Genomic DNA, 144,179 nt, shown 5'->3' with positions numbered 1-144,179 from the left:
CATGCTTGCCATCTTAAATGTCTCAGGACGAATGGAATTTTCTACCTTGGGGAACACAAAGGCACATAGCCAAATTGATAAGAATGCCTCTACATATGTTTCATCTTTCTTGTCAGACCTCACCCTAAGCTTGGAGAATATAGTTTCTTGATCACTCGACCACCTCGTCGTCTCGGGAATAAATCCGTTAGGATTATGTGTTGACTTTAGGCGTGCGGATTTCTTTTCCTTTTGCAGCGGGGCAGGTCTATATATTAAAGTTTTTTTATACCAAAAACTTGTCCACTTGCTGAAGGAGACCTTTTGGGTAGCACTCATACCTTCCTTAAGATAATGAAATGCAGCAAATAAATACTCGCAAGATCGAGGAATAAATCTAATTTATTTTTCATCCAAATCGATGAGTTCTCTTGTCTCATGTACCACTTCTTCGTACGGAGAACCCGCAATGGGAAAACCCCCAAGGATATGTAAGTCCCAAAGAGATATAGATAGCTCTCCAGCTGATGTAAGAAGTGTGTTCGTCTTGGGGCACCAAGCCTCACAAAATGCTTGCAAAATGTTCGAGTTTCGATCATAAGTGAAAAGTGAGGCATAGGCAGCATCGTAAATCTTCGTTGTACTCAGAGTTTGTTGGCTTCCACCAAGTATGTCTTCAGCCCATTCCCAATATCATGGGATATGGTGATACTCGCCCTCGATTGTTGTTGTGTTTCCCCAATGTACTTTGCCTTGAATTATGCGACTCCCTAAGTTTGGAAGGGTGCTAGCAATATTTACATGGCGATGGATTGGCGCTTGGAGAGACCACATCTTGGATAATGGATTAGAAATCGATTTGTGCTCCAAGGTCCAGTTTTCTACATAAAGGGAGTTCCTTAGAGGAGGCCATGAGGCTGCATATCGGCCAGCTTGTGAGGTGTGAACCAAAAACTTGGTTTGTTCTATGCCATCTTCAGTCTCTATGATGAGATATCTAAGTTTGGAGGAAGGTGGGGTATAGTCCCTGAAATTTGCCATCTCTTCGTGCTAAAAAAAAGAAAGAAAAGAGGGGTCATCAAAGTCCAAGAATATTAGAATGGGTGCAAAGGTCTAAATGGATGAAATGCTCTCCGGTAGCCGGGCCACATTGAGAGTAATCTCTCCGGTAGTCAGGCTATTTTGAGAGTAATCTCTCCGGTAGTCGGGCCACATTGAGAGTAATCTCTCCGGTAGTCGGGCCATTTTGAGAGTAATCTCTCCGGTAGTCGGGCCACATTGAGAGTAATCTCTCCGGTAGTCGGGCCATTTTGAGAGTAATCTCTCCGGTAGTCGGGCCACATTGAGAGTAATCTCTCCGATAGTCGAGCCATTTTGAGAGTAACGTCTCCGGTAGTCGGGCCACATTGAGAGTAATCTCTCCAGTAGTCGAGCCATTTTGAGAGTAATCTCTCCGGTAGTCGGGCCACATTGAGAGTAATCTCTCCGGTAGTCAGGCCATTTTGAGAGTAATCTCTCCGGTAATCGGGCCACATTAAGAGTAATCTCTCTAGTAGTCGGGCCATTTTGAGAGTAATCTCTCCACTAGTCAGACCACATTGAGAGTAATCTCTCCGGTAGTCGGTCCATGAAAGTAATCCCTCCGATATTTCGGCAGGGATGAGTACCCATCCCCTCACACCCTAAGACTGCCTCCTTCATGTGTGGATCATCTTGTTAAACAAAAACACATACTTCTAGTTTGAACTACAAAAAAAAGACAACAAAACAAGAAAAACACAAGAAATTACCTTCACGTTAATGCTTCCAAGTCTACAAAACTAGACTCAAGTGACTTGCAAATACTGCGAATTGATGCTAAACAAATACGACGCTGGGGTTTATATAGATCTCAAAAGGAAGCTGCGAGAGGACAAATACCGATGCGGGATATTGCAATTATTTTTCATGTCGGATTCGGCTACTGCATTGTTACTTCGTAATAGGATTGGTCTTTGCAGGAATCCAAAAGCAATTGAAAATGCTATTTGGAATTGAGATCAATAGCGGCTAGGACTTGTATTCAAATCGTGGGATAACTGATATAATTTGTCTTCTAAAAAGACTCTGTTATTAGGGCGGTTAGCATTGTCCTACTCAAAGTTGAATTGAAGTTGGATAATATGGCAAGTCATTATTATGGAAAGAAAGAGTTGTTGTTTGTTTCCTTATTTGAAACAACAAAAAGTGCAGGTTCTCACAATATTGCTAAACCCACGTGCCACTAGCAAAGGTAAGTACTTTGACTTTGGAATCTATCTATCACCATTCTTCTTTGAAGTTTAACGTTAAAAGCTACAAGACAAACAACAACTTAGCAAAATACATAATCTTTCTGAAGGAAGTAAAAGATTATTGAATGAAAGTCTGCAAGCCTTATAATTGAGATGCGATCTGGAGCCAAGAGCTCAAGCTATTCCACGTGTTACTTCAAGTCTTGTCATTAAAACTCAACAAAGTTATGCTCTAACAAGCCTTGAAGTAGGGGGCATTTGTAGGCATATAAATTTTATTGAAATTAAATTCATAAAATAATTTGGACTATATTTTAAATTCAAGATATATTAGTCCAAATAAAAATATGGGCTATTATAATTGAATTAATTATATAAATCCAATATAAATGGATTAAATAAATAAGTCTTAATCCATTGGGCTAGCCCATTTAATTGGGTTAAAGTGATGAGTCCACTTCATTAAGCCCAAGATGTCATCTTCCTAGATGTCCAGTTTGGTACCACATGTCAAATGACGTGGTGCGCCAAGTCAAACGGAAGAGCCAATAGGATCATGCCACATGTCAAAATGACAAGGCACACTAAAAGGCCAATGAAATCATGCCACGTGTGCAAGTGACATGTTCTGGCCAATCAAATGCGGCCCTGTCACACTTCAATTTGATTGGTCAGAAAAGGTTTTGTTCTTATCATAACTCTTCTCTCCCACAACTATAAATAGGGGTCTTCATAACTCAGAAAAGACACCAGAAGTTATAACAAGAAGCAAGAAAGAGCTCGTGGATCAAACGCTGCAAATTCCTCCACAAGTTTCAAGCTTCAAGCTCCAAGTTCAAGAAATCAAGTGCAAGTTCAAGAACGAACAACAAATCAAGGTCAAGTTCAAGCAATCAAGCTCAAGCTCAAGAACAAGATCATCGTTCGAGGCAACAAATACATATTCAAGATCAAGCTCAGAGGCCCTTGAATTTATTTAGTATTGGAAAGAAGAATCAAAGGATTCATAGAGATTGTAACACTCAAATATTCGAAATAAATACTACAATTATTGCGATATTTTTCGGTCTTGATTTTATTTTCTCGACCCAATTTATTGTCTACAATAACATCTCAATTTAAATTGAGGTTGGCTGCATGAATTCTTAGCAATCATGTTGTTCCAAAATTTCAATTAAATTCATCTTAAAACCATATAAGCCCATATTAATTTATATTATTTATTTAATAATATGGACCAAACAATGTAACACTGGTGAAAATTATTTTGATCCTCCCCTATGCCTTAAAAATCAAACTCCTCCTCCAACATTAAACAATAGGCATTCTACTCCTCCCATCATATGCATTGTCTATTTTACCATTGATATTTTCTGTTTCTCCTCTATGCATATAACTTTTTTTTATTATATTATATAAGATATATTTTATATTTAGAAATCAAACTCCTCCTCCAACACTAAACAATAGACATTTCCCATCATATGCATTGTCTATTTTACCATTGATATTTTCTCTTTCTCCTCTATGCATGTCACGACCCGGATTTCCTACAGTCAGGATCGTGATGATGCCTACTCGTGAAAGTTAGGCAAGCCAACTGATACATTCTATCGCATTAATTATTAACCCAAACATTAATAAATTGTAAATAATGTTAAGTAGATATAAAATGCGGAAGTTCCATAACAACTTAAGTTCTAAAACAAGGCTACCCAGCGATTTGGTGTCATAATTTCACGAACATTTAGAAATTTCTACAAACATTAGTTTAAAAGAAATACAACTGTTGTCAAAATGAAAAGAGATAGTATATCTAAAATATAATAAGGAAGGGGACTCCGGAGTCTGCGAAAGCCGACAGATCTACCTCGGATCTCCTGTGGACTGAAGGCAGCAATCCAAGATCTACTCACGAGGTCCATCACCGAAATCTGCACAGAAAGTACAGAGTGCAGTATCAGTACAACCGACCCCATATACTAGTAAATGTCGAGCCTAACCTCGGCAAAGTAGTGACGAGGCTAGAACACGACAACCATATAAACTTGTCCAGTCAAATCATATACGAGAAACAATAATAACAGAATTGAACAGATAAAAACGAGAAAGGGAAGCATGCTGAGGGGAATATCAAATTGTGACAGTAATAAACTAGAGAAACAAGGTAAATATCAACTTTGAAACAACAAAAATGATAACACAGTAACAAGTCGGAAAATTACATAAGTTGTCACCCGACCTATGGCCCAAATTCTGCTTATACACTTTCTGTGGACCATAATAACCTTACACACACAACCTTTCTAAAGTGTGCCTAGTACACACCTCCTTTGACCAGGTCTAAGCGTGTGTAATACAAATTGGACCAAGCGCATGGACAATATTTCAAGATAATTTTTGTTTTTAATAAACGATCAAAAACACATTCCAACGACCCTTTTTAAAAGATTAAAAGGGCCTTAACCCATTTCTATCTATACTAGGACCTGATTTTCATCTTCTTCTTCCTCTTTGAAAGCTCTAAATTGAAGAAAATTTTATCTTCTTGAAGCCAACATTTATTCATCTTCTTGAAGCTCGAAGCCAATATTACAATCTTCTTCTATTTCTTCCTTCTCTTTTTTGACATAAGGGTTAAATTTCTAGGGCTCAATTTTAAGGTTTGGGAAAATGCATAATCTGAGAAAATTTTGCTATTGTGGTGAAGAAGCTGTGGTGATACAGTCATGGAGTGTTGATAATCCGGGTCGTCGATTTTACGGATGTCCATTTTATGAGGTAAATATCAATTGTACTTTTCTAATTGATTTTATATTCCGTATTTTTTCTCTTCAATTTTTCAGAGGGACAGTTGATCGGCATGTAATTTCTTTATGTGGTTTGACCCCCAACTCCAGAGCACTTGAAAATGGTGATTTTGGGGCTGCTGAAGAAGAAGAGGGCATTTGATGCATTGTTGAAGGAAAATAGAAACCAAAGAAATTGGAGGAGATTGTGTGTGCTGACTTTAATTGCAATTGTATTGAAGTTAATTGTGTTAGGTAGTTCCAAAGTTGTTATATAATGTAAGAAAATGAATGAGGTTTTTTGGTAGATTTTGTATCCCTTTGTTAGAAATGAATGAAATCTTTTGGCAATTGTTAATGTTGTTTTGTTTGAGTTTGTTGCTGTGTGAGTTGAATGATTTTTTTGGCAATTGTTAATGTTGTTTCGTTTGACTTTGTTGCTATGTGAACTGATAGTGTAGTTAAAACACACCTCAAATTGTGACTAATAAAACACTGAAACACAGTCAAATAGTGGCTGATATACAACTCAAATGCTGAAATTTTCCAGAAATAACAGCATACAAAAATGACAGCACAAATGTTTAACAACATACCAAAATAACAGCATTCATACAACACTAAAGACATATCTGCCCAGAAATTATCAAACAACACTAAAAATATATTTCATCATAGAGTAAAGGTGTTCATTACAGTCACCTAATAGCAGCAGCCTGCCTTAATAAAAATATACGCTGCCCAGTTTTACAACATACTAAAATAACAGCAGGCTGCCTTAACAAAATAACAACAATAATAGCAAACCTAAATAGCAGTTCCAAATTAACCTAACAACAGTTCCAAAATAAATTGCAGTTCCAAAGGGAATGTTGAATATGCCTTCAGAAAGGTGGATTTGTGGTACTAGTGAGATATGTAGTTAATTGAGTCAAGGTTCTTGAAATGCATAGCAGCAATGGCGTGAGCACAAGGGATACCCTTCAGCATTCATGACCTGCATGTACAAGTTTGATCTTGCATATTCACATAATGCTTCAGTACCACTCTTAATGATGTATCCTCAACCTCATAGCTATATTCACCATTCCACTTGATTGTACACCTCATAGATTGGGCCATGTTATCCTGATACACCTTCATAGCAATTGGGGATATATCACATATCCATGTATCTGCAAACTCCCTCAACTTTCCTATTCTCTCCATCATCTTCACTCTAATTTCCTCCAATATTGTGATAATTGTCTTGTGCCGAGCAGCAAGTATCCAAGCATTAAATGTCTTGCACATATTGTTATCAATTATATCATATTTCCTGTCACAGTTGAAGTATGCTCTGCACCAGGTTTCCTTGTTATACCTCAAGAGGCTCTCACATATCCCATTCCCAAACATATTCAAATTGTCCAGGTGAAAATTCAGTTCTGCCACACATGATGCTCTAGCACACCTCCAGAAGTTGTTTCTCCTCTCTAATCCTTTCCAATCTTTGGACCAGTTTGCTAATATATGTCTGGCACACCACCCATGTTCACTTTCAGGCAACACTTCTGATACAGCTTTAAGCAATCCCTTAAACATAAAAAGAATTGAATTAGTTGCCAACAGAAACAGAAATTAGAAAAAATAAATAATGACAGAAAATAGAAACATAAGAATATATTCACCTTTTGCATATCAGACATGATAGTAAGATCATTTCCATCTTGAAGCTCTAAGTCATGAGTCACACACTTCAGAAACCATGTCCAAGTGAAAATGTTCTCAACCTCTACAATGGCCCAAGCTATAGGAAACATCTGATTATTTTCATCCTTTGATACTGCTACAAGAAGTTGACCCTTACAAATGCCTTTCAGAAAACAACCATCAAGGCTAATTATCCTTCTACAACCTTCAGGCCATCCTTTTTTCATAGCATAGAATCAAACATATAATGAATTGAAGACAAGCTTGCATTCACCTTGATCTTCTACCTTCACAACATAAGTTGTACCTGGATTTGTCTGTAACAGAATATCTCTATAATCATAGAGTCTCTTGAACTCAGCATGCACATTGTAAGCACGTGATTTTTGACCTTCCCCGAGAATTTTCACATTTTTAGCGTGAATATGTGAAATTGGGTCTAGTATAGCTATTTTAACTATTTTTACTTTATTTCGTTGCAAAAAGAAAAATTTCAAAAATATATATATAAACTTTAGTTTATGTATCTCTCGTAAACTTGAAAAATACAAAAATTGCACTTTATTTTTGTACTTTATATAATTTCGAAAATTACAAAAAATATAATTCTATTAGGGTTTTGTAGTCATTTTAATTTGGAAAAAATGCAAAAAATATTACTTTATATTTTATCTTTATATAAAAACGAAAATTACAAAAAAAATAGTTTTATTAATATTTTGTAGCTATTTTAAATCTTGAAAAATATTTAAAAAAAGATATAGTTTTGTTTAAATACTAGTCTTATTTTTGGTAGTTATTTTGCTTACATAGGACTAGTTAAGCAACGTGTTCCTATTTCTCGGGTCCGGGCAAAAGAATAATATTCGGGTTCAAACTACCCGGTTTTAGGCCTAATTTCGGACCTAGCCCATAATAAACCGTGTCCAGGACACATGGGGAACCCCACCACGCGTGAGGGACACAAACCTTGAACCCCACCACGCGTGGGGCTCATTTTTTGGGCATTGTGTATCAAATACACGGACAAAGGGCCAAAGCAAGGAGGACTTTGGAATTTTTGGAGGATACTACTGTTCACTCATCTTCTTCCTAAAAAAGGAAGAAGAACTAAAACCCTAAAAAAGAAAAAAGAAAAAAAAAACAGAAAAACCTACGAAGCCCAGCCCCCGGACCACCCTCCTCCTCCCAAACACCACCCCGTCACAACCCAACACCACGACCAACAGCTTCCCCCCCCCCCTCGTCGTCAACCTCCAGCCCAGTCCGTCACCTTCCACCGCGACCACGACCAACGACAACAACCCATCCAGTCGAACCCCCTCCTCCTCACGTCCAAGCTCCAGCCATCGCCACCACCATTGTCGCCGCTACAAGCTCCCTCCACCTCGTCGACCACCTGCCCCGACGCCATAACCACCAACCTTCGACGAAAAACCAGTCGCACCCCGTCAACCAGTCGCACCCCGTCAACTACTAACTCCCTCCACCTCCGTCAACTGCTCAAACAACCATAACCACCAGCCCATTCATCGCCCCAGCTGCCGGAACCACCAACAAACAGCCCCCTCACGTAAAACCACCCCTCGCACCCCAGCAAAACCACCACCAAACGACTACCCCGTCTTCTCCTAGTTCCATCACTCCGTCGACCACTACCCAAAACCAACCAGTCCGACACCCCCCTCGACCTTACTGTCATTGTCACCACCCAAACACCATGTCCGAAAACCATCCTCAACCCTAACCCAAAACCACCGTGAAAACCACCACTACTGTCGCGTCTCCAGCCATGGACGACCACCCCTCCTCCTTCTAGCTCCAACAAACCAGTCCGTCAGCTTCACGCCAAGCAGCCCTGCGGTGTTGAAGTCGAGTTCCAGTCCAAGGCCCAAAAGTTGAGTCGAGGTCCGGTTCGTCAAGTTTGTTCCGAGGTTTCGTCGTTGTTCCTCGTTCAGTGAGGTCCGGCTTGAGTTCCGTCGAGGTTGTTGTCCGAGGTTTCGTCGCAGGTCCAACGCATCGGACGATAATATCAAGTAGGTCGTCTCTGTCTGTGTCCTTCATATTTGCTGTTAGTAACGTGTACATGCGTTTGTTGAAATACAATCCTAGTTCATGCGGATAGTACGCGAAATTACGCGAGACATATATACATGATGATTGCGAATTGATATATTTGATAATTAACTCCGTATGGTATTGAAATTTGGCCGTGAATGTCTTTTCCGTTGTTTCGTTATTTTAAGTAGCTATTTGACATTTTGTTTCTTCATGTTTAAATTGTTGTTATCCAAATATTCGTCATAATAGAGGTTTGCACATATTCTGAAAGACGTTAATTATTTAGTTTGTCTTAATAGTTGTTTATACATGTGGTAGTAATGTTGAAATTATAGTAGCAATTTTAATTCCGCGGAAAAATACTCGCTTCATCAAATAGGTTCAATCTATAACCTATGATCTCGCGAAGTAGCAAAAAACATAGTTATTTTAGCCTTGTCCTATTTCTAATAACAAAAAAAAAAAAAACTAAATAAATAAATAAAATGAGATGAGCCTCGCCAAAAAAATATATACAAGCTGCGGGGCCCTCTAAATGTATATATTAAATACTTAGATTCCGGGACGGGCCATTAGCAAATTTCACGGCCCTACCCAATATAATAATGTGCTAGTTGCTTTAGGCGCGCCTTTAATAATGTTATCTCCCTAAACTCGGGTGCACATTTATGTGACCCAAATCCAAATCTCAACGAAATCAAAATGTGTCTCTAATCACGGGTACATTGACTGTGACGTGGTATGAGATGCATTTCCATGACGTTGCAAATTCCTTTTCTTTAATAATGAATGAGACGAGCCTCGCCAAATAAAAATGCAAACTGCGGGGCCCTCAATAATTAGTCATAATAAATACTTAGAATTTGGGATGGACCATTTAGTGAATTTCACTGCCTTCCCTAAAGATAATAACACGTTAGTCTCTTTAGGCGCACGTTTAATAATCTACTTTCTTAAACTTGGGTGTGCATTTCATGCGACCCAAACCCAAATCCCAAAACATCAAATAAAATACTTTCTGGATTGTGGGTGCATTTCATGTGACATAGTCCAAAGACATGTTTTAAGCGATGTTCACATTCTTGTAAAATAATAATAATGATAAAAGCGGTTAAAAGATAAAATTTGCACATAAGTTCATATTGTATTTAAAATCAGATAAATAAGCCAAATATAACAGTTGAGCGACCGTGCTAGAACCACGGAACTCGGGAATGCCTAACACCTTCTCCCGGGTTAACAGAATTCCTTATCCGGATTTCTGGTACGCAGACTGTAATATGGAGTCATTCTTTTCCTCGATTCGGGATTAAAATTGGTGACTTGGGACACCCTAAATCTCCCAAGTGGCGACTCTGAAATAATTAAACCAATCCCGTTTCGAATGTCCTTTAATTGGAAAAAACTCCTTCGCGCCCTCGCGGGTGCGGAAAAAGGAGGTGTGACAGCTCTGGCGACTCCGCTGGGGATTTAGATAACCCAGAACCACTGGTTCAGGGTTAGAAATTCGAGCTTAGATAAATTGTTATATTTGGGTTTATCTGATTTTTTACATGTTTTGAGCCTAATGTGCTAAATGTTGCTTTTACCGCTTTGATATTATGTGAACTGTATATAAATTGTGTCGAAACCCATCTTCTCTCTGAGTCTTCTAAATCATGAAGAAGGGCGTACTTCGTATGACTTCTTTTCTGTATAGTGTCAAATCCCAATTTAGAACGAGGTTCGGATAAGTTGCTAAGCTGGTGAAGCTTCTGTATTCCCGGTACGCTGCCCCCCCTCGGCTCGAGCTGTCCGCTCGGGTAAGCCAGGTCTAGAACAAACACCCAGGTCTGAACCTAGTATAACAAAGCCACATGCCGGATCCCTAGTAGGAACGTTTATTTGCATCATGTGCATTTGACTTAGGGGACTCAACACAGGGGTTGGGTCCGTCTAGGACAAGCAACCTGAAAATAATAGACCAGCTTTTGGCATCCTATGTGCTACATGTTGTATTTAGTCAAGGGTGAATGGGTCATTTGGTCATTTCCAGCATGGTGTTATTTTAATCAAAGCATGGGAAACATTTGTGGAATCCAAGGAGCCTTGGAATTCCCTATGTCCCCCACGCTTCATTTTTGGGAAAAGCACCTAGGGAACATTTGTGGAATCCAAGAAGTCTTGGAATTCTCTATGTCCCCCACGCTTTATTTTTGGGAAAAGCACATGGGGAACATTTGCGGAATCCAAGAAGTCTTGAAATTCCCTATGTCCCCCATGCCACATTTTTGAAAATATAATAAATATAAAAAAATAAAATATATATGTATATATATAAAAAAAAATTGAAAATTCGAAAAAAAAGATTGTGTATGTTTTCATCATCATCCACAAATTAGAAAATAGTGGAAAATAGGAGAAAATAACAGTGTAGAGATATAACTACTTATTGTTAGAAAAAAAACAAATGTCCAAGTAGTGTCGAAACTCTGCCGAAATTTTGAGGATATAAAATAAAAAATATATGTCTTATTAGTTTGTTTTATTAAAGCAAAGGAAAAGTAGAAAAAATAATCATTGTTTTGTCTTCTTTTTTTCTTGCCATAAAAATGAAAAAAAGAGTATTGTTTTCAAAATATGTGTTATTTGTTTGTTTATGAGAATGACAAAATTAAAATAATCCAAAAATATTTTCTCCATTATTGACTTCTTTAGGAAGTCTTTCTAATTGCTTTCAAAGAATAATATAATATATATATAAAATAAAAAAAACAGATCCGAAAATATTTTGATTCTTTTTTCAAAAGAAAATTCAAAATTCAAAAAAAAAACATTTTGAGAAGCATTTCTTTTATTAAAAGCAAAATTCCGAAAAATATTTTCTTCTTCTTCTTTAGAATAAAGAAAAAAAGAGCAAATGAAAATTCAAAAATATATCTTAGAAGTGTTTCTTGTAAAAAGAAAATCAATCAAAAAATGCTTCATTTCTTCTTTTAAAGTAGTTCATTTGCCCGAACTACGCGGGTTTGATTCTCACCGGATGTGAGATACGTAGGCAACCCTCATCGGGTCCAACCCCCCTTTTGCTAAAAAGCCAAAAACAAATAATAATAAAAATAAAAACATGTCAAGATTTTTTTTTTCATAAATAAGTCGGGTGATGTCCAACTTCCCCTTTCACAAAAAAAAAATAACAAAAATATATATGTCAAATTTCATAAAGAAGTCGGGTGACGCTGTTTTATCAAGATATAGCCGAATGTTCCCGAAAGGGACGCCGGAAGGCTGACTTGGCATAAACAGCCACATTTGGGTCATTTTGAGATATGGACCCACACAGCCTTAAAAATCTTCGTCCCCGAGGCGCTGAAGGGCCGTGTTTGCAACACCAGGTCTTTATTATAATTTGAAAAAAAAAACAAAGAGTCGGCGGTCAGGTGAATACCGTTTGAATTTTGTCATAATAAGCCGAGCCAGCTTCGGCCGCGTCTTAAACCGTTCTTGCCGAAATAGCCTTAGAGTATCTTTCAGTTGTCGAAAGGTTATTTTCGTAAAAGAATGGACAAGTTTGTAAAGTGTCAAAATAATCCTCCCCGGCCTCAAAATTCATGTGAAATTTGGAAGGGGCCACATTTGCAAAAATAACCGTTTGGTTGCATTTGTCGAACAGAGAAAGGGAGCTGGAATTTTGTTTTTTTTGCCAATCTTTTGATTAGAACATGCAGTTTGTTTGATTTTCAAGTTTGCGGGTCATCTTTAAATCCTTGAAACCCAGTTTGTTCTAATATGAAAATTGAAAAATGTTTACTGTTGTTTATCTTTTATTGGTCCGAACTACGCAAGGTTTGATTCATGCGAGGTCATGATACGTAGGCAATCTCCATAAGATTCGACCACACACAAAAAAATGATGAAAAAGAAAAAAAAACAAAGGTAAAAAAAAAAAAAATATATATATATATATATATATATATATATATATATATATATATATATATATATATATATATATATATTGATAATAATAAGGACCGACTGAGTCCATTCTAACATATTTGGTTTTGAATTGTGAAGAAAGTTGAGGTGGTTGGTTTGTGCCTCAAAGAAAAATGACAACTAACGTCGAAGCTGTTACAAGTGCTCCAGAGACTCAGAGTGGGAAGGTTCCTCGTCATGAGTCACAATTTGCGACACAACAAGAGCAGTACCACTCTCCTGAGTATCACTCGTACTCGTTTGATCTTGCTGCAAAAACTGAGAAGCCTGCCCGAAAGATGGTACAGGAAGAGATGACCCAAAGATTGAAAAGCTTAGAACAATGGTTGGAAAACATACAAGGGCTAGCAGGCCAAAAGAGTGTTGCCTTCAAAGATCTATGTATGTTCCCCGATGTCCACTTGCCGCCTGGTTTCAAGACTCCAAAATTTGAAAAGTACGATGGACATGGAGATCCCATAGCCCACCTGAAAAGGTATTGCAATCAACTGAGAGGGGCAGGAAGAAATGAAAAATTGTTGATGGCTTATTTTGTGGAAAGCCTTACGGGAGTAGCCTCCGAATGGTTTATGGATCAAGACACGTCTCGCTGGTATGTCTGGGATGACATGGCACAGGCCTTTGTCAGACAGTTCCAATACAACATCGACATTCCCCCAGACCGCATGTCCCTTTCAAACCTGAAGAAGAAACCAAGTGAAAGTTTCAGGGAATATGCCATAAAATGGAGAGAGCAAGCAGCTCGAGTTAATCCACCCATGGATGACCACGAGCTAATTACTGTCTTCTTTCAAGCGCAAGAGCCAGATTACTTTCAAAACATGGTGTCCGCAGTTGGCAAAACCTTCTCGGAAGCAATCAAAATTGGAGAAATGGTAGAGAATGGTCTTAAGACAGGCAAAATTATAAGTCAAGCTGTTCTTAAGGCCGCAACTCAGGCTGTCCTGGTTGAGTCAGATAATCTTAGCGACACAAATGAGGAGATTGAAGAAATCATGATGACATCAGGGTCTAGAAGAGGTCCCATGAGAACATCTTGAAGGTATGAGCAGCCTCCTCAAATTTTCTATGGCTCCCCTGAGCAGTATTATCCACCTCAGGACGCTCAATACTCTGTCGCTCCACCTTAGTATGTTGTCCAGCCACCAAAACACCCCAGGAGGCGAGCACGAGCATCACAAAATCTCCAGAAGTCTCCACAAAATTTTCAGGCGCCCTATAACCCACATCCAAGCCAGTGGTATAAAGGGGAACAAATGTTGAAAGATAATTTTACACCAATAGGAGAGTCCTATGAAAGCTTATTTGAGAAATTAAAGAATCATGACATGATTGCACCTATTCCTCCAAATCGTGTGGACCCACGTGCAAGAAGCTTTGACCCTTCTAAAAGGTGTGAATACCATTCCAATGCCCAGGGGCACAATGTTGAAAGCTGTCGGGATTTGAAAAGAGAAATAGAAAGGATGATCCAAGAAGGGCGGATTGTGATCAATAACAGTGACATGGAGCACTCGAACCCTATCGAGAACTTGTTGACAGAGGGTGACGATGTTGAAGCTGGTAATATTGATGCAAAGCTCAGTGGCTAAAATGCCAATTTTGATAAAGTGGGAGGACGTTTTGTTCCTTGGTCAGCAAGAGAGAAGCTTGTGGTGGCTCATTTTGTTGTCATTTCTGTTGTTCGGATTATTAGGGTTATGAGTCGGATGTTGTCTTATCCAGTTTGTTTTTAGGATTTTGTTCGGGATTGTTTTGTTTGTTTTGTTATTCAAACCATTTCGCCGGTAGTCTAATATAAAGTCGGTCTTTTGTTAGTTCCAGTCGTCTTTTGTTTAGTCCTTTTATCATTTCGTTCAATGCCGATTCTAGGGACATGACATGCGCACACACTTTGGGCCTAGTCTTTAAAGTTAATCATAAAACCCTGGAAAGGCGATCAGACCATTTAAAGAAACTAAGGACGGTTTGAGATTATTCAGAGCTCGAGTCATGTGGAACTGGGGCAAGTTAAACACAAAGAAAATCGTTAAAGAAAGATTCGCCTAAATTGGCATAAGGGTCGTTCATAATAATGAGAATGAGAGTGTCGCCCAACGGTGCTTTAGAAGTGACAAATGAACAAACAGATGTTGAATATAATTGTCAAGTCCAGCACCATCAGAAGAGACTACAAATTTAAATTGTGTTGTTTGCACTAGGCATGTTTTGAAGACTGGAATGACGAAGGCATTTTGTTCTGCTACCCAAACACTTTATCCTTAGCTACCCCTTTTGAGCCTTATTTATTTTCTTTCATACCCCTCGTTCGGAATTAGCAGCAACGAATAAAATACGCAATCATGGCGGGTAAGAAAGAAAAGAAAACAACAAAATGGAAAAAGAAGAATAAAAGAAAAAGAGAGAAAGAAAAAACGACAAAAAGAAAGGAGAAATGAGAAAAGAAAAGAGAAAAGAAAAGAAAAGTGATAACAAAAAAGCAAAAAAAGAAAAAAAGAAAGTCAAATGGAGAAGAGGAATTGGGAACTACGTTTGACCTGATTCCTCAAAGAGGATACGTAGGCGCTTCACGGCTCGGTCATAGTTTTGAAAAATGAAAAAAAATTAATTAAAATATCCCCAAGCAAGAAACTGGGGCAAAAGTTGCGTTTGATGTAAATAAATCTAATTCTGAAGGTTGTAATTAATAACCCAAAATTAATGCATTTTTGAGCCTTTAATACCCTTTCTTTCTAGCCATATCCAAAACCCACATTACGGTCCAAAGAAAGACCTTCCGATCAGTCTTCAAAAGATGCCAAGTCAGACAAAGGAAGAGTCTTACTGGCAAACATAACATTTTGTTCCACAGCAGAAAGGACTCTAATCTCCAGCAGAAAGAGTCATACCGGCGACACTCCAAATCCCCAGCTGGAAAGTGATACAAATGAGAGAGTCTTATCGGTGAAAACCTTCACAGGCACCATAAGGCGATGAAAGCTGAGAGAAGAACCAAAAATGAGAGAGACTTGCTAGTGAAAACCCTGCGGGCACTACAAGTTGAATAAGATTGAGAATCAGATGGGGAATTGCCAATTGAAGATCTGGAAAGACGATTAACGGCGGAGGATAGGCCACATATGCATGTCATGACCATTAGAGTCGGTATCTGCATTTGATAGGTTTTTATTTATAGTTTCTTTTGTTAAAAAGTCATTTTTTTCCCTTTGTCTTTTATTCTGTTCCCTTTTATCTTTTTCCTTTCATAGAAAAATCCCCAATAGAGTCTGTCTGGTCAGAACAAGTGAATTGACTTCAAAATATGCCATCAGCTTTCCAATTATGCCAGATGAGATATGACTAGTACCTCCAAATGGTATAGTCAGCAAAGAACAAGCACGAGGCCAGTGTCAAAAAGATATCCCCAGCAAAGGAAATTGACAAAAGGATTGACAAGCGTCAAGAGGGATATCCTTGCCAAAACCAAGGTTATAAACCTCAAAGACAAGGCCCGTGAACAAAGCAAGGAGAGCAGTGAGCATGATTCGGCGAAATCCATACTAGACTAAAAGGTCGAGGAAATGCCAGTTTCCAAGCTATGCCACAAAAGAAGAGGGATATCCCCGGCAGGAAGGGATTATCCCCAGCACATAATATCATCCCCAACAAGTCGTGGAGCACAGCGCAATGAAAGAGAAAGGGAAAGTCATCCCAGTAGGAGTATCACAACCAACCACCATGTTTTAAACTAACAAAATTTTGTTTGATTTGAAACAGGTAAAGGAAATGGCATTGATGCAGAAACGCATGCCACAAGGGATATTATCAAACTGGGGCAGAAAATTTTCCTTCCATTTGGAAAATTTTCCGGAAGTCAGGTACCCCCAGCTGATAACATTTTACCCAACAGTGTTATCCCTACCAGGTAAGTAAATAATTCCCCAACAATGTTATCCCTAGAAGTTGCGAGGAGTCCAACACAAGGTTGGAAAGTCGGTATCCTCAGCGGTTCCTTTCGGGGAAGGGCAAAACGACTCTCAAGGGAGGTAGTCTTCGAAGGAAGAAGCTATGCAAAAAAAAAGAGAATAAAAGATAATAATGAAAAAAAAGAAAAAAGGATAAAAAGTCATCCCCATCTAAATAATCCCCAACAGTTTCGAGGGAAGACAACACAGGTAAGTAAATAATTCAAAAAAAAAGAAAAAAAAGAAAGTCAAGGTTTCATTAATAGGAGACGCACTTCCTAGTTTAAAATCATTAGAGTTCTACCATAGGAGATGCATTTCCTCCTAAGTTCGTTTTAGTTTCGCCCATAGGAGATGCATTTCCTCCTAAGTTTGAGTTTTACCCATAGGAGATGCATTTCCTCCTAAGATTGTTTTAGTTTCACCCCATAGGAGATGCATTTCCTCCTAGGTTTGTTTTAGTTTTACCCATAGGAGACGCATTTCCTCCTAAGTTTATGTTCTACCCATAGGAGACGCATTTCCTCCTAAGTTTAGTTTCACTCGTAGGAGATGCATTTCCTCCTAAGTGGTTGTTAAAGATAAAAACAGAAAAAAAACATAAAAAAATGACCTAGTCTGATGAACCCTCTCCTAGGATCAAAATCTTAGTCCGATGAATTTTTCTCTTAAGATAGAGACCTAGTCTGACGAACCTTCTCCTAGGATCAAAATCTTAGTCTGATGAATCTTTCTCCTAAGATACCAAAAAACAAGACCTAGTCTGATGAACCTTCTCCTAGGATCAAAATCTTAGTCTGACGAATTTTTCTCCTAAGATAGAGACCTAGTCTGACGAACCTTCTCCTAGGATCAAAATCTTAGTCTGGTGAATCTTTCTCCTAAGATACCAAAAACAAAAATGACCTAGTCTGATAAACCTTCTCCTAGGATCAAAATCTTAGTCTGATGAATTTTTCTCCTAAGATAGAGACCTAGTCTGACGAACCTTCTCCTAGGATCAAAATCTTAGTCTGATGAATCTTTCTCCTAAGATAACCAAAAACAAAAAATGACTTAGTCTGACGAATTTTTCTCCTAAGATAGAGACCTAGTCTGACGAACCTTCTCCTAGGATCAAAATCTTAGTCCGATTAATCTTTCTCCTAAGATGCTAAAAAAAACATTTTGAAAAAAGTCATTTTCCTAAAACCAGGCGCCCACTTGTATAACGAGAGGAATACATTTCAGTATTTGCATTCCTAAAGCCAGGCGCCCACCTGTATAACGAGAGGAATACATTTCAGTCCTTACATTTCAAGCATTGAAGTTAGGCGACCACCTGCATAACAAGGGAATACATCCTAATCTAGTGTTTAGTTCACTCTCAGCACTGCACCAGTAGTATCAGTGTGCTACGATTTTGCTAACGACTCACAAACCTCCCCAGTGCAAACTGGGTTAGGAAATTTTTGTTTGTTTTGTTTGTTTTGATTGTCAGGGACCCGGCTGTAGAACGGAGTTTGTGGTATGTCAAAGATCGAAGAAGTCAGGAGTCCGCCTGTCAAAGATCAAGCAGTGACCCACTGGAAAGCAGAAGGATTACAACAGAAATCCCCAACATTCAATGCAAGTTAGAAGCTCGCCTCAAGAACGCGAATCAATAGTCTGGGATGATCAACAGAAGCTGGTCACAAAAAAAAAACAAGAAAAAAGAAAAGAGAAAAACAAAAGAGGAGAAAAATACGGAAGTGGAGAACAGATGTGATCTGCTCAGGAACTAGCGCCTACAACTAGCAAGTATCAAGGTTCAAATCCAAAGTTTGTATGAAGCACCATTCAAGACTCAAGATCAAGTTTCAGAAGACTTAGAGATAGGAATCCTTGTAATAAGTAGCTGATAGGTTTAGTTAGTCTTTTTAGTTTTCATTTTTGTTGTAATGACAGGACCGCGGACCGGAACCTCAATGGAACGGCACCTCGATCGGCTCTTCACCTCGGTACACTTCACTATCTCTCTCATATCCGAACTACACGTGGCCTGATTCCTGTAAAACCAAGGATATGTAGGCAGCTCAGATACCAGGGCTCGGTCACATTCCCTCCCTTTCCTTAAGTGTAGTCCGTCCAAGTAATGGTCGGGTCAAAAACACATCTAGTCGTTCTTTGTCGGAAAACTATTCATGTTTCCAGTCAAAGAGGGGCAGCTGTAAGCACGTGATTTTTGACCCTCCCCGAGAATTTTCACATTTTTAGCGTGAATATGTGAAATTGGGTCTAGTATAGCTATTTTAACTATTTTTACTTTATTTCGTTGCAAAAAGAAAAATTTCAAAAAATATATATATAAACTTTAGTTTATGTATCTCTCGTAAACTTGAAAAATACAAAAATTGCACTTTATTTTTGTACTTTATATAATTTCGAAAATTACAAAAAATATAATTCTATTAGGGTTTTGTAGTCATTTTAATTTGGAAAAAATGCAAAAAATATTACTTTATATTTTATCTTTATATAAAAACGAAAATTACAAAAAAAATAGTTTTATTAATATTTTGTAGCTATTTTAAATCTTGAAAAATATTTAAAAAAAGATATAGTTTTGTTTAAATACTAGTCTTATTTTTGGTAGTTATTTTGCTTACATAAGACTAGTTAAGCAACGTGTTCCTATTTCTCGGGTCCGGACAAAAGAATAATATTCGGGTTCAAACTACTCGGTTTTAGGCCTAATTTCGGACCTAGCCCATAATAAACCGTGTCCAGGACACATGGGGAACCCCACCACGCGTGGGGGACACAAACCTTGAACCCCACCACGCGTGGGGCTCATTTTTTTGGGCATTGTGTATCAAATACACGGACAAAGGGCCAAAGCAAGGAGGACTTTGGAATTTTTGGAGGATACTACTGTTCACTCATCTTCTTCCTAAAAAAGGAAGAAGAACTAAAACCCTAAAAAAGAAAAAAGAAAAAAACAGAAAAACCTACGAAGCCCAGCCCCCGGACCACCCTCCTTCTCCCAAACACCACCCCGTCACAACCCAACACCACGACCAACAACTTCCCCCCCTCGTCGTCAACCTCCAGCCCAGTCCGTCACCTTCCACCGCGACCACGACCAACGACAACAACCCATCCAGTCGAACCCCCTCTTCCTCACGTCCAAGCTCCAGCCATCGCCACCACCATTGTCGCTGCTACCAGCTCCCTCCACCTCGTCGACCACGTGCCCCGACGCCATAACCACCAACCTTCGACGAAAAACCAGTCGCACCCCGTCAACCAGTCGCACCCCGTCAACTACTAACTCCCTCCACCTCCGTCAACTGCTCAAACAACCATAACCACCAGCCCATTCATCGCCCCAGCTGCCGGAACCACCAACAAACAGCCCCCTCACGTAAAACCACCCCTCGCACCCCAGCAAAACCACCACCAAACGACCACCCCGTCTTCTCCTAGTTCCATCACTCCGTCGACCACTACCCAAAACCAACCAGTCCGACACCCCCCTCGACCTTACTGTCATTGTCACCACCCAAACACCATGTCCGAAAACCATCCTCAACCCTAACCCAAAACCACCGTGAAAACCACCACTACTGTCGCGTCTCCAGCCATGGACGACCACCCCTCCTCCTTCTAGCTCCAACAAACCAGTCCGTCAGCTTCACGCCAAGCAGCCCTGCGGTGTTGAAGTCGAGTTCCAGTCCAAGGCCCAAAAGTTGAGTCGAGGTCCGGTTCGTCAAGTTTGTTCCGAGGTTTCGTCGTTGTTCCTCGTTCAGTGAGGTCCGGCTTGAGTTCCGTCGAGGTTATTGTCCGAGGTTTCGTCGCAGGTCCAACGCATCGGACGATAATATCAAGTAGGTCGTCTCTGTCCGTGTCCTTCATATTTGCTGTTAGTAACGTGTACATGCGTTTGTTGAAATACAATCCTAGTTCATGCGGATAGTACGCGAAATTACGCGAGACATATATACATGATGATTGCGAATTGCTATATTTGATAATTAACTCCGTATGGTATTGAAATTTGGCCGTGAATGTCTTTTCCGTTGTTTCGTTATTTTAAGTAGCTATTTGACATTTTGTTTCTTCATGTTTAAATTGTTGTTATCCAAATATTCGTCGTAATAGAGGTTTGCACATATTCTGAAAGGCGTTAATTATTTAGTTTGTCTTAATAGTTGTTTATACATGTGGTAGTAATGTTGAAATTATAGTAGCAATTTTAATTCCGCGGAAAAATACTCGCTTCATCAAATAGGTTCAATCTATAACCTATGATCTCGCGAAGTAGCAAAAAACATAGTTATTTTAGCCTTGTCCTATTTCTAATAACAAAAAAAAAACTAAATAAATAAATAAAATGAGATGAGCCTCGCCAAAAAAATATATACAAGCTGCGGGGCCCTCTAAATGTATATATTAAATACTTAGATTCCGGGACGGGCCGTTAGCAAATTTCACGGCCCTACCCAATATAATAATGCGCTAGTTGCCTTAGGCGCGCCTTTAATAATGTTATCTCCCTAAACTCGGGTGCACATTTATGTGACCCAAATCCAAATCTCAACGAAATCGAAATGTGTCTCTAATCACGGGTACATTGACTGTGACGTGGTATGAGATGCATTTCCATGACGTTGCAAATTCCTTTTTTTTAATAATGAATGAGACGAGCCTCGCCAAATAAAAATGCAAACTGCGGGGCCCTCAATTATTAGTCATAATAAATACTTAGAATTTGGGATGGACCGTTTAGTGAATTTCACTGCCTTCCCTAAAGATAATAACACGTTAGTCTCTTTAGGCGCGCGTTTAATAATCTACTTTCTTAAACTTGGGTGTGCATTTCATGCGACCCAAACCCAAATCCCAAAACATCAAATAAAATACGTTCTGGATTGTGGGTGCATTTCATGTGACATAGTCCAAATACATGTTTTAAGCGATGTTCACATTCTTGTAAAATAATAATAATGATAAAAGCGGTTAAAAGATAAAATTTGCACATAAGTTCATATTGTATTTAAAATCAGATAAATAAGCCAAATATAACAGTTGAGCGACCGTGCTAGAACCACGAAACTCGGGAATGCCTAACACCTTCTCCCGGGTTAACAGAATTCCTTATCCGGATTTCTGGTACGCAGACTGTAATATGGTGTCATTCTTTTCCTCGATTCGGGATTAAAATTGGTGACTTGGGACACCCTAAATCTCCCAAGTGGCGACTCTGAAATAATTAAACCAATCCCATTTCGAATGTCCTTTAATTGAAAAAAACTCCCTCGCGCCCTCGCGGGTGCGGAAAAAGGAGGTGTGACACACATCACCTATTATCTCCTTCAGAATTTTTGCTCTAGCTCTATGTATAGTAGACCTACCAACATACTTGTCTAGTTCATCCTTAATGAGTTTCTTTAGCTCCCAAACTTTCATATTTGATTGACACACAATCTTATCCTTGTAATGATTGGCTAGGTATCTGGAGTTGCAAAACTTGTTTTTATTTATTTTGTAACACTTGTGGACATGACAATACCTTTTTACCTTAAAATTATTGGATCTGCCATCTTTGCTTGCAGCCAAGATCCATGGACATTTTGGATGCATGCATCTTAGCCTCACCCTACTAGGTTCATTAATATACTTTTCAATTTGAACTCCTTTCTGAATTGCATACTTACTAACAGAAAACCTAAATTATTCAACACTCTAAAAAATCAGCCCCAACTCCAAGGTTATTTTCTTGACATCAAATATCAGGGTTTTCTTCCTCCTCTTGGCAGCCATTTTCTTCTTATGTTCTTCATCAAATTCATCTTCAGCATCTGAAGGAAAACTTTCAGCATCTGAAGACCCAAAGTAAGGCTCATCTGCCCCTACTAAGCCTGTGTACCTATCTTGCTTGCTACCAGTTCTTAATTCATCAAAACCAATATCAACTCCTGCATCACCTAAGCTAATATCACCTTTATCTTCTGGCCTTTCACTCCTTTTCCTCCTATACTTACTCAGTTCATCCCTACACTCTACAAATTCTTCATGAACATCAGATCCATAATCCTTATCATCAGGAACATGTAAATCTACTCCATCACTCTCATCACTATTACTATTGTCAAAGTCTGAATCATTCTCATTGTCATCCTCACCTTCACTATTATCAAAGTCTGATTCACTATCTACTCCACTCTCTTGTTCTTTTGAAGGTGCATGGGTTGGAGCAGGTTCAGAAAAAGGAGAAGAAGAAGGGGAAGGGGTAGGTTCATGAGTAGGGGTAGATTCAGATTCAGATTCATTATCTTACTCTTCTTCTAAGACAGTTGTGCTCTTAAAAGCTCCACTATTAGACCCACCAACCCCTTTACTAGCCTCATTTATGTCAACAACACATAAAGGGGCAGCATGAGTCATATAAATATCTAAGGTATCCCTATCTTCCAATTCATTACAAATGTCTAAAATATCCTTGTCTGTGAGAATATTTACCAATTTATCTGTCCTATCCATTGGACAAATATACAACTCAGACACATTTGAAAGTCATAGATCCTAGTGTAGTTCATCAGTTCAATAAGAGACAGTAAATCCACATCTACATCTAAAGTCAATGTTTGACTACCACCCACATAACGAGCAAAGTTACCAGGAATTAATACTCCATCATGGTACCACCTGAGGGTAATGATTTTAAAAGACATTATCTGCAAACAAATAAATGGACTTTCCACATGCAACAATTGAAAATAAAGAACTACAGATGAAATATAAAAGTGGAGACAAAGACAAGAGCATATCACATTGTTCAAAGCAATGTTATTACAATAATCAGTTAAACCCTAACTTTACACACGGTTTGCAAACACAAGACAAATCTTTTTTATAAAAAAAACTATCTGTAAAGGCAACAAGACGACAACTTCACAGTGATATCGACAATGACAAAAGATTCCCCTTTTAAGAAGTCCGATAACCCTAAGCAAAATAGAAGAAATTTAAAAAAAACCCTAGGTTCAACCCACCCACTACTAAAATAAACGGGTAATGCAAGGAGAAGAAAATTACTAACCTATTAACCCCATAAATCCACCGGAAATCCACGATGAAAGCGTAGCTTGAGATGGTCGTCAGGAATCGCCTTTACAGTAGCTCCTTGTAGATGTATCGAACTTTGAGTACTGACTTGGGTAAGTTTGGTTTTAACGCTTTTTATCTTGTGGGTCGGGTAGGGTCCGTTAAGGTCGGGTAGGGTCGGATTAGTTATTATAAGGTAATGGGTTAAAATTAATTAAAATCAAATGCATGACATATACGGATGTCTTGTTAACACGATTTGGTCAAAGAAAGTGGGTACTAGATATGTGGATTTGGGCCAAAGGTTGGGTGATAAAATATGTATTAAGCCTAACAAGTCCCTCCACCGTACAAATCAGCAGAAACGCCGCAGTAACTAGTGCATGCTTTTATTACTCATAGAGGAGGAAGGAATCGAATTCCAAAACCAGGAAGGAAGGAAAAAACAGCAGATAGAGCAAGTTCCAAGAATGGTGGCTCGAAAATTCGCCGTTAGTCACAACGACTCCACCTTCGACATCGACTACGACACTGACGATGGCTTCGAAGTCCTCTTCCTCCTCCTCTCATTCTCATTTCTTCAAATTCATCCTCCTTTTCATTTACAAACCTTTTTCTCTTCTCTCTTCCTTTTTCCAGGTCCTCAAATACCAGCTCTTCTCTCTCACTTCTGTTCCTCCCGATCAACAAAAGGTGACGACTTGTAATGTGCACATATTTTACATTTGCTTGTGAATTTTATCATTGATTTTATGTGAAATTGGAACTTCGAGAAGAAATTGGAAGGTTCCGGTGATCTGATTGTATTCTACGATCGTGATCTCGTGTTATGTGTTTGTTTGTGTTTTGGTGTATTATAGTGTTCGAGTTGCTAAAAACTGAAAATGATGAGAATATATTGGGAGGAGATACTGATCATATCTTTATTGGATAATTCTGATCTCGAATCAATTATGACCGTGATCTCTAAAATTTGAATCTTAAAGAGAAGCGTTTCAGCGAACTGTGTTAATGCAATGTGTGTGGTTGTGTACTTGCCTCTGAATTTTGAAGTTGATTTTACAATAAAAATGGAAATTTTGAAGATATTTAGAGGAGAGATGATAAGATTGTATCATATGACCCTGATCTCGAGTAAATCTCTTGATAAGCTTGATAAAAATTGAATTGAAGAGATGTTTTGTTATGCATATGTCCATATGATATGTAATTGCATGAACATGCTAGCGCGAATTTGAGTATTCGATTTGTTAAAATTGAAATGATTGTGAACTTGAGCATTTTATTTGTTAAAATTGAAATGATGAGAAGATATTGGGAAGAGATGATCAAATTGTATCCGACGAGTCAGATCTCGCTTCAATATCAGATAAGCTCCGGTTGGTATCACTTGATGGAGATGCAGATGAAATATCAGCTCAGGAGAAAGAAAAGTCAGAAATAGCGATGTCAGATGAAGAGTTGGCTCGGATTCTTCAGGTTCTGCATTGAATTTTTTGGTTTATGTTGTCACGCATTTGTGTTATTTGATGTCAGATGTTTTTTTTTTGAACTGCCAATGTGATTGCAGTATAAGTAGTTTTGAGCTATGTGCTTCACTTTGAATAAATATAACAAAAATGAATGTAATGATGGTAGTGGGATTCTAGAGGAAAGCAAGAGATGTAAAGGTGGAGCTATAATTAGCTAGAGCATTTTGAAGTCGGAAGTAATTCTAATTATCAATATATGTTCTGATCATATACCATAAAACACTATATATCATGTTATGATGTTAACACTCATTTATTATCATGTGATTGTGCATCTAGGCAGAAGAAGAAGCTCTTATGATGCAGCAGTTTGTTGCTAGTGAAAATAAGGAGCAAGTTGAACAGCGGATACGGCCATATGTTAATCAAGTTCTAATGGTATCTCTTGTTGGGTCTGGATTTCTTTTGATCCATCTTAACTTGTGTTGCATAGTTGTTTCTTTAGGTATTCTAATTTAGAAGCCTAAAAAATGTGATGCATTTCCATAAATAATATATTTTTTAAAAGAATTTGAATATATCATAAATACTAACTACTCCTATGCACTTTTTTGATGTTTCAAGAATTCAAATGTTCTGCGATTCAACTTTGGTATGCTTCTTGATGTCTTTTGCAATACCAACTTTGCGCACAAAATCCTATAATCAATTTGATATTATTTTTTTTCTCTGAATAGGAGTAAAGTATGTAAATTATGCCATATCCTTAATCTCACTTTTCTCTTAATTCTGTGGATGGAGTGGGATGGATAGAGTAATTCATCATTGACTTTTAGACTGGAAAAGTGGAATGCAGTAGAAGTTGTGGATTGGTTTTGTTTCCCTAGTCTTAGGATAACTTATGCTCAAATTATGATATAATTTAAAACCAGTTTCCCTTGATAGATAATAAAATGTCTCTCCTCATGTTGTAGTATGAAGATCTGCATCGGCAAGAAATGGCTCGAAAGACGGTTCCTGTGGACAAGCTTGAGGAGAAAGCATTGATTTCTTTGGGAAGGGTTAGAACTATCATCTTGCAATTTATTGTTGTGCAGTAATTGTGTATAATGAGTATAATATTTAACTTTGAAAAAATTAACTTATGAGGTGTGTTGTTTGGTTGGAAACAGATTGAGATGTTGACAATGTATTCATCATGTAATAAGATTTACTGCCCTTTCTTTCAGTTAAAGAAACCTTCTCAAGAGTGGCAAACATAGATGTACCTATCTCTTCTGGTGTTTAAGAGATAAATTTTGTAAGAAATCAATGTTGCTTGATCTGTTGTCTCTGACAACCATTGATGAACTGATTCATGTGCACCTTTTAGTAGGTTGCCTCAATTTCTTCTTTCCTTTTTCCTGAAAGAAAATTAAGTTAACGTTGGCTGTGAGTTTTTACTTGAAACTGAGTTTTGTTACTGACAAGAAGATGATTGTCACTTCAGTTTGAATATGTTATTATGGGCCTCAGACCAGATATAGCTTGTTCTCAAATAATTAGATTTATTTTTGAAATGAAATATAAATAAAAAAGATGTAGCAACAAGAAGAACATGTTTTATTCATACAAATTTTAAACCAATTCAGAATATACGATACTTCTTACTTGACATAGCTTGTCACATGGGTAATGAGTGTGAGCTTAGTTTCAGTCTAAGTATGAGATTTTGTAGGTTGACATCTGCCAGAATTTCTGACATCTGTACTATATCTGCTTAGGAGGGAAACTTGAGACCATCAAAAGTTGAACAAGATAATGCTTTCCTATTACAACTGCTATTCTGGTTTAAACAATCATTCAGGTAATTTCTTGACTTTGCCGTTAATTCAGATTTTCATCACTAAGGAATGAATCAATTTTCATTCATTCTACTTTTGTGCGATGGCGTTGTTAGTATCTATCTATATGCTGAAACTGCAGTACAAGAACTAATATGAGTTAGTACATCATGGGCTCTAAGTCATTTAAATCTTATGTTTTAATCAAAGTATTCTTCCAACACTTCTGATCTGGTTGTGGATTTTCTGCTGTTCTTTTAGTTTTCCCCGAAGACCAAGCCTACAATGAGCCTCTAACTGGGGCCTTGACTTCACTATTCAAAGTGAAACAAATGATTTCACCTCATCTGAAAAGCTTAGTTATTTAAGAGGAAAGACATTTGGATATTTCTTATAATATCTTCTCTCCGTTGCTTGAGCTTGAGTACTTAGCTGGCGGAGGACCAATACCCTATCTATGGTTGCAGTCAATGAAATCATGTCTCCTTGGTGGATGTGTTGTACCTACTTCACCCAATAACTAAATTATATTGTCCGTAAACACTTGACAGTAAATATTTTTCACCTGATGGCCTCATAGGTTTGGTCTAGTGGTAAGAGCGCAACCCTATTGCAGACAAAAGCCTAGTATTTAATTGGAAAAGGGTAGATGGAAAGGCCCATTATTCACTGAGTTTCGAAACGTGCGCCACTGGTCCTCGACGATTTCTCGGTTATCAAAAGAAAAAATATTGTCACTTGATTTAAGAGACTTTCTTTCCTTGCCAACATTGTCTTTTGAGAAATCATCTATTAAACCCGATTTTATTATTTTAAATTTAACTAATTTGATGAATTACTCCTAAAGGTTGACATTAAGCTAGTGCTGACTCACCTCAAACTAGTGCTAGTTGATGAGAGTTACTTCGGAAACAAAAAAGTATAGTCAAATTTCTCTGGGGTATTATCTTAATTTTAATAAAATGCAATAAGGTAAAGTATGGCTTGACGTTCATAACATATATTGATAGTTAGCAATCGTTGTTTCTGGATCACATAACTTCGCTTAAATTTCTATTTGTTGTCCTAAGTTGTGCGGACTCTTTGTTTTTGGTGCCGCACTCCCGAATTCGGTCAACTAACTTCAGATACTTTGACCCGAGTCCATCGACAAATTGGGGGGGGGGAATTGAGATTTTGATTTTTTAAAATTAAAAATAAAACAAATAAGACATGGAAAATGCGCATACCTTCAATATTGTAGTACTTTTGTCTCATATTTGCTGCTTTGTGTTTTAGAAACACCAAGAATTCAAGGGGTCGTGTTCTGAGTTCGGACTTCTGGTAGATAGTAGCAGCGATATAGATGTAGGGCTTTTCATAGAATATCTCTAAAAATTTATAATATTTTTATAGCTCTATTTTTTATAATTTTAAATCTTCTTAGCCGAATCCCCACACCCATATCCGTACCTGGATCCGCACCCCCGAATCTTAAAATTCAGATTTTGCCGAATCCGACACTCGGATCCGTGCCCGTATCGGATACCTTTACCCGAGGCCAACCAACTTAGACGTTGTCTACTCTCTCCCCGCCTAATCAATGAATTGCTTTTATAAAATGGCTTTGATACGGAGCAGCTGTATGTTGCGTTCTAAAAAATAAGAATCAGCCAATTAATTATGCATCAGTCCCAAACTAATTGTGGTCAATTATATGAATTCTTTTATCAATTTCGCTCTATTCAAGCCCATTTCGTTTCAATACTAAATACTATCTTTTAGGGTAGATTTGGGGTTCTTTTTTTTTTTTTTTTTTAAAGAATGGAATTTTGGTGTTATGTAAGACAAGAGGTTCTCTAAATCTCACTTTTGTCCTTACATGGACATAGAAGTCTCTAACCCTGACAAACAATGCACTAATGTAAGTGTAACAACAACTAAACTGAGCTTGCAACTCGTTGCTGTTGGCTTTATGTACCCTTTGCTATGTTGTGTCCTACTCTTAGCTAAGTTTATATTGATTGCAAGAGCTCATAAGCCTTTCCAGATTATTTCCTCCACATGATTTTGGGTTATCTTGTACCCTTTTATAACCTTAAATTGTCATAGTATTGCACCTACGTGTTAGTGCACATGGAGGTTTATGTAGGATCTGATCAGACCATCTCAGGCGAGCTTTCGTTTTATCCTCTACGTGTGTCGTGTACTACTTGCACCTTTTGCCGGAACGTGATCATTTTTTATTTTGTCCAAATGACTGCACATCGATTTAGCATCCACTTTTTAATGACTTCATCTTGAGGATATGTTGGGCCTTTAAGGCCCAATGTTTACCCCGCAAATGACACTATTCTCATTTTATTTTTCATTGTCATTGTAGGTGGGTAAATGCGCCTCCTTGTGATAGTTGTGGTAATGAAACCAGAAGTCAAGGCATGGGAGTTGCAAATTCTTCTGAAACACAATATGGTGCTTCACGAGTTGAACTTTATCGGTATGTCTGGAAAACATATTTCTTCCACATTCTATGTGGTGTTAGATAGGCTCTTAGGAAGATTATCCCTCATTTCTCTTGGTTTCTAGTAACTAGTTGGTAGTTCTAAACAGAAAAGTACGTTTTTGTAACAAGCTTCTTAATCAATATCAGTGAGTTTCTTCCAGGAATCCTTATCAACTTTTACTAAAATCGTGGTCTTTTGATAAGTTATTGCTCAAAATGTATTTCCCGTGATATAGTATAGTCTCTCAGAGTTCTATGCTGGTTTTCTCGGTTGAAATCTTTTGAGACCATTGCTAGCTCTATACGACTAAAGGGGTAAATGTAAGATTCCATTGCCTATTCCAGTAACATAGTAATGCTCTTCGCTTACAGTTGACAACCCAAATGATGCCTCGATTGAACGAAACTCACATGTGAGGATCTCTTGGAGCTCTGCTTTGCTATTCTGACACCTCTTTAAGCATTAGAATTTTCTCTCTGGAGGGATATAGGCTTCCCTCTTCTCTTTGAGTAACCGGAAAATAGCAAGGTTGTCTTATAACATTTATCTCTAATGTTCGCAGCTGCAATTCATGTTCAAATATCACCCGTTTCCCAAGATACAATGACCCATTGAAGGTACTAGATACATCTGCCACTGGAAGAATTCTTATCACAAATTCTGACTGACATTTATGCAGCTTCTTGAGACAAGAAAGGGGCGGTGCGGGGAATGGGCCAACTGCTTCACGCTCTATTGTAAGGCTTTTGGTTATGATTCTCGTTTGGTAAGTCTCTTCTCCAAGAAAGCATATTTGATGTCAAACATGTTTAGATGTTCGCCATTGTGCTCTACTTCACTGCATGTTGGATTCAATTTTCATCAATCCTATGTAATTGTTCAGTTCTTAGTTATGTCTTGGAAGCATTAGTGACTGGTGAATTACTTATTATACATACAACACTACTGCAACAACAACAACAACCAAGTGAGATCCCACAGGTGGGGTCTGGGGAGGGTAGTGTGTACGCAGACCTTACCCCTACTCCGGAGGAGTGGAGAGGCTGTTTCTGGTAGACGAATTACTCATTATACATAAGATTAAAATTAGGAAATTGACAAATATGCAAATAAAGACATTGAAGAACCTGCAGCAACAAAGTGTCATTTTAAAATGATGATAAGAAGACCAAACTTCTATAAATTGAAGAAATATTAACAAATAGCTGGATAAAAGGCGAATAAATCTGGAACATTTGTTATTTGTGTGAAGAACTTTAGAGAAGCCTAGAGCTCCTTCCACCTGGAATACTGATTTTCTAAAACAGAATTCACAAAAGGCTTGGATCATATCTTGTCACCAACTTCCTCAGAAACTGCCAGCACTTTGTGGTTTTTAATCTTTTTGTGTTGGTATAAGAAGCTTTACAAAATACAAAGAGATACTTAACTCGAGAACCAGATAGGAGTGCTATCTCTTCTTTATATCCGCCTGGGTGGATTTAATCTTTTTCCTTTTTCTGTTCAGAAATCCAAATTAGCAGTAGATAATTAAAAGATGTATTCAGTTTTACCAGAGGGAAAGAATAACAAATAAAATGGGTAAAAAATTCCTTAAAATGCTAGAAGAGGCGTGCAAGGAGTGACTACCCTGGACACTGGCCTAAAGCGGAAACGTTGAAGATATCTACTTGCCTGAAATACACTGCATTTTGCTTCAGATTCAATTGCACTCTTCATTGTCAACTGCCAAGTCTTGTTTCCTTTTCCAGTTTTTCTGCAAGCTCATGTCTATTAAGCATTACTGCGTCATGTTGCTTTTAGCAAGAAACCATCTTTCATGGCCACATGATTGCTGTCTTCCCTTATGGTGCTTTTCTTTATTGTTTTTACTTAGGTAAAAATTATGTGCTACAGTGCTAAAAGTTAATTTCTGATGGTTTCAAGGAACCTCTACCTTTGACAGCCATCCAATTTGTCAAGTTTATTGACTTAATCAGGGATATCTCTAGGAGCCCATATTACTGTAAAATTTGAGAGCCCCAAAAGAAGTCTTGTAAGGGAATCATCTGTTTTTACAGAATAACATTTGACTTAACTTCTCCTTCTATTGTTTCACTTTCCAGATTCTGGACTTCACTGATCATGTCTGGACAGAGTGCTTTTCACCATCTCTGGGAAGGTAATATCTTTTTCAATGGGCTAGCTCTATAAATTTGTTACAATGATCCAGAACATGAAGTGATGGGGCCAAATCATGCAGATGGATGCATCTTGATCCTTGTGAAGGAATATATGACAATCCTCTTTTATATGAGAAGGGGTATTTTCTCTTTGCCAATTTTACCTCTTGGTAGATGTGATTTCTTATTGTAACTAATGTAGCAATCACATAATTCATGACGTGATCTTGGTTGTATTAATATAAAATTTGCTCCAGAAGCTGACTGGTGGACTATTTTACCCTGTCATAGTATCATATATAGTGACATGCCTGCAAAATGTAGGAATTTGCATTCATGTAAAATCTGTTGCAACTGTAACGGTCAGGAAGTGGTGGAAGTTTTAAAAGAAGCGTGTTTTGAAATTGTGAAAGTGTGTCTAATTTATTGACAACAGAACCAAACCTCAATTTAGCAATGGTAATTTTCAGTATAACTTTGCATATATTTAAGTACTATCTTTTTATTGTGGCTAGCACTTCACATGTTCACGAAATATTTAGGAGAACAAATTCGCACTGGTACTATGATCCCATTCTATCTATTATTGCCATTATATGATACACTATTTTTTACCTGCCTTCTTAATTTTGGTGTTTCAACCTTTTCCTACCCGCCTTCTTATTTTTAGTGTTTCAACCTTTCTCTGAAGATGGAAAAAGAATTTGAACTATGTGATTGCTATTGCAAAAGATGGTGTGCATGACGTCACTAAGCGTTACACCAGGAAGTGGCCTGAGGTACTGTTAGTTGAGTGTCCCTTTATTGATCCTTCTATGAGCTCGTGAGTTTCTGCAAGTGAGATAAATGTTCTTTTATCATGAAGGTTCTTTCTCGGCGAAACATCACCTCAGAGCCTGCTCTCTCTGCTGTTCTTTCTGATATAACTAGGGAACTGCAGAAAAAATTATCTGCTGAAGTGATTTCAGCACTGGAAGATCGGGACAGAACCGAAATGGATGTCATTGAGCGAGAATTGTATTCTAAAGATGATGCTGTAGTCTCATTACCTGGAAGACTGAGTGGAGATAAGGAGTGGCGCATAGCAAGATCGGAATTTGTCTCTGATGAAAAGAACTCTCTAAGCTCTTCATTTTGTCCAGTTCGCAGATGCGTAGATGATCATGTTACAAAGATCTACAGTGCCTTTTCCCCTGTTCTTACAAAGTTAATAGAGTACTCGCCCTCTAAAACAACAGCTATTCAAGTTCTTGAGATTTTCAGAAAGATATTGGTTGATCTAAAGAGTTCCCCTTTCCGAACCAGGAGAACCTCTGTGAAATCAGTTTCAAGTAGTTCTGGTGAAATTTTCAGTAAGACGTTGGCATCTTTCGGCCAGTTACTTGATGCTCTTTCTTTGAAGAGTGAGTTAGGTTCAAATGGGAGTATTGATATAAGTTTAGCTTCTGATCCTGTTAAAACTTCTGTTGCTCTGCCTGTCGTGTTCCACGCAGTGGATGATGTGATTTACAATGTTGGACAATGTGCTAGACTAGATAGCAGGTCCCTCGCTTGGCCACTGCTTAAGTTGAACAGATTATGTTCTGGTCTAGTCCTTGCTAGCGGGGAGGAGCTTCCTTTTGGAATTGTGAGTAACATTGGTTTGTATAATAAAAACTGTTACTTTCAAGAAATTCTAGTCATGTGGAAGAGAAGTTCCCGATATAGTTATGTTGGCGAAGAATCTTAATTCTCTCGTTCTAAATACATCAGGCTACATGTGCATTTGATGGAACACGGATGTCAAAGTGGGAAGAACCAAATGGTGCAGCAGGTAAGCTTAAGCAAAAATGTAACTGTAGCATAACATCATTGTTTCTCATCTATGTCAACTGCATTAGGTTATATCTCCCGTTCTTTTCGATGTGTTACTTCTTTATGTTCATCAGTAAATAGGTCTGCTATGATGGTGAATTTCGCATAGTATAGTTTGTAACTTTGCTTTAATAGCTTGAATTTAGGACGTCCTTTCTCTAGTTTTTAAGTTTACATCTGTAAGGATCATGGTTTGTGATGTATGCGGTAAGCACACGTCATGGGTTTGAACCCTTCCTCATACAAAAAGCCTGGTATTTAAGTGTAGTACGGCAGAGGGACGTCCCACTTTCCACCAAGGTTTGAACTGTGCACCACTGATCCTCGGGGATTTCTTGGTTTATTGAAAAACAAAGGAAAGATCCAAGTCTTCATACCTTAGGAAGCCCTGAAAATCGAAGGACATCATTTTAACAACTTAGGGTGAGGAGGTCCCTAAACAAGAGGAAAGAAAATCAGAAAAGCATGTAACTCATGGATGGAGTTATTGTGAAGTTTAGAGCTAAAGAGTAAGGAGAAATTAATATAGTAACTTTGATGTATCGGTGCCTGCTGATATTGGTCACCTAAACCCCGGGGTTTGTGTTTTTGTTCTTCCCCAAATGTTTCGTAACATAACAAGCAGCTCGTATTGCAACACAATCTTTATGCATCTCCTTCTGGTTGGAGTAAGTCCTTATTTCCTTTACGAAGCCCAATATTTCCGATGGCCAAAGAGATCACTGTTATCTCAATGATGTTCATGTAGATAAATTAAAGTCATATTTAAGTCCATGGTGTGGGCCCAACGGCCAAAGAGATCACTGTTATCTAAATGGTGTAGATGTAGATAATTAAATGTCATATTGTTGACCACCAGACATTACTGTACTAAATTCTTTGATATCTTCTTGATTCTGATGGATGTTTTCCACTTGGTGGTGAAAACCGTTGTATGCGGTGAAATCAGAGGGGTCTATTTCTCGTCGCTAAGGTGCATTCGGGGAGTCATATCAACATCTCGAGGCTGCAGGATTACGATCGAGCTCCCTCCTTCGAGGTTCGTTCGCGATCCAGTAAAGATTCCGAGGACGGGGGATTCCCGAGGCGAGCAGCTAGAATCAGCAAACACTAGCACCATGCCTAGCCGTCCCATCCCTGTATCTTTACATTTAATGTACTCTGTACTATATTGTATTCCCTCTCCTATACAAGGAGAATCCATGCCACTTTGTAAAGGGCTGATGTTGCTCCAACCATTTTTCTCCACAAGATCAATAATATCTCTCTCCTTTTTCTCTCTAACTCGCTTGCTCTTATTGACTCGAGGCCACTTTGGCATTCAATTTTCTCCTACTTATTCTTCATTTATTACTTGGTATTAGCCATAAATAACCTTGTTTAATCGTATCTTAACTGTTATCCCATTCCCGACTACCCTCGATAGCTCGAGATCGAGCTCAGGTATCGACCTCGAGGTCCTCCGTTGACCAGTGCGAAGCCGGGTAGTAAGCCCCTCGGTTTGATTACTGCCTCGTTTTAGCTTGCATTTCATCGTTAAACTTCATATTCCTAGCATCATTTGCTCTAACAGCTAGCAAGAAAATAGATCACATATTTTTAGAATCCCATTTACAAATTTAATTGTTGTTACCATTTTCACGGTAAACAATTTGGCGCCCACCGTGGGGCTAAAAATAATAGTGATTATTTTCTTGTTGGTTCCATCACAAAAACGCAAGTTATCTTTCACACTTTTACTTATCCAAGATCTCTTGATTTCAGGTCAAAATGTCTGGCTCGATGAACAAAGTTGAGAACGACAACGTCGAAAACTACGGGAAAATGGCGTGGCTGCTCCAGCTGCCGGAGAGCAACCACAAAATCCTAATGACGTGCCCGGACCAGTTCCAGCGGACGCGGATTCACAGGACGCACAACAGGTCGATGAAACCTCACACACCGATGGGAGCGTACGGCATAACGACCAACAAGAAGCTCAAAGAACCCCAGCCCGGGAAGAACAGGAAGTTAGTCTTCATGTTATTTTTGAAATGTTGCAGGCACAACAGTTGGCCATTGATCAGTTACAAAGCCATCCAAAGACTCCCAGCACAACAACGCCGGAAACAGCTCCCCCCGTCGAACAAGCACCGGAGAGGTCAAGCAACGACGGATCGGTAGCCGATCCTGCCATCGTGAGAATGCTGGAAGATCTCACCAAAAGGATCGAGTCAGGCGAGAAAATGATAGCAGCCAATGATAAAAAGGTCGATACCTATAACTTCAGAGTTGACCAAATCCCGGGTGCATCCCAAGTCCTGAAAGGTGTAGATTAGAGAAAGTTCGTGCAACGGCCGTTCCCAAAGGAAGCGGCTCCGAAACCCATTCCGAAGAAGTTCAGAATGCCAGAACTCCCAAAATACAACGGGACCTCGGATCCGAACGAACACGTCACCGCCTACACGTGTGCGATGAAGGGCAACGACATAAATAACGATGAGACCGAGTCAGTCCTACTGAAGAAATTTGGAGAAACGCTCTCGAAGGGGGCCATGATGTGGTACCACAACCTAGCTCCCAACTCCAGAGATTCGTTCGCCATGCTGGCGGACTCTTTCGTAAGGGCGCACGCCGGTGCCATCAAGGTAGCAACAAGGCAGTCCGACGTGTTCAAGATTAAGCAAAGGGAGAACGAAATGCTGCGAGAATTCGTGTCTCGTTTCCGGACAGAACGAATGGAGCTAACCCCGGCCTCTGACGACTGGGCAGTGCAGGCCTTCACTCAAGGCCTGAATGAACGAAGCTCGGTGGCATCAAGGCAGCTGAAAGAGAATCTGATCGAGTATCCCGCTGTAAGCTGGTCGGACGTCCACAACGGATACCAGTCGAAGATCAGGGTCGAGGACGACCAACTGGGAGTCCCTTCGGGCACAGTATACCCGAGCAGGCTCTTGGTGAAGGAGTCAAGGTCGAATAAAAAGAGGTACCAGCCATAACCCGATGATAGGAGAAACGCTCCAAAGCGCAATCCGCCCCGTAACAACTGATTGGTAAACCAAGGACAGAACCCTCGGGGACCCCTCAACAGAGGTGGCTTCGACGGGTACGCAGGGCTAACAGGGGCGCCCCGCCTATCAGAGTATAGCTTCAACGTCGATGTGTCAGACATCGTGTTCGCCATTAGCAAAACCAGGGACGCCAGATGGCCCAGACTGGTACATTCGGATCCTTCCCACAAGAACTACAGTTTGATTTGCGAGTTTCACAACTCGCACGGGCACCGAGCCGAAGATTGCAGGCAGCTCTGAGAGGAAGTGGCCTGATTGCTCGATAACGGGCACCTTCGGGAATTTCTCAGCAACCGGGCTAAAAACCAATCTCCAGAAAGAGAAATAGCCGAAAGGAACAAAGCAGATGAGCCCCAACACGTCATCCACACGATTTTTGATGGTCAACCCAGACGCATTCAAATAAAGGACCACTTAGCTACCGCCGAATAAGCGCCAGAACTTGAGAGCGCCGTCACCACCAAGGTATAATCACCCATCCCTCTTTCCATCTTCTACTTCACGACAACTCTTACGCAGGCCAACAACCAAGGTAATCGGGACGCCACTCCGGCTCGAAGACCCTGAGGCTTCAAAGCGCCCGTTGCACTCTTTTCCTTTGATCTGTTTTTTATCCCGAAACGGGTTCTTATCGACAGGGGTTTTTAACGAGGTAACGCCCGCGCACTTCCCGAGAAGGAATTAGCGAGCCTGCGAGCTTTCTCTGCAACCAACCCCACTCCGGGAAATGACAAACAAAGCTCCAATAGGAAATGGTGCACCGGACCAAACGGTCCAAGGAGCCGCGCCCACGCGGGCCGAGCTTGCAACAACAAAACAGCATGTATTTACGCCAAGCAATAAAGAATATCTTTCAGTATCTCGTACTCCAGAAAAGGGGATTTCAACATGCTCACGACAAGGATCCCTCCACCAAATGCGTCCCGAAATACTCGGAGACTTAGCGTCAACAATTTGGCACCCGCACGACCCCAGGGTCGGAACTCCGGGCTCATAAGGCCCCAACGAGGCAGTTCCGAGCTCACGAATAACGGCCTTCGAGCCTAAGCAAACTTGATGAGTTGGAGACTGTCACCAGTCGCCATGCACTGGAAAACCCGAAACTGTAAGACCCCGAGCGGGCAAACTCGGCATAACCAGATCTATTCTACATAGCAACAAAAAACTGTAAGACCTCAACAGGCATGACAAACTGTAAGACCTCATCATGCATGACAAACTGTAAGACCTCAACTGGCATGACAAATTGTAAGACCTAAACAGGCTTGAAAATTTTGTAAGACCTTACTACAGGCGTAAAACTCAATCCCGAAGTTTAGGCTATACGTCGTATTTGTAAGAATCCTGAAAGGGCATACCCTCGGTGTAGACGCCTAAACTATCACTCGGGATAAAAAACGGCTCCGGCCGAACACATATGACTACGGTCAATACGGCTGCTCCAGCCAAATTAACGCGACTCGGGGATGCCCGACTGTTGCTAACAAAATCGCAGGCCATTACTTCGAATATACTTCGAAAAGAACCGGTTAAAACAGGCTTCCCTCAACAAGCAAAAACGAGCTCGACCATGTCAGCTCCAAATCACAAGGCTTCGAGCTACTCAGCCTATGAGCTAAGAACCTTCCGAGGTGCTCGAACATCGCCGCTAACGACTTGAAATCAAGGTTCTTCCAGAACCGACGACGGGTCAGGCAAAATCATTTCAAAACGACCTTAACGAGCGAAAAACAAAGCCTACAAAAAAGCCCACGGGCAAAAGCGTAAGAGCTATTGTCGCTAGCCAAACGAGCCTCCGGGCCGCACACCAAAAAGTCTCAACGACCAAACAACGTAAGAGCCATTGTCGCCAGCTTGAAAATTGAAAACTTGAGGATTAAAATGTGCTCGAGTCGTAACCTAATTCGGAGATCGGATCCAAAACAGTTAACTACATATGCCTAAGGGCCACATATATAAAAGGTCGCTCCGACCCAAGGCGTAAGAGCCACTATCGCCAGCCCATGCAAACGCAAAACTCGAGGGTAAATTGAGCTCGAGTCGGATCCCGACTCGGAGACTGGACCCGAAGACGGTTAAAGCACGCAAGCCTAAGGGCAAAAAATGAAAACCGCTATTGCCGGCCTAATAAATATCGGGGCCACATTACGGGTTCGGAGGTTTTTGCCAATCCAAGGTCGAATCGACTCAATTGAAACTCCGACGGGCAGAAATGTAGAAGATACAAATTGCGGGGTTCCCCCTCTTATTCTTACATATTGGCGGTAGAGCACTATCTCAACCTACGACATATAATGAAAGCTATATACACAACGAAGAAGGCAGGGAATAGGCGTTCCTCCTTTTTTCGGCAACTACGGTTCGGTGGTCTCCTCATTGTCCTCAGCATCGGACAGAAGGAACTTGGCATCATACTCCTCTCCTTTGGCTTGCTCGATCTCCCCCGAGAGATCGAAGCCCCTGACACGAATCTCCTCGAGGATTTCTCTCCAGGATCTGCACCTCACATACTCCTCGCTATTGTTTGCACGATCGAGGGTCTTCTTCAGCTCAGCTTTAGCAATGGCAGCGCTTCTTGAATAAGCTGCTATTTTCTGTCCCGCCCGGGTATTGTCCATCACAACCTTGGCCCGGACATTCACCGCCTCGGCTTTCGCCCTCGAAAGCTCGGATGACAGCCTTGCGACCATCTTCGCCCGAGCAGAATCATTCGCACGGGCGGTCTGAATTTGCGCCTCAAGAGCGGAAGCCCCGGCCTGAGCCCTCTCTTTGGCCACAAAATGGGCATTCACATGCACCTGCAGCTCGGTGAATTCGCTTTTGGCTTTGCCAACCTCACCCCAGAGTTGTTCCAGCTCATCCGCCTTATCCTTCAACTGAAATAGCAAAACATCAAGGCGACAAAACAAAAAGGGAATGCAGGCCAGCGTGAAATGTAGGGTACCTGTTTCTCCAAGAAGGCCTCTCGGGCCCGGCTTCAGTCCACCTCATGTCGTAAAGAGACGAGCTCGCTTTCCTTTGCCACACAAAGAAGCTTGAGGGATTTCTCCCTATCTCAAGCCTCCCGCAACGGGGCCTCGCAACGAAGTAGTTCGACTTTAAGCCAGTCGAAGGCCTTTGAAAAAAAGCCAGATAAATAAAAGAAAAAAGGGGAGCGCAGGGCCAGAACATTCTTACAGCAGTCGAGACTCACCATAAGGCCAAAGCGTTGAGCCTTGCCGAAGGCCGAAGCACTGTCCGATGGTGTACCACTCCCGGAAGGTTGCCGATCGACCGAATCGCTTCCCCTTAACCGCTGCGAAAAAGTCGCCTCGCTACGAGCCTTCTCGCACCCCGGAACATCTTTCCTTTTACCGGTGCTCCTTGGCCCCGGGGCCAGCCACCTCTCCTCCTCCTCCGAAGGACTTGGCATCGCCTCGAAAGGACTCCCGGCACCTGCAGCAGATAAATCAGATAAGCCGGCAAGAAGGAAGCTATCTCTTAGGAGACAGAACGCCGGGCTCCTACCATGATGCTTCGCCTCCCATCTCCCTTTTGACAGATCTTGCCACCGGCGCCTATCATAAATCGAGCAAGGTGCTAGCTTACGAGACCACTCGGCTAATTCAGGGACCTCGCCGGGCAACCAATGAGTTGCTATAAACAAAGAACAGAAAGATATCATTACGGGGCCAACCTCAGGTTGAGATAAAGGCGGTTCAAACGAAGCACTTACGTGTGAAGTTCCATTTCTTAGGAAACGACAAAAATTCTCCAGGGATAACATCTGTCGTTCGGATTCGAACGAACCGATTCATCCATCCACGGTCCTCATCCTTCTCGCTGCCGATTACAGGAGCTCGGGTGGATCGACGCTGAAGAGCAATCAGGCCTCGATAGCACAATGGCCGGTACAACCTCACGAGGTGGTTGAGGGTAAATTTTATCTCGGCCTTGTCAGCAAAATATCTCATCGACTGCACTATTCTCCAACGAAAGGGATGAACCTGCGCCAATGTTACTTGATATCTTCTACAGAAATCAAGCACGACCCGGTCCGGAGAACCCGGTGCAAGAACATGAATATATAAGCTCAAGAATCCCTCAACATCATAAACATCGGTTCGAGAGAAGCTGTCGATTCAACCTCGGGACACGGCCAGTTTCAGGGCCCCGGTTTGTCTAAAGAGCAGGCCCCGAAGGGCCGACGCCGGAATGCAAAAGCAAAAAGGCAAGGAGAAGGTCTGACAGAATGAAAGCTCCTTTTATACATTGACAAAAAGAAAAAACGTCTTTACACTATCCATTTCCTGGGGGCAGTATACAAAGCAAAAGGGATGGCATACAAAAAAGATTCGGAGACTACTCCTCGTCACTATTGTCTTCCCCTTTATCAAGGGCAATCAAAAGCGCCAATCTTTCCTCCACTGCACGGGCCTTCTTAAGATCAGCTGACAGGTCGATGCCTCTGGCCCCGAGTTCCTCCAAGGTCCCCTCTCCTCGCCTCCGCCTTAGCATGCTCGATAGCTCGGGATAGTTTCTGCTCAGCAGCCATGGATATGTCACGAGCCATTATATGCGCTGTGGCCGTATCCTCCCGATAAGTAGCAGCATCTCGTTCGGCCTCGGACTTAGCCGCGGCCAAAGCAGCAATCTCCATGCGAGTATCCGTGAGAAGATCCCGGGATGCCACCAACTCCCCGACCATTGTTTCATTTCGCTCTCTCAGCCCAGAGATCTACGCATTCAACTGATTAATCCGCGAGCCACTCTGCGTGACCTATGGAAGAAGGGTAAGCCAATGAATATACGAATATGGAACGTATGTGAACACGAGGTAAAAGGTCGGATATGAGCAAGGCAAAATACCTGAGCAGCAAGATTGGCCTTCTCCCGGAGCGTCGTCTCCAAAGCGGCCCGAAGTTCTCCCAGCTTCTTATCTCCCCGGGCAGAGCGAGCCTCCGAATCCTGCAGCTTCGAAGTAACTTTCTTACGCTCCTTTTCGTGATAAGAAAGCTCCCCGCGGAGCCGGAGGATGGCATGGTTGTACATCTCCTTACACTGCGGCACAACGGAAAAGTTAGAAAGACGACGAATGACGCCTGGGGACGAAAGAAATGCACGAGGAATGACTATCACCTGCTGCAAGGACTTCTCCGGCGCTTTAACGGCGCCAGGAATATCGAGATCATCTCTGTTGATAACGCCATCGAAAATGTTGGCAATAAAGTCCCCCCACCCCTTGAGAAGAGTCCCAGCTGTGGCGCTAATCATCCCGTGGGCATCTCGCAGTCCCCTGATGAAACCGGAAAGTTCGAAATAAAGTCATTTAGTTCGCTGATTTCTCCAAGTGGCAACCTACGTTCCTGGAAGGCCCCGAGCTCCGATCCCTCGGGGTCAACACCAACGATCCCCCTGGCAGAAGCTGCATCAAATCCGGCTGCGCGATTCGAAGCTACATCAACGTCCTCTTCAAGGACCCCCGACCCACGAGCCCGATCAGAGCCAGCCATTCCGGACTCAGCAACCTCCGACCAGGACGCCTGCAAGTCTCGCACTCGATCTCGTTCTCCTCCTTAACGGGCTTCCATAATCGTCCTCTCCTTCGGTATCAAGATTCGACCCTGAGGTTAGAGCAGCAATCCCGATAGTGGCTCGACGCTCGAGTGGCCTGGTTTTCTTTGCCGCAGGACGGACAATGGCTGCCCTGCTTTTCCTTTTCTTGCTCGTGCCGGGCTCTTAGGCCCCTGCTTCACCATCAGGGGGTGGCCTCATCTGCATATTCTCGCCAAGACCTGCACCTGCACAATAACCGCAATACGCTTTCGCTAAGGGCTTAGAAGGAAACACAAAATACGAAGCATAGGCGGTAAAGAAACCTCACCATGATTCTTGGCCACCCAAAGCTTCTTAGCCAGGCTGGTCCAAGATCGAACGCGGTATGGGAATTTCTCGCTCAACCGCCCGATCCATCCCGACAAATCTGGGACCACCTCCGGGTGCCAAGCAGCGGCTGCAGAAAACACGAGATTATTATGTCAAACGGGAGAATAGTCGAAAAACGGCTAAAGGGAAAATCGCTTATGTCGGGCGTTCCACCTCTCCGGAAAGGGCATCCTCTGGGCCGGGATGATATCCCAGGTCCTCACTCGGATAAACCTGCTCATCCATCCTCGATCCTTTCCCTCATCGACGCTCGCGAAAAAAGATTTTTTGGACTGATGGCGGAGCCTGATTAAGCCTCAATACAGTCGAGGGTTGTACATTCCGATCATATGATTAAGGGTAAGAACCTCACCTTCAACCCCGTCGGTGAAATGTCTAAGCATCAACACTATCCTCCAAAAATAAGGGTAGATCTGACCAAGTGTCACTTGGAATCGGTCGCAGAAGTCAAGAATAACCGGGTAGATCTCCAGGGGAGGAGACTCAACGGATTTATCAGGGCCCATGGTGAATGGGTAAGTGTATACATAAAGGAAGCCAACCTTGAAGTCAGTAATATTATCGTTGGGACTGGGAATCTCTATCTCCACTGCCTTGCTCCATAGGCAGTCCTCCCTCACCTTGCTAATATCGGTCACAACGCTAACGTATCGGGACACGTGCTCAGACCGGCCCGACGTAGATGAAGTAGTATCGTTATCAAAATCCTCTGACGTGTCGAGATCAGGTAGGGTACATTGTTCCAAAGTGGGAATCGATCTGGTTTCTTCCCTAGGTGATCGGGGTGACGATGCAATGTCGTTCCGTCGGGGACCCGTCCTAGAAGTCCTAGCCATGTCAATGGTAAAAATCCTTCTATAAAAAGATGAAAGAGTGGCAAATACAAAATTCTGACTCGCGGGCTTGTAAGTGGGGTGAAAATGGGAAGTATCTAGCAATCAGTGCATTTATAGGAATCGCTGGGGAAGCGGAAAGGACGAGCCGACGGCAGTTCGTGGGTTCCTCGATTACCGCATCTGAAGGCGGCCTTGCACGGTTCTCTGGGGCATGGCATTTAATGCTCTTAAACGGTTGACGTCACAGCATAATGACCTCGAGACGACAGTTCAATATCGTTTCCTATTACTTCACTCTTGGAAACGCGGAGACTATCTATATGCGGTAAAATCAGAGGGGTCTATTTCTCGTCGCTAAGGTGCATTCGGGGAGTCATATCAACATCTTGAGGCTGCAGGATTACGATCGAGCTCCCTCCTTCGAGGTTCGTCCGCGACCCAGTAAAGATTCCAAGGACGGGGGATTCCCGAGGCGAGCAGCTAGAATCAGCAAACACTAGCACCGTGCCTAGCTGTCCCATCCCCATATCTTTACATTTAATGCACTTTGTACTATATTGTATTCCCTCTCCTATATAAGGGGAATCCATGCCACTTTGTAAAGGGCTAATGTTGCTCCAACCATTTTTCTCCACAAGATCAAAAATATCTCTCTCCCCCTTTTCTCTCTAACTCGCTCGCTCTTATTGGCTCGAGGCCACTTTGGCATTCAATTTTCTCCTACTTCTTTATTTATTACTTGGTATTGGCCATAAAGAGCCTTGTTTAATCGTATCTTAACTGTTATCCCCTTCCCGACTACCCCCGATAGCTCGAGATCAAGCTCAAGTATCGACCCCGAGGTCCTCCGTCGACCAGTCCGAAGCTAGGGTAGTAAGCCCCTCGGTTTGATTACTGCCTCGTTTTAGCTTGCATTTCATCGTTAAACTTCATATTCCTAGTATCATTTGCTCTAACAGCTAACAAGAAAATAGATCACATATTTTTAGAATCTCATTTATAAATTTAATTGTTGTTACCATTTTCACGGTAAACAACCGTATCCACATCTCGATACACTAACCATAGGGCATTTATGACTGAAAGAGATGAAATGGATCAGCTTTTAGTATATTCAACACAAATAATTTAAAGGGTGAACGTGTTACTAGCTTCTCATTACAGGTTAATGCAAAATTTATTATTAAGCAATTGTTGCAAGTTGAGAATATGAAAGAGGAAAAAGATGGAAAACATATCTAATTACGGAATTGCTTTGTGGTATCTCTTGTTTCTTAATGTTCATCAACCAGTGAAGGCACCAAAAAGATAAGATTTCCCTCTCTGGAGAATATTGCACTTAGGGCGTCATCAAGATTGTTAAGTAGTTAGTCATGTTTAGTGTCCCACATCGGGAAGTAAATATCTATTATTATGTAATTACTGTATATAAATAGGGTTGTACAATACTTTAATCAATATAATATATTTTTCTCCCGTGCATTCTCACATGGTATCAGAGCGGCAGTGAGAAAACATCAGGGGGAAAAAAAAACCCAGTCGTCGCCGTGCTTCAATTCCGGTGACCTTTTAGGGCTATTTTTTTCGTCAAAACCAATTCCATCGGTGTTGTGCAAAAAAACCAACACCACCACAAGGTCCCCCAACCTCCGGCGACCAAACCTCAGCAAATACCTCTGTCATACGTCGCCTCACGCGACGCCATGCGCCGATCGAAGACAGTCTTCTCTGGCGAGGTCTACTCCACGCGCCGGCGCGTGGAACTTGTTCCGTCAATTTTTTCAGAAAACTCCTTTAGAACAGTCTGATCGCCCTACCATTCCGAGCCTGCCCATATTTTTATTTTTTGATTCCGAGCACTTTGAAAATTTTCCAGCAACTACAGTAGTTTTCCGGCAGTTTTTCGGCAACCACAGTTGATTCTTTGTTTTATTTGGTGCTAATTTGCTAGATCTCTTTTCAATCCAATAATGTCTTTGGGAGTGGATGTATTTGGGTCTAAAAACACGGGTTCTGGAAGTTCTGGTATTATGATTACCTCAGAACCTTTAATGGGAAGTTCAAACTACTTAGCTTGGGCTTCATCTGTCGAGTTGTGGTGTAAAGGTCAAGGAGTTCAAGATCATTTCACAAAAAAGGCTAGCGAAGGTGATGAAAAGGCCAAAACACTTTGGGAGAAGGTCGATGCTCAGTTTTGTAGTATCATGTGGCGATCTATTGATTCCAAGTTGATGCCCTTGTTCCGTCCATTCCAGACATGTTATTTAGTTTGGGAAAAGGCTCGTACTTTATACACTAATGACATATCTCGTTTCTATGATGTAATATCGCGAATGACAAGCTTGAATAAAAAGGAATTGGATATGTCTACTTACTTGGGACAAGTACAGGCAGTCATGGAAGAATTTGAGACGTTGATGCCAGTTTCTGCTAGTATTGAAAAGCAACAAGAGCAACGACAGAAGATGTTTCTAGTTCTTACACTCGCTGGACTCCCTAATGACCTTGATTCAGTATGTGACCAGATTTTGGCTAGTCCGACTGTCCCCACAGTTGATGAATTATTCTCTCGATTACTTCGCCTTGCTGCAGCACCAAGTCACCCAGTGAGCTCATCACAGACACTTGACTCATCTGTTCTCGTATCCCAGTCAGTGGACAATCGGGCATCTCAAACTATGGAGAATAGACGAGGAGGAGGTCGTTTTGGAAGATCTAGACCCAAGTGCTCTTATTGTCATAAACTTGGACACACTCGTGATGTGTGCTATTCTTTACATGATCGTCCACCCGAAAATGCTTATGCTGCTCAGACCAAGACAATAGGCAACCAGGGATTTTCTTTATCTGAAGAGGAGTATAATGAGTTCCTTCAGTATCGAACAAGTAAGCAGACATCTCCACATGTAGCCTCTGTTGCTCAGACCGATACTTCTGTTGCTGGTAATTCCTTTACTTGTGTTTCCCAGTCTAGTACTCTTGGACAATGGGTTGTGGACTCAGCCGCTTCTGATCATATCTCTGGTAATAAATCACTTTTGTCAAATATTGCGTATTCACAGTCTCTTCCCACTGTTACTTTAGCCAATGGGTCTCGAACTAAAGCAAAAAGAGTTGGACAAGCGAATCCCCTACCCTCTGTCACTCTAGATTCCGTTCTTTATGTCCCTGGCTATCCTTTTAATCTTGCATCTGTTAGTCGTTTGACTCGTGCTCTCCATTGTGGTATATATTTTATTGATGATTCTTTTATTATGCAGGACCGCAATACAGGGCAGACGATTGGAACAAGACTTGAATCAGCCGGCCTTTACTACCTTAACTCACTCAATTCCTCCAAGGCATGTCTAGTTACAGATCCTCCGGACCTAATTCACAGACGTTTAGGACATCCAAGCTTATCCAAGCTTCAGAAGATGGTGTCTAGTTTGTCTAGTTTATCTACATTAGAGTGTGAGTCATGTCAGCTCGGGAAACATACTCAAGCCTCCTCTCCTCGTAGTATTGAGAGTCATGCATAGTCTGTTTTTTCTTTAGTTCATTTTGATATATGGGGTCCTAGTAGAGTCAGTTCAACCTTGGGATTTCGCTATTTTGTTAGTTTCATTGATGACCATTCAAGATGTACTTGGATTTTCTTAATAAATATCGTTCTGAGTTGTTTTCTATATTCCAAAATTTTTGTGCTGAAATTAAAAATCAATTTGGTGTTTCTATTCGCACTTTTCGCAGTGATAATGCCTTAGAATATTTATCCTCTCAATTTCAGCAGTTTATGACTTCTCAAAGAATTATTCATCAGACCTCTTGTCCTTACACCCCTCAGCAAAATGGGGTTGCAGAGAGAAAGAATAGGCACATCATTAAGACTACCCGCACACTTCTCATTGAATCTCATGTTCCGTTGCGTTTTGGGGTGATGCAGTTCTCACAATTTGTTATTTGGTTAATCGGATGCCTTCATCTCCCATCCAGAATCAGATTCCGTATGCAGTATTGTTTCTGTGGTCACCCTTATACTCTGTTCCTCCTCGTGTTTTTGGGAGCACTTGTTTCGTTCATAACTTAGCTCCTCGTGCTCTCAAGTGTGTCTTCCTTGGTTATTCTCGTGTTCAAAAGGGATATCGTTGTTACTCACCTGATCTTCGTAAGTACTTTATGTCATCTGACGTCACATTTATTGAGTCTAAACTTTTCTTTACCTCTTCTGACCACCTTGATATATCTGAGGTCTTACATATACCGACCTTTAAGGAGCTTACTATAGCTCCTCCTTTATCTTTCCGCCACAGAAGTCTTACCCATTCCAACCGTTGGGGAGTCTAGTGTGGCTCCTCCTAAATTCCCCGCCCGGGAACACCACTCTAGAGTCTAAACCTTTCTTCACCTCCTGGTTTTGTTGCTCAGGGGGAGTCTAGTGGTCTTGTATGCCGATTGCGCAGGTCACTATATGGTTTGAAACAGTCCCCTCGAGCTTGGTTTGTTAAGTTCAGCACAGTTATTCAGGAGTTCGGCATGACTCGTAGTGAAGCTGATCAATCTGTGCTTTATCGGCATTCTACTCCTAATATGTATATTTATCTGGTGGTTTATGTTGATGATATTGTTATTATTGGCAATGATCAGGATGATATTACTAATCTGAAGCAGCATCTCTTTCAGCACTTCCAGACTAAGTATTTGGGCAGATTGAAGTATTTTCTAGGTATTGAGGTCGCTCAGTCTAGCTCAAGTATTGTTATTTCACAGCGGAAGTATGCCTTAGACATTCTTGAGGAGACTGGAATGATGGGCTGTATACCGATTGACACTCCTATGGATCCGAATGCTAAGCTTCTGTCTGGACAGGGGGAGAAGCCTCTTAGAGATCCTACGAGATATAGGAGGTTGGTTGGCAAATTGAATTACTTCACAGTGACTAGACCTGATATTTCTTTTCCGGTGAGTGTTGTAAGTCAGTTTATGGATTCTCCCTGTGATAGTCACTGGTGGATGTTGTTGTTCGCATTCTTCAGTATATAAAGTCAGCTCCAGGCAAAAGGTTACTATTCGAGGATCGAGGCCACGAGCAGATTGTTGGGTACACAGATGCTGGTTGGCCAGGATTACCTTCTGATAGACGTTATATGTCTGGATATTGTGTTCTAGTAGGAGGTAATTTGGTCTCTTGGAAGAGCAAGAAACAGAATGTAGTTGCTAGATCTAGCGCTGAAGCCGAATATCGGGCCTTGGTTGTGGCAACGTGTGAGCTAGTTTGGATCAAGCAGTTGCTCAAGGAGTTGAAGTTCGGAGATATCAACAAGATGGAACTGGTGTGTGATAATCAAGTTGCTCTTCATATTGCGTCAAATCCGATGTTCCATGAGAGGACTAAACACATTGAGATCGACTGTCACTTTGTCAGAGAAAAGATACTCTCAGGAGATATTGTTACAAAGTTTGTAAAGTCGAATGATCAGCTAGCAGATATTTTTACTAAGTCTCTTACTAGTTCTCGTATTAGTTACATCTGTAACAAGCTCGGTACATATGATTTATATGCACCGGCTTGAGGGGGAGTGTTAAGTAGTTAGTCATGTTTAGTGTCCCACATCGGGAAGTAGATACCTATTATTATGTAATTACTGCATATAAATAGGGTTGTACAACGCTTTAATCAATATAATATATTTTTCTCCAGTGCATTCTCACAAAGATAAAAATGACTCGTACAATCATTGCAATAGTCACTCCTGAGATGAAAAGATGATTTATCTACAGTAATGGAGAGGAAATCAGGCTGTTTAAGCAATTTAATCTGCACTATATCTCAACTTTCAATTCATGGAGTGAGGGCAGCAAGGTTTTAGGTACAACAAAATGAGAAAAACACAGCGACACTTGGAATTTCGTGATACAACTATAGTCACCAAACTGTCCTCGCCTTCAGTTTGAAAATCAGGTATCGCGATAGAATCACTACACTATCATCGCCAATTTTATACCAAATTCTTAATTTAAGACCCTTTGCACACGGTACTACTTCCCTATTGGTCACCTAAGAGTATTTAGCCTTGCAAAGTGGTCCTTGCTGATTCACACAGAATTCCATGTGCCCCATGCTACTCGGGTTAGAGCACAAGGTGGTGATGCTTTTGGCTACTGGATTTTCGCCATCTAGGGTGCAGCATTTGGGCTGCTTCGCCTAGCAGCGGCGCTTCAAGTCAAGGAATTAAAAGAGAGGAATTTATTTTGGAGGGAAAAGAAAAACAAATACACATTGATTTTTAACGGATAAACACATGCTTTTGCATATACATTTTCATTTATCCTTCTTCTTTATAGTTGTTTTTCTATCTGATATTTACTTGTATTCTGCCTTATAGGTTGTTGGATCATATATCAAGTAGCTGGTAACCGGATGTTTGAGCTTGTGGCATATGAGTTAATGTCTGCTAATGATGCTCCAGAGAGAGATCCAAAAGACTGGTATGGTATATTGGCTTCAAAGTGTAGTTCTGAATATATCTTTTCTATCCAGCCAGCAACTTCACATGTATCACTGTGTATGATAACATAGTAATGTAGAAGTGTGATAAGCAGACCTAAATCAAGTATATATTTGACACGGGCTCTCTATAGTGCTAAAATAATAGGAAATGCATTTATGCATAGGTTGAAGTCAGTGAAAGCATGACTAATTAGCACGATGAATTTGAAGTTGCTTAAACAGTATATTGCAACTGCTGCTTGCTGAAAGCAGATGGTTTGACTTGAATGGCTGGTTTACTTCTGTATATGATTATGTGGTTTGTTATCCGAACGAATTTGACAAGTCTGGTATTTCTCCTCTTTAATTCACTATTCTCATATATAATTTCAACTAATAGAACTGGTTTCTGAATAGTTACGAATTTGTTATAGCTTTGGTGACATTTAAGTGCTCATTAGAAAGTTGGCCATTTTAGAGAATCAACTAAAGTTTGATCAACTTTTGGAAGTAATGCAATAGAAAACGTTACTATCATTATGTATAGACTGATGGACTCATTTAATACATTAGGGTGCTAGAAGGAAGTGAAAACGGAGGTTCCAGCTGGCATCTCTTGGATAAACAAACTTCCCAGATGTTCGACAAACGTTTCCAAAGAAAAACATTTACAGTTAGTTCACCAGGCTATTTGGCAAATGCATTCAGGTAAAAGCTCTATCAAAGTCTCTCAACAGATCACTTCTTCGTGATAGGGCAGTTTCTGATCACTGTTAGTAATGGCAGGCTAAGGTTTCTAGCAGTTCGAGATGCGAATGCAAATTCAAGGTTTCAGATTGGCAGCATTGACCTCTATGCAAGCAGCAGTTGATGTTCCTAAACCATAACACACCTGCCCCTTTCTCTGGCTTAGGCTTAAATTCGAAGCTGCTGTTGAAGCTTCACAGTAGACACATTTCTATGTTGTATTTGTGCCCCATTTAATTATATTTCCATCCAGAGCATAGTAATGATAAGGAGCGTCGTTCTTAAAAGTGGGGAAATAAGATTTAATTTTTAATAATTTATTACCTATAACATGTGTACAAACATTCTTTGGGGCAATGCTAAATTGTCAATCTTTACCATAATCATTTCCTTTTCCCTTTATCTATTACTCTTTTTTCGCTGGCCTATTGACTGATTCAGGACCTGTATTGTTTGGGGATGATTAGGATCGATTTGTAAACTTTTAAAATTATTTTCTCGCGATGCAGGATGCTAACGTAAAAGCAACGTTTGATGAGTAGGTGACAAAAATCATTATATACGTATTTGCATGACTAAGATCATTAAATACATAGACTGACAAAGAACATAACCACCACCATTAGCGATGATATAAATACCTAGGAAAAAAATTTAATCAGCGCCAAATCATTAATCTAGACATTTTAGAAATGAGAGTTTGAATCAGGTATTGCAACAGGGATTGACAGGAGTCAGGAGGATTAAGAAGATCGTATGTTCATATAATATGTCATTAACATAGAGAATGAGGAAATCATTATATATATGACGAATATATTAGACATAGAGAATTAGAAAACCATTAGTTGTATTCAAAGTGAAAAGAGATTTAGAAAGCTCAATATCCTGAGTATTGCTTGATTGACTTACCTATTTCTACATAAATAGTTGCAATGTGGTTTGATGTCCTCCACTAAGATCACTTATGCAATAAAACACAAATTATGAGCTACCAAAAAAATTTGTGTACTGAAATGCCTTTTTTCACTACAACAACGACAAACTCAGTGTAATCCCATAAATGAGGTCTGGAGAATAGTATGTACGCAGAGAAATTGTTTCCGATAAACCCTAAACTCAGGGAACAATGGAGATAAGATAAAGCAGCCAAGTAGCAAACAATAGTAACAACAATGTAATATGATAGCCAGGGCGTACGCAAAAATTTTTGTAAGCGGTGTCGAAATTTATAAAAGAATTAAAAAATATAACTTTGATTATCATAGAAATAGCCTTAGTCTATTGATTTTGTTGAGTCTTAAGTTACAAAAGGTCTTCGAGTATTTGCAAAAGAAAAATGTGCTAGTTGAGGTTTGAATCTTTGACCTCTTAGAAAAAAATCAAACACATTACCAACACACCAAGACAAAAATTATGTCAAGTGGTGTCATTTTTTCCTAGTTATCTGTTTCCGTACAGTATTAATACATATATTTAGTAAAAAAATTCGAAGAAGCGGTGTCGCGTGACACTGCTTCGGTAAGCATAAATCCACCCCTGATGATAGCGACCACGAATGACACAACATGTAATAATAAAGAACCATGATAAGATAATACAAAAATAATCCTAGTACTACTGGTAAACCTAGGAGGAACACACTACTATCAAATTATGTATACATTATAGACAGTGAAGTTATTAAGAGTTTCTAACGCATTTGGAATATAGTTAATTCAAATATAACAGTTGAAATACGACTAATCGTTGAAGATTATGTTTAAAATTATAGGGGTTAATAACATATTTTTAGTTCAAAGTTTTCGCAAGAAAAGAAAATTGTTGTGGAAACTTTCAACGACAAAGAAAACTGTTATAAATATATTATATTATGGATGTTCATTTAGTACTCCGTTGTAAATAAGTTTTCTGAAGAAGCTTATTCATATGGGACTCCACCGTAAATATGTTTATCTATTTAAGTACTCTATTGGAAATAAGCTTCCTGAAGAAGCTTATCACTTCGATACCCGGTTATAGATAAACATTACCCCGGTAGAAGATTATTCATACCAGGTATAATAAGCTTATCCTTTCAGTACTCAGTTATGGATAAATATTATCCCCGGTAGAAGATTATTCATACCGGGTATAATAAGCTTATCCTTTCAGTACCCAGTTATGGATAAATATTATCCCCAGTAGAAGATTATCCATACCGGGTATAATAAATTTATCCTTTCAGTACCCAGTTATGGATAAGCATTACCCCCGGTAGAAGATTATCCATATCGGGTATAATAAGCTTATCCTTTCAGTACTCCGATATGGATAAACATTGCTTTCAGTAGAAGATTATCCATATCTGGTATAGTAGCAGCTTACACAACAGCTTTCTTTCTTCTATAAATAGAAGAGATTTCAGTTCACTATGTACATCAGTTTGAATTCGAATAATATATCAGTTTCTCTTTATACTTGTCTTTACTTTATCGTCTTTATTTTATAACACGTTATCAGCACGAGACTCTGACATCTCGAGCAAATATTTTGAAAGTATCTGAGTTAAGAACTTTCTTTTCCTAAATAATGTCAAATCTTTCTAAACTTGAATTTGTAGCCCTGGATATATCGGGCAAAAGCTACATGTCTTGGGTGCTTGATGCTGAAATTCATCTTGATGCGATGGGTCTGGCAGACACCATCAAAGACAAAAATCAGGCATCAAACCAAGACCGTGCCAAAGCAATGATATTCCTACGCCATCACCTTGATGAGGGCCTGAAAATGGAATATCTTACTGTTAAAGATCCAGTCATACTGTGGAATAATTTGAAAGATAGATATGACCACCTGAAGATGGTCGTTCTTCCACAGGCACGATATGATTGGACTCATCTAAGGCTACAAGATTTTAAATCTATCAGTGAGTATAATTCTGCTATGTTCAGAATTATTTCCCAATTGAAGTTATGTGGTGATAATATTACTGATCATGATATGTTGGAGAAAACTTTCACCACTTTTCATACCTCGAATATGCTCCTGTAGCAGCAATATCGAGAGATGAGATTTAAAAAGTATTCTGAACTTATCTCACATCTTCTTATAGCCGAGCAACATAATGGGCTATTAATAAAAAATCATGAAAGTCGACCTACTGGTTCTTGTCCATTCCCTGAAGTGAATGAGACGCGTGGAAAAGGTCGTGGCCCCAGTCGTGGTCATGGTCGTGGTCGGGAAAGAAACTCTAATCATGGTAATAATAATGCACCAAAGAACACTCCTCACCACCAACAGTGGAAAAGGAAGGAACAAAAGAATGAAGCGGTGCAAGAACCAAATGCAGAAAATGCATGCTATAGATGTGGAGAAAAGGGGTACTGGTCACGTACTTGTCGTACGCCAAAGCACCTGGTTGAGCTTTATCAAGCCTCCCTAAAGAAGACAGAGAAAAATGCTGAAGCAAATTTTATTTCTGAAGATAAATTAGACTTCATGCATTTGGATGTAACTGATTACCTTGCACTCCCAGAAGGAGAAACAAGTCATGTAATCGATGGTGAATCTGTAGAAATGTAAATATTTTAATTTTTGTTATTTGTAATAGATAGTATGGTTATGTAATTGTTGTACATAAAGAAAAATTATGATTTGGTAATGATGTTTACTATAATATATCTTGTTTATGTCATTTTGAAGAATATGGATAACATTATTAGATCAACTTAAACTCTAGCAGAGTTTGCAAGAAATATACAACCACAAGAAGTGGCTATATTTCGTATATCTCATTGTAATTATATTTTGTTAACTACCAGAAGTGGTATATGACTATGATCACCAGAAGTGATAATTTAGGCTTTCTATGGTTACAATTGAAGATAAACTACATAAATATTCTCTATATTAAATGCACGCCTTGATTTGCTCTTGAAGTAGTAAATATTTTAAAAGAGGTTGAGGCATCACAATTTGATGTGATTAATACGCATTCAGATAATTATGTTCGATTTCCTGAAGGATGAGAACTTTTGATAATATTAATTCATTCCCTGAAGTGAATGTGACAATACTAATAAGTTGGGTAAATTGGAACGCGCTCTTGATGTGAATACATTACAATTCACCTCCATAAGAGTTAATATAATTGAGAGAATATATACTCAATATTTCGTATTTTATATTTGCTCCTGAAGAAGTAACACAATTGAAATTGCCTCCTGAAGTGGAAAAATATTATGAAGAGGAGTTTTCGTGTGCTTAAACAATTATTTTACATTGTTTATTTGATTGTGATTTTCTCTCATGACACCAGCAGTGTCTGAGCAATATTTGATAGCACAAAATGTATCAACAACTCCTGAAGAGCTAAATGTTTTCCTAAAGAATACATGACACCAGTAGTGCGAGATAAATATTAGATTGTGGATAATAAATGAAGGCTCTCGAAGAGCTTATATACAAATATGTCATTCATATTATATGATTATGGTCAAAACATATGTTGTAGTAAACCTGAAGTTTACTAATACAAATGGTTATCATATTGAGACTACAAATGATTGAAAGATTGATAATCTTCATGTTTCCACAATCATAGGGGGTAAAATAATATGTATGTGAGAAGTTACCTGCATTATTCTTTAATTTGTAATATATCATGTATCACAGTAAACCAGAAGTTTACTAAAGCAAAAGTTTATGCCATAGTAAACCAGAAGTTTACTAAGAGATAGCACATGACATGATAAACTTGAAGTTTTCATTTGCCATTTTTAAATGAGCTATTTGAGAATTCAGATAAGCATATACTAAAGAACTAGAAGATTCTTCAGGAATTCTCATGTGTTGCTTGTTCTCATAATGAATTGATTATACCAACTAAAGTTGGGACTAAGACCCCTGATTCTGAAATATATAAAAGGTGAATATGGGCCCGTTCACCTATCATGTGAACCACTTATAGGTGCATATATGAGATGGTTACATGTGTAATTATTGTCAACCTGCAGTTTGGCATTTGGAATTGCTTTTCTCGATTAAGAGCATAATTTTCAGATTATGAAACCAAGACAGTTCATCTTGATAATGCTGGTTTATATCCAAGTTGGTTTAGCATTGAATACCTCATATTAATGGCTAAACCATTGCTTATGAGAACAAAGTTTCATGTGTTGATCTAAGATTTTCTAAATTGCATATAGCAGCACTTGTATGCATCAGATCAATAATATATGATAAGTCCTCCCTTCACAATTGGTTTAGGATCAGAAACCAAATATTTTTACTATCTTTTGTTGCGTGGTATATGATTAATTTCTCTACCATAATACACAAAGATATGTTTCCCAAAGATGTTTGGGGATATATGTTAGTATTTCTAACATTTGGGGGATGGAATAAACAGTTGAAAAATATGCTATATGAATCGAATTATCATGATCCTCACTTAAAAGATAATTCAAGTCGAATGCTAGAAGCATTTGCTGATCCAAAATTAAATATCATATTTCAGCTGCAAATGCTCCTATTAAAATTAAAGTCCCTGAAGGATAGAGTTTACTGTACGCATGAAGCGTGGTAGACCAATCGGTTCCAAAGGTAACAATCCTTGAAAAATAGTAGGAGCTAATGATCAAAATGAGGAGGAAATAAGCTCTAGAAGAGCCCACGACATAACATTTCATGAAACTCCCAAAAAAGTTCAGGTACTTGAAAATAAAGAAAGTGATGAGATCTCCACAAGTTATGTCACTTCGGAACTGACACAAAATGATCGTCGACGATATATTTAATACAATATAGTACACAATATTATAAAAGATTGTGAGGATCGGACTAGCAGTCCAGACACTTGAAGATGTCATACTATTTAGATACAAGTCTTAACCTATATGACTTATTTGGCTAAATCTATATGAAGATCCTTGAAGGATTGAAAATGCCTGAAGCATATAATTAAAAGTCTTGAGAAATGTACTCGATCAAATTAAAGATCTTTGTACGGTTTAAAGCAATCTGTGCGCGTGTGGTATAATTGCCTCAGTAAATATTTGCTGAAAGAAAGTTACATAAATTATGTTATTTGTCCATGTATTTTTATAAAGAAAATGTCATCAAAATTTGTTACACTTGCTGTTTATGTTGATGATATAAATCTTATTGGAACTCCGGAAGAGCTCCAAGAGGGTCTTAAAAATACTTTTACATGGACAAAGTGTACCTATTAAGTACACCAATGAATATTCAATCACTTGAAGTGAATAAGGATCCGTTCCAACCTCTAGAAGAGGATGAGGATCTCCTTGGTCCTGAAATACTCTATCTCGGTGTAGATGGTGCACTTATTTATTTTGCTAATGCTAACAAAAGTGGTGCAAATCGTATTGGTAATGCAGATGCAGGTTATTTATCCGATACCCATAAAGCTCGATTTCAAACCGGCAAGCAGGGAGTGCACATGATTAAGATCAGTGATTTATTCGAGAAACATGTGAGTTGGAATGTGATAAAAGACTCACAATATTATACGGAGACAATGTTTCATGCATAGCACTATTAAAGGGAGGATTTATAAAAGGAGATAGAACGAAGAACATTTCACCAGAATTATTCTACATACATGATCTTCAGGAAAATTGTGACATTGATGTGCATCAAATTAGTTCAAGTGACAATCTAGCAGATTGTCTTTATTAACATCAATTTTTGAGAATATGGTATACAAGATTGGAATGCAGAGACTCAAATATTTGAAATAAGGTTTTCTTCAGGGGGAGTAAAATGCGCGTTGTACTCTTTTTTCCTTACTAAGTTTTTTCCCACAGTGTTTTCCTTATAAGGTTTTTAATGAGGCAGCCAGCAATGCGTATTACTAAAAATGTGTACTCTTTTTCCTTCACTAGGATTTTTTCCCACGTGGTTTTTCCTAGTAAGGTTTTAATGAGGCACATTATCTTTTAATGAACATCCAAGAGGGAGTGTTATAAATATATTATATTATGGATGTTCATTTAGTACTCCGTTGTAAATAAGTTTCCTGAAGAAGCTTATCCATATGGGACTCCACCGTAAATATATTTATCTATTTAAGTACTCTATTGAAAATAAGCTTCTTTCGATACCCGGTTATGGATAAATATTACCCCGATAGAAGATTATCCATACCGGGTATAATAAGCTTATCCTTTCAGTACCCAGTTATGGATAAATATTATCCTCGGTAAAAGATTATCCATACCGGGTATAATAAGTTTATCCTTTCAGTACCCAGTTATGAATAAACATTACCCCGGGTAAAAGATTATCCATATCGGATATAATAAGCTTATCATTTCAGTACTTCGTTATGAATAAACATTGCTCTCAGTAGAAGATTATCCATATCTGGTATAGTAGCAACTTCCTTTCTTCTATAAATAGAAGAAATTTCAGTTTATTATGTACATCAGTTTGAATTCGAATAATATATGATTTTCTCTCTATACTTGTCTTTACTTTTATACTCTTTATTTTATAACAAAAACATATATTTGTCATTGAAAGTTTTCAACGAGAAAAAAACAGTCTAAAAAGCCCTTAAGCGCTGCACGCCCAAGTCCGTCGCCCCACAGACGCAGCGCAGAAACACTCTTCTCTCCTTTAGCGTACAAGTGCCGTCAACCATGTCTGCCGAATCTGCTTCTGCAATTCCCAAAGGCCAAGTATGATTTAACTCTTCTATTAGAGATTATCGTTTTCTGCACCAATTTTCTCTTTTTTATTATTTGAATTATAGCAAAATTTAAATGGTTGGAGATGAACAGGTTGATTTGTCGGACTTCATAGACTGGTCTGGCGTCGAGTGCCTTAACCAAAACAGCAGCCACTCTATCTCCAATGCCCTCAAACAGGTAAAAAAGAAAAAAGAAATGAAGAATATAAGTTATTTCTTGTGGAAATTAGGGCTTCTTTATGCTACTTTCTTTGCTTTAATATCTTAAGTCGGAGAATTTAATATTGTGTTGTGAGTTTCGGATACTGCAATATACAAATTTTCTGAATCCTAATCTATTTTTAATTATTAAACTAGGTAAAGTAACAGCTCTTAATCCAAGCTAGCAGTCAACTAATAAATCTCATATGAAAAGTAAACTAACTGAACTGAGCACTAAATACTCCAGCAATAAGACTTTAGGATGGATCTCTTGGAGATCTGCCGTTGGCTGTCGTTACCCAGAAGAAAGGTCTGTATCCAAAAGGAAAACAAAAGATAAAAGACTTTAGGATGTACAAACTACAAAGGATTTAATCTGTTCTTTAATTGCTCAAGTCCATGAAGTTAATTGGTTGAAGGAATTCTAGCTAGGAAAGAAAACAAGTGAGCTAGAGCACTAACAGTCTAGTTACTTGGGGAAAAGGACATAGAAAAGTAATAGGAGAATTTGAAGGAATAGAGATGAATATTGAAAAGTAGTCTTTTATCCCTTATCTCCATTTGGTGTACCCATGACGCTCCTCTTTGTATAGAAGATTGGGTGTTGTTTGTAGAGAATCATATTTTTATGTAGGACTCCACTTTTTTGGTATACCTCTTGTATCTTACGTCCAGAATTTGTCAATAAAATTTATTACCTTATCAAAAAAAAAAAAAAGAGGGACACAAAATTAACATTCCTATAAGTAAATACAATTGTATAGTTGGCGTAACATATTTTTATAGTTCCTCTTGGATGTATTTGTTTTTCGAATTGTATAATGATGGATAAATCTAAAATTAACACGCCCAGCATGTGATTTGTACACCCTTTGTTCCTAAATCCCTTTTTTGGGTAACTGAGAAATCTGTTGTCTTCAGCTTTAAAACTTGGTAGGTAATGGGTCTGGCTTATCCTTTTTCCAGTGATCTTCTCTGTTCAATTGTACATTTATACTTGTCAAAAGAGGCTTCTTTAATCTCGTAGTCTATTAGGTTTGGTATGTACAGAGGGCTGACACATGGAAGGGTCGGGGATGTTAATTCTTATTTTTAACTGGCCTAAAGTCAATTGAGAGGGTTTGCAGCTGAATTTATTTATTGAACATAGTGGCAAGCATTAATCTTTTAACATATTTTGTCAAGGGCCTTCTTTAATGGTCATGGTCACTTGATTCCTGCTTTGTAAGGAAAAGCGCTGTGATAGAAGTTCTTTAATTAGAGGATGAGTCAATTTGATATATCCTAAGAGCAAGGAAGAATGAGATATAGCTTCTTTTGCTCTTAAATGATGGCCAACCTCTTAGTCCTATTGTCATAATGAAATTTGTTACTACCCTTCTATCTGTGACACAATGGCTATTCAACACAGCGTTAAAAATAGCGTGAAGCGAGGAAAAGAGACAACCCCCATTTCACGAAAAGCGAGAAGCGAAGCGCCCACTTTTTTGAAGTGAAGCGGAATTTTAAAAAAAAAATTAAAATAAATACGGCATAGACAACACAGGTAACTGTAAGCAAATGTTCAATACTTGAATTAAAAAACTAAAGAGTAGCATCAATTAAAGCACAAAATGAGCATCATATTCTTCTACAAGATTGTCAAGAGTAGCATCAATTGGGCAAAAATTGGGCAAAATCTGGGCAGAAACGGGGCAGAATTTTTCTGAAAAAAATTCGCCAGCATTTCGGCGCTTTTTGGACGTTTAGAAAGAAAAAGAAAAAGAAAAAGAAGAAGAAGAATGAAAATAAAAACAGACCTGTTGAAACTTGAAAGCTGTTGTTGTAATGTTGAAGAAGAAGAAGCAGAACCCTAGTTTGCTTGAACAAATCTTTGCTTCATGTGAGGAAGAAATCACTGGTTTTTTGAGGAAGAAAAGGCTGGTTTAGAACCCTAGTTTGCTGCTGAAGAAGTGTCTAAAACAGAAGACTCAACGATTTGGGTCTTTTAATTGAAAAAGGCTCGTTTGGGCCTTTTAATTCAAGAAGCGATCGCTTCTTCCGCTCCCGACCGCTTCACCGCTTTTTTGTACCTGAGCCGCTTTTAGTTGGGGTAGCGACCAACCCATCGCTCCGCTTCGCTTAAAGCGAGGAAGCGGATGCTTTTTTTAACACTGATTCAACAATTGGGGATTCTTTTCCAATTGTAAGCCCCAATGTCGGTTCGTTTATTTTAAAGTCATCCACTTCTGCTTTCCGTAATGGTGTTGACTTTATTTGAATGTAAATCAGGGTTACAGAGAAGATGAGGGCTTGAACCTAGAGAGTGATGCAGATGAGCAGCTATTGATTTACATACCTTTTAATCAAGTTATCAAACTGCATTCTTTTGTTATCAAAGGACCTGAGGAGGAAGGTAGCTAATAGATTTGTAATGTCTCTTTCTACCCCCACTGATCTTTTGCAAGGTGTACTAGATTCTTGGTGTTATTTCATGCAGCTTCTGCTAGCTTGTTGGTTTCTGAGAGTAAATTGAGTGTTTTTTGAGCTGCTTCAATATCTTTCTTCATTGCTGCGAAGAAGAAAAATCACCGCATAAACCTTCAAATTTAATTCCCAAGTTTATGTGATTTAGCCAACAGTTGTTTTTTTAATCTTCTTTCTGATTAGTAAAAGTAGTTCTCTTTGGTGGATGAAATGTTAATCCCATGACCTGTGATGATTTCAGTAAAACATTTATGGAAGAATTACACTGGTACACTTATTGTCTAAGATATATGTATTCTTGAGCTGGCTTTCTTTATATCACGGATCAGTAGATAGATGATGCAAGAGCATATATTGTACCAACTGATTAACGGGCACACCATTGTGTCTGCATAACAAAATTTTGTTGAAACTTAATCAAAATTATGCATAAAGCGGTCTTATAAAAACATATCATAAAGCGAGAGAAACTGAGGGGAAAAAGGGATAATGAGGATAACTACCAAGTTGGCACAGGTGACATTTTTAACCTTTTTCTATTCTTCTTAATGGGGTAGTTAGAGGAGCAATTTAGGATGAAATTGTCACAGGCTTCATCAGAGTATAGGCATTAGGTGAAAGAAATGTGTCAAACGTGTATACAGTTGAGAGAGGTGGATTATCTGTTGCATTTTGGGTATCATAAAGCAATACCATGATTACGGTGCTGTTTTTTTTTTTTTTTAAATCTTGTCTTCTTAATCTTTCCTGGTAGACTTGTTCTGCTTGATGTCTTCACTTTGTTGTCACACATGCCATATTTCCGTGAAGGTGCCTCTTTTGGTGTTTTTTTTCCTTTTTTTTCTTGTGTGGGTTTTGGGGTGGGTGGGTGGGATAAAGTAATATGTTATTGCCTCCTTTGGTGTTTCCGTTCAATTCTTCCTTCTGGACCTATATATAACATGATACATAACACAAATTTGTCTCATTAAAGGTCCTAAAACTGTGAAGCTGTTTTCTAACAAGGAGCACATGGGATTTAGGTAATTTTTTGAGCTTTCATTACTTTTTATGACCTTTTCTGAACTGATTATTCTGTGGGAAATTTTTTCAAATCTGCTATGTATATTTGCTAATTTGGGTGGACGTCTCTGCAGTAATGTCAGTGATTACCCTCCGAGTGATACAGCAATTTTATCTGAAGATAATCTCAAGGTAAGGATATGTTGATACAGGAATTATGGTTCTTGGCTGTGTTAACTTAATGATGTTTTGCTTGTATAATTCTCAAGTTTCCCTGGATATTCATTCTTCAAAACTCTCATTCTTTTGCAGGGAAAACCAGTTATCTTGAAGTATGTTAAATTTCAAAATGTTCGCAGGTATGCAAATATCCGCTGGTCTTCATACTTTTACAGTAGTAGTGTGTAAGATGGGAATTAATCTTTTCTATTGCTATTGGACCAGTGTGACTATTTTTATTGAGGACAATCAATCTGATTCTGAACTTACAAGAGTTCAAAAAATTGTCCTGTATGGAACAACGTAAGTTTCTTATGCCCTCATTCCTTTCACACGATATCCTATCATTTTTCCTCCTTTTTATTGCCTTCGTTGTGATGTGCTTTTTATTATTACCAATTACTTTATTTCTAGTCAATATCTACTTTTTCAGTTCTCTCTTTTAGAGGTGTTCCATGTTTACATCTCGAACAGTTTAAACATTAAACTTGGAAAAGCATGAGACCATGCGATGGTGTCAGATGACCTGACTGCTTACTCGATGTGCTTTGTTACTGACACTTCCTTTTGTTGTCCCTCATAACATAATCACGTGTGCTTCCATTGGCTCTTGAAGTATCAGGGGCCAACAACCATGTAAACATGCTCTCCTTAAGTTAATGCTACCAAAAAACTGATAGACTAAAGTGCAGAGACCGCTTGCCCAGCAGCGGTGGGTGCCACCAAAAAACCGTTCAACAAAGTTTTCTTTTATTACTTCTTATCAAGCTTGACCAAAATTGTTTGGAGAAATAATAAAAAGATCAAAGTGAAGAAATCCCTTTACAAATAGAGGTGCACGTACATGTTTATGATATTGTCTCCTTTAAAAGTTTATGTATCACTCAAATTTACCTGAATAATCAATAATTTATTTCTGATGTTAGAAAATTTTTATGCTTTCTGCTGTCGAAGCCTGTTTTACTCCACCTAGACATTGCAGAGGAAAAGACATTTAGATCCTATGGTTTCACTAGTTGTAACCCTAAATAACACATGATACCCCAACTTGTGCGGATGATTGGAAAGATTTTGGGGGTTCCTCTGATGTAGATCCTCTTTCATACTGGTTCACCCTTTTTGTTAGCTTAATTTATTTACTTATCAATAAAAAATTTGGACCCTCATATTTCTAAACTAAAGTTGTCTTTAACCTCAAAAAATGTGTACACTTTTACAATCTTGGCAAAAGATTAGCCGTCCTTTACCTTCTCTTAAAACTGGATGTCAGATTATCCGGTATATATCCTCTTCATCGTTTCTTGATCTTCTATCCTCAATCCTATCGCAAACAAAATCATTCTTTTGCACACATAGGCATTAATAAGAGAGGAAAACTACAGAAGCTAAAGTAGTGTTTCTTTCTCCTGCAGGGTGGAGACGACTGATATGAAAGGTTTAAAGAAGATTGAGGACCATTGACCAGACTGATCAAAGAAGATTGAAGACCGCTGAACCTGCAAAAAAAACATTTTAGTCGTTCAGTATGATTTTAAGATTTTTTTTCTTGACTTTTGTACTTTGTAAACAGAGGTAATTAGAAACTTGATCTGGATATACCAAATGTCAGGGTGAGTTATCCGCTACTATATTCAATGCACATGTTACTGCCATTATTTGAATCTTAGCTTGTCACCGTTACCAAGTTAGTATAAGAGGTAAACTCTAAGCTACTCAGATGGTTCTGGAATGTGATGGTAAATAACTTTCTTTGTCCTTTGGCCTGTTAGCCCTCAGTGAATTGTCTGATTTTAGTAAGTAGGAAAAATTCTAAACATGCTGAAGCCTTTTCTATAAACACTTGTGTGTGTGTGTGTTGGTTCTATTGATTTTGTTGAATCACACACTCGTGTGTGTGGTTCTAAGTGAGCTGTCTATGCTACTTGCGTATATTTCTGTTTAATTTGATGAATGATTTTGTTGAACAAGGTTGTAAGTTGAAATGCTAAAACTTATGATTATAGCATCTAAATACTTAGGTGGTCTCTTTTGATCCTTGCTCTATTAGAATGGCTGTTGGTATGAAGGGATTGTAGTTGAGAGGCCATTCACCGTCTGCAGATGGTGCCGTGAAACAACACTGTTGTCAGTGGTTAGGGTCTGTACAAAATTGGCATAGCAAAGCCACAAAACACCTCAATTCCCATTTTTGAAAAGAGAGAATGTTAATTGAATGGCATGAAATTGACCTGGAATGTTTCATCTGTGGGTTTGCCCTTCCCCCATCTTCTGGCTCACATAAATCATTAATTGGATGTGTTTGGTAGAGAAATCCTTCTTTGCTCTTTGTTGCCATGCAGCTTTCTTATAGTTCTAAAATGCTTGTCTTATGCTGTACTTCCTTAAACATGATGATCCATGAGGTCTTAAGTTTTATAGTTTTGTTCATTTGTGTAGGATTTTAAAATCTAAGATTTACTTCATTTGTTCTACTGTTTGACCTTTATCTACTAATCAGAACTAAACCAAGATACCTAAAGCTGTAACATAAGAATGCGTTGTCTTAGACTCAGTCATCGAAATGCTGGTGTAATTGTAAATCGGTAATACTTCATTTGCATTTCATAGTTTTGATCATTTATTTTTAGGTGGAACATAGTTTTGTCCGGTGTCAACTATGACTTTAAAAATTAACTGTTAAACTAAAAATAAATGGGAGTACAAAAATATACTCAAACAGTAAATTAGAAAATATTTCAAGTGAAAGAACAAATTAATTAGATTATCCAAAGTGAAACAGAACTATAAATAGATAGATGAATATTTCATTTATTTCAAGTTTAAATATCAACAAACCTTCAACATCTCCACATCTTTGGAAACATAATTGTTGTTCACGGCGAATAATAAAAAAATTCCAAATATCCTATTCCCTCTTGTCCAAAATAAGCGATTTTTTGGTTTTTTTTCTTGTGGTCCAAAATAAGTGTTTTTCTCAGATTTTAAGAATTAATTAATTATTTTTTTTCGATATTACCCTTAGAGTAATTAATGTTAGAGTATGTGTTAGGAGTGTTTACGTGAAGAAATAACAAAAGTTAATATGATCAATTTGATTGCTAATTAATGTTAAAAAATAAATTTATAAGTGAGGATATCCTCATCATCACCAACCACTCCCTTATTTTTATTTCAACTTTGGGCAAAGGAAAATGATCGAAACACCAACCCTCCATTCGGTGAGAACCAAAAATCCACACATTCACCTTCAACCCTCACCCCTTACTCATGGCTTCCTTATCCCTAATCTCACCTCAGTCCCCTTCCACTCTCCGCCACAATGCCATTATCGGCACCCGCCTTCCGGCCATCTTCCTCCGCAACCCCATCACTCGCATTCGCTCCACTACTCCTTCAATCAAGGCCCTTTCAGTCCCTTCAGCTTTAACCCAAGACGAACTCAAAAAACTCGCCGCCGATAAAGCCGTAGAATACGTGAAAAGCGGAATGGTCCTGGGTCTAGGCACTGGTTCAACCGCAGCTTTCGTTGTAGCCAAATTAGGCGAGCTTATCTCTTCTGGCCAACTCACAAACATTGTAGGTGTCCCCACTTCAAAGCGCACTGAAGAACAAGCCTTATCACTCAACATCCCGCTATCTACCCTTGACGACCACCCGCATCTCGACTTAGCCATCGATGGTGCTGACGAGGTTGACCCCAATCTCGACCTAGTCAAGGGTCGAGGTGGGGCCCTTTTAAGGGAGAAAATGGTGGAGGCTGCGTCGGATAAGTTCGTCGTGGTTGTGGATGATTCGAAGCTCGTTTCGGGTTTGGGTGGGTCCGGGTTGGCTATGCCCGTTGAGGTGGTGCAGTTTTGTTGGAAGTATAATTTGGTTAGGTTACAGGAGTTGTTTAAAGCAGAGGGTGTTGATGCTAAGCTGAGAGTGGATGGTAATGGGAAGCCTTATGTGACTGATAATTCGAATTATATTGTGGATTTGTATTTTAAGACACCTATTAGGGATTCTGCTGCTGCTGGAAAGGAAATTGCCGCTTTGGAAGGAGTGGTGGAGCATGGGTTGTTCTTGGATATGACCACTGCTGTTATTATAGCTGGCAAGGAAGGAGTCAGTGTTCAGAGCAAGTGAAACTCTCAATTGCTGAGGTTTGAAGAACTTTAACTTCTGTTTTTTGAGATGCAATTCTTGTGAAATTTATTTAAACTTCATTAGGGGTTGGTTAATGTTGTAACACTAATAAGTATCGGCGTTTTTTTGTGGAGATGTTTAGTAATAATACTCCCATCGTTATGTAATTTGTAAATTAGAATTGAAAAGAAAATGTTTTGGTTGATTTCCTTTTTGTTGCTGAGAATATGGATATTGGCTATTTGATGATTTGGAAAATTCAGGTTTTGCTTATAGAAGTCGATCATTATAGAGATAAATGTACTAGGCTATATCAGCAACAATGTGATAGTAGGAGAATTTTTATTTTCTATCCAATTGTGTCTTTTATTTAAGAGAACTCTTTGAATTGTTGAAATGCTGAATGCTGACTTAAGCTGGACTCTGAGGCTACATGAAAGCTTTAAATTACATGATTTTAGATGTAATGTCTTTGAAATTGTCCAGCTAAAGAGTTTAGAGGTGAAACCATTGTGGCTTTACATGTTATATTCTATACAAATTTATCTTGTTTCAGTGGACTGTGAGATAGGTACCTGTTTGCCTATGCTTGGGGGAAATAATCTTTTATCATAAGAAAGCTTAGTATGCTAATATACTTAGCAACTGTAGTCTCTTGTTGCACAAGGTTATTTAGTATGACATATCACTGCCTCACAAGGTTTGCAACGAGCAGTTATAGTGAGAGAGTTGGCTTCAGGAGTATGTTTAGAACTATAAGTGACTTGATAGGCTGAATTGAGAGAACTAGCAGTGACGAAGTAGGCAGAAGAGTGTACACTTCTGGTATAAGTAGAGAGTGAGACATGTTTGCTCGTGAAAGAACGAGCTTATCTAATTTGGTCATCCAGCTGACAAACTTGAATGCCATGGGATGGATTGGTCCATAACCATTATAAACTGCTTTGAAACCTATATACAGCCTATGAGGGACATTTTGTCTCTAACGATTTCAGTATTATGTATCATGTTAAGATCACAAGGCTTATGAGTCCTGCCACTATCCTCACGGCGTGTGCTTGAAAAGTACACCTGATTAAGATGGGAAAAGGAGTCCTCCTCTTTTTTTCTTCTGAGAGGGAGGGCTACATCCTATATGGGTATTCACTGTGTTCTTGTGATTAGTTAGGAAAATTATCTATTTCTGCTGCTGTCCACATGCATTAGATTGATGGAAACAAGAACAAGTACTACCCGTCATGCCATGTCATCATCTAAAATAAGATGTGTAGTTGCTATATGAAGAACAGTAAAATCCCATAACTGATATAATAGTCAAAATATACTCTATGCAGAAATGGCACACATCACAGATGTTTTATTAATCCTAGTACATGTGAATCTGACAAATGAATGAAGTACAATGCGCTAATATAGACGAAGCATCAAGCAGTAAGCCTGATAAAATGTGGTAATATCTCTCATGACGAAATAAAAAGCCAGCCCCTCTTCCTAGTTGAGTAAAGCCATAGCTGCTGAAGCCAGAAAGATAGCTATCCAGTGGGAACTCCTGGGCATAAATGATGTAGCTGCCAATATGGAAGAATTAGAATGGTGAGATAATCTTATACTCTGGTTAGAATAAATAGTAATGTGATGGTATCCAATATGTAGGATTTTATATGCATCTTGAATTCAATATAGGAGGGAGAAAGTTGCAGAGAATATGAAATTATTGATATATCAAGAAGTTTGCTTTGTTTGAGTTGACGTTTAAAAGCACACAGCCAAGAATTATTTTTGTTTCGATGTGATTGTCTAATGAATTTATGTCATTTATATACTTGTTTTATGTCTCTCTAGCACATATTCTCTCAATATCGCATTAAGATCGACAAAAATTAGTTTCTAGTCTTTAAATTGATTCCAAATCATTGATGGTGGTAACTCTTACCTCCATTATTGTCATCAATGTTTGAAGAAGATGGAGATGATGCAGTGGAATTTGAAAGCCGAATTCCCAGCTTTTCGCAATCAGCTCCAATGGCACCTTCAAGTTCAATAAAGGATTAGCTAGTGATATTGTTTATATGAAAGTAAATTCGTGGGAAATAGTTGTTTGTACTTACAATCACTGAAGCAAGGGAAAGCAGGAATGTTGAGGAGATTGGAAAAACCAGAATTGCACTGGCATGTTTGTCCATGTGTTATATTCTTTTTGCATGTTCCCTCCCCACAGTAAATCCAATAGCAAGCTTCAGCCAAACAAAGTTCAAAACAAAGGATGGAGTTTGATAAGAAATCGGATAGAACATATATGAAAATGGTTTAAGAAATAAATGGAAACTTATAATAATTTTGTAATTACGATCAAAGAAAGACATGTTGTGTGGAATTGGTGGAGCTGGTGGAGGTGCTGGCAAGCAAGAATAGTTAAGAGAACCTGCAATAAACATAACCCAAGAATATTATAATCTCAAACTCTTAGTTATATAAGTAATCAACAAGATGAGTGTTAAACGGTACCATCCGTGATTTCTCTCAATAAAGAATCGTCCTAATTTAATCTCATGACTAATCTGGTATTAATCATCTTATTATCCTACTTTATTATGTTACATAAACATGTTATTCCTCTCGCTAATTATATACTTATAGGTGAGGGTCTCTTGAAAACAAGATCTAACCTCCACACTTATAGGTGAGGGTCTCTTGAAAACAAGATCTAACCTCCACAAGGTAGGAGTAGGGTCTATGTACACATTATCCTCCTCAGACCCCATCATGTACTGGGTATGTTATTGTTGTTACCGTAAATTATATACTTATAACTTTTTGTGGTTTTGTGAAAAGAAAGTACAAAATACTAATTTATTAGGTGAAAATGCAATTAGGCAGATATATATTATTGACAGAAATAAAAACAAAGAAAGAGAAAAAGAAATGAAGGGAAAACTGACACTTGGGAACAATGCAAGGAAGGAATTCAAGATCATCTTCGTCGTCGTCATCATCATGGTGAGTTCTCTTCCATCCTTTTTCACATTTGCATTCAAAATTGAAAGGCTTCCCTGCTGCTGCCTCGCAACTCCCTTTCCCACACTCCACATCTTTGCATATTTTCTCTATATATACACAACGCCCAATATAATTGGAAAGTTCAGAATTATAAAGAGGACTCAAAAACAAACAATTAATAAGGATGTTTAAAGATACGTTAATTAGGTGGCCTGATACTATTCAGTGTTTTGTAGTTAAAACTCTTGAATATTTACAAAGTTTTAAACAAGTACACTGAGATTTGGGAATGAAGAAACTATGGACTAGCGCGTGTGTGCTTTTTGTGTATGTTCGATTATTTTTTTCCTGAAAATCTTAATGCAAGTACGAGCATATAATAAACTTAGAAATGCTCTAGAATATGAGAATAGAAATAAGGAATTAAGGTGGAAGAGAGAGATGTATACCTAAGTAGGGAGCAAGAACAGGAGAAATACTATCCTCTTCTGCAGCTAACATAATTGGTAGCATAACGAACAGAACTAGTACATAAGCTCTGAAAATAATGGAGAAACCCATCTTCTCCAAACCAAAGATATTTGTGTGTGTGTGTGTGTTTTGGGATCGTCGGAGGGGGATAATTATGTGAAGCAGTGAATATGTAGTTTGTGTCTAATGAGGGGTAAATTTATAGAGGAACTTGTGTTGAATGTTTCTTAGTAGAAGCTTCTTTGTGTATCAAAATTTCAAAGATCACTATTTAGCAAGTCTTCTTAAGGTTTCCCAAGTCTAATTAACTTATTCATGTTGTTGTTTGAAGTTTCTATCACTTAGTGGATTAGTTAATCAATGTTCAATGTTGTCATAAATTAACTATAGGCGTTTTTCTTTTTGGGGCAACGTGTTCTCTTTTATTTGCGTTCAATATTTGAAATCTACCGATCTAATAAATTTTTAATTTGCATCGAGTAAACTTACTAAAAAAAGTAAAAGTGTCAAAAGTGTTACTTTCAATTGCTGGACAATTGGCAAGTACAAGATTAAGTAGCACGTTCTTACCTAGCAAAGTACAATATTTGGGTTTCATTTGTCGCACCTCTAAGTATTAGGTTCTTAATAGTAACCAAAAACGGTTGAATCACAACAGAAATATCATCTGTAGGTTTATTAAAGTTGGTGTAATTTTTCCTCATCCTATTTTAGGAGGAAGGTGGGCGATTAATTCATTTTTTCCAAAAATATCACTATCATAAAAATGGAATTTTAAAGATTTTAAAATGGTCTTAACTTTCTTAAAAGAAGAATTTCCCTTCAGTATTTTCTAAATATTCATTAATATATGTATTCACCTTGAGCATACTTTCACATATGATTAGCGAAAAAAGATTCTTATTAAGGAGTATCGTGATATCATTTCTTCTAGCTATTTAAGGTAACCCATGTGAAGGTTTTTTTTTTTTGAAAATTATTTTGTGAAAACTCAAATATAATTTTCATTTTGGGTTCACCAAGGCACTGAAATTATTGTCTGAATGTCTGTAATTATCATATATTAGTACACGTTTGATTAAATTTGGAAAGAACTAATCGAACATGATTTTAGTTAGTGGAACAAGTATAGAAGGATAAAATTCCATAAATCCTCCCCAACTCATCCATGGTTGAGTGGATAGAATTTCCAATTCGTTAATTTTAAAAAGAAGATTAAGAAAGATAATGGCCTTGACAAGAAAATATGAGGCAATTTCCTCTTTTGAAATGTCCTCCAATACGTATATTAGATATTCTTTGATTATTCTTTCAAGGAAAGTGTTCTTATTTGTTCCTTGGTAAAGTAGAACATACTTTAAGTCTTTAACATTAAAATAATCGTATGTAGAAAGACGACCTTCCGTGAGCAAGTAAAATTTCGAATTATGTAATAAAAAATAGGTCTTTGGTGATGTAGATCATATAAGTCTAAATTAAACAGTATAACTAAAAGAATGGACACGACAATTAATGTGTTCAATCAAAGAATAGTAACGAAAAAAAGAGGTAACTAATAAACATACGCATCAAAAGGTTTAGGTAGAAATTTTTCAAAAATTGAAGACTTATTAGTTCTACATTAAAATGAGGGAGAGATATGCTGATGAATGATGCAAGCCTGACGCGAGGTAATTATGGTTACTTTGGAAGACAAAAGTGTGATAAAGATGAGAAGGTATAAAAGTGAAATTATATATATATATATATATATATATATATATATATATATATATATATATATATATATATATATATATTTGTGTGTGTGTGTGTGTGTGTGTGTGTGTTGAAGAGCTAGAAAAATGATCTGTTCCCTTTCTAAGAGAGTAATCTTTGGTTAATCTGCCTTTTCCCCCTCCTTTCTTATTAGAGAATAAGCTATGGGATGCCTATACCAAAAGCTCTGAAAATATTTAATATGGAAAATTACTACAGCACTTAGTAATAGAATCATGTTTCCAATTCAAGAATGACCTCATTGAAAAAATGGAATTTAACATGGAGAAAAAGTGAGTGGGCTCAAGAAGGTAGAAATGACACGAGGTAGCCGCACTAAAGGGTTGTTATTGAGTAATTAGTCAGTGCATCCCGAATTTCAGTTTTTCAGTTTAATTTCTTGGGACAAAAGTGTCCTGAAATTAAGATTTTTAGTTTAGAATTTTAGGACAAAATAAATGCTAGTTAATCTCTATATAGCATTTTTCGGGTGAAATTCAAAAATAGCTAAATTTGCAAGTGGTAACTAAAAATAGCCACATTTTTAAAAGTAATCGAAATTTAGCCACTTTTCATGCAAAGATAAATCTGAACCAAAATACATTTCAAAATCCGGAAAATATTCCAGCATAATGTACTGGTCCAGCATAATATGCTGGAAGTTCATACACAGATGCATCAATCTCCAGTATATTATGCTGGAACTTTTCGTGTTGCAGCAAAATAGTGGCTATTTTTCAATTACCATTTCAAAAACTGGCTAGCCGGTGCTATTTTTACTACATTTTCTGCACCAATAAGGATATTCTAACAAAGCCTGGGGCATCTTTTTTAAGGGATATGCAAATCCAAGTGAAAATAAAATTTGAAATCATGACTGGCGATTGGTGAAGAAGCAAGACATTGGGCCAAATGTGATGCTTTTGATATTAGAGAGGTTCCTTAATAAGAAAGGACTATAACTCGGGTGTCATTGATGAACTAAAACCAAAAGAAGTGGTTACTTGGGAAACCTCCAGTACTAATAAAAAAGAACTCTGTTGTCCGAGTCTCTCACCTCAGTTGCAAATGGCAAGACACAGAGGACTCATTGCAGGCCTTTGGCAAACCAAATACTGTGAAAATGACTAATAAAGGGCTGCACCACCAAAACCATTTGAATATTGTGGAGAGTGCAGGCCTTAACCTCATTATATCAATACTCGACCACATATATTGTGGAACATTCACCCAAATAATTCGAGAAAAGTTCTCGCGAAAATACGAATACACTGTTGACATTGAAAGGTATACCAGAAATGGGGAAGGCAAGCAAATGGATCAGAAACTTTCTGATGAAGATGGGGAAAAAGGAGGAAACGGAAAAGAAAGAAGAGAAATCAATAGAAAGTATGGAAACCCCAACTGCAAGTTGCCCATCAACTCCAAAAGTGAAAAGGAGGTGGAGTTTCAAGAAATCATCAAGCATGGAGAGAAATAACCATAAGAGTAATAGGTCTTTTGACTTGACTTTCATTCACAAACTAAATACACAAGGCTCAATGCTGGAGTTTGACATTCTGGAGAAACACAACAAAGCAAGCCTAACAGCAAAAGGAGCTATAGAAACAAAGACCTATATTACCAGACGTGCTAAGAATGCAGCTGCCACCAAAATCCAAGCTGTTTTCCGCTCTTATTTGGTAACCATTCAAACTCTGGGTCTATTCTTGTTTACTTTCCAACCTAGGTTCACCCATGCTTGATTTCAGTCGATCCTCAAAATTTTGTACTTTCTAAGTTACTTATCATGGAAGGACTTTGTTCCCATCTCAAGGCCAACGAACATGCACAGCTAAACTATGTGGAATGATTTTCTGCTCATTAATGAAATAAACAATGTTAAGTGGTAAAAGGTGAAAGTTGGCTTGAAAGCATGATTGATGTTTATGCAGGCTAGGAAAGCATTGCGCGCCCTAAGAAGCCTAGTTAGATTACAGGCACTGGTAAGGGGTCACCTAGTGAGGAAACAGGCAGCAGCAATGGTCAAACGCATGCACTCTCTTATGGTCATTCAACTAAGGGCTCGTGTTCAAAGAGTTCAGATGGCTGAAGAAGCACATACCCCCAAATCAAGAAAGAGCCAGAAAGTATCATCTGAAAACAGTCAGCTTACCAGAGTCTGCTGTATAGTAGGTCTCCTTTTTTCCCTCTGCATAATTTAAAGTGTACAATAAAATGGAAATGATAAATACTTTAAATGGCAGGAAAAGATGGATGTTAGCATTCAAGAGAAAGGGAGAGTCCAGAAGAAAAATAGCATAAAGAATGAATCTGCAAGAATGGAAAACGGATTGAACACCTCTGAATCTCATCGCCTTTCAGTATCAAGGAGGGACTATCATGTACTTCAGGCATGTCGAAGCCCCACTACACTGAGTGATATGAGCACAATAAGTTATGACAGTCATATAGAGGATTTCTCCTTCAAGATGGCAGAAAAAGGTTCTGAACATAGCTCTAATGTTTCAACAACCTTATCATCCAATACCCCATTTTCCATCGCACAATCAGAAAATCCGAACTCCATATTTTCTAGTGCTCCTTTTGCACCAACATACATGTCCAATACAGAATCCTCAAGAGCAAAAGCTAGATCACAGAGTGAACCGAGGCAACGGCCCAATTGGAGCATTAAAAGAAAAAGCAAGCGCATACCATCAATGGATGGGATAACAGGAATACCTGATTCTAGCAGGGAAGAAAAACCTACCCACAGCAGGAGACACAATGTCCCAGAAAGCCATGAAACCTGGTTACTCAAGCTCTACAAACCAGCAAAGTCCTCCAAGCATGTCAAGGCTGATTCCCCAGCATAATGTCTTTCATTTCACCTGTGGAAGATCTCTCTCCTGTGTACGAGGTAAGAATGGCTAGTGCAAGAGATCTGTAGCTACTTGTCGCTCACTCTAAGTATCCAAGTCTCATCACTTCCATTTACATCAGCCTCCTTTGAGCATGTACTGGTTCCATCCTGTTAAACTCCATTTTTCTTAAAATATCTCTGTTATTAGAGCATCCAAGTGCATAAGGACGACTGCAAATGTCACCCCAAAATTGGGATAGACGCCCAACTTCTGATGAAACTGAAGTTGAAATTCTTTAGCTTGGTCCCTCAAGTTGAGTAAATGCAGTCAAAAATAAAAGAGACAAGAAACATAGCAAGCACTCTCAAGTTGGGCGAAAATAGATGCTAACATTGGGACTTCCCATCCAGAAGCAGTAATATTTCTAGTGGATTCAAAGACCTGTTCTCTAATCCATACTATCCTCTCAGTCATGCATGAATTTGCTAAATGTGCAAGGGGTAAGGGTAATAGGAGATCCTAGCTATGAATTACCGTATCAGCTTATGACTATGCCTCTATGCAGCAAAATCTGGGCACCTACGGAAAATATTACAGCAAAGACTACTTTATACACATTGAATGTTCATTAGAACTAATCTTCTTGTTTAGAAGCATTTTCTTTGATGCTCTTGGCCAACCAAATAGCTGTTTCCCTAGGAGAAACTTTTTCAGGTCCAAATGGCTTCAATAAGACACCAAGTTCATCAAATCTATCTTCTTGCAAGAGTCTAGCACTGAACTCAAGTAGTCCCTCCAGGGCTTCGGCCCGTTGTTTATAAGATGACATGTTAAAACGGCGGCGTCTTGTGTCAGATGAGGTTCGGCTAGATGCACCAGCAGTGGCATTTTGATCAGAAGAATCAGTTATATCCTCTCTATCTGCATGCACCATGGGGCCTTCAAACCCCCGCCAAGCATCATTTGAACTCAGTCTATCAAATTTACTGTCAGGAATCTGAATGGTACATTTGTCTTTCATAACTGAATACTCAGCTTGTGGTGAGCCAGAGGAACCTTGCGCGGAGTTTGATGATGTTCGGCGTGTAGGATGGAAAGGATCTTCATATGAGGCTAATGGAAACTCAAGCATCTTGTCAATTCGAGGGGCATTGACAGAAACATCAGGAGACTTGATACAGTCAAGGAAACTGAGACTCGGCCTTCGAGGTATTTCTTGAACTGCTGCCTTGTTTGTCAAAGGCAAGGATGCCCTACGAGTTGTAGAAACAGATCTCTTCACCAAGGTTCGTGAAGCCTGTCAAGCGTAGAGTAGTCAAACAACAGGTATAGGGAACAGATCACCAAGGGAAATGTGGTTAAGCAGGCCAAAATTGCATATTAAGTCATATTACAACTTAAAGCGCACAAGCTTATATCCATGATCTTCAGAACACAGACACAAGAGCAACTACATGTTATCTTCTTCTTTTCTTTTCGTGCGCTTTCCCTGTCTCTCTCTTCTCTTCTACTTTCGCCCAGCTGGGCCTGAATGCAGATGGAGACAAGCATTTTTATCTACCGCTTCAACGCTTTACATAGTCTATGAATCCAAATAGATAAAGGACTAAAATGCTATGCAAGACGAGTAATCCATCACAAATTTAGTGATAAGAAAACACAAAATCATATGATCTTTTGCAATGCTAGCAAGGCAAATCAAAAACTTCTGATTGTTTTCAATATTTTTTGCAAACACATCTTATAATTATCAAGAGGGAAAATGAAAGTTTAACAACAAAACAAAGAGAAATCATACAAGGTCAAACAACCAGAAATTTATTGGTTTTGGTGGTACTACGCTTATCTTAAACGTTGTATTGGTTGCTTAACAAAACGACATATTTACCTAGAGAAAAAAACTAAACTCATATAGCTGCGACCTCGTGTGATAAAATAGTGGGTTTAAAATCTTAATTTGTAGTTGGAATAATAATTTCACTGAGAAAGCATCTCATCTAAGTTTAAATTTGAATAATAAAATGATTTAAATTCTTGAAATTTGAATATTATTACGAATTCACGTCAAAACCATTTGGATATCCTACAATAGAAAGTGTCATACAAATTAGGAAAGCAAGAGTAATACAGAAGATTTGGAGAATCCTTCACAATTATAAACAGCAAGTACTAATAGGTGTAGCACGGGCAAAATTTTCAAGAATGAGATGGGTATAGTTCTAATCAATCGTATGATAAAACTATGGAGTTGCTACTATTCTGTTTTCTACTCGATTTATTTTGACAAAACATATTTTTACAAGGTCAGTATCCCCTTATGCCCATATAAATGCATATCTACTTACGTGCCAGAAAAGACAAAGAAGTTCAGATTTAGCTAACTGTCGAGGTGGATAAAATAAAGATTGAGTCAAGACCAAAGTAACTAAAATTTTGAAAGATATTATACCACTAAGATAATTTTTTTATTTTTTAGGAAAACTAGATGATATTAAAGGAGTTGAAGGACGCATTTTGAAACAAGCTAATCTTGCCATTCTCACCAGAAATGAGCAGGCAAAACGTAAATAATTATACCCTGAAAAGTTCAACGTTTAAAAGGCAGATATCAAGTCCAGTTGTCCATAATCCACAGCTTAAATCTAAAATCATAAACAGAAGCAGTTTTACTGCAGACACAAATTAGAGAATCTTCAATTATCTTTGATTCAAGTAAGGGAAGGGGAAAGAAAAGATGGGAGTGACACATCTTCATGGTGAATGTACACTCTTTAACCTACGTTGTTGGATATTCTGTAATTCCTTTTTGTTAAGTCAACCAAGTAAAGAGAAGTGATCACCGGAATTAACTAGCTAAAGTCTAATGAAACAAATACGACATGTACATAAATAAAGTCACAGTCCCAATACCATCTCATTTTCATACAATGAGTGGAGGAATCGAAAACATGCTGAAAATACGGATTTTCACGTCTTAATTTTAGTTGCCCTCATATTTTACTCCCTTGCCAAATAAGCAAATGCCATTTTAGTTACCCTCATATTTTCTTTTGTCATATCTATGGTTGTGTTTGTTTTTAGCCGAGTCCTAATAAAACATAGGCTAACACAGAATATCTAATTTAATTTGGCAATTTATATTCCTAGTTTGGGTATTCCAACGGGTTAATCAAGATTCAGATGAAAATAGCTTTTTTTATAAGGAGGTTAAAGATACAAATTGAAAATAGCATTATTAGGTCAGATTTTAGGATACCATATTTTTTCACATATAAATTGACACTATTGAAGATTAGTGAGAAACCATTTTCAGAATTGTTGTTATGAAAAACAATCTAGTGAATCTGTTAGTCTTAAAATATTTTTATTCGCACACTTTGATGTACATGAGTTGAACCGCTTGGACGTTGTCTAGAATAAATCCATTTATCTTTTGTAGGATAAAAACAAGTAAAATGAATAACCTTTTACTTGTAGCCTTACCATTTCATTGTTCCTTAGCTCCACTTGTCTTTTTGGGGTAGCTGATTTCGGCACGATCACTTTTGGATTCTTGGTCACAAGCATAGCTTTTGAAGTGACTTTTTTTGTGACAGTTGATCCTCTTTCAGGGCTTCCAACAGACAATTCAGATACTCTGCTTGGAGTTTTTGGATGTCTCCGACTTGAAAAAGTATAGTCATGATCAGAAACACTAGGGTTCAGAGTCCTATCATTTCCACATGACATCCGCTTCTCTCTATTCTTTGGGAAAGGTGTGCTTTCAGACACTGCAAATCTGGTTTTTTTTACATCATTATCAGGCAAAGAAGCAGGTAAACTGTTACGCCTAGGGCCGTTAAGTTTGAGATGAGTATTAATCACATATGGTTGAAGGAGTGGATTTCTAAGAAGTTCTGCTGCCTGTCACATTATAAATATATATATATATATAAAAATTGTCAGTTTGAATATATAATAAAAGTATGTCCATAAGTATTACAAAAGTAAAAATAAAAATAAAAAAGAGCAAAAACAAAAGATAAAGAATTGAATGTTTCTACTATCGGAAGAACCATAATTCAAAAGGAAGCATCTTACATTATGGTGTAAAGCACAGGCATGGAAGGCAGGAGATACAAGAAAGAAATGTAACAAACAATAACATCATATTTTCGGACAACCTATCCCCTGTGAATTCCCATGACAACTTCCTGGACTTTGTCAGTTCACTATCCTTAGTATAATCTCTTTTGTGTCGGAGCTGACAGTCAATTTCTAGTTCTTGATATGCTTTTGTAATTTTGCATCTTCTGGATGACAGTAATCTCATATTTTCTTTTAGGTAAAGATGTTGAGACAGCACTACAGCATTTATAGGCTTCTGTTTATTTATATAAGATAACTCCATCATATACAGATTACTATCCCAAAAAAATTCATTCATGCAGATCGCGTCATATGTATAGTACTCCCTCCGGTTCACAATAAGGGAACAATTTGCTTTTAGCACGCCCATTAAGAAAATACTAAATTCTATACAAAAATACCTACTATGACTAAACTACCCCTAATTAAACATTTAATGTGAGGAGTAAGAAAACTTTTTAGGGATATGTACATAGGGGTTATTTTGTAAAAACAAATTGAATTCTTTCTTGATTACATAACTTGACACTTGTTTTGAACCAAAATGAAAAAGCAAATTGGTCACTTATTGTGAACCGAGGGAGTAAACCACTAGTTCAGATTTGTTAATGAACCTCATAGGAGATCTCAAGGAAATAGCTTAATGTCTTAAGACGTAAATGAACCTATATAAATACAGATAAAGAGAAATTCATACGCTTGGCCTTAGTTCTGGGTTTTTCCGCAGCATGCTTTTGACAAGACCTCGGCTGGAAGGCAAATAAGAAAAGTGAATAAGCAAAGTGGTCAAAATAAAGGATTATCGTGCATGGGTAGAGTTTCTCATAGATAAAGCCAAAAAAGAGTTCAATACATAGTTACTGAGGCACGTAAACATCCCCTCCAAATTATATTGCAACAATATCTTAATTTGGTTCCCATTCTATGGCACACTTTTGCATGAGATTTGCGCTGAAACATGATTATGTAAACTCTGGCATTGGGTAGCTTACTGAGTGTACCATGCTCAAATATGACAACTTTACAACTCACTTTTTTCTTAACTCAATCGCCTTGTCAGATAAGAGCTACGAGATCTTTGGCAAAAGGTGTATCAGTCATTTAACCCATACTGACTTTGACTTCCCTTGGTTGCCAAATACCCTAGAAAGTTTTCTTTCAAACAATTACATGACATATTTGAAATTCGTGTCTGACACAATTTCCGGATTCAGTTTTCCTTACTACTAGAGAGTGCATTGCAAATAGAGGCTTTAAGAAGTGAAGAATAGATTCTTCATGTCGTCATACTGATTCCTAAAACAACCTTGGGTAGTTCATCATAATAATAAAGACCTACTACCTGACCTCCAACTTATGCACTATCTCCTTTCACCACATTTTCCCTTTAGATGGCATCAAGTAGAAATATCGTTTTAGAAATATGTCCTCCACCAAGGGATAAGAAAGGTCGGGGAGGGTAGATGCAGTAAAAATGATTGCTGCTTTTTCATTGGCTTCTTTTTTCAGGTTGCTAAATTTTTCGCCTTTTACACCTCAATTTATTTTACGGAAATCTATTTTGGTTCTGGTGATAGAACTTACGCAGAATCTGATGATAAAGACAAAATTAATTCCCTTCATGCAAGTTAACTTAACATAAGGAGGCATGTCATTTTGTGTATTAGACTGGAAGCTACAATGGACGTAGAGGGAACCAAAAAGCCCTTACTTGTGGTTTAGCGTAATTAAACTGTAAGATCCTTATGTTGGCCTTTCTTTTAAATAAGGAACGCTTATATACTGGACTTGTCTAAAGTAAAACCGAATTTGGACACATCCAGTTAACTTGCAATAATTTTGTTCCCATCTGTTGATTGACTGTTTATAAGTTAAAAATAGATATGTATATCTTAAGATAGTTCTCCAAAAAAAAAAAAGAATCATTTGGGAAAAATAAAAAAGAGAGGGTTTCCTTCAATAGGACTAGAAAATCCACCTTTAGAAATCACAGTCCTAAATAAAAGGGCAGCACTTATACATACAAACATATACATGGTTCCATGACAACAGAAATCTCAATCAAATGAATAACTTACAATGGACCAGAGTATTTTGTGGGAAGAGGTGCCACAATAGACTTGTTTATTTTGTTGATGAGTGCTTGCATATCCTATGCCAACATGCACATGATGACATAAGTTTCAACATCCAGAAATATCCGACAGAAATAGGAAAGTGAATAGTAAAATGCAAAAGCCTTAGAACATATATGGATACACATAAGCAACAGTGATTAGTTTCTCAAAGCACTAGAAGTAACATTACCAAATAACTACATCATAGGTAGAATCATAAAACAAGCATCCATTGATTGAAGTATAATAACCTATAAACAAGGGCCATGATAACCCTATGTACTCATTTAAATCAAGACAGATAATAATAACCTATAAACTCATAAACAGAGGAAATCATTGGCAGCACAATGAATAAAAATCGGATGCCATTGTTCATAAAGAACACTTGATTATTTCTAGTTTCAGTAGAGCCCCAGTGGGAAAATGGAAAATCTCCATGGGCTCATTAGCTAAATCTGGGCAATGTCCATAAACAAAATATATCTTTAGCTAATTTCATATATAACTAGCACTAGTCAATATCTAATTTTTCATACAAGTGTCTTTCTCCCATTACATATCTTAGGGTTCAATCCTTTTTCAAGAATCAAGCTCAGCAGACCCCACTAAACTTCATGTTCTTAGTTTCCATCAAGTGCTACACATTTGAGTCGTTTTTAACATCTCTCCAGAGTCATGATACCAACACCTAGAACATGCACAGCTACGAATTTCATCTAAAGTTCTTGAGAATTATCCACAGCTATTGTTAGTGGTTCAACATGGACATCTGACTAGCCTTGACAGCTACAGTTCTCGTTTCTTTTGCAAAAGAAAAATCTACAACCTGCAATAACTAAAATCTTCACATGATATGGGTTGAGAACCATGAGGTCTCACAAACCCCATCAGTGGCAAAACCACTAGATGATTTCTTCCCATTTGTCCAAGCCTTGGAGGACAGAGTTGTCCGGTACCTATGTTGGTGGGAGGTAGCAGGTACCCGATGGAACTAGTCAAGGTAGCAAACTGGCCTGGACATCAGGGTTATGGAAAAAAATACTTCTAAAAAACATGGGCTGCATTTCAAAATGCTGACAAGCTAATAACTTGAGTAATAAGGTTAGACAGTAACAAGGTTCACAGTAACCTACAAATGCCTTGAATGCAGGCTTAAGCGCAGCCATTTCGTATATGCAGCATCCTGGATGGGAAAAGAATCAGAGAAATGTCAGTACACCTTCACATTAAGTGCCAACTAAGCATGTGAACCAAAAATTGCATCAGGCACCAATGTATGCTGGCATGTAAAATGTGTGCCACTTGATGTATATTTGTATTACCTAGGGACCATATGTCTGACTTGGATCCATAAGGTATGTCTGCAAGAAGCTCAGGGCACATGTAACTGGGGGTTCCAACAATCTGAGAAATTAAGCAAGTATAACTTACTTAAACAATACTCAAAAACATAAAATCTTTTGGATATAACATTACTTACAGAGGAAGCAAGATCATCCGAAGTCAACATCTTGGCAAGTCCAAAATCGCCTGCAGTAGTACTTGTCCCTCAGTAAAATATTAGAATTATAGAACTTTCAAGAAGCTTGAAATGCAAAAGGAGTAAACTAACCTAGACGAATATCTTGCTCTCTTGTTAGAAATATATTTGAACACTGCAAAATATGTTACAAACACAAAGTTTAGAAGAGCAGCAAAGTTAAGAAGTAATAAGAATATGAATCCACCCAGTGAAAAACAATTGCAGCGAACCTTGACATCACGATGAAGGATGTGATTCATGTGCAAGTAGTCAAGAGCCATTAAGAGTTGAACAAGCCACTTGCACAGTTTCTATTAACAGTTCATGACTCGGGTTAGAAGCGAATGACACACAAATGACAGCTTTTTTTCTCAACTTTTGAAAATAACTCTTTAACTATAGTTGAACATTGGAGCAAAAGATTCAAAGAGCAGAAGGTTAACCTCTTCAGGAAAATGGATGCCCTTTGTTTTTTTTATGACCTCTGACCTGCAAAGTTGAAGGAAAATAGAGGTCACTGCAATGAAGCAGGCATGCAGTTATTAGGGCTACTTCCAAGGTCATTAGAGACAAATGGAATCAAACTACATAGTTTAAGTATGAAAAGTCACTCACATGTCACCACCTTCGCAGTAACCTATGACTATGCATACATAGCAACCCTGCAAGAGAAGGCACAAAAAGTAAAATCCTCATTTAAGCTTCGAATTTATCCATTCAATAAACACCCTCAGCAGTCAAGTAGTGCTACGACACATGTAAAGAAAAATCAAGAATGTCCCAACTAGCAAAGGAATGTAAAGAAAAAGAGAGTAAAAGTGTTCGAAAACAAGAGCTTGCCAGAGATCTTAGTAGAAGTACTCCTAGAATAATGTCAACCACATGTATGCTTCTTAATTCTTAAGATATAAAGGGTATAACCTCGTCTAGGAGCAACTTCAGTGTACTTGTCTAACAAACAAATAGCCTGTAAGAGGCCCAACATTGCCTAGTTGCAAACGTAAAGAACTTATGATTCTACTTCAAACTTGTCTACACAGCTTTTATCTAGTCGTATTACCACTCTGCTAATGTAATGTGGGTTTAAATCTAACCACTAATTGTATAACAAGTTAACAACAGCCTACTGGAGAATAAAATCTATTTCCCTTCCAATTACATTGTACCAAAAATTTAAGTGATTCATAGAAAAGATAAAAAGTAAAAAAGAAAAGAAATACAGAGTGACTTATCAAAACAAAAACAAAACCAAAAAAGCGATAGAGTGTTTGTTGAGTGCACTTAAGAAACTTTGTGCACATCCAGGTGGATATCAACAATAACAACAACCCAGTAAAATCCAATAAGTGGGGTCTGGGGAGGGTAGTGTGTACGCAGACCTGCAGACCTTACCCCTACCCCGAGGGAGGAGTCCAGGTGGATAAGTAGGGGATAAAAGCTGCATAGAAAAGTATGCACGTATAGTAGCTGAATTCCTTCCCTAAGATGACCAAGACCTGGCAATTAAATATGCGCTTGAGCTCTTTGACAGTTTTGAATCTGTTATTGCAAATTGACATGCATCATTATCTCCCTTATTCTTTCCAAAATCATAGTGTACTAATAGTATTCCAAATTATGGACAAACAACTTGTGCCCAAACACAATCCAGTAACGTTGCTCTGACATTTCAAAGACATCAAAATTTGTTGCCACATAACAAATTGAGTTCCTGCAAAAATTTCCTTTAAAAAGTTATTATTGGTATAGGGGTTTGCCTATCAAGAAAAAATTGGCTTCTTTACTTATAGAACTTTCAAACAAATTTCACTTTCAGATTTACCTACCCAATACTTCTGCATGCTTTATTTAGGATAAGGGACATGGAAGTGCTTAATCTCATACTCCCAAAAGAAGAAAACACATACATCAAATGTTTTATCAAAATGCCGAAAGTATCAAATAAAGGAATGAAAAGAACATGACTTGAAGATTAAGTACAGCATGCAACCTTCTCCACCCATGAGTCTTTGTACTCCACAATGAATGGATTTTGCATACTCGAAATAAGGGCCATCTACAAAATAAAGGATAAATTAAACAATAGGCCATTTTAAGAAAGCTCAACTACAAAGCATAATATGGTTTAAAATACATATGAAAAAGTACATCAAGTAGCAGTAGAAATATTTGGTGAAAATGATTTAAGTTCTTTACTTTGAAAGGTTAAAAAGAGATGCAGTTGCCTTTTTATTGAAGATCTTATTGTCCCTTCAAACTCCAAAATGTACCTTTTACTAGATACTGAAAGCTTGGAATACCAAAATAGAACACAAAATATCATTTCTGAACCTCTTTCAAGGCAGATGTGTAGAAATTCTAGAATATGGTAGAAACTCAAAGTTTCCTGAATGTTTCCTAGGATACGGAAGGCCCGGAGGTGAGAAGATGTGCTGCTTTAAGCAGAAGACACAAACCTCCTGGTGTGCATTTCGGCGAGTCCTGTCTGTTTGTCGAGCGAGACGAATTTTTTTCAATACATACCTTGAAATAAGAAGGAACATGAAGAATAAATTAATACTTGTCTAACAAACACCAAAAAGCAATTGTTCACAGACATGTATTTTTGATAAGTAGCAATTGCTCACAGAATTGAAGAGCTCATATACACTTCACATAGTAGAAGTGCAATATGTGACTATATGTATGTGGCTAATATAAATAACTATGTTTTCTAGCTCTTACTTCTTCTTTTCAAGCTTATGCCTCACAAGAACTGCAGAGCCAAAAGCCCCTTTGCCAATTTGCTCCAATAATTCATACTGCTCCATTGGACCCGTAACTGATCTTCCCCTTCACAGGTCAAACTTCAAATTGCACCAATCTCGTTGCTAAATAAAAAACAGAATACATACATTAACAAACTACTAAAGGGCTACTAGTTTAGGCAAAAATAAATCAAAATAAAAAATAGAAAGAATCAACAAAATAATCTTTGTTCTACAATGGACAAAAGGCTATTAGGACAGACATAGCTATACATTATTACATATGCAGAACATCCAGAAAAGAGATTTATTTTGAGGTGTTACGCCCCAAAATGGCACTGATCTAGTCCTGTAATTGCCAGAACTTAGAGATCATGTCAAATTGCTGAAAATCTTCAGAATAAGGTTTTAATACCAGAATACAACTGCAATTTTCCATGACATTGCACCAATTTAAGGAAAACAAACGCAATAAAGTGCCCTTTTGTGAAATACGAAAAAATAACTCATTGTTTCCATGACATTGCGACAATTTATAAAACTAATGCAACAAGTTGCATTTTCTTAAAATTTGAAGGGGAGAAAAAATCACGACTGCCTTCTCAGGCATTTGAACAAACATCTCAAGCAACCAGAAAATACCCAAACCCCAGATAGTGTTTAGACAACATTGTGGAAATACTAACAGTAATACATCATACACTCCAAAATATTACTAACAATTACACATTCAAGAAACCAAAGAAGTACAAAAGCCTTGCAGTGACACATCACACATTTTCAATTTGCATTTGAAATGTAGAAATAAATACAACAAACAAGATCAGAGACTGAGAGAAACAGGAAAACCAAAAACAACTCACACATTACTCTTATTAACAGCAAACAAACGTTATAAACCATATTAAACACTCAAAAAGAACAAAAATCAAAAGCAGATTTAAAATGTGTAGCCCAAAAAAGGACCTAAAAAATAGCATAAATTAGAGCTACAAATATGCAAATTGAAGTGCACAGAACTCACACTTTCAGGCATTGAAGTCAGTCAAGTAAGAAATGGGTCATAGTCAAAAACATTGAATAGATTCACTTCAATTTAAGTTGGAAAAAGGGAAAAAGTGAAAAAAGAAAAAGAAAAAGCTGAAAAAGATAAACCAGAAAACGTGAAGCTTTGTGGATCACGAGCTACATTGAAGAATGCATAGGGCAATGAGATGTGAAAACGACGTCGTTTGCAGCTTCAGAAGAGTAGTAATAGAAGAAGTAGATGAGGAAGAAGTGAGTCGTGGTAGTAGTGTTCTTGCTCTTCTTCCATAGTGTTTTTGTTTTTTTCCTCTAGGAGAATAATGGGGAAATTATTTATTTATTATTTATTCATTGAATTGTATAGGAGTATTAATTAAGTTATAATAGAGATATATTATAAAAGTGGAGAGAGAGAGAGGAATGGAGACAAAGGGGAGTGAAGAAGAAGACAAGTATAGAGAGAGAAAAGAGATTAACGTTTAAAGATGGATTAGTTTATTAGTTTGGGGATCTTAATGAAAATGAGTTATGAGAGTAGACGCCCTCTTTGGAGACAACCCCACCGACCCCCCAAAAGCTTGTATTTAATGTACATTTGGTAAAAGCTGAATGCTCGTCATTATTTTGCGTAATCTTTTTTTGACAAATTTAGCAATCAAATTAGTTTTAGAAACTTGCATGCTAATAAGTAAAGATACAATATAGTAGCATATATTTCTTAAATATTAATTAAGTATGATATATTAATGTGGCAATCCACTATCAACACCTCTGCTACGAACAAATTCTATCATTATTATTACTATCACAAGTCGCCTCTAACACTTATAGTTGCATAAGTATCACTTGCATTTGTTATTGCACAATCATTATTATCGATCACCAGTGGTGGAGTTACAGTCAATTATCAGTGATAGAGTTACAGCCAAGGAAAAGGATTCAGTTGAATCCTACTACGCAAAATAAGATTGAACATTTGTTTTCATATTCATAAACTTTTGAATCTCCTTAATACAAGAGAAGTATCAATGTAGTAGCAAAGGTTTATTTTAGGTCACACATTTGAATTTTATAATTCGCTTATTAAAATTTTAGTTCTACACTACATCATGTCCACCAACCACAACCACCACCGATCCACCTCAAAACCATCAAGTCAGAGGCGGATCTATGTGTAAGAGGTGGGGTGGTACGCCACCCGCAAGCTTTGACCGAGAGCATATATATATATATAGAGAGAAAAAATGGACAAATAATTCTTAGTGGCATTCTCATTAACAAATTGACCAAAGGTGCCACTGGCAGTGTGCTATCATTCCACCTTAGAGGCGCCAGTTTGAATCTGCCTAGCACACATTTCGTAGAAGTTTTGTTAGGTGCATTTATTAAAAATCTTTTTCATTCAAAAATCTATTACTGTTGCGCTTTCTCACCTCCTCCGTGATTTATCCTCCATGATTTATCAATAGACAATAAAAAAATTAAATTATTTTCTCCAGAAGCACAATTCCAATAAATCTATTTGCAGACACCAAAAAATATATAGAAATCCTTGAATAGGTTACTGTTTTAATCAAGGATGAAAGTTTATTTTATTGTTAGATTGCTCTAAAAGTAGGATAATTGTATATAATACTCAGTGAGTTAATTTTCATAAAAATAGTAAATTGAAAAATGTCCGTAAACTTGCTTCGATTTTAATGTTTAGAATGGTTATTCGTATAAAATTTTTGCCTTAAGTATCTAAATATAAATTGATAACGAGCCTTTTTTCTTATACAAAATGCATAATTCAGTTGAATTTTATGCTTCTTTTCCAAGTTATCATAATAATTACGTAATATTTTTGCTCGATAGATTTGTTTATATTAATTCAAAGACGAATAACCCGAACCGAAATCCAAATAGACCAAATTGATTAACTTTATATCCTATTTAGATAATATAAATTGTAGTATATCTACTTTCAAAATTTTGTGGCAGCCGAAGCTTCTAAATCCTGGATCCGCCTCTGCATGAAGCTGACCGCCACCACCTTGTGTTGCCACATTCATTTGTTTTTACAGCATGCTGCATGAACTAATATTATTAATAAAAACTTTAAGCGATATTTACGTAACAAGTTTTCGATTGAATCTAGTTCATGTAATACGTTGTTTTCTTTGAAATTTTATGAAAGACAGTCAACTAATAAAGCGGGGACCACTCGTTTCCAATTCAAAGTAAACTGGGTGTGAGTATTGGGTGGGCCATAATTATTTGGAGCGTTTGTCGGGTATAGAACAGAACACATAAACGTGGGCCAGACCCCCACTTTCTTTGGTCAATCATAAGGCTATATCCGTGAATGCTAGTTCACCTTTCAGTCACAGGTTTTCTGATTTGACCAAAAAATTTCTTCTTTGAGATTTGATTCCAATGGTTGGTCTAATTATAATATAATTCCAAATTAAACGATCTTCCTCTAAAATCTAGACTAGATGAAGTGCATCAAGCGGGAGCTTTTGCGAACATGATCAAATGTGAGCAAGTTTGGCCAAGCTCTTGGGAGGCGAAAACTATTTATTTTTGGTATAAAAAAAGTGATAGCTTTTGAAAAATTTAAGGTAGTTGGCCAAAATAAAAATATTTTAGACAATATATTGTAATTTTATTTTACTTATTAAATTATTAATTTTGTCAACCGAAATTAGTCTTCAGTTAATATATGCGAAACTCATCTTTGCAAACTAATGAACACACATTGGTTAAAATTTTGAATGATCCGGCCATATATATATCTCATGTAGCATTTTGCTAGATTATACACTATTTGAACAAATAAGAAAAGATGTTAGTGTCATACCTCCTTTTTTCGAGGATTATGAAATTTTTTCAATTAAAGTGAAATTATTCGAAATGAGATTATTTATTTAATTAGAGTCGCCACTTGAGATATTATTATGGTGTCCCAAGTCACCGGTTTGTTTTAAAATCACAAATCGAGGAAATTGACTCTGTTTTAAAGTCCGCGAAACACAGAAGACCGTGTAAGAAATTCTGTTAATTCGAGACAAGGTGTTAGGCATTCCCGGATTCCGTGGTTCTAGCTTGGTCGTTTTAGTCATACCTGGCTTGATTAATTATTTTAATTACGCATTTTTAGAACATACGTGTATTTTACCTTTTACCGCTTTATATTATGGCGTTTATGGATTTATCTTTGAAACGGATCACATGTGTGTGAATTCGTTTTGTTTACTATGTTAAAATCATGTCACGCGTACGTGTACACAATTAATAACACTTTACTAATCGTTAAAATTGTTTCGCCCAAAATTGCGTGAACGCATACCTTACTTTTAATTTTGAAAATCCTAATTATGTCACGCGAACGTATACATAATCATGATGATTTAATTAAGAGTGGGCCTAAAGCAAACTAGCGATATGTAAGCTATTCTCCTAAGCTACTTTGAGATTAATGTAAGATCATGAATTCTGGAAATATTTGTTGTGGAAAAAAGGTATAAATTAGTTATGGAAAGATAGACTAGCTTATTCATTATGGGTCGAGTGTTCTAATTTTGGCCCAATTAATACAACTAATGGTTTGTACCCTTAAACGAATATCTAAAGCCCAACTATTTACAAAAATCAGATGTTGGCCTATCAATTATTAACCATCTGGGAACCAAAAGCTTCTTACAATTCCAAATTACTATCATGACCCAATTGTCCGACATATTAATAACATAGTCATGACCCATATGCCACTGAAACAGAAGCGCCCAATAAGGCTCATATCTCAATTCTATCCTAAAGATTGTTAAGCTTATCTTAATTTTTCAGCACATTGTGTAAAAGACTTGGAATCAAATTCAATGAATTCAGAAACTAAGAGATAAAGAAACATTGTATTAACTCATTTCAATCGAACAGACAATACAAAAAGTAATCATTCATGGAAAGCAACCATAAATATGACTTGAAACTATAATGAGAATAGAGATGGACATTAGGAAGAATCTGCCTTTTGAGCTTTTACAGTAGGTGAATCCAAAAGCAAAAAAGAACCCAGTACGAGACCTCAATGAAGTAGAGCCTCGTCAAACGACACTCGAACCTCGACAGCAAGGCGGCTTCGAACCCTAACTCGACGGTGTTAACCCAGCTCTATCACGGGTGATTTTATGGTGCTTTATGGTGGTGTTACAACTGGTTTTTGTGAGTGTTTATAGGTGGTTTAAGGCTATTTTTGGAGCTTTTTATGGCTGTTTTTCAGCACTATTTTGGCTGCGTTTCTGGCTAGGAGTTGGACTACTTTTAGGTTGTTTCGAGACGGTTTCAAGGTTGATTTAGGGATAGTTTACTACTCGTTTTTGGAGCTGAAATGGGTGGCTTTAGAGGTCGTTTTGTGACTATTCTGTAACACTACAAATTTTTTGCATTCCTCATTGAGCATTTTTATAACAAGAAAATATTTTACTTTGCACTTCCTAAATGTGAAATGGTCAATATATGAAAATTTCTTACTTTAGATTGTGTTAATATTGGCAATAAAGTTCCATGGTATTGCTATATGTAACACTTAATATTATTTTGACGAGTTATTATTAAATACAGTGTATAATTAAGTTTTTGGGTTTCCAACCTTTTGTATTTATCTAAGAATATTTAGTAGTTGGGGTACCATTTTATTTCATATTTATCCATAAACTCCCCATCTTCTATTCTTCAACAAAAGAAGAATATCTCTCTCTCTCTCTCTCATCTCTCTCTCTCTCCTTCTCTCCTTCTTAGCATCTGAACATGAATCAACCATAGATTTCTACTAAATCAACAAGCAAATTTCGTTTTTGGTGAAGATCAAGTTGCTCTTCTATTTTGTGGTAAGTTTCTAAACTCGTTTTTACACTAGACATCTATTAGTATTTTTTACATATCTTTTTGTACAGAGCTCCAATTTAAGTGATCCAGGACTTTCTAGAAAGGTATTTCATAAATCTATAACTCTTATGAAGGAACAAAAATCTAATTTTGTTGGTATTTATCTAAAAAGGATCAGAAAGTACAGAACAGGTGCGCCCAGATTTCCAGTTTTAGAAATACTCCATATACTACTGTTAGTAATTTTAGTATAACTTTCTGTACAAAATTGATATGGGAGTAGTTCAAGATGTTCTGAAACTCTAAGACATAGATCTACAACTTTTATGAAGACTATACAGTCTAGTTTGTCCGTATAGATCTTCAAAATTGAGTCATAACACGAAATAGTGATACTGTCCAGAATTTCTGTTTCAAACATTTTTGGGTAATTTTCACCAATATCATGTTTAGTTTGACATGTTAAATCACTGAACTTATTTAGATATTTGATTGTGTATTAAGGTATATAAACCCTTGAAAAATCAAAGGGGAAGTGTTTGAGGAAGTGGACAGATTTGGTTTGTTTACGGCCTAGACGATTCGAACGTCCCCAAGTTATGATTGAACTGTTTTGTGGTAAAACACCAAGGTTTGTGTATAAACTTGTACTCTTTTTGCTTGTTGCAATATTTTGAAATAACCTGATATTTTATTTTTCTTATCTTTAATTTATATTGTTATATTTGTATTATATCAAGTATTGTAAGATATTTGTTAAATCGCCCATTCGTACGAATTATTTGATCATTTTGCATTCTTGTTGGGACTTTGTCCTTCTTGTGGCAGTGAATTTGTCGCTCATCTTGGCATGCCTCTTAATTCGGATCTTTTGCCATCTTGACTTTGGATTTGTAGTTCGTCTTGAATTATGGAATTTGTCCGTGTTAAGTACGAACTAGAAAGCCATTTTTACTATGGTTCTTGATTCTCTTGTCTATTGGGTTTTGACCCTACTTGATTTGGGGCTTCGGTCTATCTTGATATCTGATTATGCTTAGTGTGATGGCATGACGTACATATTGGGCGAAAAATGAATATTTGGTATACTCTGTTAGATTGATTGTATACACTTTCTCGACTCTTGAACATTGTTATTGATATATGGAAACACTTCAAAGTTTGATATTGATATGTTTGATATATTTGTTCACTTGTTTTAAATTATGTTAAATTGAGCTAACTATGACTGAAAAGGGGAATTGGAGAATTTAATGACTACAAGCCTAAAGTTTATACACCACTAAGCTTTATGCTTAACGATAGTTGTTTCCTATCGTAGGTAATGTTCGGGATGAAATCTGAAGATGGCCATGATGAAGTAGTCTATTTAGGAGAACTTACGAAGATCACATTTGCATATGCACCTTGATTTTGCATAGTATTTGCATATGCACCTTGGTTTTGCATAGTTTTGGGACATGTATATGATATATATATGTCATATTTATGTATGTTATTTGGAGGCTTGTTGGATTTTAAGACCAAAATCTTGTAACTTTAATTTGGTAACTTGTTTTGCTGTTTTAGTGTGTGCTAATAACTCAAGTCTTGTAATATCCTATGCAGGAAGAGTCCAAATTATTAGGAGTGTGTTACTGTCCATCCAAGTGTATTGGTCCCAGATATTCTTACTTCCAAAGAAACTAATCCATCTGATTGAAAGTATATGTAGAAGATTCTTATGGACAGGCAGTGTTGAGGCTACAAGGAAAGCACCTATAGCATAGGACAGATTATGCTGGCCTAAAACAGCTGGTGGTTTGAAATTGATGGATATAGGCTTATGGAATAAAGCTGCCATATGCAAGCTATTGTGGAACCTAGGCAAGAAGAAGGACAAAATGTGGGTGCAATGGGTCCATGTATACTATAAGAAATATAGTCCAGGGTGGGGAGATGAGCCCAAGAAAGCATCTTGGGTGGTTTAGAAGATTTTCAAAGCCAATAAATACTTTGAAAAAGTTGGATATACAGAGGAAGATGTACTTAAACTAAACATTCCCAATTAAAAGCATGTACCTGAAGCAAAGAGGACACTTTAGCAAAGTTTCATGGAGAAGACTTATTTGTAACAACAATGGACTACCTAAGTGGATATTCATCATGTTCCTAGCTGCTCACAGGAGACTCCAAACAAGAGACAGGCTGAGAAGATGGGGCTGTGTAGAAGATGATACTTGCCTACTATGCAACACAGAAGTACAGACTACTGATCATCTCTTCTTTACATGCTCATTTTGTGCACAAATATGGACTGCTATGCTGGAATGGATGAGGATCTATAGACAAGTGATGACATGGGAGCATGAACTCAAATGGGTTGAGCAACGCTGTCGTGGAAGAAGTGCAAATGCTGAAATATATAAGATGATGCTAGCTGGGAGCATATACTATATATGGCAGGAGAGGAATGCAAGAGTTTTTCAGGCAACACAAAGAAATGCAGAAATAATTACTCGACTCCTAGTTCAGGATCTACACTGTAGAGGAAATGTGAAGCAGCGACTGAAAGGAAGATTACTAGAATTGAATTACTATCCTAATGTCCATTGAATTGTATAGAAAGTCTATGAGGTATAGAGATACAGAAAAAATAGCTTAGTCTGGGACTCATGTCCAGAACAAGCTATAGAAAGAAGATGTGTGTAAAATATTACTTGGTAATAAAAATGTTTAGTTACCAAAAAAATAAATAACTCAAGTCTTGTAATATGCTGAATTTACACTTTGTCTTGTAAATATGTACATAGGAGAAAACTAGTTTCCTTTTTATATACCCGAAGTTTGAAATTTATGTACAATACAAACTTGCAGTGATGTTGAATGAAAGTATAAATTTGTTAGGAAGTTGCTTTAATCTCTTGATTATTCAAGAAGGGTTATATCACCTTATGTTAATATTTTGACATTGTATTTCATTTAAAATAAAATTATGGTGTATTTTCAAAAAAAAAAATATTGCACTTTGAACCTTTTCGCATGGGCCTATTTCCGCTACTAAATTATTCTGAATATTTCTAACTAATATTTTTTAATGTTTTATAATCAGTGAGTTAGATTTGTTTCCTAAGTAGCACCCTCCCAAAGGGGTTGCTACAAGTTTTGGTATCAGAGCCACGGTTTGTGATTCTAGGACTTGTTTTGTTGTGATAGTACTTAGTATTTGTTGTTATTTCCTTTCTTGAAAATGACTTGGAGTTTATAAATTTTTGCATACTTGTAAAATGTAATTTATTGTATTTTGTGTGCATCTGCATCATGTACATGTCCCTAATGCAGTGTGATCTTATCTTTTATAGGAATTTTAATATGGCCTCTTCTTCAAATAGAGCTATTGAATCCGTTGATGAAAGTCGGTCCCAGTATAATGTCATACCTCACCTTCAGGGAGGAAATGAGGAACCCTTGCCTGACCTAAATTATCCTCGTGTTAGTGAAAATGAAGTGGGCAGTAATCCAAGAGCAATGAGTCATAATACTCCATTTATGACTCATCCCATCCAACAGATACTGAGTTCTTTCGTCACTTGGCTGGGACAATGTCAGAACCTAGTGAAATGAATTTTGAAAAGATGAGAAAAATGGGCGGAGTTGAATTTGAAGGCACTACAGATCCCACGGTAGCTGAACAATGGCTCGAGTGCATGGATAGGGTCTTTGAACAACTGGAGTGTACTAGTGTTGCCAAATTTAAGTATGTTATCTCTCTTTTACAGAAAGATGCCTATGATTGGTGGGTAAGTGTGCCAAATGCAAAAGCAAAACCTCCGATGTTGATCTGGGATGACTTTGTGAAATTATTTCGTGCAAAATATGTTCCCCCTATCTATTGTGATGCTAAGAAGAAAGAGTTTTTGAATTTAAGACAAGGGAGTATGTCTATTGCAGAGTAACAACAAAACTTTCTCAGGCTTTCTCGCTATGCTGGAGGTATTATTGATGGTGAAAGAGACAAGTGCAGAAGATTTGAAGAAGGTTTGAATGTTTACATTCAAAAATCAGTGGCAATATTACAACTTGAGGATTTTTCCAAGTTGATTTCAGCTGCACTTACTTGGGAAAGAATTAATAAGGAAGAAGCTAGTATGAGAGAAAACAGGTTTAAGAAGGGTAATTCAGATTATGGCGGTCCATCCAAGAAGGGAAAGTTTGACTATTCTAAGACTGAAAGTACACATAAATCATTACATCATAAGAAAAATAAGTCAAATATTTCTACTGCCAGTACTCCAAGTTATGGCCAAGGCAAAACTCATACACCTACTTGTGCACAGTGCGGAAAGAATCATTATGGTGCATGTAGACAGGCTTCTGCTGCTTGTTTTAATTGTGGAAGTATGGATCATAAAGTGAAGGATTGTCCTAATCTTAATCCTCTTTCTTATACACATACAGAAGGATCAGTTCAAAAGCCTGTCACTACTCATTCTCAAGCTAATAGCAGTGTTAGACCTCGAAATATGCAAGCAGCGGGTCGAGTGGAGCTAATTAGGCTAGTGGGTCAAGAGCTACTGCACGAGTTTATGCTATAAGACAGAAGAATGACCAGGATGGCCCAAACGTGGTTGCTGGTAAATTTCACTTATTTGGCATATCTGTTGTTACACTATTTGATCCTGGATCTTCGCACTCTTATGTTTGCTCATCACTTGCATTTCCTGATACGATTAAATCGGTGAGACTTGACTTTGATGTGCTGGTCATGAGTCCATTAGGTCATCAGGCTATTGTTAACAGGATTTACCGAGATTGTCCATTCATGATTCAAAATCTGGTCTTCCCTGCAGATTTGCTTGAAATGCCCTTCCAAGACTATGATGTTATTGTTGGCATGGACTGGCTCCATAGGCACCATGCATTTGTTGATTTTAGGTTGAAGCAAGTGATATTTAGAACTCCTGCATATTCAAACATGGTAGTTCAATGAGAAATATCATTGACATCTAATATTATTTCTGCGGTCTTGGCAAGGAAGATGATTTGTCAAGGTTGTGATGCCTATCTTGCTCATATAGTCAATACACGATTGGGGAGTCCAAGTCTTAAGGACATACCAACTGTGTGCGACTTTCCTGATGTATTTCCTCATGATCTTCCTGGGTTGCCTCCAGAAAGGAAGATTGAATTTCCTATAGATCTTGTCCCTGGAACTACTCCTATTTCTATAGCTCCTTATAGAATGGCTCCAGCTAAATTAAGAGAGTTGAAGGCTCAATTGCAAGAACTTCTTGAGAAAGGTTTTATCCTTCCCAGTATTTCACCTTGGGGAGCTCCTGTTTTATTTGTGAAAAATAAAGATGGCACTCTTAGGCTTTGCATTGATTACTGATAGCTGAACAAGGTAACAATCAAGAACAAATACCCACTGCCTAGAATCGATGACTTGTTTGACCAACTAAAAGGTGCCAGCTTATTCTCAAAAATTGATTTGAGGTCTAGATATTATCAGTTGCGCGTGAGGGAGCAAGATGTTCCTAAAACTGCTTTTAGGACCAGGTATGGCCATTATGATTTTTTGGTAATGCCATTTGGTTTGACAAGTGCTCCTGCTGCATTTATGGATCTGATGAACCGTGTATTCAAGCCTTATCTCGATCAATTTGTGGTGGTGTTTATTGATGATATTTTAGTCTATTCCAAGAATAGAGAAGATCATGATAAGCATATCCGAATTGTCATGCAAATTCTGAAAGAGAGACAACTCTACGCGAAACTTTCCAAATGTGAATTTTGGCTGAATGAAGTGGCTTTTTTGGGGCAAATTGTATCAGCTGAAGGTGTGAGGTTGATCATAGTAAGATTCAAGCTATTGTTGATTGGAAACTCCCTAAAACTCCAACCGAGATAAGAAGTTTCTTGGGTTTAGCAGGATACTGCAGGAGGTTTGTGAAGGGCTTCTCTAATATAGCTTCTCCTTTGACCAAACTTTTAGGGAAAGACGCCAAATTTGTGTGGGATGACAAATGTCAAGAGAGCTTTGAAAAGCTAAAATCCTTATTGACACAAGCTCCAATACTTTCTTTGCCAGCTGAAGGAAAAGATTATGTGGTATATAGTGATGCATCTCACCGTGGCTTGAATTGTGTTTTGATGCAAGAAGGGAAAGTAATTGCTTATGCCTCTCGAAAGTTGAGATTGCATGAGTTGAATTATCCCACTCACGATCTTGAACTTGCTGCCATTGTTTTGCCTTAAAAATTTGGAGGCATTACTTGTACGGAGAGAAGTGCCACATATTTACTGATCACAAGAGTTTGAAGTACTTGGGGTACACAAAAAGAGTTAAACTTAAGACAATGTAGATGGATTGAACTCATCAAAGATTATGATTGCATGATTGATTATCATCCTGGTAAAGCCAATGTGGTTGCAGATGCGTTGAGTCACAATTCCCTTGCAAGTTTAACTATAAGTCTTTTCCCTTTGCTTCTTGAATTAAGAGCCATGAATGTTTGCCTTTTATTTAATTCTAATGGTTCTATCATTGCTAATTTGCAAGTCAAGCCAGTCTTACTTGAGCAAGTCCAAGAAGCGCAGAAGTTAGATGAGAAGCTTGTGAAATGGGTTGAAGAAGTCCAAAATGGAAAAGAATCGGATTTTTCATTAAGGAAAGATGGTACCTTATTTTATAAAAATAGGTTGTGTGTTCCTAATGATGATGAATTGAGGAAGCAGATCTTGATTGAAGCACATAGTTCACCTTATGCAATGCATCCTGGAGGTACTAAAATGTATCGGATCATTAAGGAACACTATTGGTGGAGTGATATGAAGAGAGACATTGCAGAGTTCATTTCTAAATGATTGGTATGTCAACAAATAAAAGCTGAACATCAAGTACCAGCTGGTCTACTGCAACCTTTGTCAATACCTGAATGGAAATGGGAAAGGATAACGGTGGACTTTGTTTCTAGACTTCCACGCACTCAAAGAAATCATGATGCAATTTGGGTCATTGTAGATAGACTAACTAAGAGTGCTCATTGGCAATTAGAATGGACTACTCACTAGAACGTTTAGCAGAATTGTACATTAATGAGATTGTGAAGTTGCATGGAATCCCTGTTTCTTTTGTGTCCGATAGAGATCCGAGGTTTACATCCAGATTTTGGTCTAGCTTGCAAGAAGCTTTGGGTTCCAGGTTGAATTTTAGTACTACTTTCCATCCACAAATAGACGACCAGTCTGAAAGGGTAATACAAATCTTGGAGGATATGCTTCGAGCCTGCATTATTGAGTTTAAGGGTAGTTGGGACAAACACTTAGCCCTCATAGAATTTGCTTACAATAATAGCTACTAATAAAGTATAGGCATGCCTCCTTATGAAGCTTTATATGGGAGAAAATGTAGAACGCCTCTTTGTTGGAATGAGGTTGGTGAAAGAAAATTTGTGGGTCCTGAGATTGTGCAACAAACTGAAGATAAGGTAAAAATCATCAAGGATCGTTTGAAAATTTCTTCAGACAGACAAAAGTCCTATGCTGATCTTAAAAGGCGTGAAATTGAGCATCAGGTGGGCGATAAGGTATTTTTAAAGGTTTCTCCATGGAAGAAGATTATGAGATTTGGCCAAAAAGGTAAACTTAGTCCTCGATTCATTGGACCTTATGAAATACTTGAGAGAATTGGTCCGGTTGCATATAAGCTAGCTTTGCCACCTGAATTAGGTAAGATCCACAACGTCTTTCATGTTTCTATGCTTTAAAAATACCGCTCAAATCCATCTCATGTTCTTCCTATTGAGTCTATTAAGGTTAATCCTGATTTGACATATGAAGAGAAACCAATCCAAATCTTAGCGCGTGAGATAAAAGAGCTTAGAAATAAGAGAATCTCATTAGTGAAGGTTCTGTGGAGAAATCATTCAGGCGAAGAAGCTACATGGGAGCGAGAAGAGGATATGCGAGTTCAATATCCGCATTTATTTCGGGACTAGTACAAGGTAAATTTCGAGACGAAATTTATTTAAGGGAGAGAAAGTTGTAACACCCCAAATTTTTTTAATAATATTTGCAATCCTGATTGAGCATTTCTATGACGAGGAAATATTTTACTTTGCATTTCTTAAATGTGAAATGGTTAATATATGAAAATTTCTTATTTTAGATTGTGTTAATATTGGCAATGAAGTTTCATGGTATTGCTATATGTAACACTTAATATTATTTTGACGAGTTGTTATTAAATACAATATATAATTAAGTTTTTGGGTTTCCAACCTTTTGTATTTATCTAAGAATATTTAGTAGTTGGGGAACCATTTTATTTCATATTTATCCATAAACTCCCTGTCTTCTATTTTTCAAGACAAAGAAGAATCTCTCTCTCTCTCTCTATCTCTCTCTCCTTCTTAGCATCTGAACATGAATCGACCATAGATTTCTACTAAATCAACAAGCAAATTTCGTTTTTGGTGAAGATCAAGTTGCTCTTCTCTTTTGTGGTAAGTTTCTAAACTCGTTTTTACACTAGACATCTATTAGTATTTTCTACATATATTTTGTACAGAGCTCCGATTTAAGTGATCCAGGATTTTCTCGAAAGGTATTTCATAAATCTATAACTCTTATGAAGGAAAAAAAATATAGTTTTGTTGGTATTTACCTAAAAAAGGATCAGAAAGTACAGGGCAGGTGCTGCACGGATTTCCAGTTTTAGAAATACTCCATGTACTACTGTTAGTAATTTTAGTATAACTTTCTGTACAAAATTGATATGGGATTAGTTCAAGATGTTCTGAAACTCTAAGACATAGATCTACATTTTTTATGAAGACTATACAGTCTAGTTTGTCCGTATAAATATTCAAAACTGAGTCACAACACGAAACAGTGATACTGTCCAGAATTTCTGTGTCAAATATTTTTGGGTAATTTTCACCAATATCATGTTTAGTTTGACATGTTAAATCACTGAACTTATTTAGATATTTGATTATGTATTTAAGGTATATAAACCCTTGAAAAATCAAAAGGGAAGTGTTTGAGGAAGTGGACAGATTTGGTTTGTTTACGGCGTAGACGATTCGAACGTCCCCAAGTTGTGATTGAATTGTTTTGTGGTAAAACACCAAGGTTTGTGTATAAACTTGTACTCTTTTTGCTTGCTGAAATATTTTGAAATAACCTTATATTTTATTTTTCTTGTCTTCAATTTATATTGTTATATTTGTATTATATCAAGTATTGTAAGATATTTGCTAAGTCGCTTGTTCGTACGGATTGTTTGATCATATTGCATTCTTGTTGGGACTTTGTCCTTCTTGTGGCAGTGACTTTGTCACTCATCTTGGCATGCCTCTTGATTCGGATCTTTTGCCATCTTGACTTTGGATTTGTAGTTCGTCTTGAATTATGGAACTTGTCCGTGTTAAGTACGAACTAGAAAGCCATTTTTAATATGGTTCTTGATTCTCTTGTCTATTGGGTTTTGACCCTACTTGATTTGGGGCTTCGGTCCATCTTGATATCTGATTATGCTTAGTGTGATGGCAGGACGTACATATTGGGCGAAAAATGTATATTTGGTATACTCTCTTAGATTGATAGTATACACTTTCTCGATTCTTGAACATTGTTATTGATATTTGGAAATACTTCAAAGTTTGATATTGATATGTTTGATATATTTGTTCACTTGTTTTAAATTATATTAAATTGAGCTAACTATGACTGAAAAGGGGAATTAGAGAATTTAATGACTCCAAGCCTAAAGTTTATACACCACTAAGCTTTATGCTTAGCAATAGTTATTTCTTATCGTAGGTAATGTTCGGGATAAAATCTGAAGATGGCCATGATGAAGTAGTCTATTTGGGAGAACTTACGGAGATCATATTTGCATATGCACCTTGATTTTGCATAGTTTTGGGACGTGTACTTTCCTTTTTATATACCCGATAGTTTGAAATTTATGTACGATACAAACTTGCAGTGATGTTGAATGAAAGCATAAATTTGTTAGGAAGTTGCTTTAATCTCTTGATTATTCAAGAAGGGTTATATCACCTTATGTTAATATTTTATTATATTTCATTTAAAATAAAATTATGGTGTATTTTCAAAAAAAAAATATTGCACTTTGAACCTTTTCGCATGAGCCTATTTCTGCTACTAAATTATTCTGAATACTTCTAACTAATATTTTTTAATGTTTTATAATCAGTGAGTTAGATTTGTTTCCTAAGTAGCACCCTTCCAAAGGGGTTGCTACAATTTCGCAACTGGGTTTGGCTGCGTCTTTTGCTGCTATTTTTTTTGGCAACTTTACAGAGCTTTTATAGCCAGCTTTCGTGGCTATTTGATGGGGTTCATGGGGGTTGTTTTGCTGGAGATTTCAATTGTGTTTGGGACTGTTTTTCAGCTCGTTTTATGAGTGGATTTGGGTGACGTTTTGAGGTCATTTTTGGGTGGAGAAGAGGGACTAGTTTAGGGTGGTTTAAGGGTAGCGTTTTGGTGTAGTTTAACTGGGGTTTCGCATCTGGGTTCTTATCGAGCTACTGCTATATTTTTGCAGGTATGGAGACTGGTTTTTGGTGGCTTTTCTTTGAAGGAGCAAGAAACTAAGATGGGCAGAAGAAGAATAAGGCTCCCTCTGTTTCTCTAGTTCGCCGCCTTTCCTATTTTCTTGTCTATCTCTCTTTTTCTTTTTGTGCAAACGAGTATTTATATACATCTATCTCTAAGATGAGCTTCTTGAGGGGAAAGAAACAATTGTCCAGAAAAACGTGTGGTCCCCATGTGCTAAAAAACGTGAGTGGAATCTTTTGTTATGAGAATTGAATTGATGATTTTGTTCATGTGAGGAATGAGGTGCATGTGAAGTTTGTTATGGGGTAGATAATGGAGAATCTTTACCACTTGACAACTTTTGATTGGCTTGTTTATTTTTTTTTATTTTTTTTGAAGGATAGTGAATCAAAAGATGAAATTAATATTCCTACTAAATCAAAATAACAAGGAAAAATTACTATATGCTCAATATTTATTTGTTAAAAATCTCTAACTTAGAAATTACAATAATCCAAATAAAAATATATTTTTGAATACTTTTCTTTCTTTTCTACAAAAATTGAATCTATTACTCTAAAAATATGACTCTCTCTTTTTTATTTTTTATTTTCTTAAGTAAAAACTATAAAAGGTGAAGCAAAAGCTAAAATATATAAAATAAACTCAAAAATATTTATATACTAAAAAATAGTGAAAATTTCAAATATGGTCAAAAATTAGGTGTTCATAGCATGCCCCTCTTTGGTTGGAAACATGAAGAGTTTTCAGGCAAAGAAAAGGTGAGCTATGTGACTGATTTTTGACCATACCATTATTCAAAAGGGAAGAAATGTGAGAAACGAGTGCAATCGAGTCCTGATTTTTGATCGCCTATATTTCCCGGGATATAAGGGAATCAGGTCGTGTGTAGTTCAAGGGGAGTAATAGAAGGATGCCATGATTAGTTGGAGAGTCGAGTGACGTTCCATCAAGGCTTCGGTGCGTGGTCTTGTTTATTACATCAAAAACAAAAGAAAATTACATTAAAGAAAAGGAAAATACAAGATCCTATCTATAAGTTTTCTAAAACTTGATCTTGAGTCTTGACCGGTTCTTCATGCAGACTCTGATCTGAACCTGGATGCTTGCTAGTTACATGTGTTAGTTCATTCTTCTACGACTTCTTCTGATCAAAATGGGAAATGTAATGCTCGTGACTTCAGTCATGTCTTGAGCAATCCACATATTTTCATCCACTTCTGCATTTGGATTCAGTTTTTATATTTTTTTTCTTTATTCTGGATTGAGACTTCATCTTTGGCTATCTCGAACCCTGTGGCCTGAGGTAAAACCTGCTCAGACGCCAAAACAAACAAACGAACGAAATTTTCTGCCGCAGTTTTCACTACAAAAATTTTGTGAGTTATTTGTAACAAAAATTCTAAACTACTTCATTTTTTAAAGCAATAAAGGTCGGGGATGGTGTACCTTAGGAAAACATGGTTATGATGCTTTTTTTAATGGTGTTTCCTTGTTGTCAAAATGATGCCTCAATTAAGGATTATGTTGGAAACATGTGGCTAGGGAATGATGTACCTTATATAATAATGATATTAGGGAATAGTGTACCTTGCGTTTAAAATAACATAAACTAGGGAGTGGAGACTCTATGTTGAAATAGGACACTAGGAAGTGGTGACCTTGTGTCTAAAATAAGAAAATGAGACTAGGGAGTGGTGACCCTATGTCTAAAATAATATCAACTAGGGAGTGGAAACCCTATGTTGGAAAAGAGACTAAGGAGTGGTGACTCTATGTCTAAAATAATATTAACTAGGGAGTGGAGACATCTATGTTGGAAAAGAAACTAGGGAGTGAAGACCCTATGTTTAAAATAGAGTCAACTAGGGAGTGGAGACCTTATGTTGGAAAATAAGACTAGGGAGTGATGATCCTATGTCTAAAATAACATCAACTAGGGAGTGAAGACCCTATGTTGGAAAAGAAGACTAGGGAGTGGAAACCTTATGTCTAAAATAACATCAACTAGAGAGTGGAGACCCTATGTCTAAAATAACATCAACTAGGGAGTGAAGACCTTATGTTGAAAAAGGAAACTAGAGAGTGGAGACCCTATGTTTAAAATAATATCAACTAGGGAGTGTACCTTACGTCTAAAAAAATATCAACTAGGGAGTGGAGACCTTATGTTGGAAAAAAAGAGACTAGGGAGTGGATGCTCTATATCTAAAATAACATCAACTAGGGAGTGGAGACCCTATGTTGGAAAAAAGAAGACTAGGGAATGAGGACCCTATGTCTAAAATAACATCAACTAGGGAATGAAAACCTTATGTTGGGAAATGCAGTTAGGGATTGGTGCACCCTATACTATCATGAGTTTGAACTTTCTTTCTTTTCTTTCTTTTTTCATAATTTTCATCTTTCTTTCTTTTTTTTTAAATTTTAGAGAATGAGTAAATGTAGGAAAGAATTTTTAGAGGAGACTTCCCTTTTTGGAGTTGTTGCTGCAAAGTTATTTCTAGCCCTCACGCAGTTTCTTTTTGGTTGCACCTGCTTCTTGTAAGGTTGCTTTTGGATTGCACCTGTTACCTATTTTTTTTTCAAACAAAGAATAATTTGTCAGTTTGAAATGGTGGTTGGTTTTGTGACGTTGAGTATTTCAGTCACTTGATCTCGGCCATGCTTTTTTGATGATGATTTCACCTGCAACTAATTGTTTCCTGGATACCGATTGCATTTCTAGCCCCGGAGAACGTTTAAATTTTTCAAAACTTTACCATGACGATTGGTCGCGTAGGACTTAACCTTTTCAGCTTTATTTTGCCTCTATGGGCATTTGACTTCTTTCTTCTAATTTTAACTTCAGATCATTGGGGAACCTTTAGCTCTTCAAACTTTGCCAAAATGGTTAGTCACTTGGGACTTAACCTTTCAACTTCATTCCGATTCTTTGTTTTATTTCCTTAAACTGATATTTATTGCATTCTGATTCTTGATTCATTATTTCGAAATCTGACAGCGTTTTAGGATATGGGCATGACGTCCACAAGTATGTTATATTATTGAAATCTGCATTTAACAGAACTGAAAAAGAATAAGAGAAGTGGTAAATTCATGAAAAGAGACATGGACGATGAAATATTGATTTCATTTATTTGAATTTTAAAGATGAAGGGTTCACATAAAATTAAGACAATAAAAGTAAAATATCCGGATTACACCCTGAAATAATCCGAATGAAGAAAGGATAGCCAGACCGACTATCGAGACTCCCGTCTGACCGAGAACTTTCAGGTTTGGCGACCATTTGTGGCTTTTCTTCTGTCTTGGCAATGGCTACAATGACCTTCAATGCTGGATCAAATTCCCCATCATCACATATCATTCCAACTACTGGCCCATTGGTGTGAGTAGGCAGAGGATTATTCGTCATATTATAGGCCTCTTCATCCCTAAGAACTATTGACTTGGCCTTAATAAGGCCCTCCACCGCTCTTTTGAGAGTCCAACAATCTTCAGTATCATGCCCTACTGCTCTAGAGTGGTATTCACATCTAGCATCAGCTCGGTGCGAGAGGGACTCGGGGTTCGACTGGTTTGGGGCTACTGGTTGTAGCAGACCTAGCCTGGTTAAATTTTGAAGCAAACTTGAATACGATTCACCAATAGGGGTAAACGAATTCCATTTGAGGGGCTCTTTTAGGTGAGGATTGTATTGGGGAACATTTGGTTGGGGATTATATGGAGCTTGGTAGGGATAGACATTTTTGAAAGGTGGAGCCTGGTTTTGTGTATAATGTTGTGGACACATGTAAGGTTGCATGTTCATCACCGTATAGTGAGGCGGTGCCACAACGTATGCAACATCATAATAATGTTGCGGGGTTCTTGGCGGCACATATGATTGGTTGAATGACCTGTGCGCCCCCCTCGATATTGAAGCCTTCATGGCTCCCTCTTCTCTCTTGTTTCTATTTATCAAATCCTCTGAACCATTCTGAACGGCCTATAATGTGGCCTTAAAGGCAGCATGACTCAATATTCGGCCTACTTCTAATCCTATTTCAACCATCTCCCCAATTTTGATAGCCTCAGCAAAGAGTTTACCCATAGGGGACATCATGTTCTGGAAGTAGTCCGCCTCTTGGTCCTGTATGAAGACCGTAACCATTTCAGCTTCATCCATTGGAGGCTTTACCTTGGCGGCTTTGTTCGCGCCATTTGATAGCATATTCACTAAAACTTTCCGCAGTTTTCTTTTTCAAATTGGACAAAGAGTTTCTGTCGGAAGCGATGTCCACATTATACTAGAAATGATGGATAAAATCTCGGGCCAGATCAGCCCACACATGCCAATGTGCAATTTCTTGATCCGTGTACCATTCAAAAGCAATTCCGGTGAGACTTTCTCCAAAATAGGCCATTAACAACTCCTCTTTCCCACCAACGCCCCTCAACTGGTTACAATATCTTTTTATGTGAGCGATCGGGTCTCCGTGCCCGTCGTACTTTTCAAATTTTGGTATCTTGAAGCCAACTAACAAGTGGACATGGGAAAATATGAGCAAGTCAGCGTAGGAGACGCTCTTTTGTCCGCTCAGACCCTGCATACTCTTTAAGCTCTGCTCCAAGCTTTTCATCTCCCGAGCCATTTCCTCTTTTTCGGGATTCTTGACAATATTTTCTTGCTCAACCGAGAAGTCACATTGCGGAGGTTGAGTAAATGAGTATGAGGTCACATATGTTATTTCTGGTTGAAATTATGGACCCTGAAAGGTGAACGTTGGAGGCCCAAAATACGGTTATGGTATAGTTGGTTGTGCTATGGTGCAGATTGGTGTTGCAGAGAACATTGTTGGCAGTGCCTTTGAAACCGGCGCCTGGAGGCGAATCACAAAAAGCATTCCGGGACCGTTAAACGGCATTGGAAGGTACCCGCATGGGATAAATAGGTTGGACATATGGACTTTGGCAGCCCCACCTGATCTCGGGATCAACTTAGGAAACCCAGGGATTGCACTCTGCGGTTTCCTCCCATTAGACCATGCATTCCACATATCTAGCATGCAGAGACGCAACATTCTATTCTATTCAGCAGTTGTTGATTCCGGTAGTGGAATAACCGATGTCGGGCAATCCTCAGGATTGACAATTGGTAGATGACTTTCGGAGGCCATAGGGACTTTGCCTTTAGATCTTATAATAAAGTAGGGATGGGAAGCCATATTACCAACAAAACCAACCACCTGAATAGAACCTGGCTAAATTGCACGCACACCAATCTTCTTAGTTTTGAGGCATTTAACAGATAGGAAATCGCACATTGGAATGTAATGCACCTAAACAGTTAAACGCTTCTACCATGCTTTAGAATGGTTGCATGTTTCATCTCGACTTTCAAATCTTTGTACTCTTTTCTTCCATTTCTGGCTCTTTGTTGGTTTCACCACTCTCTTTATTTTTGATCTCATCATTCTTGATTTTTCCCTCCTGTTTTTGTCACTCTTTATTTTCTTTTTTTTAATTTGTTTTTCACTCAATTTTTCTCCTTTTGTTTTGTTTTTTTTTTTATATTTTTTTCACTCAATATTTTTCTCTTTTTCATTTATTTTTCACTTAGCTTGTTTATGGATCTGATCGAATCCGATAGGGATTACCTACGTATTATGACGCCGCATTAATCAGATTATTAGTAGTTCAGGGAACAAATGGCTCCTAATCAAAAAAAATATTTTGATTTTTTTTAAAAGAAAGACTTCTAAAGATTTATAGAGCAAATGTGTGACAAGAAAGTGTCACCGTTACTAAAAGGTAAGTTTTATAGAGCAGTGGTTAGGCCTGCCATATTATATGGAACTGAATGTTGGCCGGTAAAGAACTCACACATCCAGAAGATGAAAGTAGCAGAGATGAGGATGTTGAGGTGGATGTGCGGGCATACAAGAATGGATAAGATTAGGAATGAAGATATTCGAGAGAAGGTGGGCGTGGCCCCCATGGAGGACAAGATGCGGGAAGCAAGACTCAGATGGTTCGGGCACATTCAGAGGAGGAGCACTGATGCACCGGTGAGGAGGTGTGAGCGACTGGCTGTAGTGGGCACGCGGAGAGGTAGAGGACGACCTAAGAAGTATTGGGGAGAGATGATCAGAGAGGACATGGCGCGACTTAGGATTACTAAGGACATGGCCCTTGACAGGGAATTATAGAGGTCGAGTATTAAGGTTGTAGGTTAAGTGAGAGTTGTGAATATTTCTACAGCACAATAGAGTCAGACTAGCCAGTTAGGAGTTGGACTAAGAATGTCATTGGTCGTCTATTGATGCAGGGCTTTACCTGCTAGTTTTACTATACCAGCCATCTTTTTCGTATTTCGTATTCTGTATTTCATATCTATTGTATTGCTGTTATTTTATTATGCATTTTTATTATGCATTTTTATGATACTAATATATCGGCTTCTGTTGCTTTTGAGCCGAGGGTCTCCTGGAAACAGCCTCTCTACCCTTCGGGGTAGGGGTAAGGTCTGCGTACATATTACCCTCCCCAGACCCCACTTGTGGGATTATACTGGGTTGTTGTTGTTGTACTTCTAAAGATTCTTTTTCTTTTCTCGTTTTTTTTGTTTGGATTTTTTGGGAATTTCAAAAGTAGGAAGAATATATATATATATATATATTTCTTTTTCTTTCCCTAAAGAAGAAAACGTTTTGTTTTTGGATTCTTGGACTATAATTTTGAACTTCTGAAAGAAAGACTTCTAAAGAAAACAGAAAATATTGTTGGATCTTGAATTTTTTATTATTTTTCAAAAGAAAAACTTTTGAAGAAGAACGAAAATATTTTTTAATTTTGAGAAAAAATTTAAAGAAAATATTTTTGGATTTTTAAAAGTTGGGGTCTCCAAGAAAGACTTTTCTAAAGAAAGAAGTAAAGAAAATTATTTTTGGATTTTTGAAAATTAGGGGCCAGAACCGATGAGGTTTGCCTACATATCTCACATCCGGTGAGAATCAGACTCGCGTAGGTTGATCAGTTTTGACACAACAAGAAAATATATTTTTTGAATATATTGACTCATTTTGAAATTAATTTTATTTTTTTCATTTTTACCAAAATTTCGGTGGAGTTTCGGGATTTTTTCAAACATCTGGGTTTCTCGGAACCAGTCAAATTTTCTCTCTCCTACCTCACTCTTGTTTTTTCTTCATTTTCTTTCCTTATTCTAAAAGCCGATTATATGCAAGCTGAAACAAACAAATGCACAAATAGCACGTAGGATGCATCAAATGATTTTTTATTTTGGGTGCACCTGTCCTGAATGGACCCAACAACTGTGTTGAGTCCCCACAGTCAAATACACATGATGCAAACAAACATTCCTACCAGGGATCTGGAAAGAGGCTATGTTATTCTAGGTTTAAAATCCTGGGGGAGTGTTTTAGACCTGGCTTACCCAAGCGGACAGCTCGAGCCGAGGTGGGGGCAATGTACCGGGAGCACGAAAGTCTATCCATCCTAGTTGCTGATCCAGCCTCATTCAATTTGGTATGACCTCTAACATAAAAGTGGGTCACACGTACGTGTGCATCATAGTTTCATAAGACTCAGAAGGGAGGCGTAAGAAGACAGTTTATACAGTTCAAATAATATCAAAGCAGTAAATGAGCAGCAATTAGCACATTAGACCTACAAACACAGTAATATCAACAATCAAGAAAGCCAAGTATAGATCATATTAACAAACTCGAATTCTGAACCCTAAATCAGAAGTTCTAGGTTCTTGATCCCCAACAGAGTCGTCAGAGCTGTCACACCTCCTTTTTACGAGGAATAAGGAGTTTTTTCAATTAAAGTGACATTATTCGAAATAAAATTATTTATTTAATTAGAGTTGCCACTTGGGATAATTATTATGGTGTCCCAAGTCACCGGTTTGTTTTAAAATCCCAAATCGAGAAAATTGACTCTATTTTAAAGTCCGCGAAACATAGAAGACCGGGTAAGGAATTCTGTTATTCGGGAGAAGGGGTTAGGCATTCCCGAATTCCGTGAATCTAGCACGGTCGCTTTAGTCATACCTGGCTTAGTCAATTGTTTTAATTATGCATTTTTAGAACCTACGTGCATTTTACCTTTTACCGCATTTAATTATGGCGTTTATGGATTTATCTTTGAAACGGATCACATGTATGTGAATCCGTTCTGTTTAGTATGCTAAAATTATGTCACACGTACGTGTACACGATTAATAATAATTTATAAATCGTTAATATTTTTTCGCCCAAAGTTGCGCGAACACATACCTTGGTTTTAATTTTTAAAATTGTAATTATGTCACGCGAACGTATACATAATCACGATGATTTAATTAAGAGCGGGCCTAAATCATACTAGCGATTTGTAAGTTATTCTCCTAAGCTATTTTGAGATTAATGTAAGGTCATAAATTATGGAATTATTTATTGTGAAAAAAATGGATAAATTAATTATGGAAAGATGGACTAGCTTATTCATCATGGGCCGACTGTTCTAATTTTTGCCCAATTAATACAACTAATGGTCTGTACCCTTAAATGAATATCTAAAGCCTAACTATTTCCAAAGATCAAATGCTGGCCTATTAATTATTAACCATCTCAAAACCAAAAACTTCTTACCATTCCAAATTACTATCGTGACCCAATTATCCAATATATTAATAACATAGTCATTGCCCATACGCCACTGAAACAGAAGCGCCCAACAAAGGCCCATATCTCAATTCTATCATAAAGACTTTTAAGCTTATCTCAATTCTTCAGCACATTGTGCAAAAGACTTGGAGTCAAATTCAATGAATTCAGAAACTAAGAGATAAAGAAACATTGTATTAATTCATTTCAGTAGAACAGACAATATAAAAAGTAATCATTCATAGAAAGTAACCAAAAATATGACTTGAAACTATAATGAAAATAGAGATGGACATTAGGAAGAACTTGCCTTTTGACCTTTTACAGTAGGTGAATCCAAAAGCAAAAAATAACCCAGTACGAGACCTCGATGAAGCAGAACCTCGTTAAACGACACTCGAACCTCGACAACAAGGCGGCTTCGAACCCCAACTCGGCGATGTTAACCCAGCTCTATCACGGGTGATTTTATGGTGCTTTATAGTGGTGCTACAACTGGTTTTTGTAAGTGTTTATGGGTGGTTTAAGGCTATTTTTGGAGCCTTTTGGTGGCTGTTTTTTAGCACTATTTTGGCTGCGTTTCTGGCTAGGATTTGGACTATTTTTTATGTTGTTTCGAGGCAGTTTCAAGGCTGGTTTAGGGATAGTTTTCACCTCGTTTTTGGAGCTGAAATGGGTGGCTTTGGAGGTCGTTTTTGGGACTATTTCGCAACAAGGTTTGGTTGCATTTTTTGTTGCTGCTTTTTTGGCAACTTTACGGACTTTTTATAGCCAGCTTTCATGGTTATTTGATACGGTTCATGGGGGCTATTTTGCTGGAGATTTCAGTTATGTTTGGGACTGTTTTCAGCTTGTTTTGTGAGTGGATTTGGGTGACGTTTTGAGATCATTTTTGGGTGGAGAAGACGGACTAGTTTAGGGTGGTTTGAGGGCAGCGTTTTGGCGTGGTTTAACTGGGGTTTTGCGACTGGGTTCTCATCGAGCTACTGCTGCATTTTTGCAGGTACGGAGACTAGATTTTGTTGCTTTTCTTTGAATGAGCAAGAAAATAAGATGGGTAGATGAAGGATAAGGCTCCCTCTGTTTCTCTCGTCTGCCCTCTCTCATGTTTTCTCGTCTCTATCTCTCTTTCTCCTTTGTGCAAATGAGTGTTTATATACAGTTCTCTCTAAGATGAGCTTCTTGAGGGGAAATAAAGAATTGTCAAGAAAAGCGTGTGGTCCCCATGGGCTAAAAAATATGAGTGGAATCTTCTGTTATGAGAATTAAATTGATTATTTTGTTCATGTGAGGAATGGGGTGCATATGAAGTTTGTTATGGTGGATAATGGAGAATCTTTATCGCTTAACGACTCTTGATTGACTTGTTTATTTTTTTTCTTTTAAAGGAGAGTGAATCAAAAGATAAAATTAATATTCCTACTAAATCAAAATAACAAGAAAAAATTACTACACGCTCAATATTTATTTGTTGAAAATCTCTAACTTAGAAATTATAATAAACTAAATAAAAATATATTTTTGAAATTTTTTCTTTCTTTTCTACAAAAATTAAATCTATTACTCTAAAAATGCAACTCTCTCGTCTTCTTTTTTTGTGATTTTTAATTTTCTTAAGTAAAAACTATAAAAGGTGAAGCAAAAGCTAAAATATGTAAACTAATGTCAAAAATATTTATATACTTAAAAATAGTGAAAATTTCAAATGTGAACAAAAATTAGGTGCTCAAAGTTAGCATATGCAATTCAAATTTAAAGGGAATTTTAATTTCACACAAAGCCCCAAATAAAACTACACTTACAACGACATGTGTAGTAGGTTGTGAAATACAACACAAGCTCATGGACTACCAAGCATGTTAAGATAGCCCAAATAAGGTGGCAGTTATACTTTTTCATCTCAGTTACACCGGCAGAATCTAGTATTACTTTCGCTCAAATTTTTACCGAATCTGCCAACTCTTGAGGGTGTAAGAGATCATTGTTTTGATTAAGGTCACCCTGTTCATCTTGCCCTTGTGCGTTTTGCCGATCATCCTCTGATTTCCATTTGCTCTATCTACAAGCTCATTCTTCCTTCCATCCAGAGTATCCATAGCAGGTTCCATTTGCTTAAATTTGATCTTTATTACCCTATAGGCCATTAGGAATGCTACAACAAAAGTAATAAGTATCAGTATTGTGAATGTTTTAAAAGCTTTACTCCTGTCGCGGGTTGAAAATTAGTCCTCCTCCAGTCTAAAGAGTATCTATAAAGTTTTTTTTTTTTTTTGAAAAAGTGGGTTCTGACCACCTTTTGATTTTTGAAAAATTCACTTTCGAATTTTTTTCAAAAACTTACAAAATTTCATGAACAAACACATATTTGAAGGGAAAAAATTGAAAAAAAAATCTTTATGAACAAACGGTGCCTCAATTTGAGGTGCTTCAGTTGTGTTATATAGTTCAATCCAACTTTCATTCTTGTTGTGTCCTGTTGGGCCTGGCTAGTGTCTAGCACGCGAAATGGAAAATGGATTTTTACAAAAACAGCCACTGATTTTACTGTTTATTTTTCATAGTCAATATATATAAATTATATACTGATTATACATGGTTATATACATATTATACGTAAATTCTACATTCGCCGGTTATTTTTAGTTTAAGTGGTTGAGTGGGCTGTTATTTATGTTAATTCTTTAATGGGGAACTTATCCTTATGCGTAGAATTTTGAATTTTTATGATTTCTTAACTTGAGAATAGAATGTAACAGCATCAACAAAATTATTTTCTTTTAGGAAACTTTTAGATGATATATAATTTTATTTTACTTATTAAATTAATTTTATCAACCGAAATTAGTCTTCAGTTAAGATGTGTGAAGCTCATCTTTGCAAACTAATGAACACGCATTGGTTAACATTTTGAATGCTCCGGCCATACATATATCTTATGTAACATTTTTCTCATATTTTAGGTAATGTTTATACACTATTTGAACAAATAAGAAAAGATGTTAGCATTTGCAATTCAAATTTAAAAGGAACTTTAATTTCACACAGAGCCCCAAATAAATCTTCACTTACAACGGTATGTATAGTAGGTTGTGAAATACAACACATACCCATGGACTACCAAGCATGTTAAGATAGCCCAGATCAACTCGCAGTTATACTTTTTCAATTCATTTACACCGATAGAATCTACTATTACTTTTGCCCGAATTTTCACCGAATTTGCCAACTCTTGAGGGTGTAAGAGATCATTGTTCTAATTAAGGTCACCCTATTCACCTTGCCCTTGTGCGTTTTGCCGATCATCCTCTGATTTCCAAATGGAGTTTGCTTTATCTGCAAGCTCATTCTTCCTTCCATCCAGAGTATCCATAACAAGTTGCATTTGCTTAAATTTGATCCTTAATACCCTATAGGCCATAAGGAATTCTACATCAAAAGTAATAAGTATCAGTGTTGTGAATGTTTTAATAGCTTTACTCCTGTCGCGGGTTGAAAATTAGCCCCCTCCAATATAAAGAGTATTCATAAAGTTTTTTTGAAAAAGTGGGTTCTGACCACTTTTTTTTTTAAAAAAAACTCAGTTCCGTAATATTACAAAAACTTACAAATTTCATTCGCAATTACATTTTGAAGGAAAAAAATTGAAAAAAAAAATCTTTATGAACAAACGGGGCCTCAATTTGAGGTGCTTCAGTTGTGTTATATAGTTCAATCCAACTTTCATTCTTGTTGAGCTCTGTTGGGCCTGGCTAGTGTCTAACACGCGAAATGGAAAATGAATTTTTACAAAAATAGCCACCGATTTTACTGTTTATTTTTCAGAATCAATATACATAGTGTCACACCTCCTCTTTCACTACACCCCCCAAGAAGGGCGCACATAAGGGAGTTTTTTCCAACTTAAAGTGACAATCGAAACGAAATTATTTTAAAATTAGAGTCGCCACTTGGGATAATTTATGGTGTCCCAAGTCACCGGTTCAAATCCCAAATCGAGGAAAGATTGACTCTGTATTACAATCCGCGAACACAGAAATTCGGGTAAGGAATTCTGTTAACCCGGGAGAATGTGTTAGGCATTCCTGAGTTTCGTGGTTCTAGCACGGTCGCTCAACTGTTATAATTGGCCTATTATCTTATTTTAGTACATGTTTTAACCTATGGTACAATTTTAACTTTTTAACCGCTTTTATCCAATTATATCTTTTAGGGAAAGTTTCAACGTTATTCAAAACATGTCTTGAACTGCGTCACATAAATGCACCCGCAATCCTTGACACATTTCATCTAACATTGTTGAGATTTGGATTTGGGTCGCATAAATGCGCACCCGAGTTTAGGAAGGTAAATTATTGAAACAACGCGCCTAAAACAACTACGCGTTTTTAACTTTGCGAGGACCATGGAACTTTGCTAAATGGCACGCCTCGATTTCTAAGGGTAAAACAAAATTAACTAAGCAAGGGCCATGCAATTGAGATTTTGTTTGGCACGGCACACCTCGATTTATTCCAACCAAAAGGTTTCTAAACTAACTGATGAGGGCCATAAATTATTTGTGTTATCTAATATGGCTCACCTCCACTATTCAAAGAATTTTAATTATCCAAACATTAATGGAGTTGGAATTCTGTTACTGCCTAAGCTAACTAAAAATAACATTGCCACTAGAAGGAAAGGCTGATTATTTAAAGATTACTTGGGCTGGGCGTGAGGCCCAATAACCTACGAATGCAAGGCTGCCCCAGATTGACAATTTTATAGTAGAATCACGTTGGGCCCAAATGAGAGCCCAGACTGGGGATAAACCGGCTCCAACAAACTTAGAGACTCGAGATCGAGTCTCCACATGGTGCAAAGCGTAAGGCGTTCGAGTTTGAAGTTGCAAGGCACATTGTTGCCTGAGAGTCAAAGCAAATGTTGATCCTCTTTTTCACAAATACCATGGCATATTTAATGCCAATTGATTCCTATGCGAAAATACAATCAGACAGTAGTCCTTTTTTTTATCTAGCATTCATTATTACTCTCAATCTACAACATGCATAGCACCATAGTGACAGAATATGAGAAACATATGCTAATCTATACTCCTACATGAACTCATACTTCAACCTAAAAATTGGACAAAGCTAAAATCAAAAATCTAAAAGCCAAGCTTAAACCCTATTCAAAATCTTTTCAAGATTAAAGATGCTCATTCATTAGCAAAGGCAGAACTGTACTATATGTTAATCTATGCAAAAAACAGATCTGAAATGAACAATGGAGAATAAACCCAGGTTTGCTAAACCAACATCAGGAAGGGTCTAACATTACAATTCAAATCACAACTATGAAACATGCATCCGAACCAACATCTCATTATACACAAATCCATCCAACAAAATTAACTGCCATTCACCAAGGGTTTCAGACTCGAGATTTTATATGTAGGAAAGAACCAAACGACAAGATAGCATATAATGTTCAGAATCCCAATTGCTAATCACCTATTCAAAGTCAGAAAGACAATAAGTGAAACTCTCTAAAAGATGCATATAGGACATTAGTCATCCAACTTAACTCATCAAGTGCAAGATCAAATAACCCTTATCCCTCATTTCAAACCAAACACAGACTACAACATAGTATCTGTCAACAGCTAACAAAATGTCATGTACCATAAAACTAGGAATTAAACAAGTAAACGAAGTAAACCAAGCTATGAACGCAACTAATTGTGACTACTACTCAGAAACTCCAGATTCCCATTTCGATTCCAACTCAAGCTTTACATTAGGTGAAATGCAGAAGTGTGTACCTGAATAATAGCAAAATAGACCAAAAATTAGTCTGAAACTAAGAGGAAGCAGCAACAATAGGCCAACAGCAACAGAAATCATCCACAACTTATAATTCAAACCATTTTCAAACCAGATGGATCAGAAGTTGATTCAGAAATTGAAAACCTCCAAAATTCAGAAGAGGTTCAATGAAAACAGTAATTTTCAGTGAATTTTTAGCTACCTTTGTTTTTCTGTATTTTAGCTCTTAAACTCTGCCTTGAAAGGCAAGAAAAGATGCCTTTATAGGCAAGACAAGTATGGCAGCCTTAAGGAAATAGTTTCTGCACTCAGGCCCTTTGTGAATTTTGGTTTTTGTTACTTAGTCCTTGACTAGTTTTTTTTTTATGAACTACCCTTAATGTATTTATTAATTAACACAAACAGCCCCACCCCAGCTTCTAGGAAGCTTCCTAGTTCAGTTACCATGAGATTCCCTAGGCCAATTTCCTAGACTACCCCCTCATGATCCTGAAAATTACCCCTCCAACCAAATACGGGTCAAGTTGACCCAGTCGATTGAACCATCCCCGGGCTCAAAAGCCATTCGAATCATTTCCCACTTGGGCCTTGTGATTCCACAATTCGAATTCAATCTTGGCCAAACGACCATATCTTGATAGACAAATCAACATTTCTTAAAAGATTAAAAAAAACTATTGAAATGAGGCTCAAACAAAGGAAAAAGAATAAACGAACTAATTGACTAAACACATAAACTACCCTGTCCCTAAACTAATCAATCAAATAGAAAAGAAAAGAAATGAAAGAAAAGTGAACACATCATGAAGAAATGAGGAGAGGAGACAGAATACATGCAGCTGAGCTGAGTCAAAGAAAAAGAAGAATGATGCAATAAAAGAAGAGAGAAAGGCCGGAACAGTACCTAAAACTGGACAAATGCAAACTTGAAAACTTCGACGGAATCTTCGATTTCTTGACCGGAATAGACCTTAATCGTGTGTTCTCAATGTGAAAACACACGAATAAAGTCTATTACAATCTTGAATCTTCAAACAGGCCCACCGATTTGATCATTGGTATTTAGGGTTAAATTTCGATCTGAAATTCGAGAAGTTCCAAGATGATTCGAAGGCAAGTGTTCAGGGATTTGGAATGAGAGGGATGCGGTGGTTCTGTGGTGTATTTTTGGAGTCGATTGGGTAAACTAGGGTTCTGGTCTAACTTTCGATTGAAGATTAGAGAGGCTAGGCTGGGATTCGAGAGTGGGGATTTGGAGATTTAGAAAAAGGAGAAGGAGAAGAGTCGATGGTGTAAAAATGGGGTTAATCGGAGCAACGCCGCCGCCAGAGGCGATTTTCGGCAGGCGACTCACAGCGGTTCGAGGTGGCGTCTGGTTGGGGTATCTGAGGGTTTGAGGGAGATGAGAGACGAGATGGGGGGGGGAGGGGGTAGGGGTGCGTTAGGACATTTTTATATCAGAAAATCCTAGCTTCTCCACTGTCGGATCTGGGAAACCTCGACGACCAGGATTTGTTTTTAAAGAAATGACGTCGTCTGGTCGCTAGATAGGGCGGAACGGATTGGGGCAGGTCTGGGCCAGACATGGGACGGGTTTCAGGTCAAAAATTTTGGGCCTAGGGAATTTAAAATGAAAATAGCCCAGAACCAGGCTTTCTTATTCAATTCTTTTCTCTCTTTTCAAATTAAATTTTTCTAATTTCTTTTAAATTAAAATTAAACACAAACCTAAATTAATTCCTAAATAAATTATCCCATCAAATTGAATTAACTAATCTCTAAATAATAATTACCACGACTAATTAAATACCAAATTAAAGAAAAACTACCAAAATTCAAATATCAAAACTAAAAAGCAAAATAAACTATTTTTGTGATTTTCCATTTTTTTAAAGCAACTTAATTACTAATTATTTCTTAAAGATGCAAAGTTAAATCCTAAATGCAAATGCGGCCTATTTTTGTATTTTTCATTAATTAAATAAAATAACATGCCCAGGCAATATGCAAACAATTAACAGAAAATGCCACAAAAAATCCACAAAATGTAAATAATGGAAGAAATTGTTTTATTTTAAATTTATGGGAATAATTCATATATGACAAAAATCACGTGCTCACAGCTGCCCCTCTTTGTTCGGAAACACGAAGAGTTTTCGTGCAAAGATAAAGCGAGCGGATACGAGTAATTTTTGCCTGCTTTAATACTCGCGGGAAGCATTTTTTGAAAGATTTGACCTCACCCTGCTTCCGAGGTTGCCTACATATCCTTGGCTATAAAGGAATCAGGTCAGTGTAGTTCGGGAAGTTTTGGTAGCTGGGACTACCAGGAGATTGTGATTTCACTATTGTTGTTGTTGTTGCTACTGCTTACTGTATCCCCTTATTACACTATGATAAAATAAAAAGAAGCTAGACTAGACTATGATCTATGCATTACAAAATCCTATCTATATCTTTAAACTGGCTTTTGTGGTTCTTGTTGCCTTGTTGACTTGTATTCTCCCGGTGGAATCCCTTTGTTGCCGCCTTGAATTGTAATCTGAGATGTTTTTCCTTTTCTCCAGGTGGATGCCTGACTGCCAACTTGGAATGAATTCTCTGCTCTCCAGGCGGGCTCCTGACTGCTGACTTGAAATGTATTCCTTGCTCTCCAGGCGGACTCCTGATTGCTGAACTTGAAATATATTCCCTGCTCTCCAGGCGGGCTCCTGATTGCTGAACTTGAAATGTATTCCCTGCTCTCCAGGCGGGCTCCTAACTTCTGACTTGAAATGTATTTCCTGCTCTCCAGGCGGACTCCTGACTGCTGAACTTGAGTGTGTTCCCTGCTCTCCAGGCGGGCTCCTGACTTCTGACTTGAAATGTATTTCCTGCTCTCCAGGCGGACTCCTGACTGCTGAACTTGAGTGTGTTCCCTGCTCTCCATGTGGGCTCCTGACTGCTGACTTGAAATGTATTCCCTGCTCTCCATGCGGGCTCCTGACTGCTGAACTTGAATGTATTCCCTGCTCTCCAGGCGGGCTCCTGACTTCAACAAAATAGACAAAAACAAAGAAAAATTTTCTGCCCCAGTTTGGGTATCTGGGCATATATGTAAGTATTAAACTGAATCATTCTACCGACTATTATTAAGAATTTGAAAGTTAAGTCCTATTATCCAGAGAGGTCCTGACAACTCTTAAGTAAACGACAATTATAAATCTAAGCTATATCCTTTAAAGATGTTACTTTCGCTAAATCTTGTTATGCAAGCCCATTTTAAACTACGTCTCATTATCCAGGAGGGTCCTGACAATAAAAAATCAAGTCTTACATTAAGAGTGACAAATTTTTCGGCTAAATTATATTACCCTACAACAGAACTTATGCTAAACCTTATTATCTAATGGAAATTTTAAAGCTAGGTCCCATTATTCAGGAAGGTCATGAAAACTCCTAATTGAATCCTATCTTAAACATGCAAACTTTGAAACCAACTTATATTCCTTTGTGGTACATTTATGCTGGATTATGCTACTCATGATTATTTTGAATTTTAAACTAGGTCCCATTTTTCAGGAGGGTCCTGAAAATCAAAAATCAAACCTGTTTGATGACTGCATTTCTCCACGGAGGGTTCCTCCGAAACAACCGAAATTTCCTGCCTCTGTTTTAATCAAAGCAAAATTTGTCAGTTTAAAATGTGGTGGTTAGTTGATGGAATTCTTGTTGAAGGTCTCTCCGCTGCATTGTTTTGCTTTGACTGGCTTCCCCGAACTGGCCCTGAACCACTTGATTTTCTGACTGACTTTCAAACCCCCATGACTTTTGGATGACCCGAGTGTTCTATACCCAAACCGTTGTTTCACATCTCTGACCCCTTTAACTGAACCTCTGCATCTCCTATGAAATTGCCAAATTATTTTGCCGATGGAACTCTTACTGTCACTCTATCCCACTTTACATCCTGCTATATTTGGTATGCCCTGGCCGCACTGTGCTTTGCACTTTTGAAGCTGGTAGTGAGCTTTGAAATTCCTTCTTATTTGCTTAAACAGAACTGACATTGGGAACATCTTAGAGAAATAAACCCAAAAGAAATGAAATGCAATGACTTAGAAAGTTGAGGATAAGAAAATCCAAAACTGGCAGACTATCTGAAGGGGAAAAAGAAAAGAGACTTATCTGAGTGGAACAGCTGGCACCAATAATTATGACATGCATTTCGAATTAATCTGCCCAATCTGTCCAACCAATCAACCTCCAGTTGCCATACTTTTCTGCCCCAGAATTTCTATAACCTGATTTCTTCACCCAAATCCTGACCTTGTTCATCCTGCGGTGCCTTGAAAAGTTTTCACCAGTAGACCTCTCTCATTTGTTCATCTCTCACCTCACTTTCGCCTTATGGTGCCTGTGAGGGTTTTCACCAATAAGACTCTCTCATTTTTTATTTCTCTCAGCTCTCGTCGCCTTATGGTGCTCGTGAGGGTTTTCACCAATAAGACTCTCTCATTTTTGATTTCTTTTCCCTCTTTGGACCAGAGTGTTACCCTTGATATGAATCGCCTCCACTTGCTTGACTTGGCATCTCTCGAAGACTGATCAGAAGGTCTTTCTTTGGACCGTAATGTGGGCTTTTGGATGGGGTTGGAAAGAAAGGGTATAAAAGGCTCAAGACAACTCAAATGGGTTAAACATTACAACTTTCGGAATCAGATTTCTGACAACCACCACAACTTCTGCCCTAGTTTCTTATTCGGGGACTTTTGGATTTTTATTTTGATGGGACCGAACCGTGAGGCTGCCTACGTATCCTTAAAAAGAATCAGGTCAAACGTAGTTCATATCATAGAAATTACTTTGTTGTTGTGGTTTTCTATTTTCTCTTTCTTTTCTTTCTCTTTTTGCTCTCTCTTTCTCTTTTTGTTGTTTTTCTTCTCTCTTTTTTCTTTTTCATTCTTTTCTTTCTCTTTTCATTCTTTTCTTTCTCTTTTCTTTTCTTTCTCTTCTCTTCTTCCTTTACTTATCTTTCACGCTTGTGTTTCCGATATTCACTACTGATTCCGAAAGAGGGGTATGAAAGAAAAATAAATAAGGCTTAAAGGGGGTAACAAAGGATAAAGTGTTTAGATAGCAGAACAAAATGCCTTCATCGCTTCAATATTCAAAACATGCCAAATACAAACAAGTACAATCAAACAAAGAAATCATACATAGTATCTCTTGACTGCATCAGAATTGATAGCTATTTCTACACATTTGCTTTCTACATCTATCAAATACAATGCACCATTGGACAACACTCTAGTTACGATGAATGTCCCCTGCCAGTTTGGGGCGAACTTGCCTTTTGCTTCAGCCTGATGAGGAAGGATATGTTTCAATACTAACTGACCCACTTCAAACTTCCATGGACGCACCTTCTTATTGTATGCTCTTTCCATTCTTCGTTGATACAATTGGACATGACACACTGCTGCCAATCTTTTCTCGTCGATCAAACTCAATTGTTCCAAGCGGGTTTTGACCCACTCATCATCATCGATCTCAGTTTCCGCAACAATTCAAAGGGATGGAATTTCCACTTCTGCGGGTATCACTGCTTCGGTGCCATACACCAACAAATAAGGAGTCGCCCCTACTGAAGTACGGACAGTAGTGCGATAACCCAAAAACGCAAACGGCAACATCTCATGCCATTGTCTGGACCCTTCCACCATTTTCTGAAGTATCTTCTTTATGTTCTTGTTGGCTGCCTCGACTGCTCCATTCGCCTTGGGGCGATATGGGGTGGAATTGCGATGTGTAATCTTAAACTGTTGACATACCTCTTTCATCAAATGACTGTTGAGATTAGCACCGTTGTCTGTGATGATTACCTTCGGTATCCCGAATCGGCAAATGATATTTGCGTGCACAAAATCAACCACCGCCTTCTTGGTTACAGACTTGAATGTTTTAGCCTCAACCCACTTGGTGAAATAATCTATAGCCACCAGAATGAACCTGTGCCCATTCGATGCTGATGGCTCAATTGGCCCAATGACATCCATGTCCCATGCAACAAAAGGCCACAGTGCAGACATCGTATGTAATTCAGATGGTGGAGAATGAATCAAATCTCCATGCACTTGGCACTGATGACATTTACGCACAAAACTGATACAATCTCGCTCCATAGTGAGCCAATAATATCCTACCCGGAGAATCTTCTTTGCCAGCACATACCCACTCATATGCAGTCCACAGACTCCAGAATGTACTTCAGTCATAATAGTTGTGGCCTGCCTAGCATCTATGCATCTCAGCAATCCAAGATCTGGAGTTCTTTTGTACAACACTCATCCACTGAAGAAAAATCCACTTGCCAACCATCAAATTGTTCTCTTTTGATCACCTGTGGCTTGTACTGGATACACTCCCATCCTGATGTACTCCTTGATATCGTGAAACCAAGGGTCCCCATCGAGCTCTTCTTCCACCACATTACAATAAGCATGCTGATCGTGGACTTGAATATGCAAAGGGTCCACATAAGCCTTATTTGGGTGATGTAACATTAACGCCAGAGTAGCCAAAGCATCAACTACCTCATTAATCCTCGGAATATGCCTCAACTCTACTGATTGGAATCACTGACAAAGATCATGTAAACATTGTCGATATGGTATGAGTTTTAAATCCCGTGTTTTACACTCTCCCTGAATCTGGTACACCAGAAGGTCCGAGTCACCCAAGACCAAGATTTCCTGGACACCCATATCCACAGTCATCCTCAAACCCAAAATGCACGCCTCGTACTCAGCCATGTTGTTAGTACAGTAGAACCGAAGCTGAGCCGTAACAGGGTAATGATGCCCTGTTTCAGAAACAAGTACCGCTCATATCCCAACGCCTTTCATGTTAGCGGCCCCATCAAAGAAAAGTTTCCATACTGGCCTTTCACTCTGTTCCAACTCTTCAATGTGCATTACCTCTTCATCAGGGAAATACGTCTTCAAAGGTTCGTATTCTTCATCCACAGGATTCTCAGCCAAATGGTCGGCCAACACTTGTGCTTTCATCGCAGTCCGCGTTACGTAGACAATGTCAAATTCTGTGAGCAAGATCTGCCACTTTGCGAGCCTTCCCGTGGGCATAGGTTTCTGGAAGATATACTTCAACGGATCCAAGCAAAAGATGAGGTAAGTTGTATAAGATGACAACTAATGTTTCAATTTCTGGGCTACCCAAGTTAGGGCGCAACATGTCCTCTCAAGATGAGTGTACTTAACCTCGTAAGATGTGAACTTCTTGCTGAGATAATAGATGGCCCGCTCCTTCCTTCCAGTGATGTCATGCTGTCCTAACACACATCCAAATGAATTGCCTAAGACCGTCAAATACAGAATTAAAGGTCTCCTGGTTCTGGCGGGACCAACACAGGTGGGTTTGACAAGTACCCCTTTATCCTATCAAATGCTTCCTGACATTTATTTGTCCACTTAATCGCATCATCTTTCTTTAACTGTTTGAAGATGGGCTCACAAGTTGTCGTGAGTTGAGCAATAAACCTGCTGATGTAATTCAATCTCCCCAATAGACTCATCACCTCAGTCTTGTTCTTTGGTGGTGGCAACTCCTGGATAGCTTTGATCTTCGATGGGTCTAATTCAATACCTCGGCGGCTGACTATGAATCCCAACAACTTTCCAGACGGGACACCGAATGCGCATTTTGCAGGGTTGAGCTTGAGATTGTACCTGCGAAGCCTTTGGAATAACTTTCTCATACCTCTGACATGATCAGACTGCTTTCTAGACTTTACAATCACATCATCCACATAAACCTCGATCTCCCTGTGTGTCATGTCGTGAAATATGGTCGTCATTGCCCTTATGTAGGTTGCCCCAACGTTTCTCAAACCAAATGGCATGACTCGATAGCAGTACGTTCCCCATGGCGTGACAAATGCCATCTTTTCTGCGTTTTCCTTATCCATTAAGATCTGGTGGTAGCCCGCATAACAATCCACAAAAGAGCCAATCTCATGTTTGGCACAATATCGATCAATATATGGATGTTCGGCAATGGGAAGTTATCCTTGGGACTTGCCTTATTAAGGTCTCGATAATCAATGCACACCCTGGTCTTGCCATCCTTCTTCGGCACAGGTACAACATTGGCTAACCAGGTGGGATACCGGGTGACCCGGATAACTTTGGCCTCGAACTGCTTGGTGACCTCTTCCTTAATCTTCACACTCATATCAGTTTTAAATTTCCTCAACTTCTGCTTGACCGGGGGGCATGCTGGGTTAGTGGGCAATTTGTGAACCACTAAGTCAGTGCTTAGACCCGGCATGTCGTCATAGAACCATGCAAAAATATCTTTAAACTCGAACAATGCTTTAATTATCTCTTCTCTGAGTTGTGTTTCAATATGGACGCTTACTTTAGTTTTCCGGGCATTATCTTGATCCCCTAAATTGATTGCTTATGTATCACTCAGGTTAGGCTTGGGTTTTCCTTCAAAATGGCTTAATTCTTTACTAATCTCTTCAAAGGCTTCATCCTCGTCATATTCTGATTCAATATCACATTCTATTTCTTGAATTACTATTTTAGAATTAGATTGGCTTTTAAGACTGGGCCGGAGATTCCGCATGCATATCATATCATTGAAGCCGACATAAAAATAACTGTACAACGAAGAAAAGAAAAACAAAAATAAAACTATTAGGAAATGAGAAAAAGGGAAATTGCATTTCATTGAAATTAGAGATAACAAGGCTTATACATCCAAATGAACGGAACATAGAATCTGAACTACAACCCTGGGATAATCTAGATAAACTGAAAGAAAATCAAAGCAAACTACCAAAACTCCTTCCTGGTGGGGAGAGGAGTATCTTCCCAATTGTTAATCTTTGCACTGGGCCCAACAAATTGCGCATCCGCCTTGCTAGAACCCTCTCCATCTTCCACCATGTTCACTTCATCGAATATCCTCTCGAACTTTTCCATTAAATCTCCATCCATATCAACCACCGAACTGGGAACCATCGTCACTGGGCGCTTTCTGATATCAGGCCTGACAAATGATCTGGAAAGACGCGGGACTGACTTTGGAAGGGCCCATACTCTCTGTTTCATTTTTTTGGCTCTTCTCGCATCTGCGACTGTGGGCTTGAACCCCGGACCAAATGTATCCAAGTTTTTTAGGAAGAGAAACCGGTTGTACGATACCTTACAGAGATGCACCCAAACCCTTGCCCGGTACAAAACCATTTTTTAACATTTCAACGGCTACCATGATTGATGCAGCAGCTACCCTTGGAGTTGGCACACACTTCCTTTCTGGAATTTTATGTACCGATACCATGTCAAAAATCTGATAAACCTATGGTCCCTTGTCGTCTTCAACCTCTATGAGTGGAACAATGGCATCATTGGGAACACACAAATTATCTTCACCGTGGACAATAATTTCCTGTCGATCCCATTCAAACTTGACCATTTGATACAGAGTAGATGGGACCACTTTGGCAACATGAATCCAGGGGTGCCCCAACAAAAGATTATAAGAGACTACCACATCCAACACTTGAAATTCCATAGTGAACTCAACGGGCCCTATGGTTAACTCTAGTATTATATCACCCACTGAATCTTTGCCCCCACCGCCGAACCCCTGAACACAAATGTTGTTCTTGTGAATTCTATCACCGTCCATTTTTAGCTTGTTCAACGTGGAGAGAGGACAAATGTTCGCACTAGACCCATTGTCAACCAGTACCCGAGTAACCACAGAATCTTCGCATTTCACCGTCAGATAGAGGGCTTTATTGTGCTCAGTACCCTCCACGAGCAGCTCGTCATCAGAAAAAGTGACTTTGTTTACCTCAAATATCTGGTTAGCTATCTTTTCCAAGTGGTTTACTGAGATTTTGTCAGGAACGTGGGCCTCGTTCAAGATATTCATCAAAGCCCGATGGTGCTCGTCTGAATGGATCAATAATGACAATAGCGAAATCTGAGCCGGTGTCTTCCTTAACTGCTCCACAATGGAATAGTCCTGCACTTTCATCATTCTCAAAAATTCCTCTACTTCTTCCTCGGTCACAACTTTCTTCACCAACACTGGGTTATCTTTGGAGGTCTTAGCTTTTCTCAACTTTTCGGGGGCAAAGCATCTCCCCGATCGAGTCAAACCATGGGTCTCACACACTTCTCCTTTAAACTCTTTCCCCTTGTAAGTCACTGTCACTCGTTCATAATTCTATGGGACTGCCTTGCTGTTGACTATCGGTAATTGAGTTACCAGTTTGATAATAACAGGATCTGTGCGGGCACCCTTCACAATTACCATAGGCTTGTTTGTCATTCCTGGCACAACCACTTTCGCTCTTTCATGTTTCCTTGCAACGTCACTTGAGGACCCCTTCTTGACCCCCGCAGATGATTCATCATTTGCCCCGTTCAACTTGATCACAGACTTCTCCCTTGTTGACTTTTCAAACGGCTTGACTTCACTAGCCCGAATCATCATGATAGTTTGCGAAGGCTTCTTAAGCTCCCCTCCCTTATGCACTATCTCAATCATATTTGTCTCATGATGGGCTGGCAATGGGTTCTGGTTTATATTGGGTGCCTCCGGAGCTTGTACCCCAATCCGATTAGTGTCAATGAGCTCTTGAATAGCTGTTTTCAATTTCCAGCATTTCTCTATGTCATGCCCCGGGGCCCCTGAACAATACTCACAACTCACCAAGCGGTCAAGATTTCTAGGAGGGGGATTTGGCAGTTTAGCCTCGATCGGATTCAACATACCCAACTGTCTCAATTTGTGGAATAGACTAGTATATGATTCTCTCAATGGAGTGAAAGTCTTCTGCTTCTGCAACCTCTCATTCTTAAAGGCTTGACTTGGCCAAAAACCTGTTCCACGGGGTTTCTATAGGCTCTTAGGGTGGATGGGTATTTTGTGGAGCTGGGTATGGATTTTGTGGAGATGGCGCACGCCATTGTGCGTGAGCAGGAGGTTGGGTATAGGTTTGTGCGTGATGGACGGAAAAATGGGGATCTGGCGGTGGGTAGTAGTGTTGTGGTGGGCTATATGGAGTATGGGGGTAAGTTTGGTGATAGGGTCGAGGCGGGTTGTAGTAACATGGAAGGTTCCTGGATCTGACCCAAGCTCCCGACTCAATTGTCGCAACATCCTCTTTCTTCTTCTTCCCGAGTACACCCCCAGTACCATTTTGGATGGCCTGGGTGGTTGCTTTAATTGCTAAGTAGCTCATGATTTTATTAGACTTGAGTCCCTCTTCTACCATGCCTCTCATTTTTACAACCTCATTAAAGGACTTGCCCACTGCTGACACCAAATGACCAAAACAAGTGGGCTCCAGGGCTTGCAATAAATAATCAACCATCTCGCTTTCTTTCATCGGAGGGTCAACCTTCGCTGCTTGCTCCCTCCAACAGAATCCATATTCCCTGAAACTCTCACCAGGCTTTTTCTCAATCTTTGTCAATGACAGACGGTCTGGGATAATTTCAAGATTGTACTGAAAATGATAGGCGAAGGCTTGGGCCAAATCGTCCCATGTGTACCACCTATTGTGATCTTGTCTGGTATACCATTCTAATGCCGATCCGCTCAGACTTTGGCTGAAATATGCCATCAATAATTCATCTCTTCCGCCTGGCCTTCTCATCTTGCTGCAAAATCCTCTTAAGTGTGCTACCGGGTCACCATGCCCATCGTACAGATCAAATTTGTGCATTTTGAACCTTGCTGGTAACTGAACATCTGGGAACAAACATAAATCTTTATAGGCCACACTTACTTGACCCCCAATCCCCTCATATCTCTGAATGATTGTTCTAAGCTTTTGACCTTTCTGATCATTTCCTCATGTTCAGGATTTTTGGGTAGCTTCTCGGTCTCTACCGGGAGATCAAGATGAGGGGTGTAAGAATATGGTTTCGAAACTTTGAAGGTGGGTTCAGGGGGATAATACTGGTTGTCGTGAGTCTGGAACAGAGGTTCACTAGAAGACTGGTGTAATACAGCAGGTGAAGGTGCCACAAAAACAGGAGTGATTGCTGGAGGAGGGTATGAGACTTGTTTGGGTGGTGGAGCTTGAGAAGTATGGGAAGTGGTGCCATGGCATTGTTGGTAGAGGGGAAAGGCTGGAGATGAGTTCACAGTGGGAGGCTCCTGAGGTTGGGCCGATGGTGGGATAAGCAGGGTTGGCGGGATAAACCGGCGGTGGATGCCCCTTTGCCCAGGCTTGGTACATTTCAACCATTTGCTGCTTTAACTTATACATCTCTTCCTTCATCGCATTAACATCCAATTCTTCCACCTCTTTGGACGGGTCAACAATACTTGCCTCCAATTCTTGGTTAGCCATGTTCAGCTTGTCTTTTGATCGGGTATTATATGAGTGAGTTGCCAAAATGCCAATTAACTAACCACCTGTTTGGACTCAATATATCAACAACAACCTTGTTAGTGGTTAGGGCTTTAACAAATTGGTAACCACACATTTGGGGAATGAATGTACTTAAGTAGCTAACCGTTTCTATCATGCATTTGATTGGCTGTTTGCGTCATCCCGACTTTTCCATTTGCAACTTTCTTTCTTTTCCTCTTTTTTCTAAATTCTGTCTTTTGCTTTTCTTTGTTTTCATCCTCTCATTTCCCTCTTGTTTTGCCATTGCTTCTTTCTCTTGGTTTTCTTATTTTCCTTTCTTTTCTTTATGGTCGAATCCTATGGAGATTGCCTACGTATCATGACCCCGCATGAATCATACCGAGCGTAGTTCTGGGAGATAAGTGTGAAAGTAAATAATAAAACATTTTGGGATTTTCAATTTTCATAAAAGCAAATGCTTTGATTATAACTCCAAGAGAAACTAATAGATGCTGATGAAAATACGAAATACAGACTCCAAAAATAAACTATCATACTCCAACAAGAGAACATACAGACTCGAAAACAATTGACAGACTCCAGCAGAAAGAAAACACGGACTCAATACAACTGACAGGCTCTAACGGAAAAGGAAATATAGACTCAAATGAAAAATCATGAATACATCAATGCTCCTGGTGCCCGCGGGACATCATTCGGTCTCGCCGCGGGCCTATATGCAAGATCCCTTTGAAGTTGATCCAAGTCATTCATTATTTGTTTAACAAATGTCATCACTGCCGCGAAGAAGGTGGTGCGAGTCATATCCTCACATATTTGGCACTTCACGACAATGTAATCGGCGATGTTTCTAATTCTCTCTCTTATGACAACTTTTTCTTGTAGCAGACGCCCGATCTGCTGAGCCCTGGCTTCCAAAGTTTGCTCAGCCATATGGTTCTGCTCCTGAAGTTGTTGCAAATCTATTTCTAATTGTGCCAATGTTGTATAACAATGTTCCCTTTCAACCTTGAAGTCTTTCGCCTGTTTGATCATTTTGTTTTCCGTAGCGATGACCCTTTTCTTTAATCCCGCGACCTCATTGTCGTACTTTTCTTTCAACTACTTAAAAAGGCATGCTCGTTCATCTGCATTTTTAGTCAATTACTTTCGAGCCTTGGCTAGTTCACTTTCTGATTTGTTCAAATCAAAACTATAATCATTCACTTTCTGCCTCAGGTTATCTATGAGTTTTTCATCTTTGGCACTTCAGGCGGGGTTTTCTGCTGCTATTTTCATTTTCTGAATTTGGGCTCGAAGGGCCTCATTTTCTTTGGCTAGCTTTTTCTTTTCTCCTTCATCCGCCACGACTTGCAATCTATTCTCGAATTGAATTTCTCTGACTTGCTTTTCCAGTTTTCCTATTGTGGCCCTGTACTCATTCTCCTTGGCCAACCAAGCCCACTGTTCTTGCGATGCCTCAACGAATTCCTGAATGTGAGGCTTTTTGGCTGGTCTTTCTGGTTCGGCCCTTGTAGTGTTCTTCTTTCTATGCCAGGCAAGATAGGTGGGTGAGACTTTGCCTCTAGATAGGTCACGCACTCGAGTGTTCACTGTCAAATACTTGCATTTGTTCCAAATAGAACGAACTGTTTCTTCATGGAACTGACCGTCAGAACTAACCTCGACCACATAAACACTAAGATCTTCATCTGGGTGCATCACCTGACACCTTCCCAATTATCTCATCGCCCGGTAAGGAGCGTAGGGCTAGATACCTCGCAGACCCATTAGGAGGAAGTAAGGACCGGTGGTGGGCATGTACACGATTTCTTCAACAGGAAGCCAACCCAATGTCCATTCTATTTGTCCCGCAGTAATGGAACGAAGACAGGACACCCAATCTCCAAACCCCTATGGCAATTTGAACCCTGAAATACTTGTGTCAAACTCTTTAATGCAACTTTTCTTTGTGGATCCGTAACTCATATAATGAGGGCGATGACACAGGTGCTCGATCATCCACATCTGTAATAACAAATTGCACCCCACGAAGAAATCTGCCCCAGCTTTACAAGATGTGAGAGCTCGGTATATCTCAGACACTATCATAGGGGCAAGAATGCTCTTGGCATTGGTAATCAGGACCTTGACGACTCCAGCCACCCGCAAATCGATATTCCCGTCTTTTCGGGGAAACACCATAAGGCCCAAGAAAGCTACCATGAAAGCGAAACACCTATGCTCATCCTATTTTGTTCGGTTCCCTTTGCTACAAACCCCACTTTCCGGATCGTTGAACCCTCTTACATGCCCGTACCTATGGTATATAAAACGTAAAGTGGAAAAACCACCCTCTAACTCGGAATACGGGACTCCCTTGCTTATCTTTAGCAAATCCATGAATTTGTGAGAGTTAACGGCTCTTGGAGCGATCAGATACTTATGCCTCAGCCCTTCAGTACTTCTCATATAACCTATTATCTCTTCCAAGGTTGGGGTGAGTTCAAAATTCGAAAAGTGAAATACGTTATGGGCCGGGTCCCAAAATGTAACCAAAGCCTTTATGACATCTCCTCTGGGTCTGATTTTTAACAACCCTGTGAGACCTCCCAAATGTAGATTGACCTTATCTTGCTCCGATTTTTCCAGATCCTCCCACCACATATGCAACTCCAAGGGGATCTTGTTCATGACCGTTATCGGCAAACTTGAACTCGTACTCATTCTGCACATTTATTACGGTGATTAAGCAAAAATCAAGATTCATTTGACTCAAAGACAAAATTGACACTTTTTTTTCTCTTTTTTTTTTCCATTTAAAAATAAAATCCAATTTTGCAAGTACGGCCTTTCAGCACCTCGGAGATGAAGATTTTAAGGCTGTGTTGGCTAACCGGTGAAAACCTTGAAAAAAATGACCACAGGCAGCCGTTCTTGCAAAAGCAGCCTTCCGGCGCCCTTTTAGGGATATTCGGCTATTTCTGACAAGAATGACACCACCCTAATTATTTTCAAATAAAAGTAAAATTTTTGTTCTTTTGGGCTATTTTTGCAAAAAGAAAGTTGGACTCGATGGGGGTTGCCTGCGTATCCTACATCTGGTGGGAATCAAACTGGCGTAGTTCGGGCAAATAAAACGAACTATTTTTGAAAACAAAACTCCTTTCTCATTTTTCAATTCGTTTTCTTTTTTTTTCTTCAAAAATTCGGCAGAGTTTCAGCGCTTTTTAGACACTGTTTTTTCTTAAAACAGGTGATTCACTCCCTTAACCCTCTACACTGCTATTTTTTTTTCAAATTCTCTCCTTTCATTCAAAAGCCGGTCAGCATGAAAATCCGAAGCAAATAAATGCGCAAGTAGCAAGTAAGATGCATCAGGATGGTCTTTTTATTTCGGGTGCACCTGTCCTAGACAGACCCAACCCCTGTGTTGAGTCTCCAAAGTCAAAATGCACATGATGCAAACAAACGTTCCTACTAGGGATCTGGCATGAGGTATTGTTATACTAGGTTTAAAAACCTAGGTTTATTCGTTCTAGACCTGGCTTACCCGAGCGGACAACTCGAGCCGAGGGGGCTGCGTACCGGTAACCAAAAGATCATTCGGCTTTGCAACTTGTCCGAACCTCGTTCTATTTGGGATTTGACACTAACAGAAAGAAGTCACGACCAGCGTGCACTCCTCAGGAGGGAGAAGAGAAGGGTTTCGTAGCAGTTTATATACAGTTCAGATAATATCAAAGCGGTAAAAGCATCACTTAGCACATTAGGCCCAAACCATGTAACAAAATCAGATAATGGATAAAGCCAACTATAACAATTATTCTAAACTCGAATTCTTGAACCCTGAACCAGAGATTCTGGGTTTGATCCCCAGCAGAGTCACCAGAGCTGTCACACATCCTCTTTCACTACACCCCCCGAGAAGGGTGTACATAAGAGAGTTTTTTCCAACTTCAAGTGACAATCGAAACGGGATTATTTTATTTAAAATCAGAGTCACCACTTGGGATAATTTATGGTGTCCTAAGTCACCGGTTCAAATCCCAAATCGAGGAAATATTGACTCTGTATTACAGTCCGCAAACACAGAAATCCGAGTAAGGAATTTTGTTAACCCGGGAGAAGATGTTAGGCATTCCCGAGTTCCGTGGTTCTAGCACGGTCGCTCAACTGTTATAATTGGCCTATGGTACAATTTTAACTCTTTAATCGCTTTTATCCAATTATATCTTTTAGGGAAAGTTTCAACGTTATTCAAAACATGTCTTGAACCGCGTCACATAAATACACCCGCGATCCTCGACACATTTTATCTAACATTGTTGAGAGTTAAATTTGGGTCGCATAAATGCACACCCGAGTTTAGGAAGGTAAATTATTGAAACAACGCGCCTAAAACAACTACGCATTTTTAACTTTGCGAGGGCCATGGAACTTTGCTAAATGGCGCGCCTCGATTTCTAAGGGTAAAACAAAATTAACTAAGCAAGAGCCATGCAATTGAGATTTTGTTTGGCACGGCACGCCTCGATTTATTCCAACCAAAAGGTTTCTAAACTAACTGATAAGGGCCATAAATTATTTGTGTTATCTAATATGGCTCACCTCCACTATTCAAAGAATTTTAATTATCCGAACATTAATGGAGTTGGGATTCTGTTACTGCCTAAGCTAACTAAAAATGACATTGCCACTAGAAGGAAAGGCTGATAATTTAAAGACTACTTGGACTGGGCGTGAGGCCCAATAACCTACGAATGCAAGGCTGCCCCAGATTGATAATTTTATAGTAGAATCACATTGGGCCCAAATGAGAGCCCATACTGGGGATAAACCGGCTCCAACAGACTTAGAGACTCGATAGTCTCCACATGGTGCAAAGCGTAAGGCGTTCGAGTTTGAGCAAGTCACATTGTTGCCTGAGAGTCAAAGCAAATGTTGATCCTCTTTTTCACAAATACCATGGCATATTTAATGCCAATTGATTCCTATGCGAAGATACAATCAGACAGTAGTCCTTTTTTTATCTAGCATTCATTATTACTCTCAATCTACAACATGCATAGCACAATAGTGACAAAAGATGAGAAACATATGCTAATCTATACTCCTACAGGAACTCATACTTCAACCTAAAAATTGGACAAAGCTAAAATCAAAAATATAAAAGCCAAGCTTAAATCCTATTCAAAATCTTTTCAAGATTAAAGATGCTCATTCATTAGTAAAGGTAGAACTGTACTATATGTTAATCTATGCAAAAAATAGATCTTGAATGAATAATGGAGAATAAACCTAGGTTTGCTAAACCAACATCAGGAAGGGTCTAACATTGCAATTCAAATCACAACCATGAAACATACATCTGAACCAACATCTCATTATACATAATTCCATCTAACAAAATTAACTGTCATTCACCAAGGGTTTCAGACTCAAGATTTTATATGTAGGAAAGAACCAAACGACAAGATAGCATATAATGTTCAGAATCCCAATTGCTAATCACCTATTCAAAGTCAGAAAGACAATAAGTGAAACTCTCTAAAAGATGCATAGGACATCAATCATCCAACTTAACTCATCAAGTGCAAGATCAAATAAACCCTTATCCCTCATTTCAAACCAAACACAGCCTACAACATAGTATCTGTCAACAGCTAACAAAATGTCATGTACCATAAAACTAGGAATTATACAAGTAAACGAAGTAAACCAAGCTATGAACGCAACTAATTGTGACTACTACTCAGAAACTCCAGATTCTCATTTCGATTCCAACTCAAGCTTTACATTAGGTGAAATGCAGAAGGGTGTACCTGAATAATAGCAAAATAGACCAAAAATTAGTCTGAAACTAAGAGGAAGTGGCAGAAATAGGCCAACAACAATAGAAATCAGCCACAGCTTATAATTCAAACCATTTTCAAACCCAGATGGATCAGAAGTTGATTCAGAAATTGAAAACCTCCAAATTCAGAAGAGGTTCAATGAAAACAGTAATTTTCAGTGAATTTTTAGCTGCCTTTGTTTTTATGTATTTTAGCTCTTAAACTCTGCCTTGAAAGGCAAGAAAAGATGCCTTTATAGGCAAGGCAAGTAGGGCAGCCTTAAGGAAATAGTTTATGCACTCAGGCCCTTTGTGAATTTTGGTTTTTGCTACTTAGTCCTTGACTAATTTTTCTTTTTTTTCTTTTTCTGAACTACCCTTAATGTATTTATTAATTAACACAAACAGCCTCCACCCCAACTTCTAGGAAGCTTCTTATTCCAGTTACCATGAGATTCCCTAGGCCAAATTCCTAGACTACCCCCTCATGTCCCTGAAAATTACCCCTCCAACCAAATACGGGTCAAGTTGACCCAGTAGATTGAACCAGCCCCGGGCTCAAAAGCCATTCGAATCATTTCCCACTTGGGCCTTGTGATTCCACAATTCGAATTCAATCTTGGCCAAACGGCCATATCTTAATAGACTAATCAACATTTCTTAAAAGACCAAAAAAACTGTTGAAATGAGGCTCAAACAAAGGAAAAAGAATAAACGGACTAATTGACTAAATACATAAACTACCCTGTCCCTAAACTAATCAATCAAATAGAAAAGAAAAGAAATGAAAGAAAAGTGAACACATCATGAAGAAATGAGGGGAGGAGACAGAACAGCACATGCAGCTGAGCTGAATCAAAGAAAAAGAAGAATGATGCAATAAAAGAAGAGAGAAAGGCCGGAACAGTACCTAAAACTGGACAAATGCAAACTTGAAAACTTCGACGGAATCTTCGATTTCTTGACCAGAATAGACATTAATCATGTGTTCTCAATGTGAAAACACATGAATAAAGTCTATTACAATCTTGAATCTTCAAACAGGCCCGCCGATTTGATCATTGGGATTTAGGGTTAAATTTCGATCTGAAATTTGAGAAGTTCCAAGATGGTTCGAAGGCGAGTGTTTAGGGATTTGGAATGAGAGGGACATGGTGGTTCTATGGTGTATTTTTGGAGTCGATTGGGTAAACTAGGGTTCTGGTCTAACTTTCGATTGAAGATTCGAGAGGCTAGGCTGGGATTCAAGAGTGAGGATTTGGAGATTTGTAAAGAGGAGAAGGAGAAGAGTCGATGGTGTAAAAATGGGGTTAATCGGAGCAACACCGCCGGCGGAGGCGATTTCCGACAGGCGACTCACGACGGTTCGAGGTGGCGCCTGGTTGGGGTCTCTGAGGGTTTGAGGGAGATGAGACACGAGATGGGGGGGGGGGTAGGGGTGCATTAGGACATTTTTATATTAGAAAATCCCAGCCTCTCCACCGTCGGATCTGGGAAACCTCGACGGCCAGGATTTGTTTTTAAAGAAACGACGTCGTCTGGTCGCTAGATGCGGCGGAACGGATTGGGGCGGGTCTGGGCCAGACATGGGACAAGTTTCAGGGCAAAATTTTTGGGCCTAGGGAATTTAAAACGAAAATAGCCCAGAACCAGGCTTTCTTATTCAATTCTTTTCTTTCTTTTCAAATTAAATTTTTCTAACTTTTTTAAATTAAAATTAAAATTAAACACAAACCTAAATTAATTCCTAAATAAATTATCCCATCAAATTGAATTAACTAATCTCTAAATAATAATTACCACGACTAATTAATTATCAAATTAAAGAAAAACTACCAAAAATCAAAAATCAAAACTAAAAAGCAAAATAAACTATTTTTGTGATTTTCCATTTTTGTAAAGCAACTTAATTACTAATTAATTCTTAAATATGCAAAGTTAAATCCAAAATGCAAATTCAGCCTATTTTTGTATTTTCCATTAATTAAATAAAATAACATGCCCATGCAATATGCAAACAATTAATAGAAAATGCCACAAAAAATCCACAAAATATAAATAATGGAAGAAATTATTTTATTTTGAATTTATGGGAGTAATTCATATAGGGCAAAAATTACGTGCTCACACATAGATCATACACTGATTATACATAGTTATATACATATTATACATACATTCTACAGTCGCTGACTACTTTTAGTTTAAGTAGTTGAGTGTGCTGCTAATTAGGTTAATGCTTTAATGGGGAACTTATCCAATGTGCACATCACTAACACGAAATTATGTGAAGTCTTTTTTATTTTTTTTCTTACTATCTTCACTGGCTTTTTTATTTTTTATTTTTATTTTTTTATTTTCTTTTAATTTCTTTAGGTGAGGAAACTATATTCAATAACCTTGAACATGGATGGTTTTGATTTTTGACCCCACTTACCTTATAGGAAAATTTTTAATGTCAAAAATAAAAAGTATTATCCATAGGAAGCGAGAGACAATATTTGTTAAATTTGAAGTTCTACTCATAAGGCAAATAGGACCAAAAAATCAAGAGTGACACCCGAAGTGTCCTATTCTCGCAAATCACCCTCTTTTGATGGTAGGGATCTGAGCTCTCCGATCCATATGCATAGAATTTTGAAATTTTATGATTTCTTAACTTGAGAATAGAATGTAACAGCATCAACAAAATTATTTTTTTAGGAAACTTTTAGACAATATATTGTAATTTTATTTTACTTATTAAATTAATTTTGTCAACGGAAATTAGTCTTCAGTTAATATGTGTGAAACACATCTTTGCAAACTAATGAACACACATTGGTTAACATATTGAACGCTCCGACCATACATATATGTCATGTAGCATTTTTCTCATATTTTAGGTAAGGTTTATACATTATTTGAACAAACAAGAAAAGATTTTAGCATATGCAATTCAAATTTAAAGTAACTTTAGTTTCACACAAAGCCCCAAATAAAACTTCACTTACAACGGTATATATACTATATAGTAGGTTGTAAAATACAGTATAGACCCATGGACTACTAAGCATGTTAAGATAGTCCAGATCAATTGACAGTTATGCTTTTTCAACTCAGTTACAACGACAAATTCTATTATTACTTTCACCCCAATTTTCACCGAATCTGCCAACTCTATAGGGTGTAAGAGATCATTGTTCTAATTAAGGTCACCCTGTTCACCTTGCCCTTGTGCGTTTTGCTGATTATCCTCTGATTTCCAAATGGAGTTTGCTCTATCTGCAAGCTCATTCTTCCTTCCATCCAGAGTATCTATAGCAGGTTGCATTCGCTTAAATTTTGATCCGTAATACCCTATAGGCCATAAGGAATGCTACAACAAAAGTAATAAGTATCAGTATTGTGAATGTTTTAAAAGCTTTACTCCTGTCGCGGGTTGAAAATTAGTCCTCCTCCAGTATAAAGAGTATCTATAAAGTTTTTTTTTTTGTTGAAAAAAGTGAGTTCTAACCATTTTTTGGTTTTTGAAAAACTGAGAATTTTTTCAAAAACATACAAAATTTACGGACAAACACATTTTTGAAGGGAAAAAATTGAAAAAAATGAAAAAAAAATCTTATGAACAAACGGGGCCTCAATTTGAGGTGCTTCGGTTATGTTATATAGTTCAATCAAACTTTCATTCTTGTTGAGCCCTGTTGGGCCTGGCTAGTGTCAACATGCGAAATGAAAAATGGATTTTTACAAAAATATCCACCGATTTTACTGTTTATTTTTTCTAGTCAATATACATAGATTACGCACTAATTATATATGGTTATATATATATATATATATATATATATATATATATATATATATATTACATAAATTCTTTACTGGCTATTTTTAGTTTAAGTAATTGAGTGAGCTGCTATTTAAGTTAATTCTTTAATGGAGAAGTTGTCCAATGTGCACATCACTAATATGAAATTATGTGAAGTCCTTTTTATTTTCTTTCATAGTATTTTCGCTGGCCTTTTTATTTTATTTTTTATTTTTTATTTTCTTTTGATTTCTTTCGGTGAGCAAATTATATTCAATAACCTTGAACATGAATGGTTTTGATTTTTGACCCCCACTTGCCTCATGGGCAAAATTTTAAAGTCAAAACAAAAGAATTATCCATAGAACAAGCGAGAGGCAACATTTATTAAATTTGAAGTTTTGCTCATAAGGCAAATAGACCAAAAAATCAAGAGTGACACCTGAAATGTCCTCTTCTCGCAAATCACCCTCTTTGATGGTGGGGATCCGAGCTCTCCGATCCATATGCGTAGAATTTTGAAATTTGAGAATAGAATGTAACAGCATCAACAAAATTGTTTTCTTTTAGGAAACTTTTAGATGATATATTGTAATTTTATTTTACTTATTCAATTAATTTTGTCAGCCGAAATTAGTCTTCAGTTAATATGCGCGAAATTCATCTTACCAAATTAATGAACATACATTGGTTAAAATTTTGAATGCTCCGGCCATACATATATCTCATGTAGCATTTTTCTCATATTTTAGGTAAGGTTTATACACTATTTGAACAAATAAGAAAAGATGTTAGCATTTGCAATTTAAATATAAAAGAAACTTTAAATTCACATAAAGCCCCAAATAAATCTTCACTTACAACAGTATGTGTAGTAGACTGTGAAATACAACACATACCCATGGACTACCAAGCATGTTAAGATAGCCTAGATCAACTCGCAGTTATACTTTTTCAATTCAGTTACATCGACGGAATCTATTATTACTTTCGCCCGAATTTTCACTGAATTTGCCAACTCTTAAGGGTATAAGAGATCATTGTTCTGATTAAGGTCACCCTATTCACCTTGCCCTTGTGCGTTTTGCCGATCATCCTCTGATTTCCAAATGGAGTTTGCTTTATCTGCAAGCTCATTCTTCCTTCCATCCAGAGTATCCATAACAGGTTGCATTCGCTTAAATTTGATCCTTAATACCCTATAGGCCATAAGGAATGCTACATCAAAAGTAATAAGTATCAGTGTTGTGAATGTTTTAATAGCTTTACTCCCGCCGCGGGTTGAAAATTAGCCCATTCCAGTATAAAGATTATCTATTAAGGTTTTTTGAAAAAGTGAACTTTTTGATTTTTGAAAAACTCAGTTCCGAAATGTTTTCAAAAACTTACAAAAATTCATGAACAAACACATTTTTGAAGGAAAAAAATTGAAAAAATAAAATGAAAATTATGAACAAACGGGGCCTCAATTTGAGGTGCTTCAGTTGTGTTATATAGTTCAATCCAACTTTCATTCTTGTTGAGCCCTGTTGGGCCTGGCCAGTGTCTAACACGCAAAATGGAAAATGGATTTTTTACAAAAATAACCATCGATTTTACTGTTTATTTTTCATAGTCAATATACATAGATTATACACTGATTATAAATGGTATATATATATATATATATATATATATATTATACATAAATTATACATTCGCCGGCTATTTTTTAGTTTAAGTAGTTGAGGGGCTGCTATTTAAGTTAATTTTTTAATGGGGAACTTATCCAATGTGCACATCACTAATACGCAAATATGTGAAGTCCTTTTTATTTTCTTTCATAGTATTTTCGCTGGCTTTTTTATTTTATTTTTTATTTTTTTATTTTCTTTTGGTTTCTTTTGGTGATCAAATTATATTCAATAACCTTGAACATGGATGGTTTTGATTTTTGACCCCCACTTGCCTCATGGGCAAAATTTTAAAGTCAAAAATCAAAAGAATTATCCATAGAACAAGCGAGAGGCAACATTTGCTAAATTTAAGTTCTACTCATAAGGCAAATAGGACCAAAAAATCAAGAGTGACACCCGAAGTGTCCAATTCCCGCAAATCACCCTCTTTTGATGGTGGGGATCCGAGCTCTCCGATCCATATGCATAGAATTTTAAAATTTTATGATTTCTTAAACTTGAGAATAGAATGTAACAGCATCAACAAAATTGTTTTCTTTTAGGAAACTTTTAGACAATATATTGTAATTTTATTTTACTTATTATATTAAATTTGCTAATCGAAATTAGTCTTCAGTTAATATGTGCGAAACTCATCTTAGCAAACTAATGAACACACATTAGTTAAAATTTGAATGCTCCCGCCATATATATATATATCTCAGGTAGCATTTTACTCAGATTTTAGCTAAAGGTTTATACACTATTTGAAGTTTTCCTAAAATGTTCACATGTTTAATAAGTTTTCGAAAACCTGTACAGAATTATGAACAACTTTAGAACACGCCAATTTTTAAAATGTTAATGATCCAAATATTACACAACTTGTATTATTACTTGTATTATTACTCAGATTTTAGCTAAAGGTTTATACACTATTTGAAGTTCCTTTTTCCTAAAATGTTCACATGTTTAATAAGTTTTCGAAAACTTGTACAGAATTATGAACAACTTTAGAACACGCCAATTTTTAAAATGTTAATGATCCAAATATTACACAACTTGTATTATTACTTGTGTTTCCTGGATCCTATTTATAAAGTTTGTCATTTCTTGCTTTTTTTTTTCTTTTTTCTTTTTTCTTTTTCCCCTTTGGTTTTTAAGTTCCTCAGCGGTGTTCCATTTCTTAGGAAATAATAGCCGCTATTTAGGCACAAACAAGTGACGAACCACAAGCTTTTATATGCAAATTCACCCTCCAACTATTAGTTTTTTCACAACAAATCCACCCAATAATGTTCATGCAGCATTTTGAGATCATAGTAGTGAAACACAACAACACAATGATCAGGTCCAAAGAGCTATACTTTGGCACCAAGCAGTGTCATCAGGAACTTCCTGTAATCACCTGATGTGTCACCAATAACTGCATTATCAAGACTAGTCTTGTTCGCGATGAAATACTCTCCCCTTACTTTCATCATATCAACTTCAGCTCGAGTTACAATGGCTCTAGTTAGAGAATCCTCATCAGTTCCTATCCCGACAATCGAGGCTCTGACAACCTGACAATTCCAGCATACAAGATTATATAAAAAAGAAGGTAATTTACTGACATTGTTCTGTAAAACGGATTACAGGATGCTATATAACAAACGCTCTGCATGCTAAAATGTAGCGAACTTATAATAAGGTTGTTTTCAGCTTTGTCCAAGTGCATTATGTATAGACAATAAATTACACCATTTGCATCTGTTTAGTAACAATTTACCCGACATTAGGATGACATGATATTTTGAAAACGATGAAATTTAGGTCTACATGATGAACTGGTTCCGCAGGACTCTTTGCTATGCCTGAGCTAGTTTACGATCTCTAGAAACAGGAAACATATTATAGTGCTGTACAGAGAGGACTAACCAATGAGCTGCCGCATTTTTCAGACTAGTTAAGCACACAAGTAACTTGTTAATAGCCACAAGGACTTGAACAAGCATGAAAAGGTATTAAAGTTAAAGGAATTTCTTCAGACTAGAGAGGCCTTTACAGTTTCCATTGGTTTTGATTCCTCTGAGACCATATATAGCAGTTTAACACTGCTATAAAGCCATAGAAGAATAAAAATAACAAGGGGATTTTGCATCTTATGAAGCTGTTCATTATTTAAGTCTAGTCTAAGCAGAACATCAATATGCAATCTGATAGCATTTAGAAGTAGAATTCAACAGGACCGTTTGATTGCATTAACTTCATTAAAATAAGGTAGGCTTGTGCTGATATCTTGACAGAAGTGACAGAAAAAAGGTGTCGGAAACGGGAAAATACTTCAACCAAAAAATAAAAATGAAGAAGAAGCTATTTGTGTTTAATTACCTCAGCAAAATGTTTCTCAGGCGTATCAATGCACCAGATAACCACTTTCAAAATAGATTCCAACAGGCCTTTTCCACAGCTCTTAATATCCTGCAAACAAATAATAAAAGTTGATTGAATAAAATGCACATAGAAGAGACAAGATGAGCAAGCAGCACTGCAAAAAGAAGGTTATACAGGCAGCTTGCAAGAAATGTAACCTGGTCAATGGAGAATCCATAATTTTGTTTATAGCACTCAAAAGTTGCTCTAAGCTGATGAACATTCCTAGTGCTGAGTATCATCAGAAAATTGTCATGATCCAACTGTTTTGTCCGTATGGCTTCGCGAAGGATAGCAGCTTCTGCATTTGCAGTACTAGGATCCACCAATTCTTTATCATATCTATAGGACCTGACTAAACCAATAAGAATCTGGCAACATCCACACAACACATCATTTAATATAAGTCAGTATAATGCAACTCAACATCGAGAGCAATCATCAGAAAGAGTGCTAGTTAGCTGATAGTGAATCATTAGCAAGGTAAGATGTCTTCAGTACTGTCCATGTTATATTTTAAGTCACTGAGGATAGTGTCTTTAGCTAATTCAAATGAGATCGGTTAAAAGATGGTATCCCTCAGCTAATAGATGTGACCAGAATTGACCATATGTACCTTTTGTACAGGCATAGGAACATTTGCTGTGATATCTTCTTCAAGTGAACAGTTGAAAAGGCCACAATATGCTTGTCTTACAGCGACCAGATGATCAGGAGATGATGCACAAGCTATCTCTACTATCACTTGTAATTGGGTGATGGTTTTCTTTCTTGACTTCAAGGCTTCATTTGCTAGTCGCGCATCTCTTTCAGAAGGCTCATATGTCCACAGGATCACTGCTTTCTGTCACACATGAAAAGCTAAAATTAGCACTTGAAAACTTGGGTATATAACCAATGCTCAAATAGAGATTGAAGTTATATTTTGCTGCAGAAATAGTAATCTGATAGGGGCATTCTAGAAACACACAGAGAGGTAAGACATGCCTCTCAGAAATTTGCGCCTTAAGGCTTTTGACTAGCATTTTGCGGTAGCAGAGCTGGAATCTTGAGTTGGTGTTTAAGAAGTGGGAAAGCTTATGAGATATGTGACATATGCCCATTCTCAACATGAGATATATAGAACAAGGACAATTTATCTAATGTTACATAAGTGGCCATTTGTCTAGCAATTTAAGGCCTAAGATCAATAGTTATTGGAGTAATATTCTTGAACCAAATGAATCTTCGTTTTAGTTATAATTATGCCCTAGCAATTTGCACCAGGTTAGTGAGCAAATGATGAGGTTCAGAAAATGCAAGAGAAGAGATTGTACCCTGAAATCACCAGATAATTCAGCAAAAATGTCATCGACAAGGGACCTGTTGTAAAGTTGCTCATAGGTTTCTCTGATCTTCTTCCTCTGACTTGCATTTCTGTGCCCCAATACCGATATTACCGACTTCTCATTCGTTCCCAGGCCTAAGCAAGACCACATAACAAATCTCTATCTTTATATCAATGAACAAAAAGATAAAACATACTAAAGACACACATTCAGTAGGGATGGCAATGGGGAAAGGGGGCCCGTGCAGGACAGGGCAGAGCAGGTTCATTTTTTGCCAATCAAATTGCTACTAGTACCTTTTATGTACATGGAACAACCAGTAGCTAATCCCTTTCTGCCTATCAGTACAGAATCAAATTGCAATTAGCAGGCAGTATTCGTATTGGTCAAATTATTACTAATCAAGGCAAAATAAATAGATAACAAATACACACATTGCCACATGATCATATTTCAGCAAGCATGCACCAAGGAATTTTATTTTTTTTTTAAAAGCGATAACTACAAGAGAAAGGGAATCAAAACAAGGGTGTTTCCTTGGAAATTCTAATTTCAGTAGAGGCGATATTAGGTGAATTCTCCTCATATACCTAAGCTAAGCTTTGATGGACAGAGTTAGGCCAATACTTGTGACAGTGGGAGGTAGCACATAGGTACCTAGTGGATTAGTCTCCAGCTAAACTGATCCGAACGCCACAATTATTTTTAAAAAATCTCAACAAAACAAAAATCCAGAAACTAAATGTGACTCCTCCTCCCCCCCCCCCCCCAAGGTGAACATCAAAGAATTCTCCTTAACCCACTCCCAACCCAAAAACTGTTCCATCAACTTGTTTAATTTATAGTCCGGTGCACCAAGCTCTCGCTATGCGCGGGATCCGGAGAAGGGCCGTACAATAAAATTCTATTGTATGCAACTGCATT

General features: G+C 38.0%; 9 protein-coding genes and 2 long non-coding RNA genes across 23 annotated transcripts in view; 7 read left to right on the top strand and 4 right to left on the bottom strand.

Moving 5' to 3' along the window:
- The first annotated feature begins 24,090 nt into the window (after positions 1–24,090).
- LOC107781868 (peptide-N(4)-(N-acetyl-beta-glucosaminyl)asparagine amidase) lies at positions 24,091–50,985 on the top strand. 4 transcript variants are annotated; one of them, XM_016602678.2, is made up of 17 exons: positions 24,091–24,332; positions 24,424–24,477; positions 25,154–25,263; positions 25,596–25,694; positions 26,231–26,317; positions 27,020–27,102; positions 29,442–29,555; positions 30,125–30,179; positions 30,242–30,328; positions 31,668–31,723; positions 31,805–31,864; positions 32,416–32,503; positions 32,590–33,351; positions 33,477–33,537; positions 49,755–49,857; positions 50,432–50,566; positions 50,645–50,985. In XM_016602678.2, exons 3-17 carry the CDS (start codon positions 25,231–25,233, stop codon positions 50,727–50,729), a joined length of 1,908 nt encoding a protein of 635 aa, XP_016458164.1. In that variant the 5' UTR covers positions 24,091–24,332; positions 24,424–24,477; positions 25,154–25,230; the 3' UTR covers positions 50,730–50,985. The 4 variants fall into 4 exon arrangements, with proteins under 4 accessions (XP_016458164.1, XP_016458162.1, XP_016458163.1 ...); XM_016602674.2 differs by having other exon boundaries at positions 24,120–24,332; positions 25,096–25,263; XM_016602676.2 differs by lacking the exons at positions 49,755–49,857; positions 50,432–50,566; positions 50,645–50,985 and adding an exon at positions 46,650–47,057 and having other exon boundaries at positions 24,118–24,332; positions 25,096–25,263.
- Positions 50,986–58,129: 7,144 nt separating this feature from the next.
- On the top strand, positions 58,130–63,853 carry LOC107781867 (PITH domain-containing protein At3g04780). The gene is made up of 8 exons (XM_016602673.2): positions 58,130–58,293; positions 58,396–58,482; positions 60,777–60,900; positions 61,945–61,993; positions 62,108–62,165; positions 62,286–62,332; positions 62,418–62,495; positions 63,605–63,853. The coding sequence occupies exons 1-8, from the start codon at positions 58,255–58,257 to the stop codon at positions 63,651–63,653; spliced, it is 531 nt and encodes a 176-aa protein (XP_016458159.1). The 5' UTR covers positions 58,130–58,254; the 3' UTR covers positions 63,654–63,853.
- Positions 63,854–65,363: 1,510 nt separating this feature from the next.
- LOC107781865 (putative ribose-5-phosphate isomerase 3, chloroplastic) lies at positions 65,364–66,525 on the top strand. The gene has a single exon (XM_016602671.2). The coding sequence runs from the start codon at positions 65,460–65,462 to the stop codon at positions 66,318–66,320; it is 861 nt and encodes a 286-aa protein (XP_016458157.1). The 5' UTR covers positions 65,364–65,459; the 3' UTR covers positions 66,321–66,525.
- A 1,079-nt stretch (positions 66,526–67,604) lies between these two features.
- Positions 67,605–69,971, bottom strand: LOC107781866 (uncharacterized). The gene is made up of 6 exons (XM_016602672.2): positions 69,767–69,971; positions 69,260–69,424; positions 68,668–68,742; positions 68,429–68,554; positions 68,254–68,349; positions 67,605–67,888 (listed from the first exon to the last, which is right to left on the bottom strand). Exons 1-6 carry the CDS (start codon positions 69,876–69,878, stop codon positions 67,812–67,814), a joined length of 651 nt encoding a protein of 216 aa, XP_016458158.2. The 5' UTR covers positions 69,879–69,971; the 3' UTR covers positions 67,605–67,811.
- A 2,746-nt stretch (positions 69,972–72,717) lies between these two features.
- Positions 72,718–74,540, top strand: LOC107781864 (protein IQ-DOMAIN 19-like). The gene is made up of 3 exons (XM_016602670.2): positions 72,718–73,228; positions 73,481–73,717; positions 73,793–74,540. The coding sequence occupies exons 1-3, from the start codon at positions 72,845–72,847 to the stop codon at positions 74,402–74,404; spliced, it is 1,233 nt and encodes a 410-aa protein (XP_016458156.1). The 5' UTR covers positions 72,718–72,844; the 3' UTR covers positions 74,405–74,540.
- A 216-nt stretch (positions 74,541–74,756) lies between these two features.
- On the bottom strand, positions 74,757–86,285 carry LOC107781863 (serine/threonine-protein kinase Nek2-like). 9 transcript variants are annotated; one of them, XM_016602663.2, is made up of 15 exons: positions 86,065–86,285; positions 84,887–85,032; positions 84,619–84,685; positions 84,153–84,218; positions 82,778–82,824; positions 82,606–82,651; positions 82,393–82,473; positions 82,253–82,295; positions 82,121–82,170; positions 81,963–82,044; positions 81,774–81,823; positions 80,599–80,672; positions 79,218–79,269; positions 77,876–78,295; positions 74,757–75,689 (listed from the first exon to the last, which is right to left on the bottom strand). In XM_016602663.2, exons 2-15 carry the CDS (start codon positions 84,970–84,972, stop codon positions 75,027–75,029), a joined length of 1,827 nt encoding a protein of 608 aa, XP_016458149.2. In that variant the 5' UTR covers positions 84,973–85,032; positions 86,065–86,285; the 3' UTR covers positions 74,757–75,026.
- Positions 86,286–89,672: 3,387 nt separating this feature from the next.
- LOC107781872 (uncharacterized) lies at positions 89,673–92,240 on the top strand. Its single transcript, XR_001647096.2, has 3 exons — positions 89,673–90,806; positions 91,309–91,435; positions 92,126–92,240. It is a non-coding gene; the product is annotated as an uncharacterized LOC107781872 (long non-coding RNA).
- Positions 92,241–92,859: 619 nt separating this feature from the next.
- LOC107781869 (uncharacterized) lies at positions 92,860–93,399 on the top strand. Its single transcript, XM_016602680.1, has one exon. It carries the CDS (start codon positions 92,860–92,862, stop codon positions 93,397–93,399), a length of 540 nt encoding a protein of 179 aa, XP_016458166.1.
- A 756-nt stretch (positions 93,400–94,155) lies between these two features.
- LOC142162322 (uncharacterized) lies at positions 94,156–95,773 on the top strand. The gene is made up of 4 exons (XM_075218664.1): positions 94,156–94,297; positions 94,354–94,579; positions 94,757–95,291; positions 95,384–95,773. The coding sequence occupies exons 1-4, from the start codon at positions 94,156–94,158 to the stop codon at positions 95,771–95,773; spliced, it is 1,293 nt and encodes a 430-aa protein (XP_075074765.1).
- Positions 95,774–102,298: 6,525 nt separating this feature from the next.
- Positions 102,299–111,386, bottom strand: LOC142161860 (uncharacterized). The gene is made up of 2 exons (XR_012693566.1): positions 110,347–111,386; positions 102,299–103,950 (listed from the first exon to the last, which is right to left on the bottom strand). It is a non-coding gene; the product is annotated as an uncharacterized LOC142161860 (long non-coding RNA).
- Positions 111,387–140,749: 29,363 nt separating this feature from the next.
- The window catches only part of LOC107821785 (annexin D3), a 3,848-nt gene continuing 418 nt past the window's right edge, over positions 140,750–144,179 (bottom strand). The window contains exons 2-7 of one of the 2 annotated variants that reach the window (XM_016648235.2): positions 143,552–143,593; positions 143,244–143,389; positions 142,544–142,771; positions 142,086–142,298; positions 141,886–141,975; positions 140,750–141,077 (exon numbers count right to left, since the gene is read on the bottom strand). In XM_016648235.2, coding sequence (XP_016503721.2) covers positions 140,874–141,077; positions 141,886–141,975; positions 142,086–142,298; positions 142,544–142,771; positions 143,244–143,389; positions 143,552–143,593 — 923 coding nt within the window. In that variant the 3' untranslated portion in view covers positions 140,750–140,873. The remainder of the gene's footprint in view (positions 141,078–141,885; positions 141,976–142,085; positions 142,299–142,543; positions 142,772–143,243; positions 143,390–143,551; positions 143,594–144,179) is intronic. The other variant, XM_016648237.2, reaches the window with a different exon arrangement.

Source organism: Nicotiana tabacum, chromosome 7 (assembly GCF_000715075.1).
Source record: "Nicotiana tabacum cultivar K326 chromosome 7, ASM71507v2, whole genome shotgun sequence".
NCBI classification, from domain to species: Eukaryota; Viridiplantae; Streptophyta; class Magnoliopsida; order Solanales; family Solanaceae; genus Nicotiana; species Nicotiana tabacum.
The sequence above is the reverse complement of the archived record's forward strand: the minus strand, read 5'-3'. Positions and strand labels throughout refer to the sequence as shown.

Coding starts and splice junctions, on each gene's coding strand:
- LOC107781868 (XM_016602674.2), top strand. CDS start 24,168: ATGCTTTTATTACTCATAGAGGAGGAAGGAATCGAATTCCAAAACCAG. Junction 29,556..30,124: donor TCACGAGTTGAACTTTATCG/GTATGTCTGGAA, acceptor TAATGTTCGCAG/CTGCAATTCATGTTCAAATA. Junction 31,724..31,804: donor TTTTCACCATCTCTGGGAAG/GTAATATCTTTT, acceptor CAAATCATGCAG/ATGGATGCATCTTGATCCTT.
- LOC107781867 (XM_016602673.2), top strand. CDS start 58,255: ATGTCTGCCGAATCTGCTTCTGCAATTCCCAAAGGCCAA. Junction 58,483..60,776: donor TCTCCAATGCCCTCAAACAG/GTAAAAAAGAAA, acceptor AATGTAAATCAG/GGTTACAGAGAAGATGAGGG. Junction 60,901..61,944: donor CAAAGGACCTGAGGAGGAAG/GTAGCTAATAGA, acceptor GTCTCATTAAAG/GTCCTAAAACTGTGAAGCTG.
- LOC107781865 (XM_016602671.2), top strand. CDS start 65,460: ATGGCTTCCTTATCCCTAATCTCACCTCAGTCCCCTTCCACTCTCCGC.
- LOC107781866 (XM_016602672.2), bottom strand. CDS start 69,878: ATGGGTTTCTCCATTATTTTCAGAGCTTATGTACTAGTTCTGTTCGTT. Junction 68,743..69,259: donor TCCTTGCATTGTTCCCAAGT/GTCAGTTTTCCC, acceptor TGTTTATTGCAG/GTTCTCTTAACTATTCTTGC. Junction 68,350..68,428: donor TTTCCCTTGCTTCAGTGATT/GTAAGTACAAAC, acceptor TTGAACTTGAAG/GTGCCATTGGAGCTGATTGC.
- LOC107781864 (XM_016602670.2), top strand. CDS start 72,845: ATGGGGAAGGCAAGCAAATGGATCAGAAACTTTCTGATGAAGATGGGG. Junction 73,229..73,480: donor CTGTTTTCCGCTCTTATTTG/GTAACCATTCAA, acceptor ATGTTTATGCAG/GCTAGGAAAGCATTGCGCGC. Junction 73,718..73,792: donor TTACCAGAGTCTGCTGTATA/GTAGGTCTCCTT, acceptor TTTAAATGGCAG/GAAAAGATGGATGTTAGCAT.
- LOC107781863 (XM_016602663.2), bottom strand. CDS start 84,972: ATGGAGCAGTATGAATTATTGGAGCAAATTGGCAAAGGGGCTTTTGGC. Junction 82,474..82,605: donor GCATCCATTTTCCTGAAGAG/GTTAACCTTCTG, acceptor AACTGTTAATAG/AAACTGTGCAAGTGGCTTGT. Junction 75,690..77,875: donor AGCTAAGGAACAATGAAATG/GTAAGGCTACAA, acceptor TACGCTTGACAG/GCTTCACGAACCTTGGTGAA.
- LOC107781869 (XM_016602680.1), top strand. CDS start 92,860: ATGTACCTGAAGCAAAGAGGACACTTTAGCAAAGTTTCATGGAGAAGA.
- LOC142162322 (XM_075218664.1), top strand. CDS start 94,156: ATGGCCTCTTCTTCAAATAGAGCTATTGAATCCGTTGATGAAAGTCGG. Junction 94,298..94,353: donor TAGTGAAAATGAAGTGGGCA/GTAATCCAAGAG, acceptor CCCATCCAACAG/ATACTGAGTTCTTTCGTCAC. Junction 95,292..95,383: donor ATTCTCAAGCTAATAGCAGT/GTTAGACCTCGA, acceptor GCTATAAGACAG/AAGAATGACCAGGATGGCCC.